This window comes from Macrosteles quadrilineatus, unplaced genomic scaffold (genome assembly GCF_028750875.1).
Source record: "Macrosteles quadrilineatus isolate MER2022 unplaced genomic scaffold, UCM_ALF_1.0 Scaffold_1__1_contigs__length_201487025, whole genome shotgun sequence".
Lineage (NCBI taxonomy): Eukaryota > Metazoa > Arthropoda > Insecta > Hemiptera > Cicadellidae > Macrosteles > Macrosteles quadrilineatus.
Window position 1 is genome coordinate 16,668,852 of NW_026542594.1, and position 144,179 is coordinate 16,813,030.

At 35.3% G+C, this 144,179-nt stretch overlaps 4 protein-coding genes across 5 annotated transcripts in view; 3 read left to right on the forward strand and 1 right to left on the reverse strand.

Annotated features, from left to right (window-relative positions):
• Positions 1-18,859: 18,859 nt before the first annotated feature.
• LOC128994867 (uncharacterized) lies at positions 18,860-21,447 on the forward strand. Its single transcript, XM_054419691.1, has 2 exons — positions 18,860-20,291; positions 20,426-21,447. The coding sequence occupies exons 1-2, from the start codon at positions 18,860-18,862 to the stop codon at positions 21,445-21,447; spliced, it is 2,454 nt and encodes an 817-aa protein (XP_054275666.1).
• A 1,852-nt stretch (positions 21,448-23,299) lies between these two features.
• LOC128994877 (uncharacterized) lies at positions 23,300-24,259 on the forward strand. Its single transcript, XM_054419702.1, has one exon. The coding sequence runs from the start codon at positions 23,300-23,302 to the stop codon at positions 24,257-24,259; it is 960 nt and encodes a 319-aa protein (XP_054275677.1).
• Positions 24,260-40,614: 16,355 nt separating this feature from the next.
• On the forward strand, positions 40,615-115,705 carry LOC129004126 (cytochrome P450 306a1). Of its 2 annotated transcripts, XM_054432570.1 has the most exons (8): positions 40,615-40,684; positions 87,779-88,102; positions 108,323-108,468; positions 108,824-109,023; positions 110,092-110,374; positions 110,870-111,194; positions 113,508-113,700; positions 115,586-115,705. In XM_054432570.1, the coding sequence occupies exons 2-7, from the start codon at positions 87,784-87,786 to the stop codon at positions 113,684-113,686; spliced, it is 1,452 nt and encodes a 483-aa protein (XP_054288545.1). In that variant the 5' UTR covers positions 40,615-40,684; positions 87,779-87,783; the 3' UTR covers positions 113,687-113,700; positions 115,586-115,705. The 2 variants fall into 2 exon arrangements, with proteins under 2 accessions (XP_054288545.1, XP_054288539.1); XM_054432564.1 differs by lacking the exon at positions 115,586-115,705 and having other exon boundaries at positions 113,508-113,732.
• Positions 115,706-132,604: 16,899 nt separating this feature from the next.
• The window catches only part of LOC128994884 (cytochrome P450 18a1), a 15,401-nt gene continuing 3,826 nt past the window's right edge, over positions 132,605-144,179 (reverse strand). Inside the window, exons 4-10 of the mRNA XM_054419714.1 lie at positions 143,083-143,211; positions 138,725-139,072; positions 136,944-137,065; positions 136,257-136,523; positions 135,446-135,867; positions 134,426-134,601; positions 132,605-133,627 (exon numbers count right to left, since the gene is read on the reverse strand). Coding sequence (XP_054275689.1) covers positions 133,383-133,627; positions 134,426-134,601; positions 135,446-135,867; positions 136,257-136,523; positions 136,944-137,065; positions 138,725-139,072; positions 143,083-143,211 — 1,709 coding nt within the window. The 3' untranslated portion in view covers positions 132,605-133,382. The remainder of the gene's footprint in view (positions 133,628-134,425; positions 134,602-135,445; positions 135,868-136,256; positions 136,524-136,943; positions 137,066-138,724; positions 139,073-143,082; positions 143,212-144,179) is intronic.

Sequence of the window (144,179 nt, forward strand, 5' to 3'; positions counted from 1 at the left end):
TTTACGTGGCCTACTCCTAGAAAACTAGAGTACCGATCAAGGTTCTAATCATTTGTCTGTACTTAATGGATTGGTGAGAGTGTCTTTGGCTATAAAAACCTGCCCTCACTTCTTTGTAAACAAAATAACGTGTTATCAAAAACCCAATTTTGTTCGATTTTTGTCAAATTTTCTCCCAATGTTTACTATTACATTTGATGAAATAATGATCAGCTGTTTGGATTAGTTCTCACTTCTAGCTGTCACTGATATGTTTAGAGTAAAAGTTGTTTACAAATACCGCAACCATTTCCGATCAAGTTTTGTTAGCACATCCAAACCAAGTGAGACTAAAAACGTTGTGCCTTACAAAAAAGGTTTCCACTCATTGACTGCGCTTCAAGGACAGTTGTGGTAAGTGCAAAGTAAAAAATCACAACTGCAGTGGGTGACTGGGTGATCGTGGATATTGCTGCGATCTTGGAAGATCTTTGTGATTTTGCTGTGATCGTAACAGAGGTTTAACTTACAGATGTAGCTAAACTCGCTTTTCCAATGTGTCACTTTTGGTTTTTACTACTTACATTTCGACAACGATATCGGTACTTTTCCTACTTAGGAAGTAAAACTACAAACGTCCAAAACCCCAGATTTGTGCGTTTTTTGTCACATTTCCTCCGAATGTTTGCTAGATATATGTACCAATTATCGTTTAGAGAGAGATTACGTAATCTTTTACATAAGAAACCTTTGTTTGGATAAAGGTGGTTTCTTCAAACTGTCATTAATACGTTAACATTGAAAGTTGTCTACAAATAATGCTATTATTGGGAAATAACTTTGATTCTCGAAAACTTAAAAGACATTTAAAACCAAGAGAGATTAATAACTTCGGTACTGCACCACATCAAGTGAAAGTTTTTTTTTAGCAAACCATAGTGAGTTTTAAAGCTTTACGTTGTTAACGTTACATGTTACATGTTTTGTGGCCTGTGTATTTATTTATTTATATATTTGCCAACGGATTAACACCTATATAAAACAGTTTGATTAGAAGGACAGTTTGAATTGGTTGTAAGTACTATAGTTCTTTTCTTAAATGTAAACGTTGGTTTATGGTACTGCTACTTTTCCTTAGCAGTGGTCAGCCGGTGGTAGCAGTAAGAATCATTTTTATGTAGAAGCACATCACTATTTACAACTATAGTTATCGTTAGTGCTGCACCTTATTTCTTATTAAATTTATTTGATGTCCTACTGTATAATTTTTGCGTTTTCTGTCTGGACTCCAAAATGTTATGATAAAACATTATTGAAAGATTTTTTAGCAAACCATCATGAATTTTTAAAGCTTGGCGTTGTTAACGAATAAATTTTTTGTGGACTGTGTATTTATTTACTTATTTATATATTTACCAACGGATTTACACAAATTTTACAGTTTGATTAGGCCTAAAAACGATTATCATAACATTTGATGACACTATCAAAACTTTCAAATAATTATTTTGTTTGTAATTTGCTTTGTTTAAAGCGTAGCAAATCCCCTATAATCCACTTGCTAGGGGGGTTCCCGTGTGCATTTTATGTATAGAAAAACACCCTAAGGGATCATGTAGGTACTATGTGGGTTATCATTTTTCACGTGGGTGCCAGCTTGGCAGAGTGGGCATAACCTCAGAATCCGCCATTTAAAAAATTCTAATATCTTAAAAAAAACTGTTCTTTTTAACTTGGCACATAGCAGTAATTGCTCTTTACATCTAAGGTCTAAATACCCCCGCCGCAGCAAAACTGCAGACTAAGCAAACATTTATCTGGCTGCATTTCTTCTAAAATATTAAAATTGACAGAGTGATTTCCTATTTAAATGACATTGATTTGTAATGAGTACTTAAGTTTGCTGGTTCAGGAAAGGTATTGAGGTGTTTTTTTTTTAGACAAAATTTAATTCTTACATTAATTTTACAAATAAAATATTGATGAAAGGTCGTCGTTTGTGGGTGTGGAACCAATTATGCTGGCGGCATTTCCTTTCTGTATGGCCATGGCGATTCGTTGTATTAAGTGGCTCCTTGCCGTTTTTTTATATTTTTATTGAAATGTTGATAGCTTAGTATGAATGAAACAACATTTTCAAATAATTTGATTATAATATATCCATAAACAAGGAAACTAAAACAGTTTATTTATTCTCTATAAGAATAACATGGGAATTTAAAATTTAATTTTTTTTATTATCTCCGTAACTTTTGGGCATACAAAAACGCTTTAATATACAAAATTATTTCTTTTTTGAGCTCTACAAAATGGTTTGGTTCATTAAAAAATTTCGTGTTTTTAGGCTCGAAAATCGGAAAAATGTATTTTCACCCCATAAAACTCCCTATAAACCCCCGTTCCCATAGTCCGATCGTGCTGGTTTAATAGTCCAAACTCATCTGAAAACGAAGGTTTACACGTTTGTGATAAATTTAATTAAAATTGGATCATTTTTGCTCGAGTTATCAAATTAAGTCGTAGTTTTGTCTTCGGATACAGGATGTCGTAATGTTGGCTTTACATTTTATGAATGGATTCTTTTCGGAAGGTTTGCAGGAATTGTGGATGCGACTTGGTTCAGTCAGAACTTCATGATATGTACTAGTTCACATTATAGCAAACAGGCTTGGAAGTAACCTTTGCTCAGTTCTCCCAACACTCCATATTTTAACTGGCTGTGACTTTGCCAGCAAATTTGGAACAAAGCGTGCTACCCTAAAATGTAATCCAAGTACTTTGCTAATGGACTTTGGAAAAGATTGGGAGGAAGGGATAGAAAAAGTTTGAAAAACACTGAGAAGTATTTAGTTCACATTAAAAAAAGGATCGTCAGTGTGAAGCTATGAATGATCTAACTATGAATGATCTAAGACACTGGATCACTGTCCCTGTACTGGAGTCTGTTGTACTGTCACTGTACAACGAATACTCTTAAAGAACTGCATCCGTTGCTCGTGAAGAAATTCTGTCTAGTAGAGCTACTAGACAGCATACCTTACGTGCTATTTATTGTACATACATCCAAATCCATTGCCTGGAAGAACACGTTTTTCAACTCAATCCTTTAAAATTTGGATACAGTGATGGTGGTTACTCTTATTTGTTGGTTTTTGGTCAAAATTTGATTTCCAGCTTTGCCCAAGTGATCTATTAGACGGCTGCAACTGCAAAACCTGTCCCAATCAAAGCTGCACATGTGTACGAAACTAGCTGGCATACCGTGTTGTCCTTTTTTAAATGTAGAAGTGTTCCTATAGTTGACTGCCGCAATGCACACAAGTATATTGTGAACAGTTTCATTTTCTGATGACTATAAAAGAGAACAGATATTCCTCTTAACCTAAAAGGCTTAAAATTTAGATCCAATAACTGCGCTCAAATTTAATGATCCACGAAACTAGTTCAATATCAATACAATCAGTCCGAAGCAGCCTACCACCAATGTCAAGGTACAGGTTGTGTTAACGAGACGTCAATGCTTGGCCGATGCACCAACTTTGCCGCCGGTCCCGTTCCCGCTCCATCACCGTTTTAATAATAAATGTTATGAATTATAACAATAATTTCTGTTACATCCGTAGATTTATTATTACTTGTAATAATAAAAAATCCTTATATAGAAAGGTTTATATTTATTTTAAAATTTGTATGCGTCATGTAATAACAAAAAATTAGTTTAAAAATATTTTGTATCATTTTAATAACTTATATATCTGTCAGAAGCTTCTCGAATGCTTTTTGCAGGTATTTTACCTTAAATGAGAAGAAAAATTATTGCTTTGTATCACATTACAAAATAACAGCTTTTTTATAATTATTAGATTTTTTGGCAACAGAGATACAATTTTTAGGTTAAATATGACAATTTAAATATTTTAGTAGAAATGCAGCCAGGTAAATGTTTGCTAATTCTGCAGGTTTGCTGCGGCGGGGGTATTTAGACCTTGGATGTAAAGAGAAATTAGTGCTATGTGCCAAATTAAAAAGAACAGTTATTTTTTTTTTTAGATATTAGAATGTTTTTGTCAAACAGAGTAAAACTTTATAGGTTACATTAGCATAAATTGCTCAACTACTCCTAAATAGTTATATTTAGGGCATTTTTGTAAATACAAAAGCTGTTCCTCATTGTGTAAGCAACATTTATTGTAATAAAAGTAACTCGCTATATATTACCGTTTTCGAGATATAAGCTCCCGATGAGTTTCATGTAATAAATGCCGCCGCCATTTTTAAAATTGTGGATTCTGAGGTTATGCCCACTCTGCCAAGCTGGCACCCACGTGAAAAATGATAACCCACATAGTACCTACATGATCCCTCAGGGTGTTTTTCTATACATAAAATGCACACGGGAACCCCCCTAGCAAGTGGATTACTAATTCAATTCTGCTATTGTGTGTGTATGTCTGTTGGTAACGCATTAATGTCCTTATTTCTCAGTGTTTCTTGGAAAAGACAAGAGCACCTTTGTTATTGAAAATTTCAACCCGAATAAAGTGTGCAGTAGTGAGGTTGAGGTAGTTTTTTTAACTACTTTTAACCAGTGTGAAAAGTAACTTTCAATTATAGGCCTACCTTAGGGCTATGCCTCATAGATCTATAAAGCAATTCCTTTTATCATTAGATATAAAATATGGACTAACACGATCGGGTGACATTTAATTGCGAAGCATTTGTTTTGGCTTTGAAACTGTCAGATATTGTATTTGCGAAGGTTTATATGTATTCCTATACAGTAATAGTTTTGCTAGCATATCTGGAAAAATGCACACTAAATATTTCTAACCAACTCCTGTTCTGAATATAAGGTTTCAACTTACTACAAGATTCCCGTACGTAGAACGGGCAAACAGCTAGTACATATATAAAAATTTGAACGAATGGTGTTTTTGGCCTCTGGGGACATCAAAATGAAAAAGTAAATCGGTCCCGGGCCTAGGTCTTACCATGAGACCTACGGTAATAGCTACTTCCCAACAGGGAAATTCGCTAAAAACAGCAATTAAATTATACAGCTGATCAAAATCTAAACAATTATGTTCTTCATAAGGATAACATGGGAAACTTCAAAGCCACTGGGGCAGACCTCAAGGGACTTTTTCATAAATGTAAGGCCAGTTTGCAAATTTACGCGACACGCTCTTTCCAATGAGACGTCAATGGATAAAATCGGTTAAGAAATGGCGGAGGAGTTCAACCGACAAAGTTTCGTTTCATGTAGTGTATTAATTATCTACTAGTAACACGTTGCTCGAAATCGAGCAATTGCAAAGAAGTAAAGTAGTTATTTAAAAACCAATAAAAGTCATCATAATTTCCGATGAGTTTAAAAGACTTTTAACTGACAAATAAATAACAGCAATTAAATCATATAGGTAGCTGATCAAAATGTAAACAATTATGTTCTTCATAAGGATAACATGGGAACTTTAACAGCCACTGGGGCAGAGCCCAAGGGACTTTTTCAAAACTGTAAGGTCAGTTTGCAAATCTACGCGACACGCTCTTTCCAATGAGACGTCAATGGATAAAATCTGTTAAGAAATGGCGAAAGAGTTCAACCGATAAAGTTTCATGTAGCGTATTAATTATATAGATTACTTATTTAATACGCAAGCAGGATTTTTGTGACAATTACTCCTCCAAAACTACTGAACCGATTGACATGTTTTCGGTGTCATTGGAAAGAGCATAACGTGAAGTTGTGCAAGAAACTTTCTTTTTAGGTAAATAGTTAGAGAGTGAGGCCCTTTAAAGTTTTGTATTTCTCCATAAGATTAACATGGGAAACAAACATTGTTTTGAAACTCCAGCTGTTGTCAGAAATTAAAAATATTAACTAGGTCAACCCGTGCGAATTCGCACGAATAATTAATTAGGAATTATTATTAATTAGGCCTATAGCAACGTCGTCGTTAGAAGTTGCGTCGTTGTATCGACGTTGGTCTTGAGCTCGATCGTTGGCTATTTGCATTCTAAGTTCTTTTTTATGTTTAGTGGTAGTATTTTGCAGGACGGAGTTCATGCTGAAAACTTGCGCGTATGGATTAATATCAACCAAATGTTGAGTCAAAATGTGCATGAGTCCAGTGCTGCAAGAGCCATTATAGCTTTGTTTGGCATTCTTCCTTGAACAGCGGTTTCGACGTCCTTGGATATAAATTTGGGCATATGTAAGATGCTCCCCTTCTGACGGTTGAAAGGTGCCAATCGGGTGATAAATTGTTTCGTGCACCGGTACATGAAAGGCCCTCCACCGTTGTTATGTTCTTTAATTTTAATTTGAGTGCTGACCATTTAGCGCAGAGTTTTACGATCTAATGTTCTCTTTGTAGTTTCTGCTCAAATGATTTGCTCCATTAAGAAGGCTTTGGATTCACTTTTAGTAGATTATCATTGAGTAGATTCACTTTTCCTTTATGGCAGCAGAATGAAAATCCTTCGCCTCGTCCTCTTTGTTCTTCTTTAAAATGTAGCGCACCACATTTCTGACATTTTAATCCCATCTCGCCAAGTAAATAGTGCTGAATTCTTGTATTTGACGGTGTAATTTTGTGAGTACACGTTGTCACTAACTGTTCCAGCTCGTCTGGGCTCCTTACGTTTTGCATTGCTTGCCGTATGTTGACTCGCCGTGTCCTACCGGCAATATTTCTTTGTCGTCGGGTCCTTGGCATGTTTAAACAAAAATATAATGCAAAACTTTTCTCCCGTCGTGTCCATAACGTTTCTTTGCCGGGTTTCTAATTATATGAAAAAAACATGCAAACTGTTCATTTCAAAACCAAACAAAACAGCTGGGATTTAATTTTTGTTAAACTAATGTATTGACATCTGTTTAATATAATAACATTCAAATCAATCACAATGTTATCCTTATGGAAGGAACTTTGAGGGCAGTCCACGCCCTTAAAAAGATATATTTCGAAAATCTAAAGCCAGTTTGCACACCTACACACCTAGACGAACATTTTGGTATATAATATGTGGGGTTAAATCTTAAAACAAAAAAGCCTTATTGTTCACAAAGTTTCATGTCGCGTATTAAATATATAGATAATTGGTCTCCATGGAAGCATGAGAAAATTCACAATGTTATTTGCTTTGACATTTAAATGTAAACAACGAGAACTCTGTCAAATGCCTATTTCACAATTTCAGACAGCTGATCCAAAGAAATAAAACAACTATGTGGTAGGTTTATTTAATCTTAAACTTTATGATTGATTTTTGATTATGAATCTTTTTCAATGATTCTGAAATAGATTTTACCTACGACCGTTTTTTAAAGTAGCCATTTCAGTCCAGTTCTTAGAATTGAAAAGTTTCACTTTACAGCTGTTTACTTTCATATCCGCATAGTTTTCTCATATCCACACAGGTAACGGACCAATGAGGTTCAAGTATTGAGAGAAAAGAATTAAAATTGTAATGCTTCGAACGTCAACTAATCAGCTGATCAGCTGATCAGTTGACCAATTTAATTGTTTATCCGACTTGTTCATGTTGATACTCGCGTATTCTTAATTAAGTTGGTGGAAGTCCAAAAATAAATGAAATATTTGCCGAATTGTACCTGATACAATATTATTTATGGTAAGAATGCTGCTAGCAATGTAATATTTAACGAAGTTTAACAAACACGTAATTACAGGAAATCAGCTGATTATACAACAAGTCGTTGCATCACTTTCAGTGGCAATGACAATACACGAAAACATAACCTCTCTAAAAAGTTATCAGTAGTTATTGTTAGTAATTAAATCCAGATTGATAGTAATTAAAAAACGGTCGTAGGTAAAGTAGTGTACGCAACTCGCGTTAATAGTCTTTACGCCACACTACATTATTTTAACGAACTTATCACGCAAGTATTTAGTCCAGAAAACAGCTGTTTGCCGCCAGCTTATTCAAATGGGGTTTCATTGCGTAATACTGTTCTGCAATGAGTTTTACCGGACACCAATCAGCTGATTATACTGTATTTGCGTGGCAATGATTGGTTATAAACAAAAACATAACCTCTCTTAGAGGTTATGACTAGTGATTTTTAGTCCTTTAGTTGATGGAAATATATAAGGATTTGTACTGATTAAGTAGTATGGCGTAAACTATCGTACGTAACTCGTCTAAAATGTGTTTACCGGACTCGTATGGTAATCCCGTACTCGACTTCGTCTCGCACGGGAACGACCTCACTCGTCCGGTAAACACTTATTTTCAGGACTAGTAACGTAATATACTATTACGACACTCGTAGAAGTTTTTAAGGCACTCGCCAAGGCTCGTGCCTTTAATTTTCTTCTTGTGTCGTAAAGACTCACTTAACGCAATCGTTGCGTAAACTACTATTTCCCGTTGCGAAGCAAAAATTAAAAATGAGAAGAAGAACATATGTTAATTGTAAACAGTCAATAATTAAATTATTTATGTTGTATTAAAAATGTATATAGTTTTGGATGTTGGTTTGTGTTTAATGATATCTATATAATTAATACGCTACATGAAACTTTGTCGGTTGAACTCCTCCACCATTTCTTAACCGATTTTATCCGTTGATGTCTCATTGGAAAGAGCGTGTCGCGTAGATTTGCAAACTGGCCTTACTTTTTTGAAAAAGTCCCTTAGGCTTCACCCCAGTGGCTGTTGAAGTTCCCATGTTATCCTTATGAAGAACATAATTGTTTACATTTTGATCAGCTGTATAATTTAATTGCTGTTATTTATTTTTCAATCCTATGGAACGCATTGAGTACATTTATTTACTATTTGATTTTGTGTAAACATAAACCCCAAGACGGATCGTGTTAGTATGGTTGTATCTTAAATTTGTGTATTTATCGTTGTTTTGTGTCGCTATGACGGATCGTGTTAGCATGATTGTTACTTAAATTTGTGCATTTATCGTTGTTTTGTGTAGCTATAATTTGTTTATTTGCTGTTTTTTTTTCTTTTAAATGCCTCCGACGCGACGACAACGAAACATAGACAGGAGGCGCAATCGTGATAACGACCGCAGCTACAGAACGGTGGCGCGTAATAGGCTTAAAGTCAGCACCTGACCCTGGACAATCTCAACTATTAGGTTAAAAATGCGCCGGCCCTAATACTACCCTAAAACGACTTTTCGTTCTCAATTGGCCCTCTATCAATAACCTGTGTTGCCTGTACAGCGAGGCATTTTGAGAAGGAGAAAATCGGCCGGAATGCTTTAGGTTTATCAATAACGAAGATAAACATAGTTTGAGTTACTCTTTGAGTTACTCTTTGGTGATCTTTGAGTTGACTCTTTTAAACTCATTGTAAATATGACTGTTATTCGTTTTAAAATAACTCCTGTAATACTTTGCAATTGCTCGAATTCGAGCAACATGTACACTAGTAAGTTATTAATTATAGAATTTATTTTAAGGATTTGGCATATGAGTAAGCTTATGATAAATAACACCATTTCAGAGTTCTGCCAGTTTTTGCCTAACTCTGTCCTGTAGAGTTTAAAGTAGCCTACACCTTATTATCTAAAAATTTTCTAAATAGCTTAGGTACGTTACTTTATAAAAGCTGACAGCCTTTTTACGTTGACTTAAATTGTAATCTTACCTTTTCCCGTCATCATCGGAAATTATGACTGTTATTAGTTTTTAAACAAGTTATTTGTTTATAAATAACTCCTGTACTTCTTTGCAATTGCTCGATTTCGAGCAACATGTACACTAGTATAGATTTATTCTATTATTTTTTATACATAAATAATTCATTAATTATGGGTTGCCAATTATGGGGTGATGTAATAATAACGAAATATAAACAGAAAATCAAAACAAATGGAAGAAATTCCAATCACATGTTTTATTTACAGCGTGCGGTAAAAATAGAGAAGTCTTTACATTACACATTTTTGGTCAAGTTTTCGACCACTGGACGACCACTAGTCTATATATATATTATAACACTTTGAATGGTGTTTTTGGCCTCTGGGGACATCAAAGTTAAAAAGTAAGGCCTAGGTCTTGGTTATAGCTAGTTTCCCATTGGGTAATTCGCTAATGCTAACATTAAATAATGCCTAAATAATTTGTCTAGATACTTATCTCTTACAATGTATTTTCGATTGTACTGATCATCCTTGAAAGGTGGATTTCTGCAACAAAAGTAGGTAGGGTTCAACCTTTATTTAGTTATAAATATATATATATATAAATATACTAAATATTTAAGTTAATAAGTACAACTGAGCACCCTGAATATTATATTTTATAAAAAGAAGTGACATGTTTCGGACATTAGTCCATTTTCAAACTTCAAAATACATTAAACACTTAACCGTTGTTTATATTGTTTGTTTGTAAATAAAAATAATTTTTATATACAGATGGTTTATAGAACTAGACAGGATTTGGAAAAACTTTTTTGTTACTGATTATTTAATTTAAAAATTTGGTCAAAGATTGGGTTTCTTGAAGGAATTTGGCTATTTAAAATATGATTTGGATTTTTTAGATTTTCTTCGTATATGAAATATTCTTCAGTTGAATCCACTCGATTTCCTTTGTTTAAAACTTTTAGAATTTTCATGTTGTTTTTTAAATTTGTGTAATTGTGGTTGGTCGATAAAAGGTGTTCAGCAAAGTTTGATTTCATGGATGTTCTGTTGTTACTCTTAAGAGCTTGAATGTGCTCTTTGAATCTAGATTTAAAAGAGCGTCCTGTCTGACCAATGTAGAAGTGTTCACAATCAGTGCAGTTAATTTTGTAAATGCCAGATTTTTCATAGATTTCTTGATGTTCTTTATTTGTATTAATGTTATTTGCTATCATATTGAAAGCGTTTGTTCATACATCCAAAATGTGGACATTGGTCAGACATGACGCTCTTTTAAATCTAGATTCAAAGAGCACATTCAAGCTCTTAAGAGTAACAACAGAACATCCATGAAATCAAACTTTGCTGAACACCTTTTATCGACCAACCACAATTACACAAATTTAAAAAACAACATGAAAATTCTAAAAGTTTTAAACAAAGGAAATCGAGTGGATTCAACTGAAGAATATTTCATATACGAAGAAAATCTAAAAAATCCAAATCATATTTTAAATAGCCAAATTCCTTCAAGAAACCCAATCTTTGACCAAATTTTTAAATTAAATAATCAGTAACAAAAAAGTTTTTCCAAATCCTGTCTAGTTCTATAAACCATCTGTATATAAAAATTATTTTTATTTACAAACAAACAATATAAACAACGGTTAAGTGTTTAATGTATTTTGAAGTTTGAAAATGGACTAATGTCCGAAACATGTCACTTCTTTTTATAAAATATAATATTCAGGGTGCTCAGTTGTACTTATTTACTTAAATATTTAATATATCAGCAGCCCTATTAAGTGAACACCTAAATTAAAATATAAATATACATATAGGTAACCTACTGTGTAATTTATGTTGTGTATTAGTATACAGTAAGGGCGATTTTTATAATAGTCGTACATTTTAAACTATTATTTTACCATTTTTAATTATTTTGATAAAACGTATTATTTGAACAGTTTTTGCATTTTAGTGTAGTAATATGTAGTAGAATAGTTTGTATCACTCACTGTATTTAGAATCACAGTAATTTATATACTTCTTGATTAGGTTAAAATAATTTTAAACATCCATAAAAAATTTAACATTCTAAATTTTTTTTACGATTTAAACATGTTTATACAATGTAACATAATTTATAGATTACCTGAGCCTGATGGTGTTTTGAATGGTAAATAATCAGAATAATCATTTTCCTTTGTTGTTTTACTGATGTTTTTGGGAGGTTCGATACACACTTCCATCGCGCTAAACTTATGACAGGTTTCATTTTTGTTTCTTAGATCACGACACTTTGATTTAGATTTAAATTTTATAGGTTGATGGCTTCTTCTTCTTGCAGTAGGGTATAATATGTGGTTAAAAACATAGTTTGGAGAATTAAGGAGCCCAGTTTCCTTAACATAGTTTGGAGAATTAAGGAGCCCAGTTTCTTTAACATTTGTTGCTACATAATCTCCAACGAATAAAATTTGAGGTGCTGAAAATTATTCACAATATTATTTGTTATTTAAGTTTGGTTTTCGCTGGGCTTACGTCTAAATTACTTGAAAATATAATCAACAACATAATAAAATATAATAAAAACATAATATGCACATACAAGTTATAACTAGACATAATCGTTAAGAAAATAAAGTTCATTTCTCAGAAATGCCATTTCTCAACATCTAATTGGAGAGAATTAAATATATAATAATAATTGAGCCTTCGTATTTTAAAATTTTAAAGTTCCAAAATCCGTCATATGAGTAGTAAAAAAGATAATAAATAAGTTGTCCTTCCTGATTTTGCATCATAAGTATTTTAAATAGGTACATTTTCAACCAAAACCAATTAACATCTACACATAAAAACATTTTTAAATAACAATTTTACCCGTGTGATGAACTATATTTTTCGTTATATTGCGCCATTATTTTGACAAACTATGTTACAAAACTAAAATGGTTTTCATTTAAAAATAACATCTGAACTCTACTTCTTTGTTTTCAATTTAATTTGCTAATGGAAACAAGCAGCTGTTTACTCGTTTCGTCTATTACGATTGTGTTAGAAGTGTACATTAACTATTGATATGTTGACTATTTACAATAAGGTAACAATTAACTAAAATCTATTAAACAATCGATGCATTAATCCGATTGTTTACAATCGAAATTTACAACTGAGTTGACAACTAACAGCTGAGCTTTACTCCCTAGGTGTTTTTTAAGTTTGAGTGCTCAACTTAAAATAGTTATTTGTGCAACTAGTGAGAAAAGTGAGCAATTGACTCACTCGAGAGAAATCCTTACTCACGAGCCGTAGGCGAGTGAGGAATGGTTTCTCGAGTGAGGCAATTGTACTTTGAACTCGAGTTGCACATTATACTTTTCCTACAGTTACCATAAAACAAATAAATTGGTGAAGAAACATAACCTATTTTTACACAGAAGTGAACTTTTAATATAACATTTAATTTGCAGTGACAAATACAACAGTACAATAGCTGACCAGCTGATTTACAGCCAGTGCTGCCAACGTATTTCACGCGCATACTACGTTGCCTGCATGTTACGCGCTCACTATTTCGTGCCTTCACGTTGCAAATCTGGAGTGAGACAAAGTAATTAGAGTGAGACAATGTTAACATTGTCTCACTGATGAGCGAATTGGCCACTTTGCTTTCTCAAATCAGTGAGAGAACATGAACATTGTTAGGTAACTGTAGGAAAAAATATATACCTCTATGGAGCCAACGACGTTCAACGCTAGAAATCAGCTGTGCGCTCGAATTTTATTGTTATGCTTTAAAGTATTTTCCTAACCTAGCTGTTGTTTGTAAAAGAACGTTACTGTTAGAAGATGAGTGAAATGGATAATGACAAATATTGTACGTAACCCCCTGTTTATTGTCGGGTCAGGTAAAATCTTGTGAATTACATTCACCTGCGTGATGTAAAAACGCTCTTACTACACTTGAGGGGTAAATAGCTATTACATCCCTATAGAGTGAAAATTCTACTTTATACCCACAACGCATGCATTAAAAACCGCTGTTTTTGCTGCAGTGTGACGAAAAATAACATTCGTTCACAATGGTTAGTATTTATACAATCTTCTCTTTTATACTTACATGTATTGGAGAGAAAGTCTTCAGTTAAGGAAGCAATTGGAAACCTCACTGTATCCAATTCTTTGTTCAAATTTTGGTAAATTTTGTCGTATAATTTTAATGCGTTCATGCCTGAAGAACATGATTGAAATAAGTAATACTTACAATTTGTTTGTAACTTATAGACACCCTAATAAAATATCAATTATCTCCATAATAAGGAATTCCTTGGTCACTGCAAAAAACCTGCAGACCAAGCTAATAGTACTATATAAAATAACCCCGCTGCAGCGAACCATCAGGCTAAGTGAATTCCAACTTGTCTGATTACATCTTCTATATAAATAAAATTACAGTTTTGTCTGTACATTGCTTAGAATCATGCAGTTTTTGGTTATTTTTACGTTTCATAGCCTAAGAAAGCCGAAACGAGTCTTATCTCAATTTCTGTCTGTATGTCTGTCTGTCCATTCTGTGACTCGGTCTGTAACGCCAATATGTCATTTTACGCGGCCTACTCCTAGAAAACTAGAGTACCGATCAAGGTTCTAATCATTTGTCTGTATTTACTGAATTGGTGAGAGTGTCTTAGGCTATAAAAACATGGCCTCGCTTCTTTGAAAACAAAATAACAAACCATCAAAAACCCAATTTTGTTCGATTTTTGTCAAGTTTTCTTCTAAAGTTTACTATTACATTTTATGAAATAACGAACAGCTGTTTGGATCAATTCTCACTTCTAGCTGTCACTGATATGTTTAATTGTTTACATTACATTTTGTTTACAAATACTGCAACATTTCTAATCACATTTTGTACGCAAATCGAAAACCATTCATTGAGGAACCAAGTACGTTAATTGACCTTTTGACTTGCATAACGGATTTAATCGATCGCAAGTACTATAATGTTAACTGTAAATTAAATTAATCATCCACATCCAGGTCAAGAACCTGCAGATTCTATGTCTATAAAATTCAACTTAAGTTTTGATAACCAGGGAAAATACAGCAAATCAGTGTTGTATAAGACTGGGAAACTTAAATTTTTAAATAATCGCTACTAATAGCCTACAATCGAGATTTCCACTCATTAAAGGCGTTTCGATCGCTGTTCTATTAAGTAAATAATTACTACAGTACTGCAGTGGATGATCGAGGGTGTTGCTGCGACCCCGGAAGACCTTTATGATTTCGTTGTCAACGTTACAGTGTTTTTTCCAGCTAATCTCACTTTTCCAATATGTCACTTATCACCGCTATTGCGCTGCCTTCATTAGACCATTCCATCAATAGACCTATGAGCCATCTTCTATTGGTGCGTAGGTCTACCCAATCCTTTAATATAAAATCAAACTATCATAACCATACCAACCAAACTTGCTGATAATATAAAAAAGATATTAGATAATAATCGAATTATGGACTATAAATGGCTCAAACTCTAAGAGAACATGTACAGTACAGTTAAGAAGTAAGTTAATCGCATTCTAAGCAAAACCTTTGACAAAAAGTTAGTGTCACCGGTGGGATTCGACCTGGACACCTCTTGAAAAACAGTCGAGTACGCTATCCATTACACCACGACATGACCACGACCACCGATGGGTTCATTTTGTATCGTTGCTGCAAAAAACAGCCTAGGGTAATATATATACACTAATATTGAAGCAGAAACGGTATGTATCATAACCAAAACACACTATATTTTTAAACATTACTTAAAGAGTGAATACTTTAAACAATATTTTAATATTATCTTATCTTACTAATATTATAAATGTGAAAGTTTGTGTGTTTGTTTGTTTGTTTGTTTGTTTGTTTGAAGTTCAATCACGCATAAACCACTTGACGGATTGGGCTGAAATTTGGCATGATGATAGCTTACATTCCCGATTAACATATAGGCATATTCTTATCTCAAAAATCCTTTCGGGCTCCGCCCCAGTGGCTCTGTAATTCCCCATGTTAACCTTATGAGTATTCATATTTAAAAGGAATTAAAGAATTTAGTCAGCTGTTTCAACTGAAAAAGTTGGTTCTATGATATGGAAAAGCATTAAAAAGTTATAAGATTTACCAACAGGGTACAGCACTATATTTTTTTTGTATTTATGAAAACAGCTAATTTGAACTAAGCAGCAACAAAAAACTGTGATTCCCAATGAGAACTGTCAAAGTAGGATTGTTTACTGTTATGTTTATGTTTTTCATTTCATGAATAATTTGTGATATTTTGCGAATTGTTGATAATTTATTTTTCTCTATTGTTTAGGTGAAGTGGTAGAACATTATGGCCATGGTAGGATGTGTAATACTATAGAATACTGTAAATTTAAAAAAGCAAATTTTATCAAACTGTGTCCTCCCTTATTGCAAACGCAAAGCTTGAGTATAACTGCAATAATCATTTTATACTTATATTCCAACCCCGTACGAAGGACGGGTACTCTGCTAGTTATCATATAATTTTGCTTACGTTTATGATCCATACCGTTTCTGATCTAATTCGTGGATAACATTTGTTTTTTACAACAGATGTTTTTTTTTTAATTTATATTGTAGTGTCAAGATTTGTTTACATTTCACGTCAGCATGATTTGATTCCAGTTGCGTCATTTGTTTTTTAATGATGCATACAGTTTCTGTTTTAATATTCGTGGATCACATATGTTTTTTCTAGAACAGATGTTTTTTTTATTATTTATATTGTAGTGACAAGATTTGTTTACATTCCACATTCGAATGACTTGATTGAATTGTTTCAATTAAGTTTTTTCAATATTCAATTTTTTTAAGTGATTGTTTTCATTTCACAACATAATGATTTAGTCTTTTTACATAAATTTATTTTGTTTGTGCAAATGCCACGTAAGGAAAGATGTACGGTAGTTTAGGAAGACTCTCTCAGGATTCAAAAAGGAGAAGAAAGTCTCAGAGTGTAGAAGTTAATCAACCTTCCACCAGCTTTCAACCTTCAACCAGCTCTCAACCTTCCACCAGCTCTCAACCTTCCGCCAGTTTTCAACCTTCCATCACATCCCGAGATGAGACATTTTCCGAAAACTTTACACCTTCCACAAGTCAACAGCGGGTGGCTCGCTTCAGAGTAAAACAAACTGATGCAGATCGAGAACAGCGGTTGGCTCGAGATAGAGAGAGTCACAAACTCTCTCGAACAACTCAATCCCAAGAGGAGAGGGATATCCGTCGGAGAACAGACAATTTACGTCATTACCGAGCAAAACAAAATGAAACTACTCAAATCAGAAAGAACCGACTAGAGAAAAAACGAAATCTTCAAAAGAAAAAAAAGGCGGATGGAGATCACCTATGTTCGGGAAGCAAGGAAAGAAAAAGACAGATTGTGGCACAACTTAAATAAAGAAAATAAGACTGAAGAAGAGATTGAGGTAAGGCAATTTGAGAGTTTATTGTCTATTCTGATCTGCCGAATTGGGCCTTAAGTCCGCTCCTAGACCAGAACAGGGTTAACAGTTTTATATTACTGCAGTTTTGTTAGCCTGCACAAATGAAAAATTTTGAAGATTTTAAGACTAACTATTTCATCAATATAAAACAAATACTTCTTACTTCGATATAATTATAGTATATTTATTATAGATTAGACCCTACGTTATACTAACATTACTCTCTGTATGCTAAAAAGGATGTGTTTTCAGGGATAATTTAATCTTTACAATACATTCCACAAACATAACTTATATTTATTTAGGCAAGAAGAGGAGTTGACAGAGTGCGAAAAAAACTCAATAGAGCGAATGAAACTGAAGAGGAGCGTGAGGTGAGGCGATTCCAAAATTTATAATATATACCTACTGAACCCCTGCTTGGACCTAAAAACCACTCTCACGCCAAAATCGGTTCAACTATTTTACATAGTTTCACAAGATAACACATTTTTTAGATTTTATGAGATAAATCTATATAAATAAAATTAGAGTTTTGTCTTTACATTGCTCAGAATCATATTACATAAAAAAGAAAATTTTTTCAATGTGTTTTAGTTTTAGGCCTACTACCAACTCTTTCAACGCGTCAAAAAGAACACTTTTCCAAGGGTAATTTATACGGATTGTTTTATGTTACAGACATACATAATATTTATTCATTTGTTTATTTAGGCTAGACGTAAAGAGGACAGAGTGCGACAAACATTGAATAGAGAAAACGAAACTGAAGAGGAGCGTGAGGTGAGACAGTTGGACAATTTATTTATCCTGACACTAGCATAGACCTTAAGTTTACCTTACGCCTGGACAGTTCAAACTATTTTACGATAGAGATTTTAACTCTAAATATAACATCAAAATATGTAGGCTGTAAATTTATATGTGAACTATTTTACATAGTTTAAAGTTAAAAAAAATTATAAATATTGGATATGTTACGACTGTAAAAACCTAATGCTACAAAAAAACTAATATTTTTCAGTGTTTTTCAGTTTCAGTCATACTACAATTTCTTTCAACACGTTAAAAGAACGCTTTTCCAAGGGTAATTTTCACAAATTCTTATTCGTTACAGATATAGATCATATTTATGTAGGCCTATTTATTTTTTAGGCTAGAAGAGAAGATGGCAGAGTGCGACAAAGATTGAATAGAGAAAACGAGACTGAAGAGGAGCGTGAGGTGAGTCATTATATAACATCTTATTTACTAACCCTGGCCTGGCTTGGGCTGAGGGGGTCACTTATTACCTGGTCAAAAGTATTATACGGTTACACAAAATGACAAAAGTTTAAGATTTTAGACTATTTATTAAATCAAATCAGTTTTACATTACTAGAAATGTTCAAACTTTAGAACGCTTTACAATATAGAAATATCTGTTTTTACACATTTAATTTTGAAAAACTTACCCTTCAATGACAGTTTTTACATTTTATATAATCATAGATTTAACTTTTATTTATATAGATATCAGGCGAAGAGACAAGACGACAGAGCGCGGCAAGACAAGAGACGACAGGTTGAAATTGCGGAGCAGCAGGAAGATCGCCATTTATCTGATAACGAGAGATACCGAATGCGTGTACATGAACGCAATTTGATGTTAAATAGTTCATCCGATCGTATTCAGTTTCACAGGACCAATCAACACCAGGATGAAATAAATACCCGAATGGCTGCAGACGCTGAAAGACATCGTATAACACGGCAACTTGAGACTGCCCGAGGGAGAAGTCACAGGCTTGAACAAGAGAGGACACGACACGCACACAGAAACCTTATATACTGGCAAAACCAACACAACAGTGGATTCCTGTATGACCCGCATATAAACTATAGTCAAGCTGCAAATATTGGAGAATTCAATAAAGCTTGCAGATTTTGTAATGCGTTGACATGGGAAAAAGAACCACCTGGAATATGCTGTGCTTCAGGTAAAGTGTCCATTGCGCCTATTTTAGAGGCACCCGAGCCTCTCCGGTCTCTTATATCAGAAAATTCCCCTCAATCAAGAAACTTTCTTAGAAATATCAGAGCTTACAACAGTGCCTTCCAGATGACATCCTTCGGAGGCAATGAGATCCGGGAAGGAGCCTATATGCCAACATTCAAGATACAGAGACAAATTTATCACCTGATTGGGTCTCTTTTACCACCACCTGGCCAGCCACCATCTTTCTTACAAATATATTTTGTAGGAAATGACCAGGATCAACTTGAAAGAAGGCGAAATTTGTTTCAAGACCTTGAACCTGATGTATTAGCTGAATTGCAGACCATGCTGAAAAGCAATAACTCATACTTACTAAGTTTTAAATCTGCGCTAGAAACATTGCCTCTAGACTTACCTGATTTGAAAATTGTTATTAGGGCTGACAGATGTCCTGCAGGAGAACACCCAGGCAGATATAACGATCCAACGGTCAGTGAGGTTGCTGTGTTGGTGGTTGGGGACCCCAGTGATAATCGTGATATCATCTTGAACTCAAGAGAAGATGGTTTGAAGCGAATCTACGAAACTCACCGTTCATATGATGCCCTACAGTACCCACTTATGTTTTGCAGAGGTGAGGATGGTTATAGTTTCGACTTGAAACATGTAGATCCAAATACTAGAGAGCCAACCAACAAGAAAACAAGCTCCTGGGAGTTTTATGCGTATCGCATAATGGAAAACGACGCGAATCATATTCACCACTTTAAACAGCTTTTAAACCAGTACTTAGTAGACATGTATGAAAAGGTGGAGAGTGAAAGGCTACTATATGTCCGAACCCATCAAAAAGAGTTAAGAGCAGAAAATTACATACACCTCCAAGATGCTCTTATACGAGATGACAACGTAGAGCAAATGGGACGAAAAGTAATTTTACCATCTACATTCACTGGAGGACCAAGGTATATGCATTCAAGAACTCAAGATGCTTTCTGTTATGTTCGAAAGTTTGGGCGTCCTGACTTATTTATTACAATGACAACCAACCCAAAGTGGCTAGAAATAACCAATGTGATTACAGAAATGCAAACTGCTCAGGACCGATATGATATTGTTTCCCGGGTTTTCCACCTCAAACTGCAAAGCCTCATGACGGTTCTAACTAGAGGTCAGTTATATGGCTCAGTACGATGCTACATGTACTCGGTGTAATGGCAGAAGCGTGGCCTTCCTCATGCACATATTCTTATTTGGTTAGAAGAGCCTATTCCTCCTAACAGAGTTGATCAATTATTTCCGCAGGGTTGCCAAACCCTGAGGATGATCCTATACTTTCTGATATAGTTAAGACTCACATGCTACATGGCCCGTGCGGAGCTTTTAACGTAAGGCAACGGAGACTTCCCTGTATGAAAGAAGGCCACTGCAGCAAAAGGTACCCTAGGCCGTTTGTTAAGGAAACAACTATGGCAGACAATGGATATCCCACATACAGAAGACGCGCTCCAGAGGATGGGGGTCAACAAGTTCTTATTAAAGTTGGGAACGAAGACATTGCAATGGATAATAGATGGGTTGTACCGTACTCTCCTGTATTGTCTCGAATGTTTGAAACGCACATCAACGTTGAATATTGTAGCAGTGTAAAGTCAATCAAATACATCTGCAAATACATCAATAAGGGCACTGATCAAGCTACATTTTCCATGGTTGACACAGATGAAATTCAAACATACCAGAGTGGTAGGTACATTTGTTCGTCTGAGGCAGTATGGAGGTTGTTGTCATTCCCTATTCATGAGAGATACCCTTCTGTAATGCACTTGGAAGTTCACCTACCCGATGAACAAAACGTTTATTTTCAACCAAATAACGTGAGAGACAGAATGGAACAAGATACTACTCTCATTGCATTCTTCAACCTTTGTCAGACTGATGCTTTTGCCAGGACTTTACTCTACAACGAAGTTCCCTCCTACTATACGTACACGAAACAAAGAGGTTGGAGTAGGAGACGAAGAGGAACACCAGTGCCAGGACATCCTGATGTAAGACAGGACTCTTGCATAGGAAGAGTGTATACTGTCCATCCTAACAGCAGCGAGCGATACTATCTTCGACTGCTTCTGCACACCGTTCGAGGTCCCACATCTTTTGATGACCTTAAGACCGTTGATGGTGAATTGCAAGAAACCTTTCAGTCTGCCTGCAGAGCTCTCGGTCTTTCAGAGGACGATGTATGTTGGGAAGCAACAATGAGAGAGGCAGCCGTCGCAGACAGTCCTTCCAAGCTGAGAGACCGTTCGAGGTCCCACATCTTTTGATGACCTTAAGACCGTTGATGGTGCAAGAAACCTTTCAGTCTGCCTGCAGAGCTCTCGGTCTTTCAGAGGACGATGTATGTTGGGAAGCAACAATGAGAGAGGCAGCCGTCGCAGACAGTCCTTCCAAGCTGAGAGACCTTTTCAGTGTGCTGGTAGTTTTTTGTAACTTGAGTCATCCCCTCGAACTATGGACGTTGTTCAAAGACTCTATGTCGGAGGACTTCTTAAGGACTGCTCAACAGGTGGATGAAAATATAACATTTCAAAACAGTCCTAACCTTTATGATCTGTGCCTGTCAAAGATACAGGAAATTATCACATACATCGGAGGACTTCAGCTAGATAGCTATGGACTTCCTGTTCCGGCCACGGCAAACAACCATTTTAACTTTGATTATCTAAAGGAGACCTGTTATGATCGAGTTGAACTGAACGAATTTGTCACACAGAAATTACCACAACTCACAGAGGATCAACGAATTGTTTATGATCGTGTCATCTACAGTACAGAGAATCCAACGGACAACAATATGTTTTTCCTTGATGCACCTGGAGGAACAGGGAAAACATTCTTAATAAATATAGGGTGATTACCGAGAAACGCATGTTTTTCAAATAACGAGTACTCAGGTAATTCAGAGCAAAAAATGTATTTATGAGTGGAAAAACAGTGTACACAATATGCAATTTCAGAATAAAATTACTTGCAATTTAGCATTTAAAAATTACATTTCAAACGTGGTGGTTAGAGAACATTGATAATTTTACGGGTCGCCTTCTACTTTGATACAGCGTTGAAGGCGTTCCTTAAAACTTTCTACGGAATTTGCTAACATATCTCTAGGAATGGCGTTGATTTCCTGGCGAATAGCTTCTTTAAGTTCCTGTATTGTTTTTGGTTTGTTTATGTAAACTCTAGATTAAAAAAATCCCCATAGAATGAAATCTGGAATTTTAAGACCTGGTGAGCGCTCGGCCAAGTGACACCACCAAAACGTGGGATAACTCTTTTAGGTAATGTTCGCCGAAGGAATTCCATTCTAATGTGAGCTGTATGGACTGTTGCCCCATCCTGTTGGAACCATACGTCATAACGTATCTCGACACGTTGTGTACCTTCCAACATGTCTAGGTACCGTTGTGGATTCACTGTCACTGCTCTGCCGTCGCGGCTAGGACTCTGAGCTGTTGCAAGGCGCACTCTTTCAACTGTCTCAGGGGTACTAACTGTCCTTGCCAGTCCAGGAGGTTTTCTCTTAAGCAGAGATCTAATTGAGTTTTAAATTATGTATCCAACGCAATATCGTGTTACGATCAGGGGTAGAGCCATACCGTGCAATGTTAAAATGTGTATGAAAGTCTCGCTGAGTCTGAGTGACTGATTCACCATTTGCGTAATATCGTCGCATGACAAACATACGATGCTCAAGGTCCCACATCTTGGCAAAAATTGTAACTGCACACTTCCCCCTACACATCGCAACAACTTCCGGCCGTCGCCGAACGATATTCCTTATGTAGTACGAAAGTCAAAAACATGCGTTTCCCAGTAATCACCCTGTATAATTTTAGCTAAGGTTAGAAGTGTTAGCAAAATTGCCTTGGCTACGGCGTCCTCAGGTATTGCAGCTACCCTTCTACCTGGTGGAAGAACGGCCCATTCTACGTTCAAAATTCCCATTAATGTTGACCATATGGAATTCCCGATATGTGCAATTTCAAGAAACTCCTCTATGGCCCAATTACTGAGAGAATGTTCACTCGTAGTCTGGGATGAATGCACGATGGCCAATAATTGTCAGTCGAAGCTTTGGATAGAACATTGAGAGATATAAGAGAGAGTAATAACACAATGGGGGGAGTAACAGTTTTGTTCTCCGGAGATTTCAGACAAACTCTGCCTGTTGTCGTGCGGGGAACACGTGCTGACGAAGTAAATGCTTCTCTGAAGAGATCCAAGCTGTGGCCGACTGTAAATCGTCTTTCATTAACTACGAATATGAGAGTTAATTTAGGGAATGAACCAGATTTGGAGGAATTCGCCAGTGTTCTTTTACATGTTGGGAATGGGTCACTGATAAATGAAAGTGGAGTCATTGTCATTCCTCCGTCTCTGGGCACCATAGTCACATCTCAACAAAACCTCATCGACAGTGTCTATCCAGGAATTGAAGGTATATTAAATATGGACAGTGGCTGGCTCTGTAACAAAGCAATCTTGGCGCCAACAAACGAACAGGCCAACGAATTGAACATCAAGGTGATGTCTCTTTTCACCAGCAAAGAACAGACGTATACATCTGTTAACACGGTTCTCAGCCAGGACGACGCCGTCCACTACCCTACTGAGTTCCTAGACTCTGTCACAGCCCCTGGATTGCCGGCTCACGAGCTAACACTTAAAGTTGGAGCCCCAATAATGCTATTGCGTAATTTACATCCACCGAAGCTGTGTAATGGGACTCGCCTTCGTGTTCGTCGGCTACACAGATATGTCATCGAGGCAGACATCCTGACAGGATGTGGAGCTGGGGAGGTGGTATTTATCCCCCGAATACCATTAATCCCCAGCAACTACCCATTCGAATTTAAGCGCCTACAGTTTCCCGTCTCTGTATGCTTTGCTATGACCATCAACAAAGCTCAGGGTCAGACACTGTCGACAGCTGGCGTTGAATTAAATAAATCAGGATGTTTTTCTCATGGACAGCTATATGTTGCATGTTCTAGAGTGCGATCATCGAGAAATTTATTCCTCCATGCTCCAAATGGTCGAACGGCCAACGTTGTTTACGAAGAAGCTTTTCGTTAACAAGGGTCAGATCATAACTGTTCCAGTGTTTATTTTTATATGTCATTTCCCACTGTTATTTATTATTTGTTATTATTTGTCATTAGGTATTTATCATTTGTTCTATTACCTACCATTCAAAAATTGCCAGATGTAAATCTTTCTTTGTCTTCCTGTGAATGTTTTAAAATCACTCTGGAAAGTCATCATTCAACATAATCAAATTTCAATTGACATTTTCCACTGACGAGATACTACAAGATAAAGTTTTAATCGAGCACCAATATGTATGCTATTTTGTTATAGGTTTGATTGCATTATTCATTGTCATAAAGTAAAAAATATGGGTAAGATAATCAGATGACTAGCACTATTTTTTATATAGTTTTTCGATTGTTAAATGTCTCCTATTTTATTAAATATGATATTAAAATATGATATTAAATTTAAATCAATTAAATTTTTTATATGCTTACATTATTTTATAAGATATTTTTAACTGATAAGATTTTTTGTTATTAATAGGTAAAGTTTCTCATCTCCAATTTCTCTTTCCATGCAAAGCACGGGTACAGCAGCTATAGGGTATAAATGTGATATTTTAAAGGGACATTTTAATGTAAATCCAACCAGGCAAATGGAAATTTGCTAAGTCTGCAGGTTTGCTGCGGGGGGGGTTTTTTATGTGTAGTGGTAGAACACTATGAATGTGAATTTTCTCAAACCGTGTCCTCTCCCATTGCAAATGCAAAGCACGAGTATAACTGCAATAAGCATTTTTATAATTAATACGACAACCCCGTACGAAGGACGGGTACTCTGCTAGTCTTTACTAAAATACTAGATGTGTGCCCGTTCTACGCAAGGGGATCTTATAGTAGTCAGTCGAAACCTTCTTCTTCTTCTTATATTAAGAACAGCAGTTGGTTTGCATATTTTCAGATATGCTGGCAAAACTATTGTAGGAACCTTCGCAAATACATTATCTGACAGTTTCAAGCCAAAACAAATGCTTCGCAATTAAATGTCACCCGGATCGTGTTGGTCGATATGTTAAAATCCAATTATTAAGCTAAAAACTGCTTTATAGATCTATGAGACATAGCCCTAAGGTAGGCCTATAATTGAAAGTTACTTTCCACAATGGTTACTTTAAACAAAGGTTACAAAAGTTACTTTAAACAATTCATGATGGTTTGCTGAATAAATGTTTTACTAAAATGCGTTATCGTTTTCTTAGCATAAACGAACATTTTGGAATCCAAACAGAAAAAGCAAAACTTATACAGTTAAGACATCAATTAAATTGAATACACCTGTAATAAATAAGGTGCAACACCAACGATAACTAATTTGTAAATTACAGTGATGAGTTGGTACGTAAAAATGATTCTTGCTGCTACCAACGGTTTTAAGGAAAAAAGTACCGGTATCAAGGATCGTTGTCGAAAAGGTTGTTGTGAATAATTGGGTAGGCGTACGTACCCAAGAGATGGGCTATGGGCCTATTGGCTGTATGGTCCAGCGATTGCATCACACGGTGAGTAGGAACTATTGACTATATATATAGCCAATGGTAGGAACAGAAAGTGACACATTGGAAAAGCGAGTTTAGCATCATCCGTAAACCTCTGTTACAATCACCCACTGCAGTTGTGATTTTTTACTTTACACTTTACACAACCGCCATTGAAGCGCCGTCAATGAGTGTAAACTTTGTTTCTAAGCTATTGGCGACGATCATTATGAAATTTAAGTTTCCCAGCCGTATACAACACTGATTCAAGGTCTTCTTTCTGGTTATCAAAACTCAAGAACAATTTTATACACAAAGAATCTCTGGTACCTGACCTGGATGATGCCTAGTTATTTAATTTCATTTACGGTTACACTATTACACTATATCTTTGTACTTGCGATTAATCAAATCCGTTATGTAAGAAAAACGTTTTTAATCTCACTTGGTTGGGATTTGCTTTCAAAACGTGATCGAATATGGTTGTGGTATTTGTAAAAAACATTTGTAAACATATCAGTGACAGCTAGAAAAAATAATCTTGATCCGAACAGCTGTTCGTTATTTCATAGATGATTATGTGATAAAGATTGGACGAAAACTTGACAAAAATCCCCAAATGTGCATTTTTGAACGTCCGTAATTTTATTTACAAAGTAGTGAGGCCATTTTTTAATGGCTAAAGACACTCTCCCCAATCCAGTGAATACATTAAAATGACTTGGATCTTGATAGGTACTCTCTTTTTTCTGGAGAAGATAGCGTAAAATGCCATCTTGAGTGTTACAGGCAGACAGAAAGTCAGACAGACAGACAGACAGAAATAGAGATAAGACTCGTTTCTGCTTCTTTAATGTATAAAACGTAAAAATAACCTAAAAATATATAATTCTGAGCAATGTACACACAAAACTCTAATTTTATTTATATAGATTTCCATAAATAAGACAAATTTATTCCCAACTAGCTGTGTGCCCGTTCTACGCACGGGGATCTTATCATAGTCAGTTAAAACCTTCTTATATAAAGCACAGCAGTTGGTTTGCATACTTTCAGATATGCTGACAAAACTATTCCTTCGCAAATACAGTATCTGACAGTTTCAAGCCAAAACTAATGCTTCGGAATTAAATGTCACCCGGATCTTGTTGGTCCATATGTTATATCCAATGATTAAACTAAATAAACGGTATCAGCATTCTGACACATACTTTCTCCCATAAGTTTGTCAACAACCTTTATCATGTGTAAGCTGTGAGAGTAAAAATACGGAAATGGGATTTGTACAATTTTGTTCAGAATTTAAAGGACTAGGCTATAACATAATGGTTAAAAGTATTTAAGGTACTACCTCAACCTCTTAATTTAACACTTTATTCGGGTTGACATTTTCATTATCAAGGCGCTCTTGTCCTTTCCGTGAAACATTGAGAAACAAGGACATTAATGCGTTACCATCATACATACACACAAAAATACCGAACTTAATTAGGGAATCTGCTACGCTTTAAGCATAAAAAGTACATATAAAATTAGTACTTGAAATCTTTGTTAATACCATAAAATTTGATCATAACAATTTATATTTGCTTGGACCGGAGATGACTCGAAATTCTGTCGAAATGCTATCTGAATCGGTTTGCTATATGAAATGAAGCACAGTAGGCCTACTATAGACGATTTAGATTGGTAATTTGTAATAAAAATTACCAAAATAGGCCACGAACTATTGATACATAAACAACGTTCAAAGTGTTTGAACAATTCATGATGGTTTGCTGAATAAATGTTTTACTAAAATGCGTTATAGTTTTCTTAGCATAACATTTTGGAATCCAGACAGAAAAAGCAAAAATTATACAGTTAAGACATCAATTAAATTGAATAGGCCTACGCCTGTAAGAAATAAGGTGCAACACCAACGATAACTAATTTGTAAATTACTGTGATGTGTTGGTACGTAAAAGTGATTCTTGCTGCTACTAAAGGTTAAAAGGAAAAGAACCAGTACCGTACCAAAAACCAACGTTTACAGTTAAGAACTGTAATACAGTCGACCAATTATATGCGTTAATCAAGGTTATTGATCTCTTGGTTTTGGATTTTCTCGTAAAAAGTTATCGGCAATCAAAGTTATTTCCCATTAATTGCTTTGTTTGTACACAACTCTTAATGTAAACTTATCGGTGTCAGTTTGAAAAAAAAAAAACAACCTTATACAACATAACTTTCTGTTATTTAATAGATTACGTATTCTCTAAACAATGGTTGCTGGTATATATATTAACATTATAAGGAAATGTGACAAAAATCACACAACGTTGGGTTTTTGGACGTTTATAATTTTATTTCTTAAGTACCTAGGTAGGCCGTGTATTCTATGGAAAAGTACTGGTATCAAGGATCGTTGTCGAAAGGGTTGTTATAAATAATTGGGTAAGCATACGTACCACACGTACCCAAGAGAAGGGCTATGGGCCTATTGGCTGTATGGTCCAGCGATTGCATCACACGGTGACTAGGAACTATTGACTTTATACAGTATAGTCAATGGTAGGAACAGAAAGTGACACATTGGAAAATCGAGTTCAGCATCATCCGTAAACCTCTGTTACAATCACCCACTGCAGTTGTAATTTTATGCTTTACACTTTACACAACCGCCATTGAAGAGCCGTCAATGAGTGGAACATTATTTCTAAGCTATTGGCGACGGTCATTAGTAAATTTAAGTTTCCCAGCCGTATACAACACTGATTCAATCTTGATTCAATGTCTTCTTTCTGGTTATCAAAACTCCAAAACAATTTTATACACATATTTCTGGTTCCTGACCTGGATGATGTCTAGTTATTTAATTTACGGTTACACTATATTATTCCACTTGCGATTAATTAAATCCTTTATGTAATAAAAACGTTTTTAATCTCACTTGGATGGGATTTGTCTTCAAAACGTGATCGGAAATGGTTGTGGTGTTTGTAAACAACATTTGTAAACATTTCAGTGACAGCTAGAAAAAATAATCTTGCTCCGAACAGCTGTTCGTTGTTTCATAGATGATTATGTGATACAAATTGGTAGAAAACTTGACAAAAATCGCACAAAACTGCATTTTTGAACGTCCGTAATTTTAATTACAAAGTAGTGAGACCATATTTTAATGGCTAAAGACACTCTCGCCAATCCAGTGAATACATTAAAATGACTTGGGTCTTGATAGGTACTCTCGTTTTCCTGGAGAAGATTGCGTAAAATGCCATCTTGAGTGTGTCAGACAGACAGACAGACAGACAGACAGAAATTTAGATGAGACTTGTTTCGGCTTCTTTAATGTATAAAACGTAAAAATAACCTAAAAATGTATGATTCTGAGCAATGTACAGACAAAACTCTAATTTTATTTATATAGATTTAAATAACATCAGATTTAATTAGTGGTTAGGTTTGCTGCTACGGGGAAGGTATAAAGTGTTTTTTTTTTACTAAACGATAATGGCATAGGATGTAATAAACAAATTTGCCAAATTTGATCAACATATATCCACGAACAAGAAAACTACAACAGTTTTCATTTTCTCCATAAGAATAACATGGTCATTTTAAAATAAATTTGTTTTTTAATTTTCTCTGTAACCGTTAGGCAGATAACAGCGCTTCAACAAACTAAATGATTTATTATTTTTTTAAGCTCTGCACTATCTATGTGAAACAAACTCTATGTTCTTTATAAAGAATTGTAAAATGTTATGTTTTTAGCGTTAAAAATGGGAAAACCCAATTTTACGCCATAAACCCCCGTTACCATGGTCCGATCATGCTGGTTCGCAAACTCGTTTGAATTACTGTAGGTTTACACCTATACCAAATTTCACCAAAATCGGAGCATTTTTGCTCGAATTATCGTAATAACGGACATATATATACACAATCCGCAATCCGTTCAAATTCATATATATATAGATCTGGGGACCTCAAAACATACAAGTAAATCGGTCTGGGTCCAGATCTTACCATTAGACCTACGGTAATAACTTATTCCCTATATGGGAAATTCGCTAATGTATTCTACTATACAGGGTGTTCATAAAGGGGTGTCACAAACTTCAGGGGCCGATATTGCTCATCAATCCAAACGAAAAAGTTCATCTAAACATAAGTCGAAAAAAATTGCATTTAGCCGCTGGCTGCCATTTTGTATTTTTTACTAAAGAATTTATATCTCAAAAATTATTCTAGCTACGTAAACCAAAATTTGCAAAAAATAACTATTTAATTTCTCTCAAATTAACAAAAATGGCGGCAATTTAAAATTTTTAAACTTAAATTAAAAGAATGGCTGGTTTTATGAAGAAACTAGCAGAGTACTCGTCCTTCGTACGGGGTTGGCATATAAGTATAAATGCTTATTGCAGTTATGGGAGAGGACACGGTTTAAGAAAATTTGGTCTTTAAATTTATATGGTATCCTATAGTGTAGCACACATCTACCATAGCCCTAATGTTCTACCACTGTACCTAAACCATGGAAAAAGTAATGTTCTCATTGTGTACCACAACGATTTGTTGCTAGTTGGTTCATATTAGCTGTGGACATAAATGCGAATAACATAATATTGCTGCACCCTTTTGGTAAGCCTTATAACTTTTAATGCTATTTAATATCATCCAGTAGAACCAACTTGTGCAGTTGAAAAGGCTGAAAAAATTCTTTAATTTGTTTAAATATGAATGCTCATAAGGTTAACATAAGAAACTCCAGAGCCAGAGCCACTGGGGCGGAGCCTGGAAGGATTTTTGAGGTAAGAATATGTCTATATGTCAATCGGGAATGTCAGCTATCATCATAACAAATTTCAACCTTGTCGGTTTAGTATTTTTCGCGTTTACTTGTCGCAACCATCCATCCATACCTCTATACATCCATACAGCCAAACTTTCTTACTTATAATATTAGTAGGATAAGTAAACTGTTGTAATATTGCTTGTTTATGGATAGATTTTAATCAAACTTGGCAAATTTATTTATTTCGTACTGAGCTAATAATATTTTCCTAAAAATCACACTTCGTTACCCCACCCCCCTCCATGTATGCAGCACACCTAGGTACTCGATCTAGGTTATTAAACCTAATGTTATTGAATTATAGATTTAATTGAAAATAAAGTCACACAAATGGAAATTTGCTTTGGCTGCAGGTTTGCTGTGGTGTGGGGGTATTATGGAATTGTTATTGATGTAGAAAGAAGACTTTGTGGTAGTACATGAATAACTCTAATTTATATAAGATACTAAATAAATCAATCCCGTTGGTCACAATTAGGAGCGTAGGTCGCCTGTTATTTGAACAACTACTGCAAACCAGTGCTATACTATTTGTATTTCCTAGATTCAAGATTCAAGATTCTTTATTTCCAATAATGTACAATAAATAAAAAGTGACATATTTTATAAAAGTAGAGCAAACCTTGTAATATAAAATGATGTATTTTTAGACGTTCTTTAACTTTTGTACAAACGAAAATTCTCTAATACCAATAGTTTGTGAAATATTGCCAAACAAGTGAAAAATGGCAGCCATTTTCCAAGATGGCGGCTGAAGCACAGCCGGGATTTATGGGGACTTTTGATATTTCATTCATGTAGGCTTAATAAACAACTGTGCAACGTTTCCACTTAGTCCGAATTTGTTAGGTCCAATGGCTTTTTTATCCCTAAAATTCTTGGACTAATAAACTATTTGGTTACAAATGCGCCCTACACTACCCCAAAACGACTTTTCGTTCTCAATTGGCCCTCTATTAATGACCTGTGTGGCCTGTACAGCGAGGCATTTTGAGAAGGAGAGAACCGTCCGGAATGCTTTAGGTTTATCAACAATAACGAAGATAAACAGGGTCTGAGTTACACAACGGTAATATTTGAGTTGACTCTTTTAAACTCATTGTAAATATGACTGTTATTCAATCTGAAATAACTCCTGTAATACTTTGTAGGCTAATTGCTCGAATTCGAGCAACATGTACACTAGTAAGTAATAATAGATTTCAAAAGACTATTGATTTGTATAAGGTTTATAACAGCTGACTTGGTTTTGCTAATGATTTATTGTAAATGAAGAAACTGAAGATATAAGGATTTGTGATTTATTATGAAGAAGAGTAAAATAAAAAAATGTTAATTTAAATTTAATACCGGTACAGTAATTAGTATTTTTACAGCTTACAAATTGAAATTGAAAATTACAAAAATGAAGAAAAAAGATATGTAATTAAGGGAGATGAAGGTAAATCATGTATGTGCAAGTTTTATTCAAAGATTTGGTCAGTTTTTCTCATATCAGCCTACAAAAGATTTAAAATTAATCAAAACCAAAATGGTGGTATCCACTACTTACCAGATTTAAAAGTTATAACTTAAACGTCTCTACAGTATTAAAGCCATAAAGGTTGAATTTTGTTTCTAAAAGTGTTGGTGGATGTGTAACTATTATATGCAACTAATGTAAAGATTAAAATGTTTCTATTTTGTGTCCTCTTCCCGCTGCAAAGCACGGGTACAACAGCTAGTATTTTATCTTACTTTGTGAAAGTTTGTGTGTTTGTTTGTTTGTTTGTTTGTTTTTTTTGTTTTATGAAGTTCAATCACGCATTAACTACTGGACGGATTGGGCTGAAATTTGGCTTGATGATAGATCACATTCCCGATTAACATATAGGCATATTCTTATCTCAAAAATCGTTTCGGGCTCCGCCCCAGTGGCTCTGTAGTTCCCCATGTTTACCTTATGAGTATTCATATTTAATGAGAATGAAAGGAGCTGTTTCAACTAAAAGAGTTGGTTCTATGATATGCAAAATCATTAAAAAGTTATAAGATTTACCAACAGGGTGCAGCACTATTATTTTTTTGCATTTATGAAAACAGCTAATTTGAACTAAGCAGCAACAAAAAACTGTGATACGCAATGAGAACTGTCAAAGTAGGATTGTTTACAGTTATGTTTATGTTAATTTCATTAATAATTTGTAATATTTAGCAATTCTAATAATTTATTTTTCTCTATTGTTTAGGAGAAGTAGTAGAACATTATAGCTATGGTAGATGTGTACTATTATAGTATACCATAAATTTAAAGAAGCAAATTTTATCAAACTGTGTCCTCCCCCATTGCAAACGCAAAGCTTGAGTATAGCTGCAATAAGCATTGTATACTTGATGCCAACCCCGTACGAAGGACGGGTACTCTGCTAGTAATTTATAAATGGAACATAAGGTATGTTTAGCATTTTATTTTTTTAAATTAGCATTATAATAATTTGTTATGGGATGACTTTTTGAAAGAGTTAGCCTATTCCAAAGAAATATCTATATAATTAATACGCTACAATAAACTTTGTCGGTTGAACTCCTCCGCCATTTCTTAACCGATTTTATCCATTGACGTCTCATTGGAAAGAGCGTGTCACGTAAATTTGCAAACTAGGCTTACATTTTTGAAAAAGTCCCTTGGGCTCTGCCCCAGTGGCTTTTAAAGTTCCCATGTTTTCCTTATGAAGAACATAATTGTTTACATTTTGACACAGAAAACGTACTACTATAACCCAGAATGCCAACCGCATGGTAAAAAGCATTAAGCGGTTTAAGAGAGCTTTGCCTGTCAATCCGTAGGCAGCGCCACCAGCGTTGCTATGCTATTGCATGGAAAATTGAATAAAACTGTTGCCTTACTGATAACCTGTGTTAAGTAATTTAAGTTGGGCCATTTTATTTCTTTGATTTGAGACATCCCCCTAATCAAATGAATTTTCTTCGTAGAGAATCCTGAAAATTGACAATTAAGTAAACTTACTAACAGATATTTCATCGATTTTAGAAACAAAAAAACACTGTGTACAGCTTAAGTTTTATGATATTTTCCTTGGTTTAATTTAATTAGTGATGTGTAAAAACACAAATAATAAATTTATCAAATCAATTAAAATGTAAACTGAAAGCTATGTTAAGAAAAAATAAGAGTATTTTGTATTACCATTTGATAATTAAATATAGTTGCACATATAAAACAGATTTTAGAACACAAAAATCAACGACGTACAATTTAGTTTTTGATGATATTCTTTGGTTTAACTTAAGCATAGGTTTAGCAAAACACAATAACTAAATTTACCTAAATATACATACAAAAAATGTGATGAGCAAGTTATGTTAAGTTAATCTAACACATGTTAAGCAGTTCGAATTTATTTAAAGTAGCCTCCAAATTCATACAAAACATCTATATGTTGTAATTGTCTTACTGTTTCCATGAAAATATATCATTAACATTATTTTCATAACACTTAAGACACTTTAAAAATCGGAAGCAGAGCCTAAGTTGATACAGCAACACTTTTATTTCTATAATCATTGACATAGTTTTTGAATAAATGATCTTTGATGCATTTTTAATTAAATAAACAAACCACATAATTGGGTGAAATATTATATTTAATTTCATTGGATCAGCTGTCTTAAATTGTGAAATATGCAATTTGGCAGTTCTTCTTGTTTACATTGAAATGGCAAAGCAAATATAAACATTGTGAGTATTCTCATTGCAGCCATGGAGACCAATCAATATTTACTTTCAAAACCCTCACCTCAGAACATTTAAAGCCAAAGGGGCAAAGCCCACTGTCAGTAACGAAGGGTGAATAGTCCGATAATGGTCCTTGGTATGGTAGCTATATTTTTGCAAAATTTAAGCCCAGTTTGTTCAGTAGTTTTGGCACCTATTAGTAATACACATACAGACAGACACCATTAGATTTTTATATAATATTATAGAGTATAGATATAGGCTGGATTTGTTCATAATATTTATGAATTATTTTCATTGTCGGTACTGTATTGATATGAATTGGACATGAAGTATATTCAATAGAACAGTATCTTACATCTTACTAATGTTATACATTTTAAAGTATAGATTCTGGTGAGTATAGTTACCGTACATAATCAATCACTAGAAAACTGCTAAGCCTAATTCAGCTGAAATTTTGCAACAATACGACCGAATGTGTCCGAATGTGTGTGAATATCCTAATGTCTTTTTTTTATTTTGAAACTCTCTTAGGGCTCTGCCATCATGTTTAAAGGAGTCATATAGGTTTGAATGAAATACTTATGTTAACTGTACTATGATAGCCTTTATTACTGACTAGATCAGCTTGTTCGTAATCCAGTATCATTTTTTATTTTGGAACTGGGTTAAGTTTTAAATAAAAAGTGCTTCAATATTTTTCAATGGATCAATCTGATGACCTTTGTACTGCAAGATAAGGATTAAGACAGTAAAAGATTTTACTTTATTTTTAAATACCCAGCCACCCAGAAGAAAGGAAGAACATAACATAAACATTTGTTTTCTTGTTTGTTTTCTTTGTTCAGTTTTGTCCTTTTATCTAACCAACACTCAACACAATTCATTTATTCCTTAATCTAAAATTCAAAATCCAGAGTATTGACAAGCAGAAGCAGCTAACAGCTTTTCAAGGAAAGTAAATTCTCTCCTGAAAAGTGCATATGAGTAAAATCATAGTTTTTTGGCAAAGTGGGCCTATGAACTGGAGTAACAATAATAGTTATTTGTTTGTACTTTACATTCCCATTACACATTATATATTTACACTGCACCAGCTGAGTCGAGTGTAGGAGTTTTGCCAACGGGTATCAGGTAGAAAGGGTCCCCATCCGTGAATTCATCATACTGCGGAGTTTTGCCAACGGTTGTGGGTTGCGTGAGAGGGGGAGGGGAGAGAGAGAGAGAGATTACACGTGACCGTGAGGGTGGCTTCCGCTAGGGGTGGAAAAACCAGGCAGGATGCTGACTGTGTTCAAAGTAATGCAGTTATGCACCTCTGACTGTGAAAGGAAATGTATTGAATTTTTTACCTAACCTAACCTAACCTAACCTAACCTAACCTAACCTAACCTAACCTAACCTAACCTAACCTAACCTAACCTAACCTAACCTAACCTAACCTAACCCACTGCGACAAGCGCATAACTGCCAAGCGTAGACAACCCTGACAATCGCTCTCCCTCCCTCCCTCACACTCTTTCTCCCACCACCACCGTTGGCAAATCTCCGCACCAAGAGGTGGCCGAAGGCATCCCCCCCATCTACCTGACACCCGTTGGCAAAACTCCGGTTCCCGCTGAGTCGTAGTATCTTTAAGTGTTGCCAACTTATTTTCAAGCGTACATGGATTACGTGCATGATAGAAGTACATTTTTTGGTGTTGTTTGATTGGAATACTGAGTGTGGCAAAAAAGTGTGACAAAAAAAGGGTGGCAAAAGTAAGTAAATGCAGCAATTCGCTACTTCGCGTGTTACATTCGGGTAGACCCTTACTGCGCCAGGACTAAATAATCCCTCTCTAGCAAACGCCCTTACTGCGCCAGCACTAGTCCAGGTAGGCGAGGGGGGCGACAACCAACAAATGACAAGATAACAAAGTTCAGTGACTACATGGTTGAAAACTATATTTGTGAGAGTAGTGCAAATTTTCCTCCCTATATCTGGGCTCTCGACACGTCAGAACTGTGGAGAACAATAAACGCGTGTGAGAGCTTGCATAGTAAATTTAACAAATCTTGCTCTTCGCCGTATCCGAATATCTTTTCGTTTCTCAGTGCCATTAAGGAGTCACAACTAGATACATATTTAGCAATAAATGGTGCTTTAAACAAAATGAAAAACGTGCTAGAAAGAAAGCAACGCTTATTCGACAACAGTTTGTCGAAACAAAAATTAACCAATTAAGAGCCGGTGACTTGGACTTACTGTGTTTCTTGAAGTGTGTGGCAATCGATTTCGCACCCATTTAGGAAAAAAACATTGTTTTTTCGCTAGACTACTGTCGAATTAAATTTACATCATACTACTCAAAAGGAAGTCCTTTTCCATCTGTATAGTTAGGATGGAAAAAATGCAATTAACAGTGCCTATACACCTGTAAATTACACATGTCAAATATGTAATTACTCAGTTCATACTTTCGTCAACAATCATTTTTTTCTCTATCAGTTGATTTGTTTTTACTTTTAGTTGATTTATGTTGTAAACTTGTATTTTGTTTTATTATAAATCTTTTTGGAAAATTTTGTATTGGGAACTAACAAACTTTTTTAATGTTTAAATGTATTCTAGAATATCATTCGCCTCCCCATTTATGTTAGCCTATATATAGTATACTTATAGAAAATACAAACTAATTTCGATATATTATTATTTGTATTATGATTGTGACAGAATTATTCACTTCAAAAATCATAATTTAAATTTTATTTAATTATATTTTATTATACCAACAACTAGAAGCAGATATTAATATTTGGATCAACATTGTTACTCAAGTTTTTATTTCATAAAGTAGATTGAGTATTGTAGTACAGTAATAAGGTTTAACATAAAATACAGTAGGTATTATGATTGTATAAGTCACAGAGTGTTTATAAATAAGTGGATAAATAAGTTTGATTTGATTAACACACTGAATTTAGGTATACGGTATCACACTGAATGAACTCTCAGACTCATTATTACGACAGTTTCTCTCAGGACTATTATTTCAAAGAAAACACTGCTCTGGCGCAGTACAGTTCTGATTTTAGGGGGTAGATTTAAGTGCTGGCGCAGTGAGGGCCTTCTACCTAGACCTTCTGGCGCAGTAAGGGCGCCCCGTTACAATTCAGTGCAAGGAATCCTGCTTTGTCAGGAAACTGTAGGAAGAAGAATGTTATCTTCTATAAGTATAAAGGAGGAAGTTGGTTTGTATATTTGTAGGTAGCCTACATTTGGCAGTGATATACTCCGCTGCACCGGTAATAAGTGATATGCACCGCTGGGTACGATGGCCACGAAACTTGGTAGGCCTACATATACGTGTAGAATTTCTTGGAGAAGGTTTATAAACCATCAATTTCGTGGTAACTTTCAGGGCTTCGCCCTGGGCAGTCTTAAAGGTACCCATGTAAGGGATATTGAAAGAATTTTAGTTAGATTTGTTTGCAAACAAAACATATTAAAGTAAGATTAAACAGGTGAAGTAAATTAATGGTATGTTAAGTTTTGCGTTTTACAGTGATTGTATTTGTTTATGAATGAAGATTTGTTTCTTGGTGTTTAAATGCAATACACTATATACCAGGTCAAGTCCCTTCAAACGCACGCACCCCCACAGGTCTCCATCGGCACTCCCGTTTTGCTAACACTAAAATGCTGGTAAAATTATGAAATTTTGTGTCTTAAAATTATTTTGTTTTCTTGGCGTTATTGCTTACTAGCTATTTGGTATTATGAGCCTCTGGGACACTAGAATGATTTGGGTAAAGCATATCTATTTTCTATTACAATAATTAATGTCAACAAGAACAAACTGATCTGTTGATGCACAGTCTACCCTGAGGCAAGTACAGTAAGGCCCCGGGTACGATACGAGTGGCGATCGGTGAGTGGCGAGCGGCATGAGCGGCGCCGATCTGACATTGGGTCTCATTTAGTTGCGTGTAAATTTGTTGAGGGTGGCCATGATACGTCTGAGCGGCGGGCGGCGGTAAGCGACACCGCTCAGTGCCGCTCGTGGTTCCAAGTCAAAACCGATTTTCGCGAAAACGCCGCTCGCCGCTCAGGTGAGTCGCTTCAGTTTGGCCAAAAAATACAGGGAAACAGCAGCAAACATGCGATACGGGTCGATACGTGAAGTGCATCCAGGGAATGTTAGTAGAATGACCAGCACGGAAGTTTTAAAACACTTCGGTCGCCAGAAAAGTATGGGACCAAGTTAGGGTTAAGGTTTTTCTAAAAACTAAGTTTTTCTTTAAAGGCAAACAATTGTCAGAAAGCAACAATAGATGCAATACGTCTTGCAGGTAAGCATAGTGCAGGTAAGCATAGTTTACCATTTTCAAATAAACTGACTCATAAAACTGGGGAAATTTGATGAGCGTTATAAATGTGCCGCTTGTATCGTAGACACCCCCGTCGCTTACGTGCCGCTTAGGTTGCCGCTCGCCGCTTGCCGCTCACCGCTCGCCACCCGTATCGTACCCGAGGCCTAACGTTTTTAAGTAAGAGTAACGTTTATTCGCAGCTTCATACTTATATTAGCACTACTCATATCATACTGAATCATGATTTGCAAACTGACCTTTTATTTTGGAAAAAGTCCCTTGGGCTCTGCCCCAGTGGCTGTCAAATTTCCCATGTTATCCTTATGAAGAACATAATTGTTTACTTTTTGATCAGCTGTATAATTTAATTGCGGTTATTTATTTTTCAATTCAATAAAATGCATTGGGTACATTTACTGATTTTGTTGAAATTAAATATTTACTATTTTAAATTACATTCGTACATATTACAATGTAAAAAATCGAGAAAGCATAGAACATTTGATATAGTTTACCAAATAAGAAAAATGAATTGATAATAGTACTGTATTTCTGGAGAAATCATTGAAAGAACCAATTTGTTAACCATGGAAACATAGCAAAGTCATAGAACGCCACCAAGTAGAAGAAATAGAGATTTAAAAAAGATTTACTATTGTTATCAACTAAAGAATAACACTTAAACAGCTACAATATGAAGATTCCCACAAACAATGAACAAGGATGTTAGCATAAGTGCTATTATTTTGTAGGAAACATTGACTTAACTTTATGTAGATTGGCAAAGGAAACCCTTCTACTGAATTAAACTGGTATGGCAAGGATAAATATATGTTTTCATAAAAGTCAAGTGATTTTAAAAGAATCTGGCTACAACCAAGAAACCTTGGCATTGAAGGATTTGCATTACTCACATTTAAGGGAAACAAAAAACCATCTAAGCGACATTAGGCCTTTCAATTCTGCATTTTTTCAGGTAAATATAATTAACGATATAACAGTAACTAGCCAAATGAATGCCAATCGATGCAAATAAAATTGCGACAGAGAGGTTATGCAGAAAATCAGGTAAGTCTTAGTCATGTAAACAAAACGTTATCGCTATAAAAAATTGCATGAAAATTGTAAACGTACTGGAGACAATGGGCGTACCATGCAGACTACATTGTCATTGACAAAGTCAACACGACCTGGTATAGGGGCATCAACACGGACGACCTAATGCGGCTATAAGTGGGAAACATTCAAAACCCCAGATCAGCTTTTGAAAAATGATAAAGTATTTACAAGAAATGTTGATTATATGGAACTGTTAGGCATGTATTCTATGAGTTGGGTATTTCAAACTCATCGGAGATTATGATGACTTATTTGTTTTTGAATAACTACTTTACTTTACTTCTTTGCAATTGAAAGATTTCGAGCAACGTGTACACTAGTTAGGATAAAACTTATCTTTACTTATGAAACATCAATAAAGGATTGCAATGCTGCACTAAGGCATGTTGTTAAATACTTTTGGATGACGTCAAATATAAGTAGAGTTTTGAAAGTAAATATTAGGTGTGGTGTACACATTTAAATAAGTTTATATTATAACATTATTTTTAAACGCGAATCAGCCTTTTGTCAACGTCAATAATTATTCAGCGATAAAGTAAATTGGGTTTTGTTATTTTATTGTTATTTGTTATATAGTAATTCGGTAAGTAAAATAATAAAATATAAATACAAATATAAATTCCCCTCAACCATGGATAAATGCCTTGTGGGACGAGGGCATTCATTCGCTGAACTGGACAGTGCGACAGTGGGCATTTGAGAAACAGCTGATGGTAGACCAATGCCCCTCCCCCTCCCAACCCAATGACACGATGCAGTGTTGCCAATTTTTTAGTTTTTAGTTTTTGCCCAGTGCTGGTCGTGCCGGAGCCCGGACGCCGGTTTTAGTTTGTGGTTTTACAGAATATAGTTACGTGCTCTTCTAAAGGTGTGTTTGTTTGTACTTTGCTATGATCAGGTTACATAATTTAAACGTAATGCATTACATTTCTTTATGATTCATCTCGTGATCGAGAACTAACTTAGGTTACATTGTAAGTAGTAGGTAGTATGTCCATGATTTGTTCATTTAGACCAGTGCATAACGTAGTCGTAGTCTGTATAGTAACCTACTTTGAATAATTCATAACTGGAAAACTGGCTATTATTGGTTACCAACAAATTATTATTAGTTATTGGTTAGCCATTTGCTATATGGATAACTAACAAATATTAGATAACCATTGGTTAGATATTTAGTTTAAATAAATGTGATATATTAATTTTGCTTACATCAGTGCATCCAAACGTAACCATACACGAACACACGCCAAACAACTTAGGATAGTAAGTCTACTTGCAGTATCCTAGGTATATGATAAAATTGTGTTTAATCTACAACATCCATCTTTTTATCTCTGGATAAACCCCGTCAGAGGCATCGATGGTCAGAGGTTGTGGTAGTTTTTTTTAAATCGGTATTCCTGATCATCCTTGATCACCTTTGTTTGATAGCATCAATATTTTCAGGCCTAACCCAAACAAAGTTTAAGCAGTCAAACATTTATTGTAAACAAAAAGCTGCCAAGATTAATTAAAACCATGTAAACATTGTTATTTTCCTACTCTTTCCTCAAAAAGTCTAGCAGTAAAATAATTTTCATGGGCTAACCAATAGGCCAATTTGCATGGGATTTATTTATTTATTTATTTATCAAGGGCAATACACCAATTTACAAAGATAAAGATTGAAAGCTACAACAGTGAATGTTTGTGTTTTGTGCTAGCATTAACAACGATAAACAATGAAAAGAATAACAGTAGTAGTAGTGTTGGGATTGCCAACAATCTATTATTGTGGTAAGTAAAATAAATCAAACAATAAAATCAAAAGTTCGTCTACACTTATATCGTGCACGCAGACTGGAGAAACATTGGATCCGACGTCCAACAACAGTGCCTCAGAGCAGAGCAATGTTGACGGAAGTCGTCGGAGACTGAACGGAACTGATTGGATCGGGGGGCGTCGGAGGTCGGACTACAAGTTTTCCTGCTTTACGCTCACTTTCTTTCAGCGCACCTGCTTGCGATAACGCCCACTTTCATTCAGTTCACATCACTTTCAGCGCACCTACTCACAATCACAGTCAAGATCCCTTTCACTTCACCCACTCTTGAAAACGCTCACTTTCAGTCCACCTACTCACAATAAAGCTCACTTTCAGTTCACCCACTCACACTAACGCTCACGTTCAGTCCACCATCTCACAATGGCGCTAACGTCCATTCATCCACTCCATCCATCCACTCTCAGTAACGTTCAATTTCAGTTCACCTACTCACAATAACGCTCACCTTCAGTTCACCAAGTACGCTTACCTTCAGTTCACCTACTCACAATAACGCTCACCTTCAGTTCACCAACTCACAATAACGCTCACCTTCAGTTCACCTACTCATAATAACGCTTACTTTCAGTTCAGTTCACCTACTCACAATAACGCTTACCTTCAGTTCACCTACTCACAATAACGCTCGCCTTCAGTTCACCAACTCACAATAACGCTTACCTTCAGTTCACCCACTCACAATAACGCTTACCTTCAGTTAACCTACTCACAATAGCGCTCGCCTTCAGTTCACCTACTCATAAGAACGCTCACTTCAGCTAAACCACTCACAATAACGCCCACTTCCAGTCAACCCGAACGACTACTTTCAGCGGAACTGCACACAAATAACGCTTACATTCAGTTCACCTACGCACAATAACGCTCACTTTCAGTTCACCTACTCACATAACGCTTACTTCAACTAATCCACTCACAATAATGCCCACTTTCAGTCAACTCGAACGACGGTGTCCTCCTGATAGCGAACAGTAACAGTCCTGATTGCGAACAGTCCAGACTGCGAACATGTTTGGGTCTACGAGGTGGAGGGGGTCGTCCGTGGGGTGGGGAGGATTCCTGATTGCGAACACATTTTGAGTGGTCGGGGTTTTCAGCCCTTTCATAGAAACCCTGAATGATTTAGTCTGAATCACAACTTAAGACTGGGCTTAACTTCTAATAACACTATCACTACAAGCCTACTATTTCACCACAGTCTAGCGAACGAACCGACGAACTGAACTTGGATATACTTACTCTTATTCCCATAGCCATGCATACCCTAGGTGGTATTTGGCCTCGCCAACAAGTCTCCATCTCTCCCTGTTCTCTGAATCTTCTTTCATTGCACTCAATCTTTGCAAATCTTTCTCCACCTGGTACTTCCATCGATTCTTGGGTCTTCCTCTGGTTGGGTTTTGTCTCCAAACTTCTTTTATTAGTCTGTCATATTCCCTCCTCCATACATGGCCAGCCCACCTTAGTCTTCTGCTCTTTGCTTCTCCTACTATGTCTGGGGAATGGTACATGTCCCTTATTTCTTGGTTGTGCCTATTCTCCACCCTTCTCCCTCTCTAACAGGTCCAAATATTTTTCTCAAAACTCTGTTTTCAAATGTAATCAACTTATTTTCTGTTTGTTTGTCTATAATCCATGTCTCTGCTCCATAAAGCAGGATTGGTCTTCTACTTCTTGTATACTCTAGTCTTCTAGTTGAGCGGAGCGAGCGAAGCGAGCGAAGCTCTTTGAGATCGGACCTTATGCAAACTATGTAATCAATTAACTCAATAACGGCTGAACATATTGAATCCAAACTTACCAGGGGTATTTCAACAAATATTTTTGATGTTTCGAAACAAACAAATTACAATTTGATGATACCTGTACAATTTAAGACTGACATAAAATTTGCAATGTTTAACATGAGTCTTATGAGTTGCCATGATGGTTACGAGATAACAACGTAGATGTAAACAAAGAATCGTAGCGTATGCGACTCGACATTCTGTACCCACGGACACCTCAGCTTGCACATGCACATATGGCCTATTTACAAAAGACAGTACAAAAGAAAAGGAGTCCGATAAATACCATTAAGCGTTGATTAACAATACACCGATTCGCATAATTTCTGGCGGCCTTACTGAATTACTTCAAGCAGATTATTTCTTTTAATTGTTGTTATTGCTATTAGTTTTGTGGTAAATATTAGTCCGGAGTGTGGTAACTGTTTATGACGATTAGATTAAGGTATCTACAATCCTAAAATGCTATGGGAAGGGAGGGAAACATGGTCCGCGACGAAGGAAGTGGTGATGGAAGTAGTAAAGGTGAGTAGTCCGGAGTGTGGGAACTGTTTATGACGATTAGATTAAGGCATCTACAATCCTAAAATGCTATGGGAAGGGAGGGAAACATGGTCCGCGACGAAGGAAGTGGTGAAGGAAGTAGTAAAGGTGAGTAGTCCGGAGTGTGGGAACTGTTTATGACGATAAGATTAAGGTATCTACAATTCTAAAATGCTATGGAAAGGGAGGGAAACAGGGCCGCGGCGTAGGAAGTGGTGAAGGAAGTAGTAAAGGCGAGTAGTCCGGAGTGTGGGAACTGTTAATGACGATTAGATTAAGGTATCTGTTTTCCTAATATGCTATGGGAAGGGAGGGAAACAGGTCCGTGACGTAGGAAGTCGTGATGGAAGCAGTAAAGGTGAGCGGTCCGGAGTGTGGGAACTATTGATGACGATTAGATTAAGGTATCCACAATCTTAAAATGCTATGGGAAGGGAGGTAAATAGGTCCGCAGCGTAGGAAGTGGTGAAGGAAGTAGTAAAGGTGAGTAGTCCGGAGTGTGGGAACTGTTTATGACGATTAGATTAAGGTATCTACAATTCTAAAATTCTATGGAAAGGGAGGGAAACAGGTCCGCGGCGTGGGAAGTGGTGAAGGAAGTAGTAAAGGCGAGTAGTCCGGAGTGAGGGAACTGTTAATGACGATTAGATTAAGGTATCTGTTATCCTAATATGCTATGGGAAGGGAGGGAAACAGGTCCGTGACGTAGGAAGTCGTGATGGAAGCAGTAAAGGCGAGTAGTCCGGAGTGTGGGAACTGTTTATGACGATTAGATTAAGGTATCCACAATCTTAAAATGCTATGGGAAGGGAGGTAAATAGGTCCGCAGCGTAGGAAGTGGCGAAGGAAGTAGTAAAGGCGAGTAGTTCGGAGTGTGGGAACTGTTAAAGACGATTAGATTAAGGTATCTGCAATCTTAAAATGCTATGGGAAGGGAGGAAATCAGGTCCGAAACGTAGGAAGTGGTAAAGGAAGTAGTCAAGGCGAGCAGTCCGGAGTGTGGGATCTGTTTATAAGGATTAGATTAAGGTATCTGCAGCAATCTTAAAATGCAATGGGAAGGGAGGGAAACAGGTCCGCGACGTAGGAAGAGGTGAAGGAAGTAGTAAAGGAGAGCACTGCGGAGTCTGGGAACTAGAAACCAATTGTAACAGTTTGATTTCTGTATCTGAAATTGAAATACTGAAATGCTATGAGATGGGATGGAAAGATGTCCAAGACATAGGAAATGGTTAAAGAATTAGTAAATGCTAGCAGTGCGGAGTGTGGGAAATGTTGTTGGCAATTAGTAGTAAAGGTGAGTAGTCCGGAGTGTGGGAACTGTTTATGACGATTAGATTAAGGTATCTACAATTCTAAAATTCTATGGAAAGGGAGGGAAACAGGTCCGCGGCGTGGGAAGTGGTGAAGGAAGTAGTAAAGGCGAGTAGTCCGGAGTGAGGGAACTGTTAATGACGATTAGATTAAGGTATCTGTTATCCTAATATGCTATGGGAAGGGAGGGAAACAGGTCCGTGACGTAGGAAGTCGTGATGGAAGCAGTAAAGGCGAGTAGTCCGGAGTGTGGGAACTGTTTATGACGATTAGATTAAGGTATCCACAATCTTAAAATGCTATGGGAAGGGAGGTAAATAGGTCCGCAGCGTAGGAAGTGGCGAAGGAAGTAGTAAAGGCGAGTAGTTCGGAGTGTGGGAACTGTTAAAGACGATTAGATTAAGGTATCTACAATCTTAAAATGCTATGGGAAGGGAGGAAATCAGGTCCGAAACGTAGGAAGTGGTAAAGGAAGTAGTCAAGGCGAGCAGTCCGGAGTGTGGGATCTGTTTATAAGGATTAGATTAAGGTATCTGCAGCAATCTTAAAATGCAATGGGAAGGGAGGGAAACAGGTCCGCGACGTAGGAAGAGGTGAAGGAAGTAGTAAAGGAGAGCACTGCGGAGTCTGGGAACTAGAAACCAATTGTAACAGTTTGATTTCTGTATCTGAAATTGAAATACTGAAATGCTATGAGATGGGATGGAAAGATGTCCAAGACATAGGAAATGGTTAAAGAATTAGTAAATGCTAGCAGTGCGGAGTGTGGGAAATGTTGTTGGCAATTAGATTAAATGTATATAAAATACTAAAGTGCAATGGAAAGAGATGACAACATGTCCACAACGTAGGAAGTAGTAAAGTTTAGCATCGCAGAGTGTGGGAACCGTTTGTGGCAGTTAGATTAATGTATCTGTGATACAATCACGTAGGAAATGGTGAAGGAAGTAGTAAAGGCTGGCATCGCAGAGTGGGGGAATAATTTTCCCTGAGCAAAGCTCGGTCTCCAGGTACTTAGTTTATAAACAGTAAAAGAGAGTATTCAAATTGAAAACTATAGAAACTGTATTTCCGAAGCAGGAATTCAGTATTTTCAAATATTATTAACGGTAGCCTATCCTAAATAAATACATTTATTTGCTGGGATTGCACACTAAAGTCCAGTTGCGACTACAATAAATAAATAATTACCTAGGATTTTATAGAAGTCCACTTTAACTAAGGCGTGTAAATAATTGGTTAGACTTGAACAGTTACGATTACGATGCGTAGGCCTAATGCCTAGACTGCTAGGCCAATACAGAAGTTCAGTTATAGCTATTTATTATAATTAAATATTTAACTAAACTTGTTAACTTTTGTTGTCCAATTTATAACTTATAAGTGTGGAAATAATTTTCTATGTGCAGATATACAGACACAGTTACAAATTACACATGCCAATGTTGTAAATATATGTTCAGTAATTTATGTCTGTTTGTTAAAATGTATATATTTTTTATTTGAAAGTCTGACGCCATCAATCCCTTTTGGGTAAAAGATGAAGATAATAAGGTAATAATTACAAAAGGTAGAGCCTAGACTGCTTGGCCTGTACGGGAGTCCAGTTATTAAATAAGCGTGATATAATATTCCTATTTTTTTCCGTAATACTATAAGATGAATTATTACAGCTAACAGAACAGCATGTTGGCATTTTTATGTCAGGTTGAAAATTTAGTACAACCCAATAAATAGGCCTTACATCAACACAGTGCAGGTTCTCAAATTAAATTGCCATAGCCTAATATAAAAACGTCTTTTTTGAATGAATGAATGAATGAATGAATGAATGAATGAATGAATGAATATATAGTTTTATATTTGATTTTAATAATTTTGTTGTACAGTAGCTTATTATGCATATACAGTATTTTACTTAATCATGCTGTAATTTAGCATGGGGAATAAATATATTCTTGTTTAATTCACCAATTCTCTATCCAGTGCCGTCTTAAAAATCTAATCTATTTATTGAGTACAGTAGGCCTATTTTGGCAACGGGACGGAGCTAGCACAAACGTCACCAATTCAATGCCACTAGCGTCGCGGCAACCACCATCTTTTTCAGGGTATCATCAGCTCGTGAAATTAGCCACGCCTTATTTCCTGTGGTGACCATTGACTACAGCACAGTACCATTGACCATTGACTATTGCTATATATAGTCACCTTCTTCTGTCATTCTGTTCGCTGAGCAAAGTTTACTATTTGGCTAAATGTTTTAGTTGGAGAAAATGAGAAGAAAGCCTATAGGCCTACTACATAAATGGGAGCTAAACAAACATTAGGATATTAACAAAATAATACTTTATGCTATAACAAACACACAGTTTTACTATTACTCATATATACAAGTGAAAATCAATGACCTAATAGAAACAGCTGACTGGATTCATATTTCCTTCAACTCTTCCAACCAACCACGAGAATTCAATTGGATTGTTGCTATGGTGACGACATCATGTATTCAATTTGAATCATGAACACAAATTAAAGTTATTTGTTTATATCAAAGCTTGCTTACTCCGCTCAATTGGCGGACCTGAGGCCGCTTGCCTAGTCTTGTATACTCTTAATTTTGTTTTATGCGACAGTAATTTTGATTTACTAGGTGGCGTTCGCAGATGCATCCACAAAATTGAGCGGAGTCATTAAGGGTTCATATTCTATTGTTTTTGTCATACTGCAGTAAAAACAGTCGTCATTGATGAATGCGTTGCGGGTCTAAAGTAGGATTTTTACTCTTTAGGGAATAAAATTCGTTTTTAGCCTCTATGGAGTAAAACGTAGCTGTTGTCAACTCAGTTGTAAATTTATATTTTAAACGATTGAATACGTATCGAAATATGTAACGATTCGTGCTTCATAATCATTTTAACCTACAGTCTACAGTCTCTTTCCATAGAATTTTAGCATTGCAGATACATTAATCCATTCCCACACTCAACACTGCCCACCTTTACTACTTCCTTCACCACCCCCTACGTCGTGGACCTGTTTCCCTCTCTTCCCATAGCATTTTAGGATTGCAGATACATTAATGTAATTGCCAAAGACAGTTCCCACACTCAGCACTGCAAGCCTTACTACTTCCTTCACCATTTTCTACGTCATAGACCTGTTTCCTTCCCTTCACATAGCATTGAAGTATTAGATACATTTATCTAACTGCCCAAACGGTTCCCTCACTCTGCACTGCCAGCCTTTACTACTTCCTTCGCCACTTCTTACGTCGTGGAGCCTGTTTCCTTCCCTTCTCATAGCATTTTAGGATTGAAGATACATTAATCGAACTGCCACAGACGGTTCTCACAATATGTTCATACTTTACTACTTCCTAAGCCACTTCCTACATCGTGGACCTGTTTTCATCACTTTCCATAGCATTTTAGTATTTTAGATACGTTAATGTAATTGCCACAAACATTGCCCACACTCCGCACTGCTAGCCTTTACTACTCCTTTCACCATTTTCTATGTCGTGGACATGCATCCATCCCTTCTCATAGCATTTCAGGATTGCAGATACATTAATCTAACTGCTACAAACGGTTTCCAGTTCCCAAACTCCACCCTGATCACCTTACTACTTCCTTCACCTCTTCTTACGTCGCAGACCTGTGTCCCTCTCTTCCCATAGAATTTTAAGATTGTAGATGACAAGATACCTTAATCTAATTGTCATAAACAGTTCCCACACTCCGAAAAACTCGCCTTTACTACTTCCTTCATCTCTTCCTACGTCACGGACCTGTTTACCTCCCTTACCTTAGCATTATTGGATTGCAAATACCTTAATCTATTGGTCATAAACAGATCCCACACTCCGGACAACTCGCCTTTACTACTTCCTTCACCACTTCCTTCGTCACGGACCTGTTTCCCTCCCTTTACATAACATTTTAGGATTGAAGATACCTTTATCTAATAGTCTTAAACAGATCCCACACTCCGAAAAACTCTTCTTTACTGCTTCCTTCATCACTTCCTACGTCACGGACCTGTTAACCTCCCTTCTCTTAGCATTATTGGAATGCAAATACCTTAATCTATTGGTCATAAACAGATCCCACACTCCGGACAGCTCGCCTTGACTACTTCCTTCACCACTTCGTACATCGCGGACCTGTTTTCCTCCCGTCCCATAGCATTTTAGGATTGCAAATACCTTAATCTAATGGTCATAAACAGATCCCATACCCCGAACAGCTCGCCTTTACTACTTCCTTCACCACTTCCTACTTCGCGGACCTGTTTCCTTCCCTTCCAATAGCATTTTAGGATTGCGGATACCTTAATATAATTGTCATAAACAGTTCCCACACTCCGGACAGCTCGCCTTGACTACTTCCTTCGTCGCGGACCCATTTTCCTCCCTTCCCATAGAATTTTAGAAATGCAGATACCTAAATCTAATCGTCATAAACAGTTTCCACACTCCGGACAGCTAACCTTGACTACTTTCTTCACCACTTCCTACGTCGCGGGCCCGTTTTCCTCCCTTCCCATAGAATTTAAGGAATGCAGATACCTTAATCTAATCGTCATAAACAGCTCCCACACTCCGGGCAGCTCGCCTTGACTACTTCCTTCACCACTTCCTACGTCACGGATCCGTTTTCCTCCCTTCCCATAGAATTTTAGGAATGCAGATACCTTGATCTAATCGTCTTAAACAGTTTCCACACTCCAGACTATTCACCTTTACTACTTCCTTCACCACTTCCTACGTCACGGACCTCAAGCTAGTGTCGTCATTTGATTATATTTATGATCCATACCACCGTTTATGTTCTAATATCTGTGGAATAATGCTATCAGCTATTTATCTACTGCATTAAAAGTCAACAGCTGATCATATGTCTTTGTTTATGTATCAAATACTGCTGCCATAAGGATTACATTGAAACTTTGAGACCCAGTGGGGCGGATTCCTAAGAGACTTTTTTAACGCCATATAGATGTTGGCACTCACCGATATGGTCTTTATCACCATGCAAAATTTGAAAACGATTGATTCAGCCGTTTAGGAGGAGTTTGCGTATTACGAAATGCATAAAAGTCGACGTATAAGAGCTTCGCTCGCTTCGCTCGCTCCGCTCAAAAAATATAGTTTAATGCATACATGCTTCTATTTGCCAAATTTATTATATTTTGAATTTCTATTTATTCATTACTTTTTGGATTTACTATTGAACCCAGGTATTTGAACACTTCAAAAGTTTCTCTACCATTGTTTCCCCGGCCAAAATATACCAACTTAGTCTTTTCATCGTTTCAACTAATCCTATTGATCGAGTTTTGTCTATCATACCTGAGCATGAGTCATCAGCCTATCCCTCACGTTCAACAACAGTGACTAAACCATCATTACAGATCCTAAATTATTTGTTCGCAGTCTGGACGACTCATGTTCAGGTAGTCCACAGCATTTTTTAGGTGTTCGCAATTAGGACACAACCCGAACGACCACTTTCAGCGGAACTGCACACAATAACGATCAATAACGATCACATTCTATTCATCCACTCTTAACAACGCTTGTTTTCAGCTTTGACTATCGAATAGTCAATACTTTCAGTTTATCCACTGCAACAACGTCCAGCTTCTGCGAAACTTCTCCTACAATGTAATGTTGTAATGTCTCTTACTTTCAGCGCAACTACTTGTAAAAACGGTTACTTTTAGTTTACTCTGAAGATGTCACAACCTGTGGCGAAGTGCGCATGAGACATCAAAAACTACAAGAACTTCAAAGCAACAAAAACCAAAAAGGTTACTTTTAGTTTACCGCTACAAAATAACGCTCTCTTTCAACAAACCCACTCACGATATATGAACACAGGTTCATTTTCAGTGAAGCGGATGATATTACTTAACATTTGTTTACAACAAAATTTATGATTGCGTTGAATTTCAGAGCAGTGCCTCATGATAACCGTCACTACAAAACTGTAATGATCGAACTTGCACAGTCGTCGAGATAAAGTTCAATTTCAGTGCATTAAGGAATCTACATATACATCTTACACTACTTACATATCTTACACTTATATCTTATACTACATCTTACCATTTGAAGATGATCCCTTTCTCCCATAAGTTTGTCAACAACCTTTATCATGTGTAGGAGAAAGTATGTGTCAGAATGCTGATACCGTTTATTTAGTTTAATCATTGGATATAACATATGGACCAACAAGATCCGGGTGACATTTAATTGCGAAGCATTATTTTTGGCTTGAAACTGTCAGATACTGTATTTGCGAAGGAATAGTTTTGTCAGCATATCTGAAAGTATGCAAACCAACTGCTGTGCTTTATATAAGAAGGTTTTAACTTACTATGATAAGATCCCCGTGCGTAGAACGGGCACACAGCTAGTATTTATTAAATCTATTCATATTTATTTAAAAAAATTGTTATAATGTGTGACGGACTGAAGTTCTAAGGGAGAATTAACCACCAGGATCTTCGGACTGCTCACTCTGAAAATATCTTAAAATCATGTTTGTTGCTTGAATGCTATTAGTGCAGGAAAAAAGTGTAAAATTTAGCCCAATAGTGGAATTTTAATTTATCAGGCTGAAAATTTGTGGAACTGTTGTACATACAGCTGGGAACATCATACTAAATTTCCCAAAAAATCCCACTTGGGCAACATGCCGCCATCTTGAAAAATGGCCGCCATAATGGATTTCCCCTCTTGTGTCACATATTCAAGCATAAAACAACTCCTAATTGTGATAAAAACGTGCAGTTTCTTCAAAACTATTTGTCGAGATGTAATTAAAATATTTAGAGCCAATGTAAATAATTGTGTATAGTAATTTAACATTTTTATGCAAAAAATAACCAAAATCTTTTTTAAAAGTAATACTAGTCTTGGATTCAAAATTGATTTAAGACCTCTCTTACTCATCGGGAGAAAAACTTACCAGCATAAATTTTTTTCTAACAGGTCAATATGCACAAGAAAATGTAATAATATTTGTTTTTGGCCTATAAGTATGCCGTCATATTGACGTTGAACGTGCGATTGCAGCCTAAGTTTTAGACCGCGTCGTTGTGGAGACTGTAATATAATGCTGTAAATGAAACGAGTTCTCATGCAGCATGCTGAAGTGAGGGGATATGTTTCCACATTAAACCCCTTTAGGAGATCAGACAAGATACAGTTTTATTTAGCCATGGGAAATGTGGTCGTTGTGCGGGGTGAAACTATTCCTATTACCCAAAATTAGCTATTCTATCAAATTATGTGTCTTGTCCGTAATGATTAACAGTTGTAGACATGTTTTGAATACGAGTTGGCACACTATTACCAACAGCATTATTCAACGATGGGACCAATAGAACACCAAACAAGGATGCATTAAGGACCATGAGGGAGAAATCGTGTCCTCCTACCGTTGTCTTCCACTAGCTGTAAACCTTGTGATAGATGGTGGGCATCTTCTTCACATGGTAGTCTGGCAAAATCCGGCTATTTTCTCTGACATTTTTGTAAGGCGTACCAGACATACATTGTAAAATATTACGGAAATCAAGTCATTGTTGTTTTCGACTGATTCCAGGAAAGTACGATGAAGGATGTAGAACACGTTAGGCGGACGTTTAAAGCGACATTTGCCGAAGTTCTTGTTGGTTCTGATGTGCAAGTGGCATCCCAGCAGCATCCATTCTTAGCAAACGCAACCAACAAAACAAGGCTCATTGATCAATTAGTAAGCCATCCAAACAGAAACTGAATACAAGCGTTCCATGCGAAAGCTGGTGCAGACCGTCTAAGGTCTTAGTTGTCCAAACAACCATCCTACTAGCCAATGAAGAAAAAACTCTGCAATTGTTGAAAAGAACACTGAGGCATTCGTCCTGTTATTGACCCTCACTGACCCTGACAAAAATATCTTAATGCTCATTCCACTTTCAAAAGCTCATTATCAAAATATATTTTCATCCACAGCACTGCAAAATAGTATGGACAATGTCAACGAGCATCTTGTTTTCCCGCATTCTATGTCCGGTTGTGATACCACGTCAGCAACCTACAGGAAAGGGAAGATACAAGCATTCAATGTTCTGGAGAGATCACCAATTCTTTGCCAACCAGTGTATGTGTTCAATCGGGCGGAATTCACACAGATGGAAATCGTCAAAGCTGGATAGGAATTTCTTGTAGCCCTATATATGGAGCAAAAAGCTGTCGGGGACTCAAAAGAACTCGACACAAACAGTACCTGAAAGTAATATCAAAACGTCTTGACTTTGAATTTGACCTTTCAACACTTCTACCAACTTCTGAAGCTCCTAGAGAGCACAACCTTAGAGTTTACCACCAGGGTCAAGAATGGCTAGGGGTTTCTCTTCCATCTACAGAGTGGGGATGGAAAAAGAATGAAATAGGTACATTTACTCCAATTCCTACTTCAATGCCCCTTTACCTGACAACCTCCTCAACTTGATAAGATGTGCATGTAAGACTGGATGTAACAGGTATTGTGGGTGTCTGAAAATGTGTTATCTTGTTCACGATTGTGTATCTACTGCACCAACGGTTGTGGTCACAGGATCAATGCCACATCAGTACTAAATGAAGAAGGGGACATTAATGTACCTAATTTACCAACCCAGTCCCATTCTGACCGAAAAGTCAACACAACCGACATCCAAATGATTCCATTCCACTTTGCAGCAAGAGGAAAAAGTCACATCAAAGAAAATCGTTTTTATAACTCACAAACTTATCAATTGTCAAACAGAATGTATTTAGTTTTTTTTTTAGTTTATATAAAAAAGAAAAATATTATGTATCAAATAAAAGTAAGTTATAAAAGTAATACTAATACAACTGTTTATTTACTATAAGTAATTTAATTCCATTTACATAGTTTTATTACAGTCACTACCATGAGGCGGTCTGAAACGCAGGCTGCAATCACATGTCCAGCGTCAATATGACGGCATACTTATAGACCAAAAACAAATAAAATTACATATTATTGTGTGCCTTGACTTTTTCTATAAGATTTAATCAGAAAAGTTTTATCCCCGATGAGTAAAAGAGGTCTTAGATCAATTTTGAATGCAAGACCAGTATTACCCTCCAATTATTTTTGTTTAATTCTTTGCATAAAAATTTGCAATTTCCATACAAAACTATATATAATGGCTCTAAGTATTTAAATTACATCCCGACATTAATTTTGAAGAAACCGCACGTTTTTATCACAATTAGGAGTGGTTTATGCTTGAATATGTGACACAAGGGGGGAAATCCATTATGGCGGCCATTTTCCAAGATGGCGGCATGTTGCCCAAGTGGGAATTTTTGGGAATTTTAGTATGATGATCCCAGCTGTACGTACAACATTTCCACAAATTTTCAGCATGATAAATTAAAATTCTGGAATCCAACACTATTTTCCTGCACTATATTCCTGATGTATAACTTAGGTTTAATTATATAGCTATAATTATATAACTGTAGCAGGCTACAGTCAGTTCCACCATAACTTTATTGAAAAGTTATATACAAATCTAAACACCGTGCATGATGTTTTATTGTGGCACTTATAACCATCACAGGCCCCAAACAGTTGCAGGCTCTCCTCAGATTTCCAGTAAAAGGTGTTATTAAAACTTGATGTCGTGTGCATATAAATTTCTCTAAAAAAAACATTTAAAAACTAGCTGTTTGCCCGTTCTACGTAAGGGAATCTTGTGGTAAGTTAAAACCTTATATTCAGAACAGGAGTTGGTTTGCATATTTAGTGTGCATTTTTCCAGATATGATGGCAAAACTATAATTGTTTAGGAATACATATAAACCTTCTCAAATACAATATCTGACAGTTTCAAAGCCAAAACGAATGCCTCGCAATTAAATGTCACCCGATCGTGTCAGTCCATATTTTATATCTAACGATAAAAGGAATTGCTTTACAGTATAGATCTATGAGGCATAGCCCTAAGGTAGGCCTGTAATTGAAAGTTGCTTTTCACACTGGTTAAAAGTATCACAGAATCAAATTGTTTAGTTGGACCAGCTGTTAAGATTCTTTAATCTATCGATCTATCTATATCTATATTACTTATTTAATACGCAAGCAAGTTTTTTGTGACAATTACTCCTCCGAAACTACTTAGCCGATTGACATGATTTTGGTGTCATTGGAAAGAGCGTAACTTGAAGTTGTGCAGGAAACTTTCTTTTTAGCTAAATAATTAAAGAATGAGGCCCTGGGGCCCTTTAAAGTTTCATATTTCTCCATAAGATTAACATGGGGAACAAACATTGTTATGAAACTCCAGCTGTTATCAGAAATGCTGTTCTGCTATTTAATTTAATTTGTTTACAAGGAGAATTGTTTCTTGGTGCCATGTGGTTAATGAATTATACGTTAGCATATATATTTTAAATGCTATACACTATATAAAATGATAGTATTGTAATACATTGAGAGATCTTCATTTGAATAATCAATAAGCACGATTGAGCCTTTGCCTATATGTTTCCTATTAAGTGTGTTGTAACTGTTTCTTATAGTATATTATAGTATCTCAAAGTAAAACCGAATTATTCTTTTCTGTATTCTCACCCCGTAGCGAAGCACGGGTAGAGCAACTAGTACTTATTTAATACGCAAGCAGGATTTTTGTGACAATTACTCCTCCGAAACTAATGAACCGATTGTCATGTTTTTGGTGTCATTGGAAAGAGCGTATCGTGAAGTTGTGCAGGAAACTTTCTTTTTGGGTAAATAGTTAGAGAGTGAGGCCCTGGGGCCCTTTAAAGTTTTGTATTTTTCCATAAGATTAACATGGGAAACAAACATTGTTTTGAAACTCCAGCTGTTGTCAGAAATTAAATATTAATAATTGGTCTCCATGGAAGCATGAAAAAATTCACAATGATTACATTTACTTTGACATTTAAATGTAAACATCCAGAACTGTCAAATGCCTATTTCAAGATTTCAGATAGCTGATCAAAAAAAAAAAAATAAAACAACTATGTGGTAGGTTTATTTAATCTTAAACTTTATGATAGATTATTTATTATACATCTATCTATTTCAATGATTATAAAACAGATTTTTCCCGTTACGAAGCAAAAATTAAAAGTGAGAAGAAGAACATATGTTAATTTTAAGCAGTCAATGTATCTATGTTGTATTAAAAATGTGTATTGTTTTGGATGTTGGTTTGTGTTTAATGATAAAAGTTATTAATTAAAGAACTTTTATTTTAAGGATTTGGCATATGATTAAGCCTATGATAAATAACACCATTTCAGAGTTCTGCTTAAGTCTGTTCTGTAGACTTTAAGGTAGCCTACACCTTATTGTCTACAAAGTGGCTAAATAACTTAGGTACGGTACTTTATAAAAGCTGACAGCCTTTTACGTTGACTTAAATTATAAACTGACCTTTTCCAGTCTATGGGCATTTTGATTGTTATAAATTAACTCTTTAAACTGGAATAGGACTGTTATGTAAATTGTGAGTATTTTCATTAGACCTTTTAGTTGACTCTTTATAAAATCATCGGAAATTATGACTGTTATTAGTTTTCAAACAACCCATTTGTTTATAATAACTCCTGTACTTCTTTGCAATTGCTCGATTTAGAGCAACAGTACACTAGTACTTATTTAATACGCAAGCAGGTTTTTTGTGACATTTACTCCTCCGAAACTACTGAACCGATTGACATGTTTTGGTGTCATTGGAAAGAGCGTAACGTGAAGTTGTGCAGGAAACTTTCTAACTAGGGAAATAATTAGAGAGTTAGGCCCTGGGGCCCTTTAAAGTTTTGTATTTCTTCATAAGATTAACATGGAAACAAACATTGTTATGAAACTCCAGCTGTTGTCATAAATTAATGTTAATAATTGGTCTCCATGGAAGCATGAGAAAATTCACAATGTTTACATTTGCTTTGCCATTTAAATGTAAACAACCAGAACTGTCAAATGCCTATTTCACAATTTCAGACAGCTGATCCAAAAGAATAAATACTATTGTGGTAGGTTTGGTTTATTTAATCTTAATCTTTATGGTAGATTATTTATTATAAAGCTATTTCAATGATTATGAAACCGATTTTTCCCGTTGCGAAGCAATAGTGAGAAAAAAACATATGTTAATTGTAAACAGTCAATGTGTAAATGATCTATGTTGTATTAAAAATGTGTATAGTTTTGGATGTTGGTTTGTGTTTATAAGTTATTAGTTATTGAATTTTTAATTTAAGGATTTGGTATGAGTAAGCCTATAATAAATAACACCATTTCAGGGTTCTTTCTGCCAGTTTTTGCCTAACTCTGTCCTGTAGAGTTTAAAGTAGCCTACACCTTATTGTCTACAAATTGGCTAAATAACTTAGGTACGGTACTTTATAAAAGCTGACAGCCTTTTTTCGTTGGCTTGAATTGTAAGCTTACCTTTTCCCGTCCATGGGCAGTTTGATTGTTAAAAATTAACCCTTTAAACTGGAATAGGACTGTTATGCAAATTGTGAGTATTTCCATTAGTTAATAATCTTTTAGTTGACTCTTTTTAAATCATCGGAAATTATGACTGTTATTAGTTTTTAAACAAGTTATTTGTTTATAAATAACTCCTGTACTTCTTTGCAATTGCTCGATTTCGAGCAACATGTACACTAGTACTTATTTAATACGCAAGCAGGTTTTTTGTGACAATTACTCCTCCGAAACTACTGAACCGATTCTCATGTTTTTGGTGTCATTGGAAAGAGCGTAACCTGAAGTTGAGAAGGAAAATTTCTTTTTAGACAAATAATTAGAGAGTGAGGCCCTAGGGCCCTTTTAATTTTCGTATTTCTCCATAAGATTAACATGGAAAACAAAAATGGTTATGAAACTCCAGCTGTTGTCAGAAATTAAAAGTGAGAAGAAGAACATATGTTAATTGTAAACAGTCAACAAGATTGCTAATTTAACAGTTTGCTACAAACTAATGAAAACCACAGAATCGTCAATTAAATTAGTGCACAACGAGGCTGCATATAATATAAGCCTGCTTTCAAGCAAATAAGATAAAAAAAAAAATTAACTGACTTGGTTTAATTGAAATAGTTTACTTTTTCATTTGGGGTGGCATAAATATTACAATAGAAAAAAGCGAGAGAGCCTGGATAAATTGATATGCTAAAAAGAAAACTGAATTAACACTGTGCTGCATTTCGTATTAAACATTGAAAGAGCCGATTTGCAAACTATGGAAACATAGAAAAATCATAGAACACCACCAAGGAAAAGAAATAGATTTTTTTTAAAATTTATAATCGTTATTATGGACAACCTAATGCGGCTATGAATAAGGCTATTTGTAGAAAACACTAAAAAATACCCCCGCCGCAGCAAACCTGCAGACTAAGCGAATTTCCATTTGACTGATTGGATTTACACTGAAATGTCTACTTAAATATAACATTTATTCTTAATTTAAATAGAATTAGTTTAACAAGTACTTAGGTTTGCTGCATCAGGGAGGGTAAAACTGCTTTTTTTTGTAAAATGTGAATAGTTAGTAAGAAATAAAAACATTTTCCAAATTTGATCAAGATATGTTCACAAACAAGCAAACTAGAACAGTTTACTTATTCTCCATAAGAATAACATGGGAATTTTAAATTTACAATTTTTTGGAATTTTCTCCGTAACCATTAGGCGCATAATAACGCTTCAATATACTAAATTATTTGTTTTTTTAAGCTCTACAAAATGGTTTGGAAAGAAATTGCTAAATTTTATGTTTTTTGGGTCAAAAATGGGAAAAACCTATTTTTACCCCATAAAACCCCCCGTAAACCCCCGTTCCCATGGTCCAATCATGCTGGATCGCGAACTCGTTCGAATAAACGTACGTTTACACGTTTGTACCAAATTTCATCAAAATCGGATCATTTTTGCTCGAGTTATCGTGCTGACGGACATATATATATATATATCTATACTATTATATAAAAATCTAATGGTGTCTGTCTGTATGTGTATTACTAATAGGTGCAAAAACTACTGAACCAACTGGGCTTAAATTTTACAAAAATATAGTTACCAAACCAAGGACCATTATAGGACTATTCACACTTCGATACTGACCGTGGGCTTTGCCCCTTTGGCTTTAAAAGTTCTGAGGTGAACATTTTAAAAGTAAATATTGATTGGTCTCCATGGCTGCGATGAGAACACTAACAGTGTTTACATTTGCTTTGACATTTAAATGTAAACAAGAAGAACTGCCAAATTGCATATTTCACATTTTAAGACAGCTGATCCAATGAAATTTAATATAATATTTCATACAATTATGTGGTTGGTTTATTGTTAGCGTTCCTGCACTACTTTCGATTTTAAGGTGTCTTAAGTGTTATGAAAATAATGTTATTGATATATTTTCATGGAAACAGTAAGAAAATTACAATGTATAGATGTTTTATATGAATGTCTACTTTAAATAAATTCGAACTGCTTAACATGTGTTAAATTAACTTAACATAACTTTCACATCACATTGATTTTTTTATATGTAGGCTATATATATTTAAGTAAATTTAGTTATTGTGTTTTGCTAAACCTATGCTTAAATTAAACTAAAGAATATCATCAATAACTAAATTGTAAGTCGTTGATTTAAATACTCTTATTTTATCTTAAAATAGTTTTCAGTTCACATTTACTTTATTTGATAAATTTATTATTTGTGTTTTGCCACATCACTGATTAAATTAAAACCAAGGAAAATATCATAAAACTAAGCAGTGCACAGTGTTCTTTTGTTTCTAAAATCAATGAAATATCTTTTACTGTGTTTACTTAATGGTAAGTGTGAAAATGTAAAGGCAATGGACGATGGAACTGATTAAAAGAACTGGTTTGTATATTAATTTGTTTGTTTATATTTTTGTAGAGTAGAATCAGAGATGCAATGAAACATTTACTGTACTTTTTATTACATTTTTTTTGTCCTTGATGCTTTGATAATCATATTAGTTTTGTCTGCTGTCTTTAATGCTAAATTATTTGTTTAACATTTTTTATAGTACAGATATAGTTTGACTATTGATAAGGCACAACAATATTTCTTAAGTTTATAACAGCTGACTTAGTTTTGCTAATGATTTATTGTGAGTGAAGAAACTGAAGAGGGAAGGATTCGTGATTTAATATACAGAAGAATGAAATTTATAAAATGTTCATTTAAATTTAATAATTAGTATTTTTGCAACTTCAAAATTGAAATTTAAAATGTCAAAAATAACTAAAAAAGATATGTAACTAAGGGAGATGAAGGTAAATCATGTATGTGAAAGTTTTATTCGAAGATTTAGTCAGTTTTTCTCATATCAGCCTACAGAAGATTTAAAATTAATCAAACCCAAAATGGTGGTATGTTTCTATTAAGGCCATAAAAGTTGAATTTTGTTTATAAAAGCGTTGGTTGATGTGTAACTGTATTATGTATAAGCAACAGATGTAAAGATAAAAATGTTTCTATTTTGTGTCCTCTTCCCGTTGCAAAAGCACGGGTACAACAGCTAGTATATATATATATATATATATATATATATATATGAATTTGAACGGATGGTGTTTTTGGCCTCTAGGGACCTCAAAACGAAAAAAAAATCGGTCCCGCGTCCAGGTCTTACCATGAGTACTACTGTAATAGCTTATTCCCTATATGGGAAATTCGCTAACAAGATCAGCTTTGGAAAAATGATAAGATATTTACAAGTAATGTTGATTATATCGATCTGTTATGTACATCTTGAGTATTTCCATAATCTTTGAGTCGAATCTTTTAAAGTCATCAGAAATTATGGATGTTATTCGGTTTAAAATAACGTCTGTAATACTTAGCAATTGCTCGAATTCGAGCAACAGGGACACTAGTTCCATTTAAATATGAGTACTCATTAGGTTAACATGGGAAACTCAAGAGCCACTGGGGCGGAGCCCTTTTGACGGATCTGCACCAAACTTCACACAAATCATCCTTGAATAATACTTAATAATGCCTGAAAGTTTCATTACAATCTGTCGAGCGGTTTCGGAGTCCATAAACGACAAACAAACAAATGTACACACAAACAAACATACATTGGATTTTATATAATATATAGATTTGAGTATCATCAGATACACAATCCCAAAGTCCCTAAATTATTAAGGCCATTTTCATTGAAAACTTCCAATTATTATAATTTGAAACACCCTCTAGACGTTCAACATTACTATTTCCTCCCATCATAATATTTGTCATACTAGTATTACTTGAGGTAGGTGTAATAGTAGTGTTTTCTTGTGTAGTTTCCATTTTAGGTCAAACAACCTAAAAATTCAGTTCAAGAAATTATGTAACAAAATATTGTTCATAAGCCTAGAAATCTCACCAAACACAATCAGTCCTAAATTCTTCATTTTAATGTAGTTTTATACATATTCAAAATGAATTATACTAAATCGTCTTCTGGGCCCATAACCTGGTGAAATGAGGGAATAAAATACTTTATTAATAATGTGGGGTTGTATTATAAAACAAAAAAGCCCTATTGTTCACAAAGTTTCACGTAGCGTATTAATAATATAGATAGATTAATATAGATAGATTATTTACTTATAAAACTTGTCAACATTTATTTATTTTGTTTTCCTACAGAGTATGCCAAACGTGATACAATATCCTTCATAATTGGGACATAGCTAGACCGTGAATGTAAAAAAAAATTGTTGTTAGTATTTAGGTACAAACTAAGAGTCTTTGGAGGCTAGAGGTGATCTTGGATGATTTTAAACAGTTGATGAAGGGCTATTTATCATCCAAAATATTTTTCCCAATACCAAAGTGTTTGAAATTTAAATCTTTAGTGCACTGCAAGATCAGTCATTTTCTTTGTTGTTTATTATTGCTTTCAAGGGAGTCCATGGAGGCTAACGGCCATCTTTGATTTGCCCACCATAACGACATTTTTTTTTCATTTCAAACAGCCGCTGAAGAATTATTTGAAATATCAAAGTGAATGTAATTTAAATATCTAGTGCACTGTGAGATTAGAAATTTTCTTCTCACTTTTGTAATTAATTGTTTATGAGCTATAACGTATAGGCTCAAAGGCCTCTTAAAAAATAATATTATGCAATTTTCAAATGGTAAGCACGATAAAAAAGACTGTACCTAAATGTCGTGCTCTAATAACTAGTCTGCATCGTAGTTGATCAAATTTACAACAGGTAGCAGCACTAAACGGGTCTGCACTATAGCGCTCGTAGCGTCAACTGAAGGATCTACAACAGCATTGAAACAGTTCAGATCAGGGATATTTTACAGTCGCACGGGTTGGATTAGAGCAGGATTGGAGCTAAGAGTGAGTGGACGGACGAATTGGATTTATACCTACACAGACAAAGCACCACCAAACACTTTATTATTTCGCACACACATAATTTCCTTATTCCAATACATGATCATTCGAATAAAAAATAATACAACTCAACATTTTTGAATCAAACAATGAGAAATTTTTTTATTGGTAAAACACTTAATTCTAAGTTTAAAGTAGCCTAGGCCTATCTATATATATGTAGCCTATACAATACGCTAAGCCGATGTTTGTAAACAGAACTCCTCCCTCATTTTTGGACAGATTTTAATAATTGCCCTGATCTGTAGTTTTGCAAAGCCTTTTTCGTTTTTTGAAATCTTTATTAGTTTGGGCAGGATCTTCCATCAAAGTTGGATTTTCTCCCATAAGATTAACATGGGAGAATCTTAAAATTTTCTCCACTAATTTGAGAGCACGGCTGGGCGTAGAAACATGGTAGAGGTGTCCAAAGAAAGGTCTTGGTCTGTAGATGATTTATCAAAAGAAAAAAGAAGTAAATTCCCTTAGGGCTCTGCCCCAGAGTCCCTCCACCGATTTGTTTACATTCTGGCCATGTGGATAATACTTTTTAATGAAACAGCTGTTCGTTTTTAAATATTGAAATTTAAACAACACACATTTATTGGGAGTTACTGAATTGTTCAAAAGAAGTATTTGCAATGTTATTTTCAGATTTTAAAATTGATTTTCTTCTGTATCATGTCATGTTTTGCACTACAACGCTCCATTACTATATCAGTGGAAAATCCTTTTATCACAGTAACTCTTACAATCATTTCTTATTGAACCATCTTATTGAGCGGAGCGAGCGAAGCTCTTATACGTCGACTCTTATGCATTTCGTAATACGCAAACTCCTCCTAGATGGCTGAATCAATCGTTTTCAAATTTTGCATGGTGATAGAGACCATATCGGTGAGTGCCAACATCTATATGGTGTTAAAAAGGTCTCTCAGGAATCCGCCCCACTGGGTCTCAAAGTTTCAATGTAATCCTTATGGAAGCAGTATTTGACACATAAACAAAGACATATGATAAGCTGTTGACTTTTGAATGCAGTAGATAAAGAAATAGCTGCTAGCATTATTCCACAGATATTAGAACAGAAACGGTATGGATCATAAATATAATCAAATGACGACACTACTAGTAGCTTGAGGTTCGTGACGTAGGAAGTGGTAAAGGAAGAAGTAAAGGTGAGCAGTCTGGAGCTGGAGTGTGGAAACTGTTTATGACGATTAGATTAGAGGTATCTGCATTCCTAAAATTCTATGGGAAGGGAGGAAAACAGGTCCGCGACGTAGGAAGTGGTGATGGAAGTAGTCAAGGCGGGCTGTCCGGAGTTTGGGAACTGCTTATGACGATTAGGTTAAGGTATCTGCAATCCTAAAATGCTATGGGAAGGAAGGAAACAGGTCCGTGATGTAGGAAGTAGTCAAGGTGAGCTGTACGGAGTGTGGAAACTGTTTATGACGATTAGATTAAGGTATCTACAATCCAAAATGGTATGGAAATGGAGGGAAATAAGTCCGTGACGTAGGGAGTGGTGAAGGAAGTAGTAAAGACGAGCAGTCTGGAGTGTGGACACTGTTTTTGACGATTAGATTAAGGTATCTGCATTACTAAATTTCTATGGGAAGACGTCATACCTGTCTGTGACGATTAGAATAAGGTATCTGCAATCCTAAAATGGTATGGAAAGGGAGGGAAACATGTCCGCTACGTAGGAAGGGGTAAAGGAAGTAGTAAAGGCAAGCTGTCCGGAGTGTGGAAACTGTTTATGACGATAAGATTAAAGGTATCTACAAAAATAAAATGGAATGTAAAGAGAGGGAAACAGGCCGATTTCGACGGGTTTCACCTAGTATTATATAAATCTCAGAGAATATATTTGGTCACCTTTATCCAAATGATCATGTATGGAATAAGGAAATTATGTCAATGCGAAATAGTGAAGTGTGTTTAATTATAATAACATTTTCTTATAAGAAGCATTGTTTAAAACACACTACTAAATATTTCGTGTTTACAATGTTCAACAGTTATCAAAATATGTACAGGATTTCTCGTAAATAAACAACATCATGGCTGCATATTTTTCCAAAATCGCTTCGTTAACCAGATATTCTCGATTTGGTATTTTTAACACAAGCATTTGTATCTTTGGGATTGGCCAAAGCGATCTTTATTAAACTTGCTAGTATGGGTAAAAGAGACCTATGTTAGAAAACCCAACTTAATTCAATTCCAAATGTTAAAATAGCTGTCATTTTATTTGTAATTTGAAATCAATAATTTTGAATCAAGATGAATATTTTTTCTAACACGGGACTCTATTACCTTAACATACAAACCAAGTTTCATAATGATCGGTTGAAAACTTTAAAGAAAAAAAATGTTAGGTGAAAAAACGAAATGGCGAATATCTAGTTAACGAAGCCATTTTGGAAAATTGTATTCTTGATTTTCTCTTTAGTTTGGCTGTTTACATACGGGTCACCCGGTATATATATCAAATTTGAACGGATGGTGTTTTTGGCCTCTGGGGATATCAAAATGAAAAGTAAATCGGTCCCGGGCCTAGGTCTTACCGTGCCACCTACGGTAATAGCTATTTACTTCGCTAAAAACAAGTCAAATAGTATATATTTCATTACAAGAGTAGAAAGTGTGTTATTATATGTTTTAAGTGCGAGATACACCTTATGGTCGAGAATATGTATAGATCCACTTACGTTCGTGTTTTGATCGTTACTTTTCGCTTCGCTATAAATATAATTCTTTTGTTAATTAAATAGACATTGGATATTTCTTTATTATAGTTAGGGACATTTAAAAACTCATAGCATTTTTTAGGTTATGCCTTCAATTTAAAGTTAATATTTCCATTGAATGTACAGATTTTGTTGTTGCAAATTGAAATAGTTGACAAAACCATAACAAATCCTTATTTACGTCGGCAAAATAAAAAATACAGTAAATACTTTTTTCCTACAGTCACCCGACAAAGTGGGATTCATTGCACTGATTAGTACAGTAACAGAAAGCTTCTAATTGCTGCATTTACTTACTTTTGCCGCAATAATTTGTTTTGCCGCACTCAAATTTTTCAACCAAACAACACAAATAGTGTGCTTTTATTAGGCACGTAATACGTGTACGCTTGACATTATGTTGGCAACACAAGATACTATGACTACGATCAGCTGGTGCAGTGTTTCCCATTTAGTTCAACGCTTGGATTTAACCACGATTTAACCAAACCTAAAACGTGTTGTATAGTGTTTGAAAGAAAAATATAGTGTGTAACACGAGTACAAATTGCCTTTCCTACACTCGAGAAACTTTCCACACTCGCCTATGGCTCGTGCGTAAACACTTCTCTCGTGTGCAGCAAAGTAGGCTACCACTTAGTTAGTAGGCGCCCACTAGTTACACAAATAACTAGTTTATAGTAAACATTCTGTTTCCGTAGTAAACAATATACAACAATTATGAATTAGTACAGTAATTTCGCATTGGATAAGCATATAACGAAAACAGGTAATTTCACAGTAGTGTAGCGAAAATACTATTTTTGTCTAACTTTTATACACATGTCATGGAACACATCTTGGAATCGTCACTGTAGACAGTTCTACGACGAACACAAAAGCATCCCTCTGATATTCTAGAAACTGCGCAGTTGGATACTCAGGTCACTGACTTCGGTGGGATCAAAATGTGATGTTTTTTGGGAGGGAGAAGAGTCGTTCCCACCCCGGGTCACCTGCATCCCCAAAGGTCATAGGTCACCGCCCTAGGGAGCATAGAGCCGAGAACCGTCAGTCTTTTGCGATTTTTGGAAATGTGTTACAGTTTCAGGCACATTTTCAGTTGTCGAGCTTCCGGAGCTTTTTGCCAACACCTCGGATAAACGACGGGTTATTCTTTTTGTGCGTGTACATAGCACATAACTAATAAAGTAGGTTGTTCATTCCTCTAAATAAGTAGGTAACATGAGGTAATCTTTCTACGATTAATACCCTCAAATTGTTATTTATGTTAATCCAAGCTCAATTAACTTATTGGGATAACAGTAAGAACACCCGAAACGTGATTCGTATATTTCCATATCGGCTTTAGTTAAGGCCACATTGACTTTGGATATACAATTGATTTGGGTTAAAATTGAGAAGACATTACATCTATATCGACTAGACGTAGCCAATGTTTTAATCTAAGAGAAGACAGTTGGATACCCATATCGTACGAGGGTAAATTACAACAATTGGCTTTAATAGTTTGGAACAGTGCATAACAAAGCAAAATGTGTTTTAGAGCAGTATGCTTTGTTGTGGCGCAATTGAACAACAACAAAATCTTATTTCATCCTGAAGCAAATTGCAATTATTATTAGGGGAAATAAAAATAAGAATAAGATTTAGTATCCAAAGTCCAAGCCTTACTTTTGATAGTAACATAGATAAGACATACTCCATTGACATACTCCCTTGGGCACAATTGACTTTGGATACTGTAACGAACATCAAACGTTCGCTGGCGAACAGCGATATGTTAGCGAACTTTGTTCGTCAAGTGGCACCTAGACTCGAACACGTGTCGAAAATAGTCATTAGCGAATTTACCATATAGGGAATAAGCTATTACCGTAATACTCACGTTGAGACCTGGACCCGAGACCAATTTAATTTTTCGTTTCGAGGTCCCTAGAGGCCAAAAACACCATCCGATCAAATTAATATATATACTGTATATATATATATATACATAAATACATATACATATATATATATATATATGTGTGTGTGTGTGTGTCCGTTAGCGCAATAACTCAAGCAAAAATGATCCGATTTTGATGAAATTTGGTACAAACGTTGATACAAACCTACGTTTATTCGAACGAGTTCGCAAACCAGCATAATCGGACCATGGCAACGGGGGTTTATGGGGTAAAATGGGGCTTCCCCTTTTTTGACCCCAAAAACTAAAAGATTTGCAATTTTTTTTTCTAATCCGTTTTGTAGAGCTTAAAAAAAGAAATAATTTAGGATATTGAAGCGCTGATTTATGCCTAATGGTCACGGAGAAAATTCAAAAATAGGGTAATTTAAAATTCTTAAGTTATTCTTATAGATAAAATTAAACTGTTGTAGTTTACTTGTTTATGGATATATGTTGATAAAATTTGGCAAATTTCATTATTTCATCCTATACTATTGACGTATGGTCAAAAAACACTTTTTACCTTCCCCGTAGCAGCAAACCTAAGCACTTGTTAAATCAAATGTTATTTAAATGGTCTATTACAGTTTCTACCTTATCAAACCGGATATCCCCAATGTTGAAACCGAATTCAGCTCCACAATAAACAATACGAGCTGTTGGCCCGTCCTAGTACGGGAATCGAGTAGTCCTTAAAACCGTATAAAATAGTGTGTCTATTACTAATTCAAGCATAGTCTGAGCAGTTCATAATTTACAGCAAAGAAAAAGCTTCCAAGACGAATTTAAAACATGTGATCATTGTTATTTCCCCCACCTTTCCTCAAAAGTCGAGTAGTAAAATAATTTGCATAAGCTCCCTTTTAAAGATTCGTGAGCTTCGATTATTCGTATACAGCAATGGTTATAGAATCTTACTTATTTCCTATAATCGATGACAAAATCACAGAGTAAATAAACTAACCTCGTAGTTTAATGGAATATTTTTTTATTCAACCAGCTGTTAGTTATAACAAATTATATTTCACTAAAACAAACTAAATATTTTAAAGACTGTTCAAAACAATAAATTAGAACATCTAGTATTTTACTATGTATATTTAAATAAACTCTCATCCTCTTACCGAATAAATGAACTTATAAATTATTATGGAATTACACATATTATAAATAAGTCAACCCTACGTTTGTTATTTCATTTTTATCTAAATGCTGAATTTGTATCACAAACTCTGAATGTTTACAGCTGTTACGTTAGGTAAATGATAATACCCAAAGCTAGTCTAGAATGTTAGCGTCGGCTAAGACATTTTTTAAAATTAAAACTTAATTTTTAAAAAACTGGGACCCTAAACTAAAATTACGGCTTCGACATTCCCTAGTTCTCAAAATCATCTTTCTTTCAACACAAAAATCATGAAAATCCGTCAAGTGGTTGATTCAGAATCGTGAAATAAAAAAACCCTGTCACGTTTTAATTGAATGAACGAAGTGAATTCTCATACTGGTGTGAAATGCATCTTTTTGTTGATCGAAATCTCGAGAATGCCTAAAGTTATAAACTTGATATGTTGCACAAAGATTCTATACCACTTTATCTTGCGACCATTAGTTGTTGAAAAATATTTGTTCCGTAATTATTATAAAATCTTAAAAAAACATTTTTAATATTGTCCCATAAGATTAACATTATGAGCTACCTTCTTCTTCTTTTTATTTGTTTACATTTTACGACCTACAATTTTGTCGTTTACTTTAGACAAAGAGAACGACTACTCTTTCATCCATAGAGTAACAGTCAAACCGTATTCACATTATAACTCTACAATTTCTAGGATAATAATGTATTTACGAAAAAACTGACAGGAGTTAACAAATTATCTACTAAAATGTATCGCAATTGATTGAAAAATAAATATTTACATGTTTATTCTACAAGCTACGTTTCTTCAGTAGGCTGTGCTATATAATAAGTACGACGCGACGGTAAACGATGCCGTGGGTGAAAGTCTACTAAATTATTGTTTCCTAACTTGCTAAAAGTTAAGTGTTATCATTGACTAATTAATATTAGATAAGATTTCACTATCTAATAATCAATAGTTTTAGTTATTTTCGTTCTGGTTGTTCTAAATTAAATTTCAGTAAGGCCTCGCGTCGGTGGCTTTATCTATTCAGTCAGTCATTCAAATGTTGCCCCAAAATATTTAGATAAGTTACTTTCATATTAGGCCTACTGTATAATGATATAACATAAATACTAAGACTTTTTTTATCAAATAAGGGTTTTTTTCCATTTAACTTAATATATTTTTTTTCATCGGTCGTCTGCAGTTCACTCGCTAACTAAGACAGAATCAGAAATGCTGCCTTGAGTTAAGTTTAGTCTTAGAAGATACTCCTCAAGGTTTAGTGCATTCTGCTATTGATAAGACGGCTACCTACCTAAGGAGGGTTTAAAAGTTTGTGAATAAAATCCTATCCATTTAAATTACGTAGGTAAGTAATGCAATCAAACTGCATTTTAGATTCAACTCAAACGTCATTCATTAAGTTAAGGTTAACCTAGAACAAGTAGACTCAGTTCTGATGAAGAGCGGATGAAACTCAGCCAATGGACACAAGAATAGGCAATAGGAAGGAGCTTTCCCGACTTTGGTCTGAATAAGTGAAAAATTTTAGTGAGTTTAATATTGAACTCTCAGTCGGCTATCTATGTGTCAACTGAGCTTATGGACCCTTCATCAAGTATTGAACACTAAATACTGTAGGTCAATAAGTGGGAACCTACTGCTTCAAAGAGCTAACTTAGCCCACTTATAATAATGCTGCTAAGGGCCCATAACAAAAGGACTACGCAGATAACCAAGAAGTGAAGATCAAGACGTACGGTACGAGCAGACATAAAATTGGGCTCACAGGTCTTCATCGATCGTACCAAGGCAGTGGAAGAATGGTTAGACAGACAATCAGAATGCTGAGGTAGATAATCTTAACTTCAAAATATAGCCTAAACAGTATAAACTTTTAAAGGAAGGCGGTGAAGCGAGGAAGTGCTGTGTCATGTAAAGTTGTTTTGTGTAAAGTGTGTCTGTTACATTAATTGCCTAGACGGCCGTGTTGCCTAGCCTAGGTATGGCCTGTCAAGTGTTTTGTTAAAAATCTGTGTCTATGATGTCACAGTACTATGTTTATTTGTTCATACAACAATCTGTGTTTAATGTGTTTTTCACCGTCAAAGAATGTAGGCCTACGGTAGAAAGTTTAAACTAAGAAAGGCAGGCTTGAATATAACCCTAACTTACCTAAATAGACCTAAAAAAGTAATGTATCCTATAACTTTCTTTTAGCTACTATATCTGTGTCCTTATAGTAGCCCTAATTAGATTAAGTTACCCATCGTTCCTTATGATAGGGCCAGGGGCCATCACATAAGGTTTAAAATCTTGTAAATTTTATGTTTTTTTTTAACTTTTATGGTTGATATAGGGGATAGAGTCTTACTGTTATTCAGTGCTCGATTTGGGGGGAATGCAGTGGAACGGAGTTCCGGTACCTCTCTTTCAGAAAGATAAAAATATTTGCATAAATTGTTACCTACATAAATAGATATTTCATTACATTTCATTTGACTTCAGTTAAAAAAGGTAGCCTTAAAAAAAAAACTTAAAATGAATGATGAACGGTTTGCTGAATACAAGAAAGAAAGGTATAAATATTAATAATTCTCTCAATGCACCGTAACAACGTGGTTACAACTTGGTTTTTACCAAAAAGTTTGCCAAAATCTTTAAAATTTGAATTTAGGGGATTTTGTGGGTAATCAAGACTTGATTCCGGCTAATTCCGGGGATTACCACCGGATTTTGCGGGTAAAATGAGCAAGTTGTGTTGGCAACGCTGGTCATCACTGCCACTGTCGCCGCACGAACTTGCGGCGGGCCGCAGAGGCAGGGTTAAGGGGCACCAAAGACTAAAGACAGATTATATATTATGGTAGCCTACATGGAATTGTCTTCGTTCATTCTCATACGCGACTTCGGAGCGTACTCCTAGTATTATAGATTAATCAGGTCCGATTCACAGTAGCTAGTTGTTATTTTAAACCTAAACTAAATATAGCATAACTTATCTCGAGGCTACAATGACGATATTGTTTGTTTCACTGGAGTACACCTACGTGTTCCAGTTCCAAAGTGTCACTCCAATTCGGTCCAGTTGCTTTCGGACGATAGTAAAAGTGGAATGAGCGACTCCAGAGCAACCCACCGTTGAGGTCACTGACCGTCCTACAAACTAAGTCCTCCTAGGTTAGGGTCGCGGCCGGTAAACCCAAAAAAAGGTAATTGTCTTGTATGATAGCATAATCAAGGCGTTTTCGTTTTACAATGTTATATTTAAAAAAAGGAAAATTACCGTAATTGTCAGTCATGTGGACTAGTATGACGTTCTGACAGTTAACTTGTCATGTAGCTACGATTTGTTAAATGGTTAGTAACCCCCAAAGTATACCGTTCTTATGGTGTGCCTCAACAAAATTATGACGATTTACCAATATTGTGTTCTCTGAGGTTTGAGGTCGGCTAGCTTAAATTGCATATTGATATCATGCATATTGCTATGTTAATTATTGCATATTGCAAGGGCATATTTATATCGTTGATATTGGTATTTTAATGGTACGTATAGACTGTCTATAGTGTACAATCCTCTCACTTAGGGAGTAAACTAAACCGTCTGGGTAGCCAAGAGATTTAGGCGCTCGCCTTCAAATCTGAAGGTCGCTGGTTCGATTCCAAGCGTGATTGTTACCAGACCCAGCTATGTCATTGGATGTCATCTCAGTAGATCAACGTTAGATACCGTAGTAACAAGACTGGGGTTTGGACCACCCCTTAAAAACATTTAAAATGTCACTGATGTTGGTAAACACAAAAACACTGATTACCAACAAGGATATTATTATTTTATTATACTGTATTAGTATTCCAGCATAAACATCCCGTCATACCAACTGATTGTGATCCAAAAACTTCACAAATTTATGAAAAATAAGCATTTGTTAACGAATTTCTACAAGTTGCTATAGAACACATGCTTATATATATGACATGATTTTATAGTAATGACTCGTAATTTGTAGACACCAAGCTAGGATAGTTTTAGGCACCTCAAACGCGACATCTATTCTTTTTTTTAAAGAATAAGATGTTTCACAGATACTTGAATGTTGTATAGATTAGGACCATTGACGATTGACAGCAGCTGTGTTGTGATTACTGTCCATAGTTATATATTCAAAATTTGGCCCAACCTGTCTCGTGGCACCAAGGCACCGTTGAACTTTGACCCATGAACTTTTATAATGTCAACGCCATGGCGAGGCTTACCAAATAAATCAGTGTTCCCATCCTATTTTCATATTTTATTTCAAATTAATATCGTGAGGTGACATTTCAGTAAATTTTCTTCTAGCAGTCTTGTACTTGAAAATAGAAATACTCACCCTGAGAGTAATCAGAGACTATTGTCTTGCAAAACTTAGTAAAATTGGCAACGAATATGTTGTACCTCGTTATCGATACATTTAATTAATAATAGGAATATATTAAATGAAACGGAGTTTTTTTACGTATGTGTGATATTACGTGTTTGGAACTTTTAGCGAGTGAGTAATCGGACGATTACTAGGCCTAGATTAGTATAATTTTGTTATGATAATTGTTTGCTATCTTGATATATTATTATTGCATTATTGTTCCTCAATATTGGTATTATTGTCGCCAAAAAGCTGTAATTAATGTATGAACTTGTTATAAAATGGTTTGTCCGTCAAACAAACAAATGAACAATGTTGTTTTAATATTGTTTGAATGGATAAAACTGAAGGTTTAGCTAGAAAGAAAGAAATTGCTTAAATATTCCTCACCCAAACAAAGCCTAGTAATCCTATATATTAAAACGTGGCAGGGTTTTTTATTTCACGATTCTGAATCAACCACTTGACGGATTTTCATGATTTTTGTGTTGAAAGAAAAATAATTTTGAGAACTAGGGAATGTCGAAGCCTTAATTTTAGTTTAGGTTTACAGTTTTTTTTAGAAATTAAGTTTTAAATTTTAAAAAGTATAGCAGCCGACGCTTACATTCACTCTAGCTTTTGGTACAATTCCATTTGCTCAACGTAACAGCTGTAAACATTAAGTGTTTTCGACACAAATTCAGCATTTGGATGAAAATGAAATGAAATACGTAGAATTGACTTATTTATAAGAGAAAATTGTATTTTCGAAAAAACCCGGGGTTGATTGAAATAAGTATATGATGGTCATTATATTTCTGAACTGTAAAAAAAACTGTTAAACGACATAGTGCAACCCCCATTGCTGTAAAAATTAAGGTTAAAAAGTTACTGAAACTTTTGTGATTCTACCTAATAAATAACATAGTTACTCTCATCGCTTACCCATAATAAAGATTGTGACAAGCTAATGGGAGAAAGTATGTGTCAGATTGCTGATACCGTTTATGGTTGTTGTAATATGCGTTTTGTTTTAAGAACCACAATACCGTCATGTACTCCGTTGATATTTATCATCCTTCTGGACCAGCTGAAGGCAATCTTCAAGCGTGTTATTTCCATCCGGAATTTGTGAAGTATGTTTCGATCTGCAGTATCTAAGGTCAACAGAGTTATTTATGTTATAATGAAATAATATGTGGTGTCATTGGCAGTACGTACAAACTCAAACTATAACTTTTAGTGTTTGTCTCCTGCTTCAACTATGACGTAGTAGTTTCTGGCGCAATCGCTCGTCATCACATTACTATTCAGTTCGAAATCCCTTAAAAATCTACTGCAAACATAAACTCATAAAACAATCACCACTTTCACTAGAGAACAAATGTAATTCCAACTTTCAATATTCCTAACCGATCCAACCAATAATTGGTGTAGTTAATTCGTAAAAACTCGCGGACTTTTTTGTCCTTTTCAAGTTTGGACCAAAAGTGGTTCCTTCAGTTCTGTTACCATGCGGAAGACCCACAGGCCCGCCTAGTCCTGTCGAGGATCCAGTTAGAAAGTATTATTTCTCTCCGGTTCAACGACCTCTGGTCCTCTTGGAGTCTTGGCTCCTGATTCTGCGAAAAGGACAAAGCGTCCGCTAAAGTCGCCATTGTGGACGCTCTGAAGGATGCCACAAGATGTTTGTTCGCCTTTATGTCCCTAGACTCTTGTGTTGGGAGAATGGTCTCCTGTTGCGTTCAGGTTAAAAACCTCGGTAAGGCGTCAGGTGTTCCAAGTGAAGAGACGTAGAAAACAACATCGGTGGAGAAGCGCTGCGGTAAAAGTGAGTAGACATACAGTCTTAAGAAATTGTTGATTACAAATCTAAATAACCGTTCTTGTGATGACGTTAGATGCGTTCGTGATATTTGGTATATATTATTGTTGCACCAGATAGATCGAATGGGAAAAATATTGAGGCAATATTTTAATCTTTCAAACTTCATTAAAAAAGAACATCAATTTTTATAGATTTTGAGAAGACCTAAATCTAGTGAATAGTACACAAAACCAAATAAATGTGAGCTGTTTATGTTTAGAGTCAAACGCACTTGATAGGATACATGTGAAACTTTGACGCGAAAAATTACAATTAGTGATTTTGCCATATAGGGAATAAGCTACTGTATCACCGTAGTACTCATGGTAAGACCTGGACCCGGGACCTATTTACTTTATCGTTTAGAGGTCCCTAGAGGCCAAAACCACCAACCGTTCAAATTCATATATATGTGTGTGCGTGTGTGTTTGTGTGTCCGTTAGCACGATAACTCAAGCAAAAATGATTAGATTTTGATGAAATTTGGTACAAACGTGTAAACCTACGTTTATTCGAACGAGTTCGCGAACCAGCATGATCGGACCATGGGAACGGGGGTTTATGGGGGCTTTTATGGGGGAAAAATGGGTTTTCCCCATTTTTGACCCAAAAAACATAAAATTTTGCAATTTCTTTTGAAACTATTTTGTAGAGCTTAAAAAAACAAATAATGTAGTATATTGAAGCATTGTTATGCACCTAATGGTTACGGAAAGAATCAAAAGATGTAAATTTAAAATTCCCATGTTATTCTTATAAAGAATAAGTAAACTGTTGTTGTTTGCTTGTTTATGAGCATATTTTGATCACATTTGGAATATGCATTTATTTCATACTAAACTATTACAATTAAAAAAAAAATACCCTCCCTGTTGCAGCAAACCCAGAGTAGGGACTCGTTAAACTAATGCTATTTAAATAGGGAAAACATGATATTTTTAAGGAGACATTTTAGTGTAGGCCTATATCCAATTTGGCAAATGGAAATTCGTTTATAGTCTACAGGTATACTGCGGCGGGGATATTTTATTTCTATCCATGTATGATTATACTGTCAAAACGCTTCTTCTAATGAAACTTTAATCACTTCTTCAAGGTTGAAGAGAGCTAAACTGCTAAAGACCTAAAATCAACGGTAATTATACAACCCCGTAAAGCATATAAAACTGTTATTTTTATTTTAAACTAGAGGACCCATGCTGCTCGGCAGCGTTAAAATAAATATAATATCCAAGAAATTATCATATTTATGATTTTGTTTGAGTAATACAGTACCTTGAGCTTAACTGATTCAAACGGTCATTAGCTGAAATTAAAGCCCATGATTTACTGATTATTTTGTGTCTAAAAAATAAAGAAAAACATAAACGATACTAGAACTACTGATTTTTAATCATAAAACAAATTTTATGAAAAACAATTTTTATGTTGGTTGTTCACCTTGCGCTTGATTGAAACTCGTCCGAATTAATAATAGCTTAAATGAAAGCCAGTATTTCACTGATGGTTCTTAAATTAAAATATATAGGATTATATCATTATAACTGGTGAAGGTACATTTTACATTGAAGTACGAATTCAAAAATAAATCAACTTATGTGTTTTGGTCGAGTAATACAGTAGGTAAATATTTGCCAATGCTTTATGTGAAAACTTGAAGGGTATGCCTTCAATTTGAGACCTCAATCACGACAACCGGTCGGGTAGAAGAGCCAAATGAACTCGGAAAAGATAAACCAAATTTAACTCCCATAAGAAATTCATATATTTGTTGTATATAGACTACACGGATGATTAAAAACTGGCCTGATGTTAGACGACTTTATGTCTGTTAGCGTGTTTAGTTATCAAAGTGCTAACCACAATTCCTTTGATGCTATGGAATGAATTTGGTAAAATTTGGGACCGGTCCCTTTACATATCTTAAGTGAACATTTACGATGTCTACGGATTCAATGAAATAACCAAATCTATGTTGGGTTTATAACCAAATGTTAACCTTAGACAAGTAATTGGCATATCCCCTCAGCTTTCTCAATACAGTACCAACATGTAAAAGAAATTTAACTGTGTTAACGTTATATACTCAAAACCTGTCACGAGTCTGTAATACTTTTTAATGAAATGGCGACCATACAAAGTAGGTACAGTATTTTAAGTGTCTAATTCATTAAAGTAGAAATGTTGCGCGAAGAGCATTAGTTACACTTGATAAAATTTATCAAGTGTAACTAAATTTAAGACGAAGAGCAACTTTCCAAAAGTCATTGGCAATGGCGCTTCCCTCGATTTTCCTTGTTACAAGTTAGGTTATGTGCGCCAAGACGGGTTGACGGGTTACCGGCCGGCGCCCCAGGCAGCGACGTGCGAACGTTATGCAATCTGGGTTGCCAAAAGATGATAGTGAAAGTGGTAGTTGGCTCGCCTGGTCGGGTCAGTGACCTACAGTGCCACCAACATTACCACTGCCAGGTCACTGGGACATCCACTGACTCTGCCACCAAACTGGAATTAATTGGGAAGACTTGTTTTCTTCAAATATGTTATATCCTTGTTGAGCGTTATTAGGAAAAAAAAGATGGAACAGTTGTTTTGAATATTTTTTTCATAAAGATGTCACATGTTTGCCACTCAGGCCTAAGTTTTGCCAGCAAGCTAATTTACTGAGTATAATTATTTTTCCAAGAAAGAGTTTGTTACATCTTTTGTGTGGAAAGGTCATGTTCTAAATACGAAATAACAATGTTTCCATTAAAGTAAAACAGTTTACTGGATGCGTTAGCATTAAACAAAAGACGGTATGCCATGTTTTAAATGGTCTTGACTTTTGAAAATAAAATTTGTATTCAGGTTAAGGTTTTACCGGTATACTGTACTGCCACATCGACGGATTAACGTATTCGAAAAGATTATTCCTTCAAAAGGGTTTATTTTCGAAGTTGTTTTACGTGCGTTTTTAGTAAACATTATTTATTAGTTTGAAAGCAACATTTTTTTAAGTGGTTACATTTTGAACATTCCACTAATTTTCTTCACTAGTTATTGTAAAAAAAAAACTAACTAGGCTAAATTAAACAAACAGTTGAAACATTAAAAATATTAATTTAAAAAAACAACAACACAAAACTAGGATTAACTTAAAAGAATGACAGAATTCGTCCGCAAGGGTGCCGTAACGGAAGGGCAATGAACTTAACGGACTCGAGACGATATGCTACCCTTGATCCCACCCTACAGAAACTGACAGGTGGCCAACCATCCCCTCCAGGATATGTCCTAGATTGGCCCAATATTGGATTTAAATTTGTAAATATAAATAGAAGTAGGAGAGTTGACACTAACCATCACCTCGGGGCGTTTGGTATCGGCTATTCCAGTGCACTGCCCCACTGCCGCATTGGATATGCAAATACTGTACAAGATACTGTACGACAACATTCTGAAGCAAGTTAATCATTGTTGGTGCATCCCATTTAAAATACGTTCAGGACTTATCACCAGTATATTTTTAAAATTAATTATGAGAAGATCTAACTATGGACCATTGAATTGATTATTTATATTTTGTGTACTCATTAGTTAGAAAATATAACACAGAAAGATTGTCAAAGATTTTGATTGATTGGTGTTGGGATTGAATGTTATTTTCAAAGAGAACGTCGCAGTAAATTAAATGGGGAGACGGAAAACCTGTCTCAGGGTTAAAATTTACCTCCAAATTTCTGACCTGTTTTGCAGTGGTGGACAGCTTGTCCCAGCACTAATGAGGGGTCGGGGTGGGACAGGTTGTCCGCCCTTTGCTGCCAGTATTATCATCGAGTTGGACGACAGTTGACAGGGGATGTATTATATTATATAATCATGTGACATCGTCTACAATATATGCATTTACTGTATATGAAACCCCGAGTTTTCAGTAGGCCTATCCTTTGAAAACTATTCTAGTCATTTTTATGTTTATATCAGGACATGGCTGTCTATTAGATTTGGCCAATGTTCTGAAAAATATTTTCAATGGACGAAATTCAATTGACTATAGGCATTGGTTTTAAGGTGCATTCGCAACAGGATAAAGTTGTTTGCGTATTGATTCAGATAATCTTTTGTTTAATCCCTTGAAATTCACGACATTTTGGTTGAACACCAACCTTTTTGGGAATAAGTACCGGTATCCATTATTATTTTTGGAAATAATCAAAATATAGCTTTTTGTACACTTCAATTGGTTTAAAAAATGCCAGTTTTTTTATTGTTACATTTTATGCCTCATCTGTTATATAACGCAACAAAAATATATATCTCGATCACAGTCTTGTTTTAAGCAATGATTTGCACAGAGAGAAATCAGGTTATTGATTGGTCCTTTAACTATTTTATTTTGTAAGATAGCATTAAAAGTTGACAGCCCACCGTCCAACGGAATTAAATAAAATTCGCTTTGGATCGAATCAGCAATCTTCAGATTCCGTTTATGCTGTGCAGAACGACAGTGAGTGACCCATAGAGCCCTGGAGACCCCAAGAGCACCTTGCGGCCCATGGGGTCAGGGGGGCGTTGGCTAGGTGTGGGGGGGGGCACGTAGCACCCAAAATGTGTAACACGGAGCCGGACACGACACTGGTGCCACACTTAGGTCCAAATATGGGTCAGTTTTTGTTTGGAACTCGAGCGGTCAATGACCCTACAGCTGGTCTTGGTTCTCTGACCCTCCACAATTCTGGTCAGTTGTTCTTTGTAAATTGGCTCAAAAGTTTGTAAAATACAAAATGCATCGTATAATATAAAGTTATATAAAACGACAGACAGTCAGTGATTGTCTCTGTACAAGTTAAGTGTCTGTTTGAGTATATTATTTTTTACCCACTTCAATGTCAGTTAGGGCACCTACATATAACTTTAATAAGTTGTTTTCACTAAACAAGTAATTATTTAGGTATTGTGTATCACGTTCACAGAACACAACAATAACTTCCTAAAAGTACAGTAGTATAGAAAATCCATTTGGGCAAGTGGTTGGTTAAAGACCAATTATTATACTTTCCGTTGAGTAAATACGTATTCCATAATGGGGGTTTTACTATTAAGTAACCTTTTTGTATATTTCATAAGCAATAGGCTAAAAAAATACTTCCTTTTTAATTGGTCTAATCTTATGTAATGTAGTGTTGTTCCTACAAGTAAAGTTATACTATTTCATCCTCCTCAGTACCAATGGGTTTTAACTTTCAATTGTAACACCAACATTTGACTGGTATTCCCTGACAAAACACCCAAGTTTGAAACGAAAGTCAGAAATATACAGCTAATTTAGCCTACATTAGAAAGTGGTAGCTTTGGGCTATTTGTTCTGCAATTACTCTAGAAAGCCCAACAAGAACTTCGAGTAAACAGTTTTCTAATTTCCAGATTTTCCACTAAGTCATTTTAAATATAATGGAAAATAATTTTTTACTTATTAGGACAAGTAGGGGTGTTAAATCACCCAGTCCATAATAGAGTTTTGCAAGCTATTGAAACATGTAATGCAAATACCCCTGCCAAAGCAAACATGCAGACTAAGTGAATCTCCATTTTTCTGATTGGGGTTTCACTAAAATATTTCCTGATAATTGTCAGATTTATACCATATTTAAATAACATTATCTTTTACTTAATTTTCTGGTTCGGGGAAGGTAATAAAGTGTGTTTTTAGTTGAAATGTCCGTAGCAGAAATAATAAAAAAATATCCCTTAGCAGGCAAACTACAAGAGTTTATTTATTATTCACAAGAATAACATGGGAATATTAAATGCACCATTTTAAGTGCTCTCCGTAACCTTTAATCCTAAAACAACACTTTAATATACACATTTTTAGCTCTACACGGTGGTTTTTATGAATTAAAATTTTTATTTTTAATTGGGTATTTAAAGGGTGAAAATCGGAAATAAAAATGATTTTTTTTTATTATTAAAGCCCCAAAACACCCCGTTCCCATGACCCGACCTTGCTGGTTCGGGAACTCATTCAATTGGATCCAGCCCTACACGTTAATCCAGAATTTCATAAAAATTGGACCAAAATTACCTCAGTTATCGTATTCTTAATGCTTAAAATTTCTAACTTTCCTGTTTGGTTCATATAGACCAAAAACACTCTTTTGTTAGCAAAACCAAAAAACACCACCTCTAATTTGACGAATAATGTAAATAATTACTCCTATTTTGGTTAGTTAACTTAAAAAATAAACATTTTGTTTTGAGCCTTCCTTTAAATTTAGTAGGTAGTCATTCAGTTTCCTATTTTGATTAGTATTAGTGTAGTATTGAGCATAAATTGAGTTTTAATTCACAACATATTCGACCTATGATGTCGCATTTTTTATCTTCGAAAACTTTTTTTCAAGTTCATTCTTCGTAAAGGTAAGTTGTATCAAACACATTTCAGCCATTTCCCATAGTATATTTAGTTTAAATTCGCAATCTTAATAGCTTAAGTAATTAGGCTTTGATTGGTACTAAACATTCTTTTGACACATCCGCGGATACGAGTGTTTCTCTCAATCGTGGCTACAATAGTGATACCATGAGTATGAAAAAGCCTTTTAACCGTAATCTTGTAACGTTATATCTTGAGATGAGTCAAATACCAATCTCCGAAACGTGTTAAAATTTTTGTTTTTACTATCACCCAATAGGAAAATACCCTCAATAACCTATTATAATTAAAATATAAACATCGTTCAGCCTGTAATTATATTAAACTCCAAAAATAATTGGATAAACTAATACATCCATTAGATTTCATTAGTATACTAACACAACCCGTCGTGGCATTTCTAATTAAAATTAAAATTAAAAAGCTAAATGATTTATCTGATGCATCACAGTTAAAAAAACAATACGGATATAGTTTGAAAATGAAATGTGTCTATATGTTAATAGGCAAGCATGTTTCTTTAAAATCTTTTTTCTCAGCTCCTGTGCATTGCAGGGAAAATCTACGCTTATTGTTAGAAATATATTTGCCTGTAGATGTACAGAATACCTTTTAAAATTAAAATAAACTAAAAATAAGCCCAAAAAATGAATTTAAAATTTAAAAATAAAATTAACATGGGACTCATGGGTTGCCATGCTGGTGACGAAATAACAACGAAATATAAACAGAAAATTCAAACAAATTAAAAAAATTGCAATCACATGTTTAATTTACAGCGTGGGGAGAAAATAGAGTCTTTACATTAGATATTTTTGGTCGAGTTTTCAACCACTGGATGACCTCTAGTATTCATTAAATCCATTAATAAAAAATCATATATACAACTTATCATCAAATCTAGTTAAACATTATGTGAGTAATAGAGTTGAACTCAACATTTACTGTCCTTCCTCCAGGAGCTTCAGACTACTCACTATGAAACCACATACATAATGTTTTTGGCCAAAATATGTTTCCCGCTTTTTCTCCTTTCACTTAGGTTCACGGTTTCCACGATTAAACCTATTTTTTTCAATAGTACAGTCAGTTCTTCCATAAGGGGGTATTTAAATATAGATCAAAATTAAGTTAGACAACTGTAAATCCATAAATAATCTTTGATATTATGGTTTGAAAATAGTGACCCCCCCCAAGTAAGGTATTATCACAGTTTAGTACTTATTGTATGTCTCATGGTAACTTTGTATGTTTCCACCAGCCAGTCGCACAGGTGGTTCACCCCTGTAGTCACTCTCACTCTCACAAGGTCACCCTTGTCCAGTAGTCCACTGATGTCTCCGCGGCGAACGCTCTCAGAATGACAACCTCAGTTTCGGTAACGGGCCATTTACACAACTAGCTTACAAATGGACACTATGTGTTCCAATTGAGAAGATGCCTTTGTGAAGGTGGTGGCAAAATATAAAAGACGGGCGAAAAGATTTTGATTTTGTTGGTCCTTCGGGCCGGATGTCACTTATTACTGTTGACTGGTTATTGGTTCATTACAATTTTGCTTGTTTGGGAGAGCATATTTTTTGTATCAGTACATATTTATCGAGATTTTGTCAAATATGTGATATGAGAGTTTTAACATTTTAAGATTGTTATATTATTACTGTCTTCTTGGATAGAAATTGTGACGCAGATAACACATGCTTGAGTATAAGATTGTTAAAATGCCTAACATAGCTGTGTTAACGGCTTACACCAGCTGAAAAGCATGTACCATAATCAAAACCAAAGTTTTTCAACACTGCTACAAAAGTAAAATTAATTAATAACATATTGTGTTCTTGTTTCAGATTATAACATTGAACATACATCCATTTGTATGGCGGTCGGTTAGGTAAAAAAAAGAAGTCCAAAATACTGCTTTGATTTATAATGTACTAGCAGAGTACCCGTCCTTCGTAGGGGAGTGGCATAAAAGTATAAAATGCTTAGTACAGTTATACTCAAGCTTGGCGTTTGCAATGAGGGAGGACAAAGTATGATAAAATTTGCTTCTTTAAATTTACAGTATACTATAGTATTACACATCTACCATAGCCATATTATGTTCTACATATTATAATCTAACAATAGAAAAAAATAAATTATCAAAGATTCACAAAATATCACAAATTATTCGTGAAATTAAAAACATAAACATAACTGTAAACAGACAGTTCTCATTGTGTATCACAGTTTTTTGTTGCTGCTTAGTTCAAATGAGCTGTTTTCATAAATGAAAAAAAAAATAATAGTGCTGCATCCTGTTGGTAAATCTTATAACTTTTAATGCCTTTGCATATAATAGAACCAACCTTTTTAGTTTGAAAACGGCTGACTAAATTCTTTAATTCCATTTAAATATGAGTACTCATAAGGTTAACATGGGAAACTCTAGAGTCACTGGGGCGGAGCCCGAAAGGATTTTTGAGATAAAAATATGCCTATATGTTAATCGGAAATGTGAGCTGTCATCATGCCAAATTTGAGCCCAATCCATCCAATGCGTGATTGAACTTTAAACACACAAACTTTCACATTTATAATATTAGTAAGATATTCTATATTGTTATTTTTATCCAGGAAAGAATAGTATGATTATTATTAATTAGACTAAATGTTTATAGTTTATATATGATTCAACCATTCTAGTTAAAGGAATTAGTAATTATTTCGTAACTAATCAATGTGTATCATCATAAATTTGAGTGTCTTGAATACATTTTTTACCAAGTCCAGACAGTTCGTAAGTTACCTTAAACTACCTGTAAATTGCCTAATTAATTTTACGACGTCATACTAATTTATTAAACTAATTATACAGGTTTGGTTTATTGATTGACAACCTTAACAGCTGGAGGCAGAACCGGATCAGCTGTTCTGTTGATTATAGTCATTATCATGTGATCTACCATTAGCACACAGCTGATTATGGTTATAATTGCGATAATCATCTTGTATTATTTATCGACGTCTTGCCAAAGTAAGAATTCTTTGAAGTATACAATCGACCTCATTGCTTTAAGAAAGCGTAACGTGGAAAATCACTGAGCAAAAAAAGGTTTTCTGGGTTATGATTTCAAAATATAGCTAACCACTAACAACCACCTTTATACGAGGTCTCCGTGATAGTACTGTACAATCTGAGATGAATGAGATATCTACTTGAATATCCAACCACCCGAATAAACTATTTGCACAAGGCGGACTTTCAACTGGTGCATTCTTCGGCCGAGGGGTTGACAGTTTTTTGGATGACTCAGTCCGGTTCTCATATGATTTTACGGAATCCTGATCTGCGATTGGTTCTTATCTTGCAAACATGTCTGGGTAGGTTGTATGGTACATATAATACAATTTAATAATCTATATAATTAATACGCTACATGAAACTTTGTCGGTTGAACTCCTCCGCCATTTCTTAACCGATTTTATCCATTGACGTCTCATTGGAAAGAGCGTGTCGCGTAGATTTGCAAACTGGCCTTACATTTTTGAAAACGTCCCTTGGGCCCTGCCCCAGTGGCTTTGAAAGTGCCCATGTTATCCTTATGGAGAACATAATTGTTTACATTTTGATCAGCTGTATAATTTTATTGCTGTTATTTATTTTTCAATTCAATGTAACGAAACGCATTGAGTACATTTATTTACTATTTGAGTTTGTGTAAACATAACCCCTAAGACGGATCGTGTTGGTATGGTTATATCTTAAATTTGTGTATTTTCGTTGTTTTGTGTCGCTATGACGGATCGTGTTAGCATGATTGCAACTTAAATTTGTGCGTTTATCGTTGTTTTGTGTAGCTATAATTTGTTTATTTGTCGTTTTTTCTTTTAAATGCCTCCGACGTGACGACAACGAAACATAGATAGGAGGCGTAATCGTGATAACGACCGCAGCTACAGAACAGTGACACATAATAGGCTCAACTATTAGGTAAAAAATGTGCCCTAACACTACCCCAAAACAACTTTTCGTTCTCAATTGGCCCTCTATCAATGACCTGTGTTGCATGTACAGCGAGGCATTTTGAGAAGGAGAAAACCGGCCGGAATGCTTTAGGTTTATCAATTTATCAACGAAGATAAACATGGTCTGAGTTACACACCGGTAATCTTTGAATTGACTCTTTTAAATTCATTGTAAATATGACTGTTATTCGTTTTGAAATAACTCCTGTAATACTTTGCAATTGCTCGAATTCGAGCAACATGTACACTAGTATAAAAGTATTCTATTTAAGGTTAGCTTTACTGAAATAATAAAACGTAAAACTATTCTGACATCAAAGTCACATTTTTAAGGTAACATAAACCTAGCGAGTAACTTTATGCCAGGTGTAAAAAAATGATGAACTAATATTGCTTTGTCAAAGTTTGGTTGTAAAATTTTCTCTTGTAACCCTCCAGTGCAACGCAACACACTGGACACTTAATAAATTTTCACAATTTTATCATAAATGTTCAAAGAAGTTCGTAATTCTAGTTTAAAATGCTCCTAGATCTCCATTTACAATCAAACATAGTCCCACGCGATCGTCAGGATTCCATCACGAATCTTTGAATCTGATTGTTATGAAAAAACTCATGTTTCCAACCGTATGGTACTGTACTCCGAAAAAATCTTAAAATCTGAAAAACTTTCTGTAATCTTTATTTCCCTGGTTATGCCCTGAAGAATCCGGTACCAACCGTATGAATTCTTGCTTATTTAACAATTGTGTGGAATTGTGTTAGAGTTAGAGGTATTAATTTTGTACTCCAGAACACCTGTTTTCCTCGAATCTACGAATCCTTGAATCTCGCATAAGCGCAAATAGCCTACATACCTATCAAAACCTTATGTTCCTAATATTCTCCTAATCGTTCGTTTTCTTAATAATCTTCGTACTGTATGAACCTCTTGCAACCTTCAGCATTCTTCCACCAAAAGGAAACTAGTATCACGGCCATTTCTCTCATCCCCGAAACCTTAGGGAAAGTAGCCCTCGCATCGTTTCCCCGGTTCCTCCGGTTCCTCGGGAGATGGCCGGAGAGAAAGGCTGGAGGTTGATGACCCCACTTTCCCTGTCACGTGTCGTAAGCAGTAAGCAGCAGCTGTATAGCTTTGTCCGTCGCATTGTCACTTGCCGCTGCCGCTGGCCCGGTTATGAGAGCCGATTAGGCCGGATTGACATTATGAAACGCATTGATTCAGTTTGCGTAACCAAGGATCAGTCTGGGGTCTACGCCCTCAGTTCGGCTTCGGCTTGGATCGGTTGGCCAAGAGTGAGTTTAGGTAATAAGTTCAAGAACGTTCATAGCCTCAATAGGCTGTCTGCGTTGAGTGCACAAGGATGTTTCGGTTTGTAACAGGGATGAGATTTACTGAGAGGGTTTGAAGAGCTTGCAGCTTTTGACTGGTAAATCCTTTTATTTCCTCCTCAGAAATGAATTGGATTGTTGCAAATCCTTAAATTTGAGTGAAACAAGAATTCCGAAATCATGATGGGGATCTCAATATCAAGGCCTGAAAGAATAATATCACCTCAGCCATATAACTTATTCCATAAGGAATCAATACATTATGAGTATACTATACGCAAATCACCTCTTATTGTTGCTGTGAATTATTGTTCCTTGTAAAATTGTAAACAAAAACTTTTTGGCAATTTTTAAATGGGCGTTTTGGCAAAATTGGGCCGTTAACAAAAACTACATATTCACACAATCATCACACAAATCTAAGGACAATAACTTTAACAAAGGCATATTTGTTAAATGAATTGTTTCGCATTAGTTCATATCAAATAATGTTCAATCAGTTCAACCATCACTTATTTATGACAAAATATGTAACAGTAGGGAGATCAAGTATGTTTGATTTCGACACTATGTTTATCCCGATTTTCGGTTTCGATTACTGTATTGTGGTTGATATTGCCTATTAATTTGTTCACAAATATGCATATGGCTATATATAAACTTTTGACACATTTGTTGTTGTTTTTGGTAACTACAAAAAACATGTTTAAAATACAGCCAAGATAGACAAAGTAATACAACGAAAAACAATAGTTTTTTGCGTATGATGTATTTACTTAAATTAATATGTTGTCCGATATAATAGGTCTGCTCGACAAGCAAAAGAATTAATCCATGTTGGTAGTAGAGATTTACAAGGAACTTTCATTCTACCTTCTTATGAAATGAAGAGACAAGGGTTGAGATTTCAATCTTGTAAATACGTTCCATATCTTTCTCTCAATTGAAATCCAAACTATGGACTGATGTTAATCCATGAAAAGCTGTTACTAAGATCAAGAAAATGTTTAATAATATTTTTCTATCGTTGTTAAGGACTAGAATAAAATAATCTTAAAGTATTGAATGATCCTACAAAATAATACCCTTCACTGGGGTAGGTACCTCAACGATCTGCAGTTGTGTTACATGATTTCTAACAGAAATTTCTTTTTCAGATAAAATGTTTAACATTCTTCTCGCATTCGTGGCTATCCTCTTAACCTACGTCTTCTACAAGTACTTCCAGGACATGCAGAGTCTTCCACCAGGACCCTGGGGTCTTCCCATCCTGGGGTCTCTCCTGAAGATATCCCCCAAGGAACCCTACTTGAGTCTCACTGTCCTAGGGCAGCAGTACGGTCCTGTCTACAGCATCCGTCTCGGTCGTCTCTTGGCAGTCGTCATAACAGATCCGAAGATCATCCGTGAAACATTGGCAAAAGAAGAGCTCAGTGGTAGAGCCGACTTGTACCTCACCCATGGGATCATGAAGGGATATGGTAGGTGAACACAATAGCACATAAATCCATATTCAATTATGTTTCAAATGAGGCATCTTTCTTTGAAGTAGTCTATTGATACCACACGCGATTAATCTAGTTAACAATTGTGTTTAGGCACTGAGTTTCCCTTATCATAAGAATTAGAGATTTCTGTCCGTATAAGGTAAAGGTATTAAATGGTGTTATGAAACTGTATGGAGGAAGATCTCAAATGTGTAAACAGTTCTCCATGCCAAAGAGAGAGATGCTAGATTTATCTTTTTCTGATTTGGCAGGTGGACTTACTGCGTGAGCTGATCACGCTAACTTGTCGGGTCTTGGTATTACCTTACAGAAAATCTACTTTGTAATAGCCAGGATTTGGACAATGAGTTTAGAATGCCAAATTTATGTCCTCGACTAGGAATTTCAACCGTTTTAACCGTTAGACTAGCTGAGGCTCCAATTGTATTTATTACCAATTTATGTTCCTTTTAAGTTGTATTTTGTTCATATCCTATACAAAAAATCGTTTAAAACCAATGCATTTCCAACTACGCCTTTAAACCTAAATTATATATCAAAACACGAAGGTAGTATTTAAAATCCGTCAAAAAACAAACTGGAGAAGTTAGTTTTTGGGTGTTTTATGCATGCATGAACACTATTATAAAAGCAAAATAACGGGAAATTAATGGTTGTCAATTCGTTGTATTTTAAAATGTGTGTCGCATAATTTGCCAGAAAAGGAAGCTTGGGAGACGAGACAACTAGTAGAATGACAAATGAAGAGGTGAGCACATTGGGAAAACTCCGACAAGCTAAAGACAACGAAGAAGTAGAAAGTTTACATTTCGTACTTGAAAAGTAACATCGTTTGGAAATCGTACAATATTTTGCAATCATAATAGTTTTATTTGTGAACTGAAATGTCGTATTGATTAAGTTTGAATTTTTGCGTCTTTATGTCCAAGTTCATCCTCTGCTACCATCAAACCAATTTTGAGGTTTGTCAAAACCCTGCAGTATTTCTCTTTGGAATAATTTACTTGTTGTGCATACCATGCGATACACCCTGTGAAACGGCGTGTATAGTTTGTCTTGAGAGATTCACAGCGTCTACGGTAGTTACGACCGTCAAAGTTTCCAAAATAATCTATTTATTATCCAGTTAGTAGTGCTTCTGAATTATTTAGAGTTATTATCAAAGGGATTTTTTTAGTCACTAAAGTCACGAAAGTAAACACTTTTCATTATACCTTTATCTTGAATTCTTAACTATCCACCGTACTAATTTGAAGTCCTAAGTATTTTTAGTATGAGTAACTTATGATCACAGCTTTACGGGATAAATAAGTCATAAAATCCGCGAGGGGTAATATATAGTCAAAACTAACTACAGTACAATGATTGCAAGTCACAGAAAAACAAAGTGTATTTGAGATTGGGTTGAACATTAGTTAAAATGCTATTAATCTGCATCAAAAACTGTATACTCTACATTTGGTTCTACTAATACTAGATTTTTGGTTTTAGTATCTTGAGTAAAAAGAGTACAGGAAAAAATGACAGAAGCATTAAAAACAGATTAAAATATTGAAATTATTTGTAATAACTACTAAATTCATTCTCTCAGGGGCATAAGCATTTAATTCGTGAACGAAGGAAGAAAAATTAAGATTCATCTGATCATAAGAGATACTATTCTTTGAGACACATCCAAGCTCGAGAAGTGTCCCGGGGGGCATAGCCCCTAGCCCGGTGGCACGTGGACCTAGGTCGTCCAAGAGTCAGTAGGTTACTCCATTAAGGTGAAACCTCCAGAACCGACAATGGGAGAAATCGGCCTGAGGGGATAGAAATGTAGCCGTAATTCGGTCATACCGAGTACCCGAAGATACCGTAAGCGGATGGGCATCGAGTAACGGTGTCCCTGGAGGTGGTGTGATAGGAAAATGATTACAGAAACTGGACCAAGAGAAATCCAAGGTCGATTGATTGTGTGCGATGGTGATAATTATGAAAAGTGCTGTAAAGGAGAAACACGTTTTACTTTAGTCTATTCAGTTGGGAATCGCTTTGCAGTACACTGAATTAATTATTAAGAATGAGTCAAATGATGGTGTGATTTGACAATTATTTCAGAAGGTAAACTGAGAGAAATTTATGGTTGATTAGCATGTGTGAGGATGATATGATGATATTAACGAAAAACGTCTTTTACACGTAAAGTATATCATTGGGCTATTGTTTCAACATATTTCAACAAGTTACCCCCATGATATACGTTGAATCTTTGGGAATAAATCTGATTTTTGAAATCGTTAAAACTGAGCCAGGAGAACTTGAAGATTGATTGTTTGTATGTGCAATTATTATAATGTAATAATACCCCCCCGCAGCAAACCTGCAGACTAAGCAAATTTCAATTCATCCAATTTTTATTAAAATATTCCCATAAAAAAGACATATTCATTCCCCATTTAAATAACATTAGATTAAATAAGCGTCTAGGTTTGCTGCTAAGAGAAAGGCAAAAGGTGATTTTTCACCAAATGTTTGTTTTGCTAAGTTTAATCAACATACATCCATAAACAAGCAAACTATAACAGTTTTCTTCTTCTTCCTAAATATAAGATGGGAATAAAAAATATAATTTTTTTTGGAATTTTTCTCGGTAAAATTTCATTTTACAACAACGCTTTACAAAATTATTTGTTTTTTTAGCTCTACAAGATGGCTGTAACGAACATCAGAATCTTTCTTGTTTTAAGGTAAAAAATTAGAAAAAAATACAATTTAAATACATTGTACAGCCCTGTAATGCCCCGTTGGCATGACCCGATCTTGCTGGCTCGCGAACTCATTCAAGTTTATCCAACACTACACACCATTAAGCAAAATGTCATCAAAATCGGACAAATACTCAAGTTATCGCGTTAACGGATAGTGTTTTTGGCATCTGGGGACATCAAAATAAAAATAAAAAATCGGCCTTGGGTCTAGGTATTACCGTGTCACCTACGGCAATAGCTACTTCCCTATAGGGAAATTCACTAAAAACTGTTTTCAAACACTGTGTAGAACTTGAACAACCATAAAATACAGCGCGTTCCATTAGATATTTTTTAGTTTCACCATATTAGGAAATAGGCGCATTTTAAAATTCTAACTATTATTGTTCGTTGCCTATAAAAAATAAGGGGATTTCCCCACCTTTGAAATTTTGGGGTAGGTAAAATAACTAGTTTATGACAATGTAACTTTTAGAAGAATTAAAAGATATTAAACGTAAAACGTCTGAACATAATGTTTTGGGGAGCTCTGGGAGGTTCTGGAATAGTTCAATCTTAAACTTGGCAGACTTTATACTATTGTTAACAGTTAAAAAGTTATGTTCCGGGTGTATTTGTGAGAAAGATGGCGAAATCTAAAAAAGCTACAAATATTTTTAAATTGATTATTTGATAGAAATTTTAGGATATTCTTAATCAATCGATCAATCAATGTTTGAACTCATTCTCAATTATCTTTCACAGCCAATTTCCATATTACTACAAAATATTTATCTTAAAACAGAACTGAGTCTGGCCATGCAAAAAGCGTCATTTCTGTCTTGTCAATTTGCCTGCCAATTTCCATATTGATTGTTAGAAAGTTAGATTCATAATATTAAAAAATCGTACAAAATAATTATACACTTCATGTACTATATTTGCCACTATTGCGCTGTGATTGTTTGTACAAGACTTAGCGAGTTTGCATTTGCACGATTTGATTTTCACTTAAATCTTTTTTAAATAACATTAGGTTTAATACCAAGGTTTGCTGCTACAGGGAGGGTAAAAAGTGTGGTGTTCTAGTAAACAGTATTATTAGCTTGTTTAATTTATTTATTTTTATACCAAACTAGCTGCTGTACCCGTGCTTCGCAACGGAGAGAACACTGAAGCGAAAAATTCGATCTTTTAGCCTGATGTATAAAATAGTAAAACATTCCCCTTCGGTTTCAGGAACATCTCAATTGAAACACTTAGTTAAAAAAATCTTTTTCTTTAAGGCTATGCTAACTTAAAAGGCTACATAGTACGAATGATATGAGGCGCTCATACATGTATGTAAAATATACTCATACGATTAAATTTTCAAATGATAAGCTGACTTAAACATTTATTTCGTTGAAAAACGCACATAAGGCACTGTAGTAAAAGAAAAATACCCCCGCCGCAGCAAACCTGCAGACTAAGCGAATTTCCATTTGACTGATTAGATTTACACTGAAATGTCTACTTAAAAATATAACATTTATTCCCTATTTAAATAGAATTAGTTTAACAAGTACTTAGGTTTGCTGCATCAGGGAGGGTAAAACTCTTTTTTTTTGTAAACTGTTAATAGTTAGTAAGAAATTAATGTATTTTCCAAATTTGATCAAAATATGTTCATAAACAAGCAAACTACAACAGTATACTTATTCTCCATAAGAATAACATTGGAATTTAAAATTTACAATTTTTTGGAATTTTCTCCGTAACCATTAGGCGTATAATAACGCTTGAATATACTAAATTATTTGTTTTTTTAAGCTCTACAAAATGATTTTGGAAAGAAATTGCTAAATGTTATGTTTTTTGGGTCAAAAATGGGAAAAACCTATTTTTACCCCATAAAACCCCCCGTAAACCCCCGTTCCCATGGTCCGATCATGCTGGATCGCGAACTCGTTCGAATAAACGTAGGTTTACACATTTGTACCAAATTTCATCAAAATCGGATCATTTTTGCTCGAGTTATCGTGCTAACGGACATATATATATATATATATATATATATAAATATATAAATATATAAATATATAAATATATAAATATATAAATATATATATATATATAAATATATAAATATATAAATATATAAATATATAAATATATAAATATATAAATATATAAATATATAAATATATAAATATATAAATATATAAATATATAAATATATATGAATTTAAACGGATGGTGTTTTTGGCCTCTAGGGACCTCAAAACGAAAAAAAAATCGGTCCCGCGTCCAGGTCTTACCATGAGTACTACGGTAATAGCTTATTCCCTATATGGGAAATTCGCTAAAACAGTTTATATTGATTTCACATACAACTGATATGTTTTACCCTAACTACTGTTTTTTTTTTTTTTTCAAATTCCAATCTGAACCTGCAGATCAGTGTGTATATATCACAATAATAAGCAAAAATAAACTAATTGTATTACCTTGAAAACTTATATTACCTTTTGTTTGAAAACCAACCACTATTATTCTGTATCAGAGGCACAAATTTCGTTAATCTATACTAATATATAAAAATGAGATGGTGTGTGTTTGTGTGTGTGTCTGTCTGTTACTTAATAACGCAAGAACCACTGGACCGATTAAAATAAAATTTTGTATATATGTAGCTTATATACCTGGTTAACATATCGACCTATTCCTGTTATCATATTTCCCTTGGGCTACGCCCCATGGGCTTCCAAAGTTTCAATGTTTACATTTTGGAAGAATGTAGGCCTAAATAGTCAAAAATATTAATTTAAGTCAGCTGTAAATACTATAATTTGACAGTTCAAACAGCAGAGGTTAAGAGGTACAGGTTCTGCTCCCAAGATCCTAAAGTTTTATGCTTATGAGAATAGTTTGATTTTAATATTTATGAAGATATACTTATTTTCATGGAAACAGAAGGATCATTATAATGTATAGCCTAAATGATGTGGAATAATTTTGATATGGTAGCTTTTTGTTTACAAATTTGAACTGATAGACAAATGTTTGGATCAGGATTTTTATGGGTTTTACAAACTTATACAGAGATGTATGTAACTATTTTATACAACAGAATTAAAGATACAATTTTTCGCTTCAGTGTCCTCTCCGTTGCGAAGCACGGGTACAGCAGCTAGTTTAAATAAAAATCAACAACAAAATACATAACAGTTATTATTTTAACTCGTTCCATAGTTCAAAACTGTATGTATTTGCATTAATTTACATCATAATTTTAAACATTGAGTAAAGAAATATAGTTACGTTACGGATATTTAATTTATTTTAGAAACAAAAGTGAATTGTGTCTGTTTCCATGAAAAAACGTATATTTTCATAAGCCCTGTAATCCAACTATTCTCATAATCATAGAACTTTAAGCCGGGTTTTCCTAGGCGCGGAAGTGGAGAGCGGAGAGAGGAACGCGGAGAGCGGAAAAGAGATTAACATAGTGTTCCGCTCCGCTTCTAGGAAATAGTAACATTAAATTACCTAAGACGAGTAAAGTCCGCTCTCCGCGTTCCTCTCTCCGCTCTCCACTTCCGCGCCTAGGAAAACCCGGCTTTTTAGAATCTTGGGATTGGGAGCAGAACCTTTACTTCTTAACCTCTGCTGTTTGAACTGTCAAATCATAGTATTTACAGCTGACTTCAACTAATATTTTTGACTATTTACATTCTTCCAAAATGTAAACACTGAAACTTTGGAAGCCAATGGGGCGTAGCCCAAGGGAAATATGATAACAGGAATAGGCCTATATGTTAACCAGGTATATAAGCTACCTTCATATAAAATTTTATTTCAATCGGTTCAGTGGTTCTTGCGTTATTGAGTAACAGACAGACACACACACAAACACACACACCATCTCATTTTTATATACTGTATTAGTATAGATAAAAATAAATAATTTTGTCAAGTTTTATCAAAATATATCCATAAGCAAGCAAAAACAGTTCCACAAAAAATAACGTGGGTATTTTAAATTTCAAACATCCTTTTGAAATTTTTCCGTAACTGTTATTATTTCTCGTGATCGGAGATGACGTCATCGATATTTCAGTGAAACCCTCAAGATAGCCCGCGATTATGGACACATTATCTTCTCCGGTTACAGTGACGACATCGTGGTCTTCTCCCGCGATCATGACAAATTCGTAAACAACGAACGCAATTGCATATAATTAATTGTTTTTGAAGCTCTTTAAAACAGGTAAAAGATAAATTGGGAAATTTTATATTTTGAGGCACAAAAATAAGACAACCCAATTTAACCCCGGTCCCATGGCCCGATTATGTTGGTTTGTCAACTCGTTTGAATAAACGCAGGTTTCAACATGAAGTTTGTACAAAACTTCATCAAAATCCTATGATGTTCGCTCGAGTTGTCAGTGTTTTTGGCCTCTGGTGGGCATACAAATGAAAATAGTATATTTCATCACTAGGGCCTAAAGTGTCTCTTTTCGACCCGAGCTGAAGTTTTACGATCGAGGCGAAGCCGAGTTTTCATTTAAAGATAACCTCTCAAAACTGACTTGTTTTAAATTTAATTTGCTAATTGAAAAAAAAAACAAGCTGTTTAGAAAGTTATTAAATCGTCTCGTCCATTAGGATTGTGTTGGTGTATATTATACTATCGATATGCTGAACTATATACAAAAAGACAACAATCAACTACAATCGATACATACATTCGATACATGCAATTGTTATAATCGAAATTTACTGCTGAGTTGGCAACAGCTGATTTTTACTCCCTAGGAGCTAAAAAAAATTGTACTCCCTAGGAGCTAAAAAAATTTGTACTCCCTGGAGGGTAAAACTGGTACTTTAGACCCGCAACACATGCATTAAAATGGCTATTTTTGCTGCAGTATGACGAAAAGTAAATTGGTCCCGGATCCAAGTCATACCATGAGACCTACCGTAATAGCTTATTCCCTGTATGGGAAATCCGGTTATATATTTATGACGGTTATAGTGTCTACTGGATCGTGGGAGATGATACTGAAGTCTTTGATCTTACGGGAGAATCTCTGAATTTCACCTCAATCTTGGGATACGATGAAGATAATTTTTCGTAATTCCGGGGTTGTTAGAGATTTGTTTCAAGTCGCGAGACACGGATGTTAAAATTTCGCCCCATAGCGGGAGGCGATGATGATACCTCTGTGATTGCAAAATATGTTGTCAAATTCCTGTGATCCGCGGGAGATGGTCATGATTTCACCGGTAAGGCGCCGATGACGTCTCTGTGATCCGCGGGAGATGGTCATGATTTCACCGGTAAGGCGCCGATGACGTCTCTGTGATCCGTGGGAGATGGTAATGATTTCACCGGTAAGGCGCCGATGACGTCTCTGTGATCCGCGGGAGATGGTAATGATTTCACCGGTAAGGCGCCGATGACGTCTCTGTGATCCGCGGGAGATGGTAATGATTTCACCGGTAAGGCGCCGATGACGTCTCTGTGATCCGCGGGAGATGGTCATGATTTCACCGGTAAGGCGCCGATGACGTCTCTGTGATCCGCGGGAGATGGTAATGATTTCACCGGCAAGGCGCCTATGACGTCTCTGTGATCCGCGGGAGATGGTCATGATTTCACCGGTAAGGCGCCAATGACGTCTCTGTGATCCGCGGGAGATGGTCATGATTTCACCGGTAAGGCGCCAATGACGTCTCTGTGATCCGCGGGAGATGGTCATGATTTCACCGGTAAGGCGCCTATGACGTCTCTGTGATCCGCGGGAGATGGTCATGATTTCACCGGTAAGGCGCCGATGACGTCTCTGTGATCCGCGGGAGATGGTAATGATTTCACCGGTAAGGCGCCGATGACGTTTTTGTGACCCGCGGGAGATGGTCATGATTTCACCGGTAAGGCGCCGATGACGTCTCTGTGATCCGCGGGAGATGGTCATGATTTCGCGGTTGTTACGGGAGAATATGATGATTTCTCCGCAATTGCGTAAAATGTTTACGAATTTGTTGTGTTCGCGGGAGATGACCACGATGTCGTCACTTTAACAGGAGAAGATAATGTGTTCATAATAGAGGGTTATCTTGAGGGTTTCACCAAAATATCGATGACGTCATCTCCGATCGCGAGAAATAATAACGATATTACCCTGATTACGGATTACCGCCATAATAACATAATAACAGTGTAATGCAAATATTTAAAATTATTTTGTTTGTTATTGGAATTCGTAATAATTTACACTCGATGATTTGAAACAATATTTAAGTTTCACTGTATGTACTCAACCATACAAAAATAAATAAACCTTCCCGAACTAAAAGTACAATCTCTTCCATCCCTACTAAACTACTAATTGCAACAACCCATTTGTGGTAAACTTTAATTAAAAAAATAAAATAAAAACTATATAAATGATACTGTATTCCTAAGAATGACTCAAAACTGACCAGTAAACTTAACTGTATTTAACTGTATTGTGTAGTATTTAACTGTATTCTGTAGTATTTAACTGTAATTTTGTAGTATCGATTTTGTTTTTAACAGCATATTTATTTAAAAGACTTTAATAAAAACTGTTTTAGACATGATAAATAGTAATACTATTGAGAGAGTAATGTAGACAACTTAGTTGTCAACCCTCTCGTCAATCACCAAATCGCCCATATTGCACCACCGTGATCACCGATCGCGAGTGACTCACTAGTCACTATTACGTAATCAAGGGTCGTTGACGGACCTTGGAACGTCTTATCAAGGTCGTCTACCAATCATCATTGTTTTGCACATGGAATTATTGTCTAGTTTGAATTATCGTTCCGAGAATAGCCTCGGTAACAAATAGGATCCATTCATCTCCCACTCACTGCGCCGGGATCAAATTGAACGAACGAATTAACATAGTGTTTGTCTCTGGCAGGCCTTTTATGGAATGTCTCGTATTAGCATAGAGTCTTCAAGGTTTTAAGTTGAACGGTACCAAGGTCGTTCTTTTCGTCTGCAACTTTGTATCGTGTAAGGAAGCGCGTTGTTTGTGAGGAAATGTGTTTTATAGGTAGGATTGTCGCGTGAATGCGATAGACTCCGACATCGAATTACCATGAGGTTTTTCATTAGGAAATTTGGTAATAACCTGTAACATTGATTTCATTCATAGGAGTGTGTAGTAGTCAGAGACTTAGGGTTGAGCGCTGGGCAGCCCAATAAACTCTGACGGTTTTCAGTTTCTTCTCCCTACTTTTAAGAATTATTGTAAATTTAGGCTACACCAGTTACATTTTTTTAAATCTTTTTGGACTTTTTGTTGGAAAGCACTTATTAACGAGGCAAGTCAAAGGCTGTATTGGCAACTGCTTCCATAACTGATCCTTCAGACACTGTTTACTGATCGTGAGGTTTAACGCCTATTAAACTGTTTTCATAACACTTGGTTTTTGTAATGACAAGTAATGATTCAATTTAAAATAATATGTCATTACTTAACACCTAAAAAGACTCTTCTAATCTGATACAACCTCTAAGAAATGAGTGGGGACCCAATAGATATTTTGGCGCGTGCGATGAACTATACTATTCATCCTACCACATTATTCCATGCTTATTAATCAACTAAACGAAATTTTGTATGTTGTCCACCTTTATAAAGTAGCTCCCAAAATAGTTTCCATCTGATATTGTCCTTAGCTCCGTTACTGATCACTCGGCTAAATCAATACTAAATATGAATTAAAGGTATAATGCGTAAATAGTATTACATTAATAAGTGTCAAAAATGACGATGATGGGGTGTTCGTTGTAGTGAAACACACTATGTGGGAGGAGGATAAATTCAACCATTTTAATACGATAGTACTTTCATCGTTACTATTATTTTCCTCAAATATTAGCAAACAAATTTCAATTAGAAAAACATTATGGCTGATGTCATCGACACCAGGTGATTGGTCTAATGATGCACAATATAAATACTTTAGCCCAACAACGCATGTATTATAATAATTGATAACAGTAGTATTCACCACAGTATAAGGAAAAATGAAAACCCCTCATTCAGCACAACAATGCTGTTGAATGTGGATTTCGGCAGAGCCGTGTAACAGAAGATCGGGAATAAAACAAAACAAACTTCGAAGGGGTTTGTACAACCATTTGCCATCGTTGACTGGCAATCGGATTGACGGTTTGGTGAGGTATAGAGGACATACAGCCAGATATTAGATTGTTTACAAGCATCAAAGCTTAATAACATAATGATTTTACATTTAAAATTCCATAATTCTTCATGAAGATAGAAGACGCGGTAGGATAAGGTCACAACGCCACGTTTTCTACCTGAATGAAGTAGTAAACTCTAAGCTAGATAAACGATGTTGCCGAGTGAGGCAATTCCAAATTGCGAAGAATGCAACAACGGTCTAACCGATGAATGGGAGGCTGTTTCCAGGAACCCCCAAGTTCAAGGTCGGGTTCGGGATTAGCTGTTACGTAAGGATTCCAGGATCCCTCGCAGTTCCACGAATCACTCCGGGGGATTACTCGTCACCGGATCCTGCGAAATTGAGAGTAACTCATGAATAGATACTCAGGGCTTCCAAGAAGTTCAAGTTCAAGGCTGGCTGTGACTAATGTTTCTGTCACGTTATGTTTCTAGGGATTTTTCAACAGCGTATTTTTAGATTTGGTTTGATAATATGGAGGGTACAAGAACTGTGGACATTTTACTTTAGCAGCCTATTCAAATTTAGATATTTTGTTTGGACTCCCCCCCCCTTAAAGATAAATTAAAGTGTTCCCAAAAGTGCCTTAAGCCAACTTAACGTTTGATTCTTACATTAACGGTCACTAAACACCAATTTGTCCATGCAGAACGTTCTTCAGGTATTTTTACACCTATGATTCAGGAATGGATGATAGTTTTGATAAAAATGTATAAATGTGCGTGTTATAGAATTAATTATGCAGCTATATGGACGGTAAATTATGATTATGGACACCAATAGGCCTATGGCATGGTTAGAAGTAGCACAGAGAAGGAAGCAGTCCAAAGGAACATAGTATTTTTGTCAAACAAATTTAGTTGGACAAAAACCAGTAAAATGTAATAGTATCTTTTTAGTCCAAGGAAACAAAGCTTTGTTTCCCTTGTCTGTGCTGTAACAGACTAGCCGCTATGGGATGAGGAAGAGACAATGTTGGTTATTATTATTATTATTATTATTATTATTATTATTATTATTATTATTTCTTTGTCATGAGAGCCGAAGCCCCCTGACTGCGTACCCGGTACCTATCCTTGAGGACATACCCGGGCCCCATGATGTAGGCCGAAGCTTACGCATCAACCTTTAGCACATCATGGGCGGATGACTTAAGGTCATCAGGCTCGCCGGCTGCCGAAGCAGACCCTTCGGAAAGAGGGTTGCCCCTCAATCCTAACCAGGGATTCCGGCTGCTTGTTTAAGCGTCACTCCACCTGGGTTCCACCAGGTACAAGCCCTGAGGACCATAATGGAGCGCCCCGACGCATTTAGTGCAAGCAACACTCGGGACCTATGTAATCCCTGACAGGCAGAACCCGCCATCATAGCCAGAAGGAAGGGGACCGTCAGCACGCTGACGGGGGGAACCCCAACCTCCCATTTACACCACTACCCGATCGAGGCCTTACCCATTGCTGGGAAACCAGAGATAACCAGAGCGATAGATCCCCAGATACCCCTGGCGGGCTCGGACCCAGCACCCGATCTACTTCGTTTGCCCGTCAGACCCAACATCACTGCCAGGCCATCAGGGTTTCCCAAAAGGAGGCAGGTATAGAAGTGGGACCCACCCGGATGAACCTATCCACCAGAGGTGGCGACACCCTTGACTCAATTGAGGTTCCGGGAAGAACCCCCCACACTCAAGATAACCATACCGTCCGTGCTCAGAGTCAGGGATTGGTTTGCATAAGTGCCTACAAACCGTTGCCCTCACACTGCGGAAAGTTACGTTGCCCTTGAGTGTCCCCGTGAGCTACGGGTACTTGCCCGTTTTCACCTCCAGGAACGGTTACTTCCAAAGTCGAGGATTTGCCACACTGAATGCTGGTCGCACACAACAAGCAGGCCGAAGCCCAAAAAACCACAGACACAGGTAGGTTAGAGAATATGATGCACTTCCATCTCTCCTAGAGCTAAACACCCCTCCATCCTGGATAAAGGAATGTCACTGGGACCCAATGCCCAGTCGTCCAAGACAATGTTGGTTCCTTGAAAATGCCATAAAAATTATTTCACAACCCCCCTTTAATTTAGAAACGAATGCAACTGTATCTTGACAAACTAGGCGTGCGGCCTCAGGTCCGCCAATTGAACGTATGAACAAAATGGTTAACACATATTCTTGTCTATATAAAATTTGAATTTAAAAATAAACTACAACATAAACACTTTTAACTATCAATACAATACTTCAAACGAGTAGAGTACCTAATCTCCCTATAAAAAATTGCTCGGTTTAGTTCTTGTTCTTAATCACGACAATGTTAGATAAAGTAATACGAGGACAAATTTTGATTTTTCCCGGTCAACCACAGCTTTATTTTAGGTGCATCCTTCACTGAGATGTACTGAAATCGAACAGGCAAGCTTTAGTGGGGATTGCCTATGTAAACATTTTTTTCCATTTAATTTCTCTATTTAAGGAAGGAGTTCATTATAAAGAAAAGGTAACATATAGCTCGTTGTACTAACCCAGTACAATGAATTTTTAAATTGCAAATAAGGAAATCTGCAAGGTAATTTTCATTGTTGGTAAATTTGTACACGAAGTGAGCTGCAAATGGCTAAACCTATGCTACCAATACATAGGCATGCACAGGTCTAAAGATTATTCCGAAGTATCGGACGAAAACCTTTTTAAATAATTAAATGTTATTAAGGTATTGGCAGAGATCTGATGTTGCGTAGCAGCAGTCATCCCGTTCATGGCAAAGGACACGCATAGAACAATCATAGAATAAATTACAGGCATAGAATAAATAAAATGGTGTTTATTTATTCTATGTTGCAGGTAAATTAGCTTGTTCTTTTTATACACCATAGTAAATTGCTTTGTTTGTTTAACAAGTATATTATTTTTAAATTTGTTTATTTTTTTAACATTATGGTTCATATAGTAAGGCGAACATTCATAAAATATTTTTAGACATACAGTACTTCTTACTTACACCATAGAATAATATAGAATTTAGACATGTACCTAACCCTTAAGAATTAACAAACCTATTGCATGTCTTCTGTGATATATTTTTTTTTAAGTTTAGAGCACAAATATGGCCTAAAATTTGAGTTAAACATTTTAGTTAACATCAACACAGTAAAATGATGCCAACACATACACTCATCATCAACAGATTTCCAGCAGGATGAGAAGTTTATTAAACTGTTTAAATTCAATGATAAACCCGTAAGTTTAAATTCTTTATCTGTGCCAACATTTCAATATATTCCGAAGGTCGTGCCGTTGAACTTAAAATGGCAAGATAGTCCACGAGGTCATAACAAGGCCTTTAACACCATACAAAGTCTTGTTCAGGCTGGGAACTGGATTGCAAATCTCTTAAGGTGGTTATGTAACTTAGAGAAGATAATATATTCATGCGATTGGAGAGATTTACAACTAACTCAAGACTTGGCACTTAACACGTAAAATGAGTTTACAAATAAATGAAAGATAACAACTTAGAATATCAAATACAATTTTTGAAACCAGAACCAGTTACTCCAGAAAACTTTTACAGGCTTATGTTTTATGTGTAAAAGGTTTTGCACGGTGCCACTCCACTGAACCACGTAATCGTAAAGGTAGTGGTGGCTTGTGTTTGTTTTGCATGGTGTGCCACCATGGTGCCACCCCACTGAACCACGTGGTCGTAGTGGTAGTGGTGGCTTGTGTTTGTTTTGCAAGGTGTGCCACCATGGTGCCACCCCACTGAACCACGTGATCATTAAGGTAGTGATGGCTTGGGTTTGTTTTGCAAGGTGTGCCACCATGGTGCCACCCCACTGAACCACGTGATCGTGAAGGTAGTGGTGGCTTGGGTTTGTTTTGCATGGTGTGCCACCACGGTGCCACCCCACTGAACCACGTGATCATAAAGGTAGTGGTGGCTTGGGTTTGTTTTGCATGGTGTGCCACCATGGTGCCACCCCACTGAACCACGTGATCGTAGTGGTAGTGGTGGCTTGGGTTTGTTTTGCAAGGTGTGCCACCATGGTGCCACCCCACTGAACCACGTGATCGTGAAGGTAGTGGTGGCTTGGGTTTGTTTTGCATGGTGTGCCACCACGGTGCCACCCCACTGAACCACGTGATCGTAAAGGTAGTGGTGGCTTGGGTTTGTTTTGCATGGTGTGCCACCATGGTGCCACCCCACTGAACCACGTGATCGTGAAGGTAGTGGTGGCTTGGGTTTGTTTTGCATGGTGTGCCACCACGGTGCCACCCCACTGAACCACGTGGTCGTAGTGGTAGTGGTGGCTTGGGTTTGTTTTGCAAGGTTTGCCACCACGGTGCCACCCCGCTGAACCACGTGGTCGTAGTGGTAGTGGTGGCTTGGGTTTGTTTTGCATGGTGTGCCACCACGGTGCCACCCCACTGAACCACGTGATCGTAAAGGTAGTGGTGGCTTGGGCACGGTGCCACCCCGCTGAACCACGTGGTCGTAGTGGTAGTGGTGGCTTGGGTTTGTTTTGCAAGGTTTGCCACCACGGTGCCACCCCGCTGAACCACGTGGTCGTAGTGGTAGTGGTGGCTTGGGTTTGTTTTGCAAGGTTTGCCACCACGGTGCCACCCCGCTGAACCACGTGATCGTAAAGGTAGTGGTGGCTTGGGTTTGTTTTGCAAGGTGTGCCACCACGGTGCCACCCCACTGAACCACGTGATCGTAAAGGTAGTGGTGGCTTGGGTTTGTTTTGCAAGGTGTGCCACCACGGTGCCACCCCACTGAACCACGTGATCGTAAAGGTAGTGGTGGCTTGGGTTTGTTTTGCAAGGTTTGCCACCACGGTGCCACCCCGCTGAGCCCCGTCGCGGAATGCAGCTTAGGGTCAACAGCAGCGAGACGACGCCCTTCCCACAGACAGGATTCTTTTTCTTTTTCATTCCTGATTAGAATAACCGATATTGCAAAAAGAAAAATAGCTGGAATGTCGGCTCGCACTCGCACACACAGTCATTCGCGACGCGCTGGCTGTTTGCCCGTGGCTTTCGCTTTTTGGCGCCAATCTGCCACTGAGAAGACGCCATGTTTTGGCGCCAAATTAAACTAGTATCTTCTCTTCCGAAATCTATGGGTCAATTTTTGTAGTATTTCGCATAATCTAAATTGCTTATCTACATGATTTTGCCCAGACTGGTGATTTATGTGGGATTAAAGATTCACAAAATTATCTAGGGAATTCATTATGGTCATTGACAAAGGTCTCATAGGCCAAACTTATTCAATAATTATGAAATAGGCTCCGAAACGCAGGGCTAATGTTTTATTACCTAATACCATTTCATTATATTAAATAATATATATATAGCATTCATTAATGTAGTAAACATGATATCAAGTGATTTTTATTTTAGTTGGTACTTTTCTTGTGGTAACGTAGTTTGTCTAATGTGAAACTAAATTAGCTCTTAAAGGACAAACATAAATAATAACACCCATTACCGGTAGTCTAATGCACAGCGCTATTCCTTCCTCCATAAATAACTTAGCTAATATCAGCTGGTGGAGACAATGAACATTAAACTTCAGAATTTCTCAAAATATAATAATCATGATCCATATCCAACAGGCTCTAGCTATCTTGCATAAATCGCTATATAATTATCCATTAGCATAATTTAGTTATAATGGTAAACGCTTACTAATTAGGCTGAAAATAAAATCGCCAATTGATAGATTGATAACATTACACATCCCAGACTTATCCAAACGTGTCGAAAGCTCATTAGCTTACCATCTACGGAGTTCGGCCGATTAGTCATCCTGACAGGCTTAAACGAGTGATTTCAAGGAGAATGAGTGGATTAGCCTTAATAGGATATAAACCGGTAAAACACGGTGTGTAGAGGGGAAAGGAGAGTTGGTGCCAAAAGACTAAAAGATAAGGAAGTAACAAGGCTGAGGAAGACGCATGGAAAATGTCAAGGCAAAGAGTGTCACTAGAGTTTAGTGACTTCCATTTGTAATGTGAAGGACAGTTGACAAAAGAGAACCAAGATAAGCATAATATGTTTGGGGGACCGAGCTTTGCTTGGAGAGAATCACTAGATTTTGGCAAATTCCATTTTAGGCCTAATGTGGAGGACTGTAAACAAGGGATAAGCATGTTTTTTTGGTGGCCGAGCCTTGCTGGGAGAATACCAGGGAGATAGTAAGATTTCAAAGAGAAGCTGCTTCAGGAAAGGCAGCCGATAATGAAATTTAGCATCTGATCTACAGTTATGTTATAGTTTTGCAACAAAACTTTAAGGAAGACCGTGCAGTTGATGGTGTGATTCTGTAAGGAAATGTTCATGGTAACGAAGGACCAAGCTTGAAACATAAGTCAGCTTGGCCATAAAGCATACAAAGATTAAAAATATATAATTTAATTATAGTAGGGATATGGGGTCAATTTATTAACGCAACGAGCGCACTATGCTGGTTGTTAACTGTTAATCATTCAGTAGGTTGGAGTGCAGGCTGAGGACTATACCGCCCCTTTACAAAAAAACTACAAAACCTAGTGTCAATTTTATATAGGGATTCATTTTGTAACATTTTAACTGGAAGATATACATGTCAATCCAATATTATTATTAAGTTTAATGAATTTAATTTTATCATGACTTATGCTCGGCAAATAATATCACAAATTTATTTTTAGGGATATAAGAAAATCCAACTCAACCTTACGGACAAGGGACGAACCTTACATATGTTCTAGCCAAAAACTGAAAACTGCCAAGTACTGTAAAACAGTTCTAATACAACAATATACGACTAAGATACTGCATTTGTATTGAAGCAAAGTATTGGGAAGCCCAATACCATCACTTAAAAAGATGACTCAAACTCAAAAAATATTTGAGGTGATAAAAAATCGGTTAATGAAATATTTCCTGCTGGAAGCGCCAAGGCCGCTTCGATAAGATCACCCCCGTTCCCGCCTATGCGTCTACGTCTAACGTCTGCGTAGTCGGGAGGGAACCAATGGCGTTCCAGGGATTCCATCCCGCGGTTCCGAGAATTGTGACGCAATGTCTGAGGCAGGTTCAAGGCCGAGGTCACGTTGTCTGAAAGTGAATCTTGGCGCAGTGTGACGTCATAGATCACGTGTGTTGGCGGGAAAGGTAATACCATTGACTTTATATATATAAAGTCAATGGTAATACGTTCCAGAACCGTCAACTTTTACAAACTATTCATTCATGTTATTCTTTTTCAGACTATAAAACATAAAACAAATACTGTACTGTTGCAAAGAAATAAAATGTATGGTATAGTTATTTTAAGAGCGCAATGATGTTTGTACTCTTGATACACACAAGATGTTTCCTACCACCATTTAATTTATCACAACACACAGATTAGAATTTTAGATGAATATAAAATGCCATTTTAGGTCATGTTTACTATTTAAGGTTATGTTATGTTATTTGCTTATCGGTTCGGTTGTTAACTTCCGGATCCACGGCTGTGGTTGATGTATAAATTACAACTGTGAAATCAGATGATTTAGCGAGCGGGAATTATCTATTCCCACTCTAGAGTGGCAATGAGCTATTTTGCGTATTGTTTACTGGTACAATGTGATAACTTCCATGTAGTGGTAGGAAAACATATTAAAATAACTATAAAAGATTTCCACTGTCGTAGATATTCAAATTAAATCACAAAAAATACCAAGAAATTTATAAATAGTTAAAAAATTATCTTACCTGTCACGCTTTTTATATTAAAATGAAAGAAAAATAGGATTTTTAAATATCTAAGTTCGACAGTAAGATAAAACCAGTGTTCAGGTTTGCATAAGCTATAAAAGACTTCCTCGTACACTTCAACATTGGTCGTACAATAAACTTTAGAACACATTTACACCCAAGATTAAAATGACATTGTGTGACATGACGAGCGAAGATGTAAGCTTTCGTGAAAAGACAGTCTCCGTCACACAAAACTTTCTTTTCCATCGACCCTCTTTTTCAAAACAAAAATACAGATTCCACTACATATTTCTGTGTCAATTTTCTCTTGTAGTTTCATAGTTACGATGTACCAATAAGAATTATGCATCAATGATATTGCAAGCATCGCTAAACAACGTAACACATAATTTCTTCACGGCAGGAGTTCTTCTATTCGTCTCTAAGAACCTTAGAGAACCTAAGACCTCACTTGCAACTCACGCTTGCAACTACTCAGAAACACATAAGATCCCTTAATTACAGAACCCACCAAGTCCAACAAAAGGAAAAGAAACATCGAGTCTTGGACGTCAGTAGACACACGGACAAATACTCTAATGGTTCCTGACCCTTGACCGATGCGTAGAAGAGTCTCCGCTTGTTTACTAGTGAGGCCGTGAAATTCTCCTGATGGGTCACCTTGGTCCGGTCGTCGATCCGAGCTATTCCGAGCTACGGTTCTTGGTGTAAACACGGACGCGGACCTTGCCTCAAGTCTCAAGGTCTCGAGTCAAAGACCCTCATCTCTCAATCTGATCCGCCAAGATCCAGTAACGTTCTGCGACGTGGCAAATACTTACGTAAGGATGTCCTGAAGTGGCTTAGAGAGTGATCTAGAAGAGATTCTTGTCCATCACTTATTAAGTTCAGGGTGTTTTTCAAAAATGGCCTTATTTGAATAAAACGGAAATGCTGCAAGTTCTAGATTCTAGAATGCATTACGACTCTTAAGCATAAGGATAAGACAGTGATAAACGAAAGTATCACTCACCAGGTCACCGCAGAGTAAGATCTAGGAAATATGGATGATGAACATAGCAGGAAGCATCAAAGCTCACTATTTTGGATGTGAAGTTGAGCAAAAATATTTTATGCTTGAACATGAAATTACTAGAAAACTAAATAATACTTTATTCTATTTTTTAATTGTCTAATTTGAATCCTGGTTCGTCCAAATGTTAGGCGATGCGCTGGTTTTAGATTGTAATTTAAATATTTTCATATCTTTCAAAATATTTTGTCTTCAGTTCACCAAAACTAGTTGAGGGACAAAATTAAAACAATCTTAACTTTTTAATTGCATTCACAAATGGTGGTACAACTTACGTTTTGTTGATATTTTTTGTTTCAAACTTCCTCTTTGCCAAGACATAAGTTGTTTTTTCAGCTTTGTAATAGTAACAATAATTATTCTCAAAGCCTATTTGAAATTTTGTGATGCATATTTTACAGGAATTATCTGCGCCGAAGGAAAACTATGGAAAGAGCAGAGATCATTTGTGATTTCGACTTTAAAAAATCTCGGCATGGTAAAAATTGGTCCGAAGAGACAGATTCTACAATCCAGAATAATGGAAGGCATTATAGAGACAATTGAAGTGAGTCTAAATTTTCTTTCTTAAATCAACAATAGGATAGAAGGAACTATTTCGAAGAAAAAGCCAACATTGAGTTGTTGATTCTAAGATTTATTAATACATTTTAATTGAACCGCACAGACTTTCAGTGTACCTATTCACATTGTAACACCCAGACCATATAGTAAATGACTTGTAGTGAATCTATTCAATAATCCTAAGAGCTTTTTTATATACGCTAATGAGTTCAAGGTTTTGATATCAAGTACCCTTTTTGAATTTTCTTATTTAACTCATATTTTCCCTTTAACTTCTATTCTATCTATCCCTTTTTATGTCGGGAGTTAACAAATAACACATTTTTGCGAACCACCAGCACGTGAAGACCGAGAGTGGTCGGGAGGTAGATGCCAGCAGAATTCTTCTTCATAACGTTGGCAACGTCATCAACGACTTGGTGTTTGGTCATCGATGGTCTTGGGACGACCAGACTTGGCAATGGCTTCAACATTTGGCCGACGAAGGAGTTAAGCACATCGGAGTGGCCGGGCCGCTAAACTTCCTACCCTTCCTAAGGTATTAATTGCACGTAATTTACTCAATATTCTGCAATGAATATAATTCTTTCTTTAGATATTTTTTTCTTTTTGATGAATTCAGCTTCATTACTTGAATTGCCTAGTTTTACTTTTTTTCCCCTGCATATGGAGTGAACCCCTATACTTAAGTATTGTTGTTGTGTTGTTGTGTTAAATATTGTTTTCGTGAACATTTTCGACTTTGAGTGGATGTATCCGTTTTTAGTCCCCCTGAACCCAAAATTGGTTTTTGAAGTTATGTCTGTTTGTGTGTCTGTCTCTCTGCCTGTATTTTTGGATGTGCACAGATCTACAGACCACACCAGTAGTCCGATTTTGATTAAAATTGGTATGTAGATACTAATCTGTGGTATCTCTAAACAGATCTTTAAATTTTAATTTTCAATTGTGATTTTCCCATAAAACCCCCTAAAATAACGGAAAATTCTTTATTTTTTTAAATGGCCCGAACGATTTTGATAAAGCTTTAGTATGTTATATTCCTTAAAGTCTAAACAAAATAGTACAACGCCCATTGCTGTATAAATTACAATCCAAAAGCTATGGAAACTTTTGTTATTCTCCCATAAAAACTTATAAATACAAAGAATCTGGTGTTTGAAAAAGTTTTTTTATATTAAAATTAGTATGGTATGGTCCTTACAATTCTAAACAAAATAGTGTGACCCCCATTTCTGTAAATATTAAAGTCAAAAGCTATTGCAACTTTTGTTATTTTCCCTATAAAATATCAAAGTTACTCCCACGACTTACCCATGATAAGGGTTGTTGACAAGCTAAAGAGAGAAAATATGGGTCAGTTTGCTAATACCGTTTATTTTAAATTGTTATATTCATAACACCCTTCGTTAGAAAATACATAGTAAGAATTCACCAGTTAACGATTCAAATCTTTCCGTAATAGGGAAGATTGATCTATTTTGAAAGAAGATTCCGATACAATCGTTGCTTCTGCACATGCCATTTATTAACCATAATATAATAACACAGTAGCTTAATATCAGACATCAGAGAATTAACCATCTAAATGTGTGAATTAATTTAGGTTCCTACCGAAATACAAGAAGACAATGGATTTCTTGGTTGACGGATTGCAGAGGACTCACAAGGTCTATCAAGAGCTAATAGAAGCACATCCTGACGACAAAACTGAGAATGTCGTAGCTGCATTTCTGAAGGAACAGAGAGCTAGAGGGTTAGATGTGGGAAGCTTCACTCAAACTCAGTTCCACTACCTCCTTGCAGATCTTTTCGGAGCTGGAGTTGACACTACTCTCACAACCCTGCGATGGTTCCTCATCTATGTGGCCGTTCATCAGGATATCCAGGTGAATATAGTCTTCAATATTATCTGCCTTTACAATAGGCTATGACAACTGATAACTCTGGGGTCGCATTCATTCCCTCTATAAAACCACGATTCCTGGGTGATTCCAGGCAAGGATTTTACATTTTCATTAGCTTACAGGATATAAATAAATGAACAAAAAAGAAGAAGTAAGACACCCTAATATATCTTAATTGGCTTGATACTGTTTAAAATTAAAAATACAATTTCGTTATACACAAAATGAGATAGTGATTTTTATTTTAAGTTTCTTAAAAAAGATTGACAGATTTTCAATCCGCACAAAATTGTTCAGAATTAGTTGGGATACCACCTTTAAAAAGGTTATACAAAGAATTCCTCATTAGTAGAAAGAAAAATCATTAGTACTGAACTGTTGTACCTGTACACATAAATATTACTTAAATATTGTACAGGATAACAAACAATTAAGGTTGTTATCATCCTACCTAAAAAACTCAAGTTTTCATTCCAGAAAAGGATCCAACATGATCTCGACCAAGTGTGCAAAGAGGCTCCATCCCTCTCGGACATTCCTGTCCTCCCTTACCTACAAGCCGCCATCGCCGAGTCCCAGCGGATCAAACCTGTAGTTCCTACAGGAATCCCTCATGGAACACTCCAGAACACATGTATAGCTGGATACAGAGTTCCTAAAGGGACTATGGTTATGCCTCTCCAATGGGCTGTCCACATGAGTCCGAATTATTGGAAACAGCCTGAAGTCTTCAACCCAGAGAGGTTCTTGGATAGCGAGGGGAAGTTCGTCAAACCAGAAGCTTTCATGCCTTTTCAAACTGGTATGTAATTCAACAAGTACAATTAACATTGCAGATGCAAAATCCTCCATTTATTTCCTTTATAGCATTATGCTAGATTGGTATGCTATTTTGGCATTCAACTATTATGAATGAATAAATGAATAAATGAATTTATTTCCATTGAGAACAAACTTATTACATGCATTTACAGTATTGGAAATTGACTGGCCGCTTTTCAAGTAGTGCGGTCAGTTAGAACAAATAAATACAATAAATTATAACATATTTTGAGTCTAGCATCATGCATTAAAAATACTCTCATGCCGCCATTTGGGTATCTGCTAAATACATATATTAAAATATAAATAAATAACAATGTAAGTGTTGCAAATTATTCAAGCACAATTAAATAACACTAATTGTAAATAATAAATAACAATAATTATAGGTAATAAATAACAAAACAACAATAATTATAGGTAATAAATAATACAAAAACAATAATTCTGGAAACTTAACGAAAGGTAGAAAGTCATTTCATTCTTACATGCAACTATTGGCCTTTGGTACCATATCTATGAGATAACATTGCTTAAATAATCGATGTTTTGTTGTGCAGTTAGCCAGAGATTCAATTGTTTGGAGAATAATTTTAGATTTGTGAGATTTTTAATGTTTGAAGGAACTTGATTAAAATACTTCGGTCCTAAATACTCAAAGGAATGGCGAAAAATTGATTTATTGACTTTGGGTAGTCTGAAATTATTTTGACGTACATACCTAGTATTGTAATACACATTGTCACTAACCACATTTCCACTCCTTATAAAAAATAATCTCTGGACCTTGAAAACAAAAAGATGTTGAATAGGTTTAATATTTAAATGCTTATAAAGAGGGAAAGAAGATTCTGTTTTGAATTTGTTTAAAATTATACGTAAAAAATAGTTTTGGGTAATTCTCAGTTTATCTATCAAATATTTATAAGTTCCGCCCCAACATATTAATCCATATTGTAATCTAGAGTTTATTAATGCAAAATACAGTGATCGTAACAAATCAATACTACAAATATTCCTTAAAAAATAAAATGTTCTAATTGAAGACCTTAATTTTGCATGCAAACTAAGTATATGTTGATCAAAACTCATTTTTTCGTCCAAAATAATTCCTAGATATTTAAATTTGTTGGCAGTCGCAGACTACTAAATTACATGAAGCAGAATGATAAGTGAGAGGAAAAGGTATTTCAAAACCTGAAAGATCAAAATTGACATATTTTGTTTTATTTGCATTTATTTGCATTCTGTTTTGGAGGCACCATTGTCTTAACAACAAGAGATCGATATTGATTGACTCACCAAGTATTACAGAATCTTTATTACAGTAAAATATTGCTATGTCGTCCGCAAAAGCACTGACATTCCCCTTAAAATCAAGTTCCAATAAATCATTTATAAATATTAGAAATAAAATACCAGAGGTTACTGACCCTTACGGAACACCTGACTCAACTGTTTTCGCAGAGCTGTAATGATTTAAACATTTTACTTTTTGTTTCCTTCCTACTAAGAAACTTCTGAACCAACACAACGCAGTTCCCCTAATACCCAACGCTTCCAATTTATCTATGAGAATATCATGATCAACTAAATCAAACGCTTTTTTGAAATCAATAAAAAGTCCTGATGTTTTACAATTTGAGTTTAGACTATTGAATATTTGTTCTGTGACATTTAATAAAGCATCTTCAGTTGATTTACCCCTTACAAAACCAAATTGATTACTGCTAAGAAAGTTAATTTTCATCAAATACTTATTCAACCTTAACATCATTAACTTCTCAAATAATTTAGAAAAAACTGAAAGTAAACTAATTGGTCTTATATTGTCTAATTTTGAAGAATTTTTATCTTTTAAAATTGGTACGACAGAACTCAATTTCAGGCTTTCGGGAAATATGCCCAGACTAAAACTCTTATTGACAATATGTGTTAGTACTGGCGCTATGTCATCTATAACAAATTTTAGTGTAGAAATATTATCATATCCTGATAATATTACTGCACCGTTATTATTATTATTATTATTACTGCACCGTTTGTTTCCTCAATGACAATAGTATTTAAATAAACATATTTTTTAACATACGGCATTTGTTTTTGTATGCACATTTGGTTTCTATCTTCTCACGAATTATATTACCAGGTAAGATGGGGGAACCACCTAGTTGCGCATTTCATCCTAAACATGAGTTTTGCATAAGTGTAGAATGAAATTAGATGCAATGTGTAGCTTTGCGTATACTTAGTCAAGTATGTCAACGAGCCCTAAAACTATCCTTGTTACTAGGCAAGAGGTCCTGCGTTGGCGAAGAGCTCGCAAGGATGATCGTTTTCCTCTACGCCTCAAATCTTCTCTTCAACTTCACAGTGGAAATTCCTGCATCTTGTGAGAATCCCTTAGAGTCTGAGTGTGGTATCACCTTGATCCCAACCCTTAGGAACCTCATCTTTCATCCTAGACGTTGAGAAGAAAATAATAAGTAAGCCGCTCGCTGTTCATCTACCCATGTACCCTGGCATAAAGTTGTTTCTTAGATTAAAATTCTTTAATGAAATATATATAATTATGTGTTATCTTTTTATAATATGCCATAAAACGTGTTCTATGGGTTTTTTCTTACAGTTCTAAAAAGTTAATTTATTGTCATCGAGCATATTGAGCCCCATAAACGCATTTAGTTATTTCACTTATTGAACCTTATTAAGTTAAGAAAGGGTCTTTATAGAATTTGAGTATTTATGACACTCTGAAATTTATCCTGTATGTTATTATAAATTATACTTGACTTTTAACTAGAGAAAACTGTGTTTCTTAGGTTTAGGATTGATTCTTAGTTATTGTATAGTTTGGGATTCCTTACCATGTAGGTAACAGTTCGACTTGAATTGTTTATTTAGGTACTGTATATATTCCTCTTAGTTCTGGAAAGTGTGTTGCATTTAGTTCAGATACTACAGTCGAATACCTTTGTTTATGTATAAAATAACTATGCCAAGTCACTATTTTAATATACTGTGTGTTTTAACAAGGGTATACGAATTCCCCCTTTAAAATCCTCACAATTTAAGAGAGGCGTGTAGGTTTTTTTTAGTTAATACAGCTCTAAAACACTATTTGATTCCTACCTATTATTTTTAACAGAACACTTTATACACTAGTACAACCACATACCGTCGTAGAATTAATTTGTACTCTTTACTTGTTATTATATATAAAAAAAACAACTTAACGGCCATCATCTTGAAGATTTATTGATTTCATTATTTTCCATATACAGTATCTTTATAGTGTTACCTGTATACTGTTATGGTCCATTGTACCCTTCTCCCCATTGTAAATACATACGGCTTACGGCCTTGAAATAATTATGTTTAGAGACCTATAACACCCTGATCAGGTGGCACAGGTAACCGCAACTGTTGATCAACTAACTACAAAGTGTCCCCCGAGTGCCAGATTTATAGATTTGTCCGGGATGGTCCATGTCTGCAATTGCCCGTATAACTTGTTAAATTAATTAATTACTACATAATTATATTTGTTAGGATAACTTTTTTTTTATATACGAATAATTTGTATTCCTGATCATTAAAGTGTTTAAATAAACATTAATATCAATATGTATTTTAATAAGATGTTTCTCCACTTTTTTATAAACATGAATTACTATATTTGTACATTGAAAGTATACAGAATTTGAACGAACCATGTTTTCGGATTCTGATGAACTAAACATGAATATATACAGTTGTCATGGACTTATACCTTAAGTGTGTAACTATAGTTCCTATTTACTTGGATTTAAATTAACTAAAATGTTGATAATTTGTTTTTGAAATTAAATTGATTTTCATTATGCTATTTATGGATCTGATTTTCGTTAGTTTGCAAGTTTACTAAGATTGGGTATTATTTAAAATAGTTTAATGCAGTTGTAATAGTGGTGAGTTCTGAATCACTAATTTGCTTATCAATGTTATAAGTTACAGTAATTTCATTTGCACTTTTGGTAATGTTTTATATCCCACCAATCATAATTTGCCATTACTCATAAAGCTGTATGCTTCCCAAGAATATTTTTGTTTTTATATTATATTATTCTTTATATAAAGAAAAAAATATAACAAAATAATATAATTCAAAGTATATAATATAGTGAATATAGAAGTATATAATAAAGTATAGTGAATAATAAACCACTTTAATATTATTTAAGTGGGTTGTTATATTATTATTTTTGCTAGATAGCAAAATAATATAACAACCCACTTTAAAAACAAAAAAAAATTAACCAAATTAACTCTAAAATAAATTACGAATAATTAAATTATTTAAAACAACATCTATGACATGTGAATGTGCAGATTTGAAGGAAGCCAGAATGAACTAAATGGAGATCCACGAAGAAAAGTGTTTAACCAAATACAAATCAAGCAAAGAAAATTATTACCAAAAGTTATATTCAACATTCAAGAAGAATTAACCGTGAGCAATATTGTGATTCCTTTATGTAAACAAAACCAATACAGTCCACTTATTCAAACTAGTTTTCCTTATCTGTTCATTCATTTTTCAAACATGATTATTAAAATTTCATGTCAGTATTTTAAACATTTCAAATAGTAAAGATTATTATTTGTCATATAGTCACCTGACAAAATATTCTTCCTTGTACTCATTATAGTACAGAAAGTTGCTAATTGCTGCATTTACTTACTTTTGTCACACTCCTTTTTTGTCGCACTCCAGTATTCCAACCAACCAAACACCAAACAGCGTGCTATTATTAGGCTGGTAATACAACATTTTGAAAATATGTTGGCAACACTTAGACACTACGACTACGATCAGCTGGTGCAGTGTTTCTCATTTCGTTATTTAACCTTATCTAAAACGTGTTGTTAAGTGTTTGAAAGACTAATTATTTCTATGCTTAATAATAACTGTAGGAAAAATATAATATGTAACACGAGTGCAAATTGCACTTCACACACTAGTTTCACAAATAACTATTGATCAACTGTAAAATATTTCCTACAACAGAAGAGAACATTTAGTTAATATCAGTGTATTAACGTAACCTAACATAAAACACTCGTTGAAACCAAAAGGCTTCGGTTTTTACAGTAGGATTAGAAGTATTTTTGGATTATCTAAAATCAATGCTTTACTACTTACTGTACATAGATACTGAAATGCGAACAACGACATTACAAGTGTTATCGTCCATTTAAATGCTGAACAGAGAGGTGTGTGTGTGTGTGTGTGAGAAAGAGAGGTGTGTACTATGGACCCTAGTACTACACTGGGAGTGCTAAATGCTGACAGTAGCACCAGAGTCAGCATAGCATCAGCAGGGCGCCAGCATCAGGACAACCTTATGCGTCAGCACCGCAGCGCCTGTATAGTAGGGGAATCATTGCTTAATGATATTCTTCGGTTCAGAGGCGTCTAAGCCGAATGAGATGTCGAATCTAAATGTAGACTGTTTTCACGAAAGGAATTATCTATCCATTGTATTGTTCTTGCAGGTGTTTGAAGATATAGTATATTTCATTACTAGGACCGAAAGTGGCATTTTTAGGCGGGCGCTTGAGTTTCATGTGTGAGGCCTAGCCGAACACAGGATAGGCAAACTTCACGTGCAAGGCAAAGCCGAGCATGTGAGAGCTATTTTCAGCGAAGCCGAGGACGGGAATAATGGATCAAGTGCCGGAAAATAACTTTCGGTACGAGTTATGAACGATACTTTCATCACGACGCAACTATACATACAAATGCAGAATATTAAAATCAGTAATATTAAAATAGTTTTAGACCACCCTTTATCAGTAAAATCGACCTCACAAAGTATATGGTATTATGATTATACACATTTTAGATTAATATATTAATAAATACGTTATCACTTACTTTATTTGGTTTAACATTTTGTAAGTTGTACCAGTTCGTAAGCTTTCTGTATTCCTCTTAATATATTTCTCGTACTTTCTCTGTTGGAAGGTGTTTTGTCATCTCTAAAGATTTTGTCAACAAAACATTAGAAATGTTCAACATCTTTTGAGCAACTTTAAACACACTTTACGCTAAAACACAGCATACAAACTACCTAATTTTTTTTCTGCAAACATTTAGATTGTACAACAATGTTTACAGCTGATAATAAAATGAACTTTAACAAAACACTAGCACACATGCTGGGTAAAAGGATAACTTAACTAATTGAGAACGAGGGAAAATTAGCTGATCGTTTTCCCTCGCTCTACATTAGAGCTTGGGAAACAACTACCTTTGATTTAGCCTAAGCTGTTATCGGAAATAGTTGCTTTCGGCACGGAGTGATGACAAATATCCTTCCCTGCTAATTTTTCACCTGTTAGTTTGGAAATATGTACAATTATACACCTAGGAAGTCGGAGATTATATCTAGCTATTGGTGATTAGCAGGACTTGCATCCGAGACGCAAGGAACCACATGGCCAGTTGCACACGTGTGTTTTTCCCATCAACCCAACCTACAGTTTCCGCACAGTCTCCAAGCTGTGTTAATCGTAAAAAGAAATACGGTATATGATTTAAAACCTTTCTGATTTATTTTGCTACCTTTTAAGATCTATTTTAACGTTTTCGCTACAGTCGACGAATCCCAAAATGAAATACCATTCGATCTAAAACTAAGGTCATTAGGATTGTCATATGATAATGAGAAATATTTTATACGTGCACAATATAATGATATCGGCCGAATATCCGCATAGTAGTAAGATTACCATAATGATACCGAAGGATCCTCTAAACGATAATTGTTCCAAGAAGATGTCCAAATGAGACAATAGAGCTTAGGAAAATCAATACACTTAGCATACTGTTATTATAGTAACTCGAGTGATTTCAGTTGTAAACATTGAGTATTAGAAACTCTTTAATACGCTTGTACAATCCGAAGCTTGTTTCCGTGTGTGTCTTGTACGGTCCGGTCACCTTTGAATGTTCTGCTGTCGTCTGACTACAAATGGACGTCAAGGATTAAGTTTAATAAATAGTATAGATACACACTGACTGCTGTAGCTTGACCATTGACCCCACTTTACTACACTTTGAAAACAAAGAGACAAAATAGTCGTGGATTAATGAAATATATTAATCTCTATAATTGAAATGTGTACAAGGGCGCCTGGATTGAAACATGTTGCACAACAGAGACGCCTCTATATTGACTTTGCATTGTTGAAGGCGTCTGTCTAGCGGCTTGTGAGGCTACAGCGCTACAGCGCTACAGCGTAGCTGGTGTGTATTGACTCCAAAGTGATAACACAGAAAAATGTACTTTTCGTCTGAAGGAACTCTATCGTTGCTTTCAAACGTATTCATCGACATAACAATACGTTTAGTAAATTATCCAACGAATTAATGAAGCGCTCAGTAGTAAATACGTTGTGATACTAAAATGTAATGAAATAAACTAAAAACACAATAGTAGTATTTTATGCATGATCAAACCAGAACTGTGTTTAGAAGGCAATTTTTAAACACATTATTTCTTTTAAATCTGCATTTAAATTCAATCGTTGTAAGGTTGTTTGAAATACTTGTTAGATAGGAATAGTTTAAATCTAAACAATAATGACTTTGGCTCTTGTATGTTTATATTATGCAACTGTGTTTTGACTCTGTTACTGACTTACTGACATTTATGAGAGTTATGATTTATTGATTTGACTATTTAAGGTTTTACTGACTTACTGACCGAGAGGTTATGTCAATTCTGCGTTAAAACAAAATAAATGTAGTATTTTATTTAACTTTTATTAGATGAACTCGTGGTGATGCATTTTATTAGAATGCATTGATTTTATTGTCATATCACAGTTGTTAAATAATCAAAACTGCAATAAAATTATTATTACGAGAGGTCGTCCAGTGGTCGAAACTCGACCAAAAATATGTAATGTACTCACTTAACTATTTTCACCCCACACTGTAAATAAAACATGTGATTGGAGTTTCCTCCATTTGTTTTGATTTTCTGTTTATATTTCGTTGTTATTTCGTAACCAGCATAGCAACGCATAAGATCCATGTTATTTTTTTACAACTTTTAAACTTATTTTTTGTGCTTATCTTTGAGCCTATTTAAATTTATAAAGGGATTCTGCACACCTACAGGAAAATAGCTTTCCAACGGTATGCGTAGATTTTCCCTACGATGCACACGAGCTGAGAAAAAAGGTTTTAAAGAAACATGCTTGCCTATTAATACAGGGTGTTCATTTGAAAACTTTCCATATCTGTTGTGTGCAAAGGTAAGGCTTTTAACACTTGTTTGTTCTCATTTCCCCCTAATTTGGACATGCCAAATCCAATAAAATTATTTTCAATTTCGAAAAATGCCCCAAAAGGGCCCAATTTGGGGGGTAGGGGTGCTTTTTGAGAAATTTTCAAATGTAAACATGGGTTGTGTGATACATCAATTTAAAGGTCTAATCACCCCGACTATTTTGGTGCAATAAAAATGCAATTATCTTTAACCGTATTTACAGGGTGGGTCAAAACGTTTTTAAAAAGGACTTTGAAGTTAAGTGCCGTATTACCCGAACTACTGAACGGAACAGCGCCAAATTTCTTTCCAAGCTTATTCTTGATCTACTCTTTAAGATAACTTGTAATAAGGGCATTTTCCATGTTATCTTCTAATTTTTAAAAAATCTCAAATTTTAAGAATAAAAGAAAGGTGAAAACTCAAAATTCTTAAATAGCAAGGTATGACAAATTTCATACCACGTGAAAGGTCCTTTTTTAACAAACATTTTACGTATTTAAGTTTTCTTTCTATCTCTTACCGTTTAAAAATTGCAGTAGAAAAACTGAATTTTCCATAGTAATATTGTAACTAGTTTTCTAATAAAACAGCCAAAATTCGTCTCTAGACACATTTAATGGTGCATTAACTGAAGGAAACAATTCATAATTATTGATACCCTGATTGACAAACAAGTCGTTACGTTTTAATTTGTGAAAAACAAGTCTTATAGCTGATGAGGACAACCTACATGTGGGCTGCTTTCTGTAGTACCATTGACTAGTCAACGGTAGTACTAATTTCAAAAAGTACTATTTTCTGTAGCATCTAATCGAATATGGTGTACACTTAAAAAAATTGACTTTATTTTTACTTATTGGGCAGAACAAAAGTGTTTCAGGATAACTGCAAAGTGTTTAACAATAAATATCCAGGTAAGACCTTAAGTCATAAAGCTGTAAATGATTTGGTTAAGAAATTTCTGAAACTGGCTCAGTTCCCAATGAGAAAAAAACAGGATGAAGGGTCCAAGATGAACTGACACAAGTAAAAGTAGTTGATCAATTTGTAATTAATCATAATACATCGTTGAGCAAAGTGCAATGTGTTTTGTTAGAAAACTAGTTATAATTTTACCATAGAAAATTCAGTTTTTCTACTGCAATTTTTAAACGGTAAGAGATAGAAAGAAAACTTAAATACGTAAAATGTTTGTTAAAAAAGGACCTTTCACAAGGTATGAAATTTGTTATACCTTGCCATTTAAGAATTTTGAGTTTTCACCTTTCTTTTATTCTTAAAATTTGAGATTTTTTAAAAATTAGAAGATAACATGGAAAATGCCCTTATTACAAGTTATCTTAAAGAGTAGATCAAGAATAAGCTTGGAAAGAAATTTGGCGCTGTTCCGTTCAGTAGTTCGGGTAATACGGCACTTAACTTCAAAGTCCTTTTTAAAAACGTTTTGACCCACCCTGTAAATACGGTTAAAGATAATTACATTTTTATTGCACCAAAATAGTCGGGGTGATTAGACCTTTAAATTGATGTATCACACAACCCATGTTTACATTTGAAAATTTCTCAAAAAGCACCCCTACCCCCCAAATTGGGCCGTTTTGGGGCATTTTTCGAAATTGAAAATAATTTTATTGGATTTGGCATGTCCAAATTAGGGGGAAATGAGAACAAACAAGTGTTAAAAGCCTTACCTTTGCACACAACAGATATGGAAAGTTTTCAAATGAACACCCTGTATATAGATAGATTATGAGTATATCACATCCTTAAAAAACAATTATCGTATTGTACTTATTTGATAAAATGTGTAAATGATAAATATCATGTAAAGATTAAAACACAAAAAAAAACAATGGAATTGTATGCAAAGAAATAGATGTTTGTAGTAGAATAAAAAAATAGTTTAGTTAAATCAAACTATTGGTAATATTCTTCTAAAAATTACATGCAATCATATAACGTGTCTAAATCATTTTTTCTTTTTACTGTAAATAAACTAGTAATTGTATTCTAAATAATTATAGAAGTACTGTATAAACTTTACCTTACTTACAATTTTATTCCAGAAATTGTATTTCAACTGTAGGTTAATCACACTAACTATCAAACTATCTATTTTTTAGCCTAATATACATCGTATTAATTTCCAAAACACAATAAATACACAAGAAAAAGTCTCTGAGGAAATATACAATTTCACCGATCTTCCACAAAAGACTGAATATCTCCATCGTAGGTTTCCACGAATCGCAGGATACTGTGGATGGAAATGTGACAGTTTATCAATGAGTTATTAATAGATTGGAAGTTATCACACTTGTGTGTCAGGTATACAGGACATTGTTGATAGTGCTGCACGTGTGTGTGTGTGTGTGTGTGTCACTACTATATCTATATCTGGCCCGTGGCGGTCATGGTGATAGTGGGCATATGCCAACCAACGATATAATGCCAACTAATGGGAAAACCTCCATTTACAGCGGTGAATGTTGGCCAAATAACACACCTCTACTATATCGATCTTCGTATGTACTTTTACCGACGTTCACAACATTTTAGTATTCGTACATCTGTAAAGATATAACTAGTGGCTTGTGGAGACATAACTCCCTAAAAAGTTCAAATGTAAAACAAATTATTGTAATATTTAAACAAACTCAGAATAAAATTATCTATGTGTCAGATTTGGTCCTTCAATTTAAGTCATCTCCCGATTCTAAAACTTATCATGCGCTTGGCTAATTTACATAAAAATACACAAATTTACAAATTGACCAGTAAAATTGATTTTAAAATTCTAAGCCATGACGAAAAATTCTCATAATAGGTAACGTTATCACTGGTTTTATATAGTATACAGTACATTCCATAATTAACTGGCAAAAAAGTGATCCAAATTTAATATTGTGGACGGGCTTGATGAAAATCACGATCATTTGTATTGATTGAAGTAAACAAAAATCAGCAGTAAATGGCTTCTAATGCTATTCTTAAGGAGACAATTTTAAGTTGTATCTAATTTTGTGTTAAATTTTGGGAATTCCACTATTTTTCCCATCGTTGCGAGATAGAGACGTTTAATTTGAGCCCTCTCCCGTCGTAATTATTATACAGACTAGTGGCTTAAAAACGCAATAATGTAAAACAAATTATTCTGATATTCACATAAACTCAGAAATATGTGCCAGAATAGATATCCCTGTACACTATATCTTTTGTGTACAAACAGTTTGTTGTTTGTCTTTGTTTGATTTTGTTGATGTTATTTTCAATAAATAATTTGAATCACTCCATAGGTTAACTCTGCTAAATGTGCCAAACATATAATTGTTTGTGAATAAATACTGGTTTATTAAGGTAGCTTTGGTCTTGTGATTAATGGTGATAAAATACCCCGCCGCAGCAAACCTGCAGACTTAGCGAATTTCCATTTGCCTGATTGGATTTAAACTAAAATGTCTCCTTAAAAATATCACACTTATTCCCTATTTAAACAGAATTAGTTTAGTGAGTACTTAGGTTTGCTGCAACAGGGAGGGTAAAAAATTTTTTAATGTTAAATGTTAAAAAGTACTGTGGTTTAGTACAAAATGTATTTTCCAAATTTGATCAAAATATGTTCATAAACAAGCAAACTACAACAGTTGACTTATTCTCCATAAGAATAACATGGGAATTTAAAATTACAATTTTTTTGAATTTTCTCCGTAACAGTTAGACGCATTATAACGCTTCAATATACTAAATTATTTGTTTTTTTAAGCTCTACAAAATGGTTTTAAAAGAAATTGTGATATTTTGTGTTTTTATGGTCAAAAATGGGAAAAACCTATTTTTACCCCATAAAACCCCCCATAAACACCCGTTCCCATAGTCCGATCATGCTGGTTCGCGAACTCATTCAAGTTTATCCCGCCTTACACCTTTAAACCAAATTTTATGAAAATCGGACAAAAATTACTCAAGTTATCGTGCGGATGGACACACACACACACACACACACACATATATATATATATATATATATATATATATATATATATATATCTATATATAGATATATAAAAATTTGAACGAATGGTGTTTTTGGCCTCTGGGGACATCAAAATGAAAAAGTAAATCGGTCCCGGGCTTAGGTCTTACCATGAGACCTACGGTAATAGCTACTTCCCTATAGGGAAATTCGCTAAAAGGCTTCCCTGAATGGAGTTTTGGAATTGTCTTTGTCAAATATGAAAAGGCAAATAATGGTGTGTTGAGGTAAGCTTAGTTCTTGGTCAACAAAACCGCTAAATTAGCATCCCTACCCCTGTTAAGGTTTAACAAAATTAGTGTAAAGTAAAGGCCAAACGTAACCCTAGATTTTTTTCTGATCAACATCAAAAAAGTACAATTAGTCTAAGTTTATGTGGGGATTATTCCTATTAAAGGTGCTATTGAATTTACATATTATATTAAAATACGCATAATCATCGGCTGATTCCTAACTCGTTTGCGACTGGTTAGGGTTCCATTACCCATTTCAATCACGAAATTACTTTTCATCAGCATTGACATGCATATTTTTGGTTTGTTTGAAGAAACGGAAACTACCTCTAGGTTTTACTGTCATATGTGGATGCTACCTTTACTAATTAATATATACCATACATGCTAGTCTATATTATTTTAACCTTTTTTCTTAGAGCAACAGACAGTACCTGTTTAAAATCTCCAACCAATATTGTTTTTCCGCCCATTGAAACTTGTAATAGTACTTACTTAATTAACAAATATATTTCTTGTACGAACCTATTCCATCTTCATTCCCTGGTTATTTTCTAAGAGTAGCCGTTGTGGAGAGTCCACTTCATACAAAATCTATATATTAATACGCAAGCATGTTTCTTTGAAACCCTTTCTCTCGGCTCGTGTACTTCGCAGATAAAATCTACTCATAATAAATAATAAAAAAAATCCTTTATTTAGCAAGCGTTCCTCAGTACATACTGCTTAAAAGGATAACTCTTGCCAATTTACTAATATTAAATAAAACTAATAACAGAAAGTGTAAATATATGATCTATTTACAAAATATGAGGTATACTATTAGAAAGATACTAGGTGAAACCCGTCGAAATCGACGGTTACTTTCAAGGCTTACGTTAATTCATCTAACTGAAATAAATTGGGTGAAATATACATATTTTGAGCAATTAGCATTGTTTAAAGAGTAATAAGTGTAAAAACAATAATGATATTACTTGCGTTAGTTGCCAAACTTGGTTGATCATTCAATGATTAAAATATTTCCTACACTGTACGTCATCGGAGTTATTATTAGTATGTTATATGGTATCTCTTCCTCTGGAAGAACCTTTAAATAGTATTAAAATCAGTGTAATATGATTTTATTTGAAAAGAAAATATTTTTTGGGAAGAAAAAGTTCTAACTTCAAAGGGAGGTATATCCGTTACAGATTAAGTTTGGTTTTTCCTTCGTCATGTCGCGTCAGTTCATATCGTACTTCTGTGTCAATGAATGAACCCTCTAGCATAGTTTTGAGAAATTGACTGTGGGGTTACTGTTAAAGCTGGAATTCCTTGACATGGGGGATGTCAGTTAGTTGTCTCAGCCTTATCAATAACATAAAGTTGTCAATATAATCGCTCTACGGAATGTTAGGTGTAGTGGAATACTTGAAGTGAAGTTGGCTTTTATTCTTGAACTGTTAGGGGCCTCCTAGTTCATATGGTCTTGGCGGCTTCATTGGCAACAAATAATGCAAATGACATAGCAATGGGACATTTCCAAAAAGCAAAAAATACTGTAAATTGGCTGTTACGTATATATTGACGTTTACATATTGTTAATCAACGTATCTTATAAAGGAATATGTGATCTAGTTTAAAAGGAATATGACCTTTCTGTCATGACAGTAGCTGCTTAAATAGTATTTTCTCTTTGTACCATATCTTACAGCCAAAATTTTGTGTTATTTTCAATAATTCTACTAACCCAGTCAAAGTCTGTAATATAGGCAGGTTCAAATAATATGTCAATATGGGTACCATTTTAGGCAAGGTTTCTATGTTTGGATTTTATTAGACACGATAAGAGCAGATAATTCTACATAAATATTTTATATGTGTAGAATAATATGTTAAAATGTAGGCAAAAGTGGTGAAAAAGGCAGACACCAAACCCGTACAATAGATATAAGATACTGTAGTTAAATAAGAAATAATCGTAAGAGTTACTGTGATAAAAGGATTTTCCACTAATTTCGTAACGGAATGTTATATTGCAAAACATGACATGATAAATTAGAAAATCAATTTTTAAATCAGTAAAAAACATTGAAAATTTCAATTCCCGATAAATGTGTGTTGTTTAAAATACAATTCACCAATTAGCAGCTGTTTCTTTAAAAAGTATTTTCAACATGGCCAAAATGTAAACAAATCTGTGGAGGGATCTTTAAATGCTTCTAAGGGCAGAGCCCTAAGGGAATTTACTTCGTTTTTCTTTTGATAACTCATCTACAGACCAAGACCTTTCTTTGGACACCTCTACCAAGTTTCCACGCCCAGCTGTTCTCTCACATTAGTGGGGACAAAGTTTCCAATTAAATATTTAGATTCCCCCATGTTAATCTTATGGGGGAAACTCCAACATTGATGGCCTGTGGGGCGAAGCCCAGGATTTTTATTACAGCAATTGGTGAAAGGGGGCGTCTACACAAAAAATACTTTATTTTGACACATCGTTTGTAAAAATCCGTCCATTATTAACGGAGGAGTAGTGTTTCGTAGAAATCGCCTTCACGTATTATATATAAGGATTTTCCTCTAGGTGTGCAGAATCCCTTTATAAATTAAAATAGGCTCAAAAATAAGAATAAAAGATTTATTTAAAAATATAAAAAAATACTTGGGCCTTATGGGTTGCCATGCTGGTGACGAAATAACAACGATATATAAACATTATATGAAAATTAATGGAATAAATTCCAATCACAAGTTTTATTTATAGCGTGGGGTGAAAATATACAGTGTGTCCCTTGAGAGTTGTCTCAAATTGATTACGGAAAAAGGCTTAACGTATAAGGAAGAAATAAAATTATTTCCCGCTAAATCGACCCTAAGGAATAACGTAAAAATATTTTAAACTTTTTTCTAATACAGGGTGTGCCAAAAAGTGAGGGTCACTAGCTCGAATCTCGGAATTTTCAAACGTAAACATATGTCACGTTATACACAATTTTAAAGTTATTTAATAGACAAAATTTTGGAGAACACAGAAATTAATTATCTTTTTCCGTTTAAAAATGGTAGTACTGTAGTTTATTTGAAAGGAAATTTTTATTTTTTTTAATACACTGTGTTTCCTATACCAATGCATTTAGCCCTTGTCCGGTTGATTTTTTTTACTCGTTATGAAATTAGTTTTACTGTAATATGCGACAAGTAACGGTTTTTTAATAATATAAATTTAAAAAAAAATCTATTTTTGAAAATTTGCAAATGCTCATTGTCAACAGCAACATATGTCAAATGGCACATCATTTTATAGGTTTTTTAATTCCTAACAACTTTGTAATTTACACTTCGTAACTCTTTTGGTTTTTGTGTAAATAACAAAAAACCTAATTTTCCCATATAAAATGCATGTTATTTGGGTTTAACACTAAAGGCCCCATTTCATTTCGTGTTAAACCACGTCAATAATAGGCATAAGCCTACTACATCAGTTGAATGATCAGCAGGGTCAATAATGTAGACTAAGTGAAAACTATTTCTAATGAAATGTCTGTTGCCTTACCATATCATATCATATCACATATTTCAATTCTGGCCACATAAATTGAAATCGAGTTTGTCAATTGAACATAGAACATGTTAAAAACTCTGCATTTTAAAATATGTTTCATGCTTCGGCGCAGAAAGTAACGATTTTTGACAACAGCTGGCATCAAAGAAAGTAATTGTTTTCAAGCTCTAATTTAGAGCTAGGGAAAACGATCAGCTGATTTTCCCTCGCTCTAAATTTACTTTCCCTCGCTCTCGATTAGTTCTTCATTTACCCACTACGCACGTTAGTGTTTTGTTAAAGTTCATTTAATGGTTTATTTTTTACAATTAAGTTTGTAACTGGGGCAATAAAGCTGTTCGGATGAATGAGATATCGAAGTGGTGGCGGCGCTTAGCAACAACAGTGACCAGCGATAGCGGTGGAAAAGGTCTTCTCGCGAACTGTCTTTACGCATCGTACACAATAGGCTGCATGTTTATCATGCAACTTTAGTATCTTCAGAAGCTGTTGCACTCTGGTTACTTGCACGTGGCAGTTCATTTATTTTGCGCATTTTATAGTTTAACGTGTTATTGTTGAAAATAGAAGTTAAGGTAAGTTTTCAAACTATGTGACATATATAAAATAAACGGTATCAACAATCAGACACATAATTTCTCCCATTAGCTTGTCAACAGCCTTTATCATGAGCAACCAATGGGGGAGCAACAAATATTATATCTTAAGTATGATATAATATCGGAAAAAACACAAAGATTGCAGTAACTTTTGAACCACAATTTTTACAGCGATGATAATTGATAATTGTACCGTTTTTTTTAGAATTTGAAGTACCATAGCGTTCTAAATTTGTTATCAAAATCGTTCGGGCCATTAACAAAAATTGATTTGTCCTTTTTTTTGGGGGGGGGGGGGGATTATATTTAATGGGAAAACCACCATTAAATATAAAAATTTCAAAAAATTTTAAACATCACCTGGAGATACAGTTAATTAGTACATACATATAAAATTTCATAAAAGTTGTACTACAGGTGGGGTCTGTAGCTCTGTACACGTCCACACATGCAAACAGACATCACTTCGGGAAAACGACTTTTTAGGGTTCAGAGGGACCCAAAACAAATATATCCACCCAAAACACTCGCAAATGTCGAGGAAAATAATACTTTCTCCATATACTATGTATAGGGGAGAAATTATAAACAAATCAATAACCGGGATAACCGTGTAGTAATCTCTGACACAATGTTGCTATTTGAACTTGAATGTGAGGGAAAGATAACATGTGTACTGTACCTTGTTACTGACTTAGCCAAATGCTTCTTTAGCCAAGGTATTAGAAGAACAATAAGTTTTACAATTCCATTGGCCTGTTATTTTGAATTTAGTTTAGGGAACTGTGAAAAAAATCTGCATCACATAACGTTGAAGTTTGTTACTACTATTGCAAATTTATTAATTGGTGGGATTTGAACCCAGACCATCAGGAAAGAAGTCCCGCACTCAAATCGCTGGATCAGCTGCGTTTATATAGTATTCATAAAAAGGATCTGGCCGATTTATCAACAGATAGTTATTATACATTTATCGCGTATATAACAAGCAAACAAATCGGCTTATTTTAGATAGAGTACATAAATGTAATATATTTTTAAACATATTGTAGTTTCTAAATAGTTAAACAAAGTGACTTAGATATGGTTTAAAGTAAGTTATGGGACATAAAAACAAAAGAACAATGATTCTGTTAAAAGTTTTTAATCAGTGAATAATCTATATCTATAAAAGAGGAACTATGTATGTATGTGTGTGTGTGTGTATATACGTTATGGACTCCGAATCTGCTCGATAGATTGTAATGAAACTCAGGCATTGTTAAGCATCTTTCAAGGATGGTTCGAGTGAAGTTTGGTGCAGATCCGTCAAAAGGGCTCTGCCCTAGAGGGTTTTAAGTGGGCCAATGTCAGACTTTTTGATCTACAATGTTTACAAATAAATATAATTTAAAACCAGATGTTTACTTTCACCAACTGTGTTTTGTAGGTTTGAATAATCACAACATTCTGTATTAGCATTAGTCGTGATTTGAAATAGTGCCACAGTGTTTCTACAGAGTGCAGCACAGAAAACTATTTTACTTTTTAATAAGTCCAAATGTATTAAACCCCAATCGCAGCACACCTGTGCACTGAACAACGTTTAAATTCTCCAATGTTAAATATTAAAACATAAAAACCTTTATCAAAGTATTATAAACAATTAAAGGGATGACTTTTTTAAATTTATGACAACAGCTAATTTGTAACCAAAAGGTGAGTGAGCGTAGCGAACGAACATCAACCTGGAGGCGAGTAAGCGTAGCGAACGAGCTAACCTGAAAACAAGTGAGCGCAGCGAACGATTTCCAACCTGAAGGTGAGTGAGCGTAGCGAACGAACTTCAACCAGGAAGTGATTGAGCCATGCGAATACTTATGAAGTTAAGCGGGGCAAAGCCCGCGGGTACAGCTAATTGAAGATAATAATTAAAACAATAAGCTAGAGGTTGTGTCGAGCGTTTTAATTAGCTGCGTTGTCTTTTGACACAAATTTGATATAGTTTTAAACTCTGATCGGTCAGTTTTAGGTCAGTTTTGATAGTTTTTAAACAATTGCAAAGAATGAAAGAATACAAACAAAAGAGCAATCATTAGAGTTTCTTTTGGCGAAGTTTATTATTAAACAACCCAGTCTATAAATAAAGTAGTTGGTGTTACTAATCGAAATGTGAAACTGGTTTGAAGTAGTAAACGACGGTAAAGTGAACACGTTTGGATATGCTTTACCATGGTGAGTTTACCTTCGAACCTGAAGGTCGCTGGTTCGATTCCTAGCTAGATGGATTCTGCACACAGGTGTACAACAGGTCAACATAGATGGTGGAGAACAGATTTTTGACAATTTCCTCTAAATTATTATGTGATGCCACATTCGTTCAATATTTTTACAATCGTCTGAAGATTCTGGACTCGCGTTATCAATGAATTAATGCTGTATCAAACAAAAGGTATGTGTTATATAGACAACAAGATCAGGGTTTGGAAAGTAAAAATACCAATGGCGTAAGTCGAGGTAGCTAGTGTATTATCCAAACAAGAAAATAAATAGTAAATCACAAATACTCTAAATATTTAGTCAAAGCAGAATGCCATTTTAACGAAGTATTTACTTCCATGGTATAATGAACTTTGCGTGTTATCTACGTTAGTTACTATTGGCTTTTACTATTCTATTTGTATGTTTCGATGATAGTGATTTTTTTGTATTAAATTCACTTTGCTTATTATGGCCCAATATTTAAGACAAATGTTTACATTTTCAACTTGCTTTTCTAATTTATCTGAGCTCCCCTTTAATACCAGCGAACATTGTTATATTTGAGACATCTGTGTTGATGGTTCTCTCACCTTAGTTTACAATGAGTTTGTAATCTAAGGTTGTTGTTGAAAAGCAATAAGTTTTTAATTTTTATTACGTTTCAAAATGAGAAAATCGGCCTCAAACGAAAACCTGGTCATCAATTCTGTAAAGTGGATTGAATTGTATAAAATAAATCTATCTACAATTTAATGGCAAATAAATGGGCGATTTTCTCCCTTTGTTATTTGTTGTGTTATGGTTGTTTGCTGACTTCATCGATTGGTTATAAAATTATAGAAATGCAATCTAAGTACAGTAATATTTTAATAGTTGAACATCACTTGTGTAAAAAAGTATTGAGCCTAATTTTTTATAATAATTCAAGTATGGAACAGGAAAAGGCCATAAGTGTTAAGCATTGTCAAACTATTTTTTTTTTTATAGCATAAGTAAAGTAAGACTGCTTAACACTCAATGGTTATGCTAGACATAGTTCTACTATGTATGGTCATCATGTTTTATCTATGTTTATAAAATAATAATTTTTTCTCCTAATCAGTTAGATTTTACAAATCGATTTAACGGACACCACACACCTTATTTTTCTGAAATAAGGCGCATTAAATAATTGTGTTGGTGGAATAAATTGCGTTTAAGCTATGACTTTTAAATCTGGTAAGTAGTGGATAACACCATTTTGGTTTTGATTAATTTTAAATCTTGTGTAGGCTGATATGAGAAAAACTGACCAAATCTTCGAATAAAACTTTCACATACGATTTACCTTCATCTCCCTTAATTACATAATTTTTGTCCGATTTTTATGAAATTTGGTTTGAAGGTGTAAGACAGAATAAATTTTAATGCGTTCGCGAACCAGCATGATCGGACCATGGGAACAGGGTTTTATGGGGTAAAAATTGGTTTTTCTCATTTTTGACCCTCAAAATACAAAATTTTCCAATTTTTCTCTAGGACATTAGAGAAAGCTTAAAAAAAAATCATTTAATGAACTAAGGCGTTTTTGTACGGTTATTGTCTATGGAGAAAATTCAAAAAATTGCAAATTTTTAATTCTCATGTTATTCTTATGGAGAATAGGCCTATTGTAAAATGTTGTAGTTTGCTTGTTTATAGAAATATTTTGATCAAACTTGGTAAATTTATTTATATTACACTAAGCTTCTAATAATATACTTAAACACACTTTTGTTAAAGCATACTTACACAATTACAGCATTTCCCTGTAGCGGCAAACCTAGGTACTTGTTAAACCTAATGTTAATTTAAAATCAATTCAACCAAATGGAAATTTGCTTAGCCTGCAGGTTTGCTGCGGCGGGGGGGAATTTACCTTTACCACACACTTTAGCCCCATGATGGGTTATAATTTACCAACTCATCTTTCACTTTGAAAACTGTTGATCAATTCAAAAGTAAACCTTAGACTTAACTCTTTTTCTTTGAATTCTTCAACCATTTTACCCCTTGACGTATTCAAGATTACTATATCATCTTTCACTTGTTAAGAGTCAAAGCAAAGCTACTTCTGAAGAACACTTTTTTTGCACATTAGTGTTAAATGATGAATTTCCTGACCCGACAGACAGATTGTTGGTTATGATTTGCTCATCTATCTAGTTACCTGTCGCATAATCTAAGTATGATTATTCTCTCATATGCCTGACCATGTGCCTTGTACTACGTTGCAACATCTAGGTCGAGATAAGTCCAAAACTGGCACATTCTTGAGTCCAACAAAAACTGCTGATCCTCAACTGGCACAGTTACATAACCTAAAGGGCAATGGACGAAGGACCAGGGAGGCTCTAGCCAATCAAGTAGACAGTATTTATCAAAATGAAAATAATTTATTACACTAGGCACGGTTGGGTTTGTACAGTGTGTTTACCTTAGTACTGATTATACAGCAACATCTTTAAATTAAAATAAAAAATTCATAAAAATATATACATCATTTTGTAAAATTGTAGACAAATCATAAATAATTGTACAATCCATAACATAAAACATTTTAATTCATTAAGTAATTAGCCTAAGTCATTCTGGTTTTACATAGAAAATCTTTAGAAACATAACATAAATTAATATGCAACCGGTGTGGAAAGGCAGTGTACATTAAAACTCAAAATGCCCAACCTTATGCAAGGAACTCGTAAACCGACATACTAACCTAGGCGAAACTACAATAAATACAAAGAAATTACAAAACTGGGCATAGCCAAGCTAGCACAACCGACTGACTAGAACTTCGTTAATGAGCTGATAAATGAACACAATGGTGAGATGAGTACCTATGTACAACTACAAACTGATAAATGAACACAATGGTAAAATGAGTTCCTATGTACAACTACAAACTTTATACAACCGTGGTGTTGTACTCACAAACTTGACGAGATCGAGAACCCAACAGGCGAGATTACTATAACGTAATTCACACGCCAGCGCTCTGCTTCTAAACTAGACATGTTTAAATTTGTTTGAAATTCACCGGTTGGAACAAATTGTAGGACGAGTTACACAATGTACGAGTTTCACTTATAGCACATACAATAAAATCTCTCAACATTCAAGGTCCACTTGGAAATCACATGTTTAAAGTCACTTTACATCACAGGGGTTCAGTGAGAGCCGACGTTGCGACTTGTCAGGTGATCAGAGAGAAACTCCAGGTCGCAGTCGTGCAGCATCCTCTGGGTCAGGGCGACCTGGAAACTCTGAGGTGTCAGGGTGATCCCCGGGACGTACTGCAGGGACGGCAGGGGATGACCCTCCGGCACTGACACGTGGAAACAGTGGAGGAACGAGGAGAAGAACAGGAACAACTCCATACGTGCGAGAACATCTCCTAGGCACATTCTACGACCTGTGGAGAGGAAGAGTGAATTAGAATAATCAATGCTATACAATAAACAGTCGGTTTGCAGTATATTAAAATGCATTTGGCATACTATTAAAGATTGGGATTTAATACTGTGTGTGCTTCATCAAATAAAAACTTTTAAATAAATTAATATTGTACAATGGAAAAAAGTTTTTGCTGTAAATTTGTCAAAGGTGAAACTATCATATGTCTTAAATATACAAATAAGTGTAGGCCTTATGCATTTTTTAAGGTATAACTACAACGCATTAGTACTATTGACAAAAATAAAAGATGCCTTTATTGTGATTGTACAACATTTATTTTAACTGAGTACAAAAAACTATAGCAGTATTTTCAAACATTTTAATTAACTGTAAAATAATTTCTCTCAATCAATTTTTTTATATGATTGTGAACAAAAGTATATTTATTTGCCTCCAGGATTGATTTATTGACATAAAATGAGGTTACTAACCTGTCGTCAATCAGTCCTATATTGTCGTGGATGACTATAGTTTCGGGATTAAAACCCCATTTTCAAATCTTCTCTTCAGTAGTCATATGTCAAACATATGCAACAGACTATGTTTGACATATGACGACTGAAGAGAAGATTTGAAAATGGGGTTTAAACCCCGAAACTATAGTCATCCACGACAATATCTAGGACTGATTGACGACAGATTAGTAACCTCATTTTATGTCAAAAGTATATTTGGTCTGGTCTCAATTTATTCCTAAAAAATGTTTGAGTCAAACAAAAATTTTGTAAATTAAATAATTTGTAAAAATACTTACCAACTCCAAAAGGTATGAAGAAGTCAGGTTTCTGGACTTTGCCCTCGGCATTGAGGAACCTCTCAGGGCGGAACTGTTCTGGTTGGTCCCACAGGGTTGGGTCCATGTGGACTGCATGGATGTGAGGGACTACTTGGACACCTTGTGGAATGGTGTACCCTCCCAGCTCGACATCCCTGAGAAACACAGACACATTGAAACATCACGGGATTAGCGATGAATCTTGTAACAATATTTCATTACTCAGTTCTACTCTGTGGAATGGTTTGGTTTATATCTCTGGTAACTAGAATAGGAAATCAAAAATGTAATGTTAGTAGAAAAACAAATAATTTTAGAGTTTAATTTTTAGATGATTGGTGAAAACATAATTAAAGTACCTATAGTTAGATTGTAAAATTAACAACCAAAAGTTTAACATCTAATTGTGATTACAAGTACCATATTTCAAAATATAACAAGCTGAAAAAGATTTGTAATTATTTATAATCAGTGGAACGCATGGTATTGTGAAATGTAGTACCAGTATGCAGTGAGTGAACTGGTAGAGTCAATAGCCATATCACATTGGTCATTAACCATTGCAAGGATGGCCAATAACCTGGTTCATTGTCTCCACAGTCTTGTTTATATTTTGGGTTATTGCCCTCTCTGTAATAATATCTCACTATTGTTTCTAAGTGCAAACCTTCAACAAGGGTCATTGGAATTGCATGTAGGAGAGATTAAAAAATATAACATAGGTTTTATTTTGTGGAGAATATTTTAGTTTAGTAATAAAATAGCCTATATTTAAAAATGAATTAGGTTTAAACATTTTGAAACAAATTTAAAGTGTTTACATATAATAGGTATGATAATATTTTTTTTTAATTCAGATATATATTCATTAGAGAAAAATTAATAAATCCCAAATACCACCCCTGTAACTAGTGTCGCTTAGTATTAAATTTTCTTGTTTGATTTCCCATGATGTGTAAATTTAAATTCATATAAATTGTCAAGCTAAATGGTACTTACTTAGTGACAGCGTGTGTTGAGCCGAGAGGAACAACGCTAGATATCCGCAGCACCTCCAGTATGACACACTCGGTGTAAGGCAGGAACTCTCTGTCCCTGAGGTTAGGTAGTCTTGTCCTGCCGACCACCTGGTCCAGCTCCTCTTGCACTGCCTTGGCCACCTCAGGGTTCCTCAACATGTAGACGACACTCCACTGCAACGTAGTCTTGATAGTCTCCATTCCCGCGGTGAACAAGTCCCCGATCACCTGCTGTATCTGGCGGTCCGGGTCCCTCCCTCCAAACATCAGCCGACCCTGGGCCGTAGACTCCTGGATCTCCAGGATGTAGGTATCCACGATGTCTCTTAGGTTGGAGGGGTCGAAGGTCTTTTTGTGGTTGTCCACAGTCTCTTGGAAAAACTGAGCCATCTCGTTGCGATTCTGCAAGAGGAATTAGGAATTTTAGATACATTGTAAAATCTACTTTTACTTTGTTATTCCTCCTGGTACAAAATTATGTACTTTACCAGATTCAATGCCATGGGTTAAAAAAATAAAATACCGGTACTAGAAACCCTGTTGAAATGTTTTTGGCTCTTAAAAAAAATTTATAATAGAAGGGAAACAGGAATCAAACCAAAAAATTAAAAACATCAAAGATAGCTCAATAAAGATTAAAGTAGTTTGAAATAAGTTAGGTCATTCTTTTCGAACAAAATGTTAGAACCGAATGACATAAAAGTTCTAATGTACATATTCACAATTTAGTTCCCCTTTAGATCACTTTTCAGATTAACCAGTAATATTACTTTATAATAAACTCAACTAACCTGGGCAATCTTGGCTCTGGTGGCCTGAAGTCCTGGAAGATATCTCATAATGGGGATGAAGTTGACATAGCTCATGCGAGCGAACAGCTTGAACCCCTCAGCGATGAGGTCCATGAACAACTTGAACCTCGGGTCCTCCAGGGAGAACCTCACACTCATGATGACTGAGCAGATGACGTTGGAGATGGAAGTGGCGAGGACAGGATTGAGATCTGTGGGGCGACTGCGGCACTCCACCAGGCTGCGGAGAAACAGATGCACCTCCTTCTGCAATAACAACATGAGATGGTGAGAAGTGATAAACTAGGAAGAAAGAAAATAACTTAGGTGGCATTCAGAGTAAGAATTAGTAGTCAAAGATGGATATATTATACTATCTGAGAATTTGAAAAAAACTGTGTGAAAAGAATACAGGACAAATTACTGAAATACTTTAATGCTTATTATACTTTAATACTTTTCGATGAAATTTAATAGAAGGATATATAGAATGGAAAATGTTTTTGCATTTTAGCCCATAAAAACTGGAGAAACTAATGCTTTATGCATTTTTATATTAAGGCAAATGCTAGAACGTGTTTCCACAAAGATTTTAAAAAGATGAATCTTGACTTGGTAAATATTTAAAATTATTGATATTAATACACTATAAACTTATAGAATATTGAGATGAAAACCCCTTCTTACCATTATTCTGGACTCCATGTGGGTGCGTCCACTGTCTGTGATGGTCATGCCAAACTTTCGAAGTTTTTCATGCAGAAACCGTCTCTGGTCTTTCCACAAGTTTCCATCAATGTTAATCACTCCTGAAATAAAACGAGAAGGTTTTAATTTTCCCCAAATCAATACTATGTTTGTATTATTTTTCATCAAATTTCAACCGTTGGCGATCGAGCTATCCAATGTCCATTGAACCATGATGTGTTCAAAGGCACCGTCCTTGGGTAAAGTAAAGTACTATTCCGGACACGTTTATTTGGCAAGCCCATTCAAAATAATAACACCGTCGTTTCGAAATAATAGTTCCTAAGTTACATAAAGGGGTTTCGACAGACGTATTATAATGCGAGATTGTAGTATGGAAGCCAAGGACTTTTTCAGCTCCAGTCACAGACGTAGAAGCCTACTCTATATCCATACCGGCCATACCGGCTCCGCCGGCTTTACTTCATTTAAAGTTTGTTTTAAAGTTAATATTAACATGAAATCTCAATAATCACTACATATGTCCTACTTTTGCCACAAATATCGGCCCCAAGGGACAGTTATTCTATCTCAGTATAACTCTGTTTTATTTATAAAATGTAAGTTAAAGGAGACTGTCTAACACTCATTGCAAAAGCGTTTTTGACCATAACTGAATACATAATTTTTCATTCCTTAGTACAATATGCCTATTGCATTGTGCAAATAGTAGCCTAATAATTGACTAGTTCTGAATTACTGATTTCTTCTTAAATTTTTCCTAATATCGAATACATTTGAAATTAACTTTCTTAGTACTGGTTATAGGCCTAAAATGTTATAGCCCATGGTGTGCTGACGTACGTTTCAAATGCACTAAGACGATGAATTTACATGTTGAATTAATTACTAATAAAAAGGGAGATATAGTAAAGTAGGCCTGATTAAAATTCTTGTTAAAATACCTATGCCCTTATTTAAAAGGTTCATTTAATACAAACAATGATTTCATAATTAGTTAGTTTGGTTATTCAAACCTGATGATTGCGATTTGTTGTTTTGATAACTGAACTAAACCAATACACATATAGTCTTTATTAATACAAATATTTAGTCTATAATATTTAAAAAATACTTAACTGAATGAAAAGTTTACAAACTAATTTCAAGGGAATATTGAATTAAACATGACACGATAAATTTTTAAATTCTACAAAAATAATCTTAAAACTACGGCTAGATTCTAGTTATAAATTGAAAGATCATTATTATTATCATCGTATACAAATAGTATTTATAACATGAACTTTAGATCCGTTAAAATTAAATTTATTTCCAAATTACCACACAAAAATAAGACTATTATTTTTTTTCTGGTAAAAAATTTGTACATCGAAACGTCGGAAAAATCAAATTTTATTTTAGATTAAGGTTTCAACAACAACTTTGTACACGCATAATAATGTGTGAGAAATAGGCTATACCATACAGTTTAGATTCCCATAGTTCTCTGACCAAACGGTTCGTCACGTATTAAAAATCACTTTTAATTAGGGTACCTTGAATTGCCTTTAAGCTAAAGTAAGAGAGAGTCAAATGAGTTCTTTAACTAAAGGAGACTATACCCAAAATTCACGTTCACGTTCGTCACGTTTTAATAGTCACTTTTTAATTACTTTGAATTGCCTTTAAGCTAAAGTAAGAGAGAGTCAAATGAGTTCTTTAACTAAAGGAGACTAAACCCAAAATTCACTTCCTCAACAAGTAAACACTGTACTCACCATAACCTCCTAGGATATCACTAAACTCGCTCTGTGGTCGTCCAGTGAACTCCTCCTTCCTGAAGGCCTCTCTGATGAGTTTATAATCGCTGAGTACGACAACGTGTTGATTTCCTAACTTGATGCTGAACACGGAACCGAACTTCTTCGCCAGCTCCAGATAGTGAAGGTGAGTGTCGCCGCGGAAGAACGGGAGATATCCGAGGATGGGAAGTCCTCTGGGTCCCGGGGGAAGTTTCCTCAACTTCCACCACCGCGTGAGGAGTCTTCCTACGAGAAGGGCGAGCACGAACACACTCAAAGTGACCGAGTCGGCGTGCGCTGCGCACAGGGATGCTAGTCGGTCGACTATCATCGTGACAAATACAGCACACCGTACCGGCCGCCGCTCTTATACTGGCCAGAGGGGAGGGGCAACAATGAGCGACAACAATACCTCCCCTCCCCTCCAGTGCGCCAGGGTGTCACGTGCAAATCTGCAGCAGTTGTAGTAAAAGTAGACAACTATTACTGGAATTAGTGGAATTACTTTAAGTTATCGTTGTGTGGAACTTTCTTTTGATTTACATTGTAGTTGTTAACCGAAGTTGTTTCGTTGATCATTTTTACGGGTTTTTTGGTTGGGATCTCTAGCTTAAAACAATAACAACACTGCTTACACAAAAGTCTAGTCTTAGAAAGCATCTAAAAATAGTTTGAGGATTTATAGACAACATTGGAGCCTAGAGAGAATAATGAAAGACTTATTATTTGTGTACTTGGAAATAGTTAAATTATAGGCTATCCAATTAACTAATTGTACAATTTAACAACCATACAGTCTCTTTTAATTTTTTTTTTCTTTAAATAGTATTCAATTGGAAAGTATACTCATGTACTTTATTACTTCGTTTAAGCAAGTTGTTTGATTTGCACTACAAGTATAATAGATAGAATTTGGATAATTCATCAAGTACGGCTCTGTTTTGAATTAATCAAATTATATTCCTACTATCGTCTTCAACGTTAAAATATTGCAACTTTTATGACGAAACATGTAGTTGTTTATGGTATTTTAGAGCATTGATTAAAACACTTTCCTACGACCAGTGCTTCTGAACAGAAAAATTGTCGTATTTTTTATACAGAAATAATGCAGTATAGTTTTTATTTTGATTAAAATTCTGATAACTAATAAAGATTGTCTATACATAAGATAATTTATAAATGTAACCAACTTATTTGGCCCAAATTTGGTATTTCATGACAAGGTGTCTTCTCTATGGATAAATCAGCACAGTTCCAGAAAATATTAGACCAGTTAAATTAGAAAATGAGATCAAGTTAATTTATTTTATTCGGGGAAGTATATAGTACACTAAAATGATGTGCATTGATAAATTAAATGAAAAGGAACATAAATACTGAACATTAAAAATGTAGATATTCATCCTTTCAGCTCACATTCTTTCTAATCGTCGTTTTAACCCGACTCATCGTCAGAGGCATATATCAAACTACGGGATGGAGGGGTAAGATAAGTTTTATTTTCAAAAACATCGCAGCATCTCAGAGGACAGCCGTGTGCACGTTCACGCCGAAGTGTTGTGAGCAACTGAAGCGGCGAAGAGCGAAGACCGCTCCTGGCTGGTTTGGTTTGTTTACTCACGTAGTTCCAGGTCTGTCCACCGGGGACCACAGCGCTAGCAGCCAAGGACGCGCGCACGGTCAGTTCTTGGTTCTTATCATGGAAAATATTTTGCCGCCTCTAGGGCAAACATTGATAAGGAGAACGTGATTTCCTCTTCACTCGTTTCCGATTATTTCTAGTTAATCGTTCGACACGAGTTCCCTAGCAAATTAACAATGTTGGCTTTCTCGGCAAGCATTTGGACTGTTTATCCAAGCTTATCTTGTTACCATAATACATTTGCAGCCGAATATTCTTTGTGCTGCAGTATGGATAAAATTATGTAGCCTAGGATGAAAACAATATGTCAACAAAGTTTTTTTTTTAATTATTGATTTAAAAATACTGTAATATTAATCATTCAAGGTACATTTACCCCCGCCGCAGCAAACAGACTACTAAGTGAATGTCCATTTGGCTAATTGGATCTTTACTCCTTACAATTGTCAGATTTATTCTATATTGAAATAACATTAAGGTTAATTAGTAGGTTTTTCTCCTACAGGACAGGGAACAAAGTTTGTTTTTGGAATTGAAATGTTAATTGCGTAGTACGAAATAATTAATTTTGCTAAATTTGATCAAAACATTCATAAACAAGCACGCAACAACAGTTTATTTATCCTCCATAAAACTTACGTGGGAATGCATTTATTCTATTTTCTCCATAACCATTAGGAAAACAAATACGCTTTACTTTACTGAACTATTAGCTTTTAAGCTCTACAAAATAGTTTAGAAAGAAATCACAACATTGTATGTTTGGGGATTAAAATAGAAAACTATTTTTACCACGTAAACCCCCGTTCCTATAGTTTGATCACGCTAAAATAGTAGCGAACTCCCTAATGAATGTACAGTACATTTTTACTCGCCTGTACATTTCATCAAAACGGGTTATTTTTACTATAGTTTCATAAACTCTCTTTATCCCCACAAAATTATTACCAAAATCCACGTTTAGTCAAACCAACAATCATCAAAGTACTGAACACAATATAATATTTACCCACGTCCTACTTCAGAACATTATTACAATCGGTTACCATGAAACTGTGCTCGATTGCGACCAACAAGCATTGTAGAGATACAATAGAGATTCACAGAATCTAGTATCGGTCGATCAATTTACGTGACATTCAAACCCCTGGTGCTTTAGAGACCAAACTGTAGACCTATTCATCTTGGGAGCAAAAAACCATAAACGGCTCAGACGCGAAACCCGGACGACCCGCCTCGCCGCGCCGCGCGCCGCCTGTAGGGATGAAATAACGGTTTCAGGTCACCAACCCCCGACGCAGGTGTAAAACCAAAGTCGAGGGATGAGCATCTGCCCCGAAATTATCGGCTCGATTACTTCTAAGATTAATCATTGGTCGAATCATATCGGAAGTGGGTGTTATGGGATGACAGACCATGAATACTTATGGGAAAATTAAAGGTTAATTGGTTATTAAGTTTTTTGTTCGGGCACCTTTGGAGAATTATTGGTTTGAATTATCATGAGAGGTTATAAATTATACACGACGTGTTGACTTTGGTTCAATAAACTGATCTCAAGTATATCAATTCTGGAAAATCTTTGATTACATTGAGGGGTTGACTTCGTTGATTTTAGCGTTTAAGTCAAATCACACTTGTCGTTTTGTATGTTACATTTTGCATAATTATAGATCAAAATCCATAAAATTGGTAAAATTTTGTTTTTAATGGGCTAGTTCAAGTTTTTAATCTCAATGCAGGAATTTTTTTGCAACGAATTTTCGTCTAGGCTTACTATTATATTTCGAAATTCTTTACTAAACGTCTACTACAAAACAAAATGCGTTATAGCTGGTTTGTTTCCTGAAATATGGGCCTTATGAATGATTGTTTCTAACTAAACTTTTTATGTTCTGCAGGAAGTCAATTTATAAAATGCTTAACTCAATCGCACTTTTTTCTTAATCAATATTAATCACATTTCATTATGAAATATCATTTAAGTTATATTTGAACAAATTGCTACCTGGTAAACCCTCACATCATTGGGTTTATTTAGGTTTCGTGGGTTTGAATTGCCAACTACAAATCTAGGAATTCAAGATAATAATTGTTGAACGCAGTGAGATAATGTACATCACCCTGTAACGGTGTCTCGAGAGTCGAGATTTCATTAGTAGTCTGTTGTGAACGTTGAATACAAATACTTGGAAGAGAGCTTGTTGTCATTGATAAGTATTTACAACGAAACTAGACACACATACAATTTCATAAGACTCCCTCTTTTGATGGATCATCGAGAATCGTTAAATTTGCGCGCACCTCGCAATAACTGTCACAATCAAACAAATTATATAGACATGACATTTTGTTATACAACACGACACTTCTAGCCAGCAATCAGTGAAAAGGTACTGTATTGCCGAATTGATTCATAACATTAAAGACATTTAAAATGGTCAAAATTAATTGTATATGTCTCTGGTATATTTTTATTATACACCCTAGATTTATTTTCGGGGTCCAAACACTGTTTTTTTACCATTAGTTGTCGACCTTCAGTTATAATAGCTTCCAAGTAAGACATTCAAAATCTGTAAAACGTAATTTCATTATTTACAACTGTCGAAATGCGACTTTCTCTATTTTATTAGGGGTTGGAATGATTTTTGCACCGCCCGGACTTCCTAGTTCCTCGACCCCAGACCCTCGCACCCCTTGGTGTCATCGACCTTCCACACATTAGCATAACAACCCTGTCTGCCGACAGTGGTGAGTGGTGCGATCTTGGGCAATGACCTGCCAAAGGGAGTGTTTTGCTCAGACTCAAATTCTCCTAAAACAATAGAAAGGCTTTAATAGAGGAATCAGTCGAACTTTGTCGACAAATTAGAATGGTTTTAAACATTTATAAGACGCTTCTTACACTTTTGTAACAATCAACTTTAACATTCGTTTTAGACTATTTCTGTGAAAGACTACCAAGGGCATAAACAGCCGTTTTAATGCATGCGTTGCGCGTCTAAAGTAGAATTTTTACTCTCTAGGGAGAAGAAATCATTTTTAGTTTCTAGGAAGTAAAACTCCCCTGTTGTAAACAGTAGTAGATGGCGCGTGGCGATGAATTCCTAGAGAACCCTTGCGTCACTGAGGAATCGCATATCTAAGATGTTATGGTATTTGCATTACTCATGGCTAGTTCTGGAAATACGCGAACAAACCTCGTTCCAAAAACTCAATGTTAAGGGCAACGTATTTTTAAGAAGTCCAGTTCCACTTTAATTTGTCCACAGCCCCTCAATACAATTTTGTAGCTGCAGATAATAAAAACAGCTGATACAGGATAATTTTATTGCAATCTATTTATATTTATAAATTGATATTTATATTATTAATTTTTTTATTTTTATTGATATTTATATTTATACATTTATATTCATCATTATTGTATTGATTCTACATGTATGAATTATACATGTATTCATTATTATTGTACTCTAATACCTGTTTTAGAGTATTACTGTATATTATATAATACTGAACTAATAATGAAATGAAATTAAAAAGTGCTTTATTACACAAAAATAAACTGTATAAATTCACACAAACTGATAAAAAAAATCTTATACATAACAAGATCAGAGTAGACGAAAAAATAACTCCGACAGCCGGGTTGACAACATTTAAAACAATAATGATCTTTTGAAACAACAACAACAAAAATTGGACCCTTGTGGCGTTGTCAAATGTGAGTGTTTACATTGAAAACTATGTGTAAATAAACGGTATCAGCAATCTGAATCT

What these genes read in the sequence shown, in the direction of transcription:
- LOC128994877 (XM_054419702.1), top strand. Translation starts at nt 23,300, where the DNA reads ATGGGGGGAGTAACAGTTTTGTTCTCCGGAGATTTCAGACAAACTCTG.
- LOC129004126 (XM_054432570.1), top strand. Translation starts at nt 87,784, where the DNA reads ATGTTTAACATTCTTCTCGCATTCGTGGCTATCCTCTTAACCTACGTC. An exon ending in GCATTATAGAGACAATTGAA is followed by an intron (nt 108,469 to 108,823) that starts GTGAGTCTAAAT and finishes GCGAACCACCAG; the next exon opens with CACGTGAAGACCGAGAGTGG. An exon ending in TTTCATGCCTTTTCAAACTG is followed by an intron (nt 111,195 to 113,507) that starts GTATGTAATTCA and finishes CCTTGTTACTAG; the next exon opens with GCAAGAGGTCCTGCGTTGGC.
- LOC128994867 (XM_054419691.1), top strand. Translation starts at nt 18,860, where the DNA reads ATGGCTGCAGACGCTGAAAGACATCGTATAACACGGCAACTTGAGACT. An exon ending in CATGACGGTTCTAACTAGAG is followed by an intron (nt 20,292 to 20,425) that starts GTCAGTTATATG and finishes TTATTTCCGCAG; the next exon opens with GGTTGCCAAACCCTGAGGAT.